At 46.0% G+C, this 144,179-nt stretch overlaps 1 protein-coding gene and 2 long non-coding RNA genes across 11 annotated transcripts; 2 read left to right on the forward strand and 1 right to left on the reverse strand.

Annotated features, from left to right (window-relative positions):
• Positions 1-21,279: 21,279 nt before the first annotated feature.
• Positions 21,280-121,509, reverse strand: LOC135388602 (uncharacterized). 9 transcript variants are annotated; one of them, XM_064618231.1, is made up of 32 exons: positions 121,294-121,508; positions 121,135-121,191; positions 120,903-121,006; positions 119,785-119,820; positions 119,403-119,467; positions 93,704-93,909; positions 92,739-92,859; positions 82,419-82,494; positions 82,248-82,337; positions 79,110-79,171; positions 78,984-79,050; positions 72,935-73,017; positions 72,587-72,672; positions 72,371-72,523; positions 72,177-72,309; positions 67,836-67,924; positions 64,923-65,004; positions 62,853-62,999; positions 57,579-57,617; positions 55,350-55,454; positions 53,420-53,488; positions 49,418-49,507; positions 35,157-35,290; positions 30,446-30,496; positions 28,989-29,027; positions 28,799-28,816; positions 28,697-28,711; positions 28,595-28,624; positions 28,513-28,536; positions 21,973-22,053; positions 21,638-21,811; positions 21,280-21,426 (listed from the first exon to the last, which is right to left on the reverse strand). In XM_064618231.1, exons 2-31 carry the CDS (start codon positions 121,149-121,151, stop codon positions 21,664-21,666), a joined length of 2,460 nt encoding a protein of 819 aa, XP_064474301.1. In that variant the 5' UTR covers positions 121,152-121,191; positions 121,294-121,508; the 3' UTR covers positions 21,280-21,426; positions 21,638-21,663. The 9 variants fall into 9 exon arrangements, with proteins under 9 accessions (XP_064474301.1, XP_064474303.1, XP_064474304.1 ...); XM_064618233.1 differs by lacking the exon at positions 119,785-119,820; XM_064618234.1 differs by lacking the exon at positions 82,248-82,337.
• LOC135387304 (uncharacterized) lies at positions 87,162-88,006 on the forward strand. The gene is made up of 2 exons (XR_010421029.1): positions 87,162-87,404; positions 87,494-88,006. It is a non-coding gene; the product is annotated as an uncharacterized LOC135387304 (long non-coding RNA).
• On the forward strand, positions 89,391-97,159 carry LOC135388604 (uncharacterized). The gene is made up of 5 exons (XR_010421477.1): positions 89,391-92,065; positions 93,800-93,957; positions 94,873-94,992; positions 95,444-95,858; positions 95,980-97,159. It is a non-coding gene; the product is annotated as an uncharacterized LOC135388604 (long non-coding RNA).
• Positions 121,510-144,179: the final 22,670 nt, after the last annotated feature.

Here is a 144,179-nt window from a genome sequence, read left to right on the forward strand (position 1 = left end):
ATGCTGTGCAGGAGCCTGACACATTATTGAGGCTGATGCACAGTGCATACGCGGGTCCTTGGTTCACTCTTTCTTAAAGTCAGCTATGCCGATATCCCAAATAGTTGAAACGGTTGTGATATTCTGAAAGCCCACATCCAGCTCTTCCCAAAATGCACCTTCATTCTTCCAGTTTGGTACAGTATCATGTAAAAAAACAAACAGATAATCCATTCCGAAACACACATGGGCGCTGCCATTTTTATGACGTAGATGCACCCGAACGGGCATTGTGACGTGTATGCGCCTTCGTACTTGTCAGTAGATTCCAGCCATGGCATTTCGTGGCTTCACGTATCTGTGCTTGAAAATGGCGGACAGCCGGGTTCCGGGTTCCGCTGGTTCCGCGATAAGTAAACAGTGCAGCAGCTGCGAACTCATTCGTGAACCAAGCTCTGTGCGATGTTGTGACTGGAGTTCGTCGGTTGTGTTTTGTGAGCAAGTACAATTTGTACAAAGTCGCGTCTGCGTTAGCCCCTTTACAGCACTTGCCCATTGTAGGGTCAATTATCTTAGGAAATTGACTGGCGTTTCCACAGCCGTTTTAGCAAGAAAATGCCGACAGAGTTTTATTTTTAGCAGGAAGAAATCGTGCAATGTATTTGAGAAACCGCATACTGCTATGGGACAAGTTTTACGTACGATTTACCAAAGTTCACACAGGTATTCCAACACATTCTTGTAACGTTGAGGGCAGATTTAAGAGTGGTGCCAAGATGTCTGCATGAGAGCGCCCATGAAAAGTGGAACATGGGTGAATACTCAAATTATAACATCACATTGTCATACCTGTTGGTGGCAGCTAGACTGCAACTAACGTGTCAGCAATTTCTTCATGCACCAGATGCAAGCCAAATCCTGCTTCATTTCCGCCTTCAGCGTGCACCTGCGGTAATTCACAAGTTATATTATGAATACTGTTGTGTTGTTAATCGTGGCTATATCAGAGTAAGTGCAGCAGGAGAGCTCCACAATCGATTCATGAGGCTTGCTATTTTCATACCTGAACCTCGACTTACCTTTTCGCTCTCGTTTTTTTGCCTTGATCCTCTGTGGCACATTCAAAATTTGTGTGTCGGGCATCTAAGATTTTCATCAGACGATTTTGTGCCGACATTCCAAATTGCCCCTGGAGTCGCGCGTAACCTATGATAACATTCGTGGACGAAATCCTTGGAGTGGAACTTAGCAGGCACCGCTGTCGCTGTCAGCCAAGAGCTTCGCACTACTTGGTCTTTTGGCAGCTTATAATAGGTAACACTTGAATGCTCCGATGAATTGTTCTAACAGCGTAGCACCGTCGCATTCTCGACAACTTCGCAGTGGCATATCACGTATCATACCGCTCAAGCCCATAAAAGGCAAGGTCAGAACAAGGAAGTGCACTTTCCAAACGACGATGTGCCAAAAAATATTCACATGCTTTGTTTCCGGCTTAGCAATAACATAACAGCTGTTCGCTTATGTACGATGCACAGAGGACGAAACGAAAGAAGCCAAGCGGCCAAGCCAAGAGTCCATGCCAAGCCAAAGACAGATAAACCGAGAGCAGTGACGTCGGTGCGCCCCTGCGCAGGGTTTGCCGACGGTCTGACGAGCGGGCATGGGAACTAAAAAAAACTACGAACAGTTGGACCAAGATATTTCGCACACATATTCAGTGTTCGCTAATGAACACACAGCGCGAGTATCGCTCAGTTCTGCGGCACTTCAAAACCGGCATATCTGACCTTTAAAGGAACTGTAAAGTGAATTTCAACCCGGGTAACCTTATGATTTTATGAAAGCCTAGGAAGTGTACATCTCAGTTACGAAATATTTCTTGTGGAATCCCTGTTTTCTTTGAGTAATCGAATTTCAAAGATTGCATTCGAGCGCGAGGCTGAGTACTCCCAATGCAACAACACTGGGTTGGCTCGTGTCAGCTACGGCTAGTCTCGCCTTTCTCATCCGCGTCCCGGTCTGTGGCGAAACCGTAATGGCCGAAATGTTTTGGGGGTACACGCCGTGTGATGTCGAATTTACCAAACCTGAATGCCCTCGAGCTTCGGATAGTCCAGCAGTCGCGCCGGCAAAACTTCTGTTCTTACGAGGCACGCCGGAGACACAGCATGACACGATGCCATCCGCAGAATCGTCGACGGAGGATGGATTGTCATCATCGTCGTCACCTGGCCGCGTGGGAAACAGTCTTCGCGTGTAATGAAAATTGTTGAGAGCCTCACATCGGAAATTTGGTATTGCTCCTTCAGTCCAGGTGTCCTTGCGGCTAATGCGTGCCGATGCCGACGACAGAGGAATCTCTTTGTTGCCGCGAAATGATACTCACTGAAACAGCACAGCGGTTACATTTCAAGAAATCAGTACTTTGAAATACTGTGGCTGGACACTGAGGTGCTCCAGGTGTTTTACTGCTGCGTGAGAGAAAGCGACGACTACGCCCTTATCAGGAACAGCGAAGTGAACAAGTGAGTTCATTCACATATGCCTTCAGTTTGTTATCAGTAAAGCTACATATATAAAAATTTTACGCTGCCCATGGTACATGCAGGAAGTTTCAGTACGTTGCCTACAGACAGTTTACCAGGTGGCTCTGGGGACAATTAGGAAAGCACTGCAGAAAAGTCCTCAAAGCATGTGCTGTACATGCCATAAAGGAAAACTTTCCTTCTGAAGCATACAAAAGTTTTTGCCTTTTTGACGTGTGATGCAGTAGGTGCTGTCTCTCCATGTGTATGTTTATTGGCTTTCACTGAGATGAAGCTCGAACTTTTCTTTCAGGTGCGTGGTGGCAGCATTGAATGCCTGCCATCTTGACAGAGGTACACTGCAAGATCACAACAGCATCCCTTTCATGCACAATAGAGGTCTGCCATATACCCTTCTGGAGTAACGAGACAGCCACTACACAGTGAAATACATTCTACAGACATCAAAGCTAGTAAATATTGCTTTATTGATCACTGTGTTTATGAATGAACATATGAGTGATAGCAGTAAGCAAACAAGGAAGGAAGGAGAACATCCCCGTACTGTGCCCATATCAATTTGCAAGTGCTTCACGTCCCACCAACCAGTAACGCAGTGTATGCATGCTTTTTTTTCTTCTTTTCAGTGCACAGGTGTTTGCTACAAACACGTTCCAGACCATAAGCTCTAAGAGAGCATAGGCTACCACCTTGCCTATCAAACATCACATGAGTTCATGACTTCTTCATCAGTATAAGAAGGGCCTCAGGTGGGGACATGCAAATATGTCTTCAACAGAGGCTTCCCTATCATTGACTCTGCAAGCATGTGAAGAAAAATTTTATACCTTTTCTGTGCACATTCATCTTTGTTACCCTTTCTAAATTTCTCATTAGAAATTTCCTATGTTTTCGCTCATACCAGTCCAATTGCAGTCATTGGCGTGGGCTCAGGGCTTTTACAGACTGCTACTATTTTACTGTAGCTCACATCTTTGCAAGTTGTCGCTGTTTCAATCAGGAGATGATCTATGTCCTCTGCCAAGAGAAGATAATATGGTCATGGCTATGTGTTTTCCCTGTACTCTTTATATCGAAACATGGTCCCCTCATGGCTGTCATGGATGTTGATAACGTGTCTCGTCAAACCTAGACACACTATCTCGAAGTTCGTATACACTGTTTCCTGAATGACAGCTCGTTTGTATACGTAAGCTCATACGTCTCCACATGCTAAGCAGGAGCTCTGCATTTATCTCAGAATTGGAACTACACCAGTGAAGATTCTTACAAGTATGCTGCACCCACGGGTTTAGCTCAGCACATGCACGGGACTTGGCCGCAGCTCAAGCTTTTTCTTAACCCTCTGTTACAAGATCCTCTTGTGGGCTACATGGTCCATAAGCATTTCCAAGCATGGCAACTGCATATTGCAATCGGTTATTATAAGTAACTACAAACTAGTTCTTTTTACCTTTTACGACATATACCTTTTACGACATATACCTTTTACGTCATTGTCGGAGATAGAATTATTGTAAAAGAAAATTCAAGTACGCAAAGCTTGTGTGCCTTCTTTTGTATTATTTTTTTCGTGCCCTAAATCCTCATAACAAGAATTTGTATATTTGTATTTCCTCCTCACCACCTTCTTTGTCCCCTTTCTTTGATGTACATCAGTATAAATATCTGTACCAAGTGTGTGTGTGTGTGTGTCTGTATCGTACCTGAAGAAGGACGGACTCCGTCCGAAAGCTTGTTTTAGTAAAATAAATAATTTGAATGTTTCAGTCTCGTGAAATGCCTATCTAATTCACTTGCGAGTGCTAGACTTTTCCCATTTTTGCCTGTTGGTTTCCACTCTATGCTCTGCAACATGGCCGTGAGTTCTGATAATTCTACCTGTGTCGCGAGAGGGAGGCTGCCACCTGTCTGGTAGGTGTTGTAGGTGAGATCACTTCAATATTAATCGGCTCGAGTAACCAAACAGCAAATACTACAAGGTGTCATTTCAATTTGTGCAAACATAACAGGCTATGAATTCACACCTTGGCTGCACTGGCCCCACTGAAAAGGACTGTGCTAGACAGCAAGATGTTCCCTGCAGCTATCTTGTTCACCTCTGGCTAACGTTTCCAAGATAAATTGTCTTCACTTGCACTCTAAAAAAAGAAGAAGAAGGTGTCATACCGACTCCTGTACGGGGGTAAAACACCCTAACTCCCATATGCAAATTATAGGCTTCTTGAACAGCATCTGCAACTCGGGGAACTATGGAGCAAAATTCACCCCTATAGTACGGAGTAACAGTTACTCCCATTCTGCTCCCTATTTACTCCATCATGTCGAGTGTAAAAGCAACTCCACTCATAAGGTTAACGTAATTCCGTTGAGGAGTTACTGTTACACTACATAAGGCGTAAAAATTATGCCCCTATCCTGGAGTGTGCATTACTCTAGTCAACTCTTCATCTTGAAAAACATGCAAGGAAGTGTTGTAAAACAGTATCTTTAAAAAAAACATACATTTATTGTGCCTTTGATACAGAACAGAAGTTGAACATTACAATGCACATTACACGCTGCGTACATGGAACATAATCATATGACTAGAAACAACAAGTTAGGATCCGCCAATAAAGCCAGGCTATTCTGCAATATAGTTAACATTGGTTAACATGTACACAGTATCCTAGCTAAAATCGCATTTCAACTATCGTCATTCAGATGGCCTGATAATTGTCAAAATTAATTTAGCGAAGTTCCTTTAGAACACAGCAAAAAGGTGCTTCTAAGCTTATGAAAAGAAAGAAACTCTCAACCATATATTTGTGAACAAAGTACAGGGCAACGTCTACCGTATTTTGTTAGCAGTGTCCCCAAAGCGGATCCTCCTTTCAAAGCAACGTATACGTGTATGTACGTATCACAGGAGTGACAGGACGCATACTTAACTTTGAGTACATAGTGGTAGGAGACGCAGCTATACGACTTGCAGTCGTCGCATTCATTACACCTCAGCACGCTGAAAAACGTTCTTGTTTGAAGAAAATATTATTCGGCGGTCCAATAGACCGCTAACAAGTCTCCGCACGACAAGCAGAGAGAGACGCACGCAGAGCTCAAACGCTCAAACTCAACGGCCTCGATATCAGTGTTGCTAGACTGCGCAACTGCGTAGCCAGGTCACTTAGGCGAAAATTCAGGAAGTCGGCATCAAAAAATTCAGTAGCATTCAGTACATGTACTAAAAACAAGGGCGAAACGCTCCACGGCGACCTACGTGGGCCATATGATAAATAAACACGAACTATCACGATATATAGGCGATAGAATAAGTAAAATGTACTTTTTATATGGTGTACACAGTAAGGACGTGCTTGCACACCGTGATTCGATCACGTACTCTGGCTCATATATGTACATTCAGTTTCTACTAAGTCACAGGGAAGTTACAGCAGTTCTTGTCTCCTATTAGTCGCTCTGTGTGCAGCAGTCCACCGATAGTTTCTGTCGAAAGCTGTTTCGTTTTCATGAGGTTGACCTCAGAAAATATTCGTTCCACGCACGCGCTCGAAGGCGGAAAGCAGAGGGGGTTTACAACGAAACTTCCTAACGACCGAAGCTCGTCGGAACTTGTCATGTTTACTATGTTACCGGGTGTCCCGTGTAATATGCATACTTCTGCCGTGTATTTCCTATAAATCGTTTTACTTGGGCAACCGCTCGCTTTTTTAAAGGTGACTGCTTGCAGATGCCAGATAACGCGTAGACCCCTCACTATGTCAAAACGACATGATTTTCTCGGGCGTGGGCTACGATGCAGCCAGATAGTGTGAGCAAACGTGAATTGGAGTTCGCTATGTAAAACCACGCTTCTAGCAAGAAATTCAGTATATTTAAGCGCGTTTTGTTCTGTTTTCAGTGTTTCAGTAGGCCGACTCGAAGTCTAGTAGGTCTACCGAAATTTCAGTAGACCTGGCAACACTGCTGCGCAATGACAAGGGGGTAACCGATCCAAGAATATGCAGATGCGTCGCGCTTAACTTTCGCCATGGAGTCAAGCGCAGGTTGAAGGGAGTTATTAAAGCATCAAAACATAGAAACGCACAAACATGGATTTTCAATGGCGTTTGGTGAGAGTTCACCCGCAGCAGGGGGTGTAAAATTGCTTAATACTCTCTTTCGACTCCCCCTTTTTTTTTTAAGTGTGGGCATTCAGCTTTTGCGTTGAGAAGTGTGCCGCGAACATCTGTGCCCATTTTGTGTGATGCACCGTAAGTCCTACATTTTTCAAACTGTTCTGATACTAGAGTTCTGAATTCGATGCACTTCTTCTGGTCAGGTGAAGCAAAGGGCACAAGACTACAAATTAGAAGAGTATTTAGTATCTGCGAACTTGTATCAGCAGGCTATGTACCATTCAAAAGTGTTGTCTTCAGATTCCCGGAATGACTCAACAGCTGGTTCCACCAGTGGTGAAGATATTGTCATATCATAAACCTGCAAGGAATGTCGAAGTTAAAATTTTAACAAAACAAGCGCTAGTCCCACCTGTAAGCGTGAGGGTGCACGTACAATAGGTGTTGAAATCATCACTGGACAAAGGTTGAGAGGTGTTGATGGTAAATCATCCGTTTTCATGTTTTTACTTCCGATTTTAACTTTCTTGTCAGTGATGATGGAAGCCTGTGTCGCTGATATAAATGAAGAATAAAGTCAGTATCTAGCACACAATTTATCTCGTGCTTATATTCTCCTGCGAAAGCTCAGGGCTCCCCAGGGAAAGGGGGTGTTCCGTTTGGTACATTACCTAGCGTAAGCATCACAAAAATCAATCTTAATTTGAAATGAACTATCACTATATATGTATTATTCCTGTGTATCGGTAAATACATACCTCGTCTGCACTGGTGTTCGCATCGTCAGACGTCGCACGGAGAAACAATGGTGTCGGGACTGCGGTCCGCTTGAGACGTTTACAACCGTCCACTGCTACCATTTCGTACGACTCGTCAGAGAAATGAGTTGAGCAAATACGGCGTGGATCACGAATGTCTTCACCAAGCGCCTGCAACCACTTTCGTTTCTGCGCATTATTCGTTGTAATCTTGTGGTACACAACGTCCCTTGTCGACAAAGCACACTTGATGTACCCCCAACATTACAGTAGATACCTGGGTCATTCCAGGCCAAATCACCCAAAGGTCGTGCTCGACCCCCCTCAGTTTTACTTCCACAAATTATCATGGACTCCTTATTGCAAATAAAGACATTTTCCCGAGTTTTACTGGACAATGTTGAACCGTTGTCGATTTAGGCGGGGTCAAAGTTCGTCAGAATCGCGAAAACCATGCTACGAAAAAAGTTACCTACTGAGCAGGGTTTTGCGTCTAGGTGGACTTTAGTGCCATAGAATGAAAGAGCGTGGCCCTAAAATTGTGCTAATATCAAGTTCTTCCCTCGTGTTTCTTTTCGGCCAGCGAAACAGGGCTGCTTTTTGGCGCTATTTCTTACAACTTTGCGCCTTGCTAAGGGCACTTTTCGCAAAAGCTGGAAGGAACAAATAAATTCAGCTTGTTCTGGACCATCCATACATCAAAATCACATGTTTTGAAGGCCGACCACACAATATTTTTTGCCCCATTTCATCCCAAATGCCGTACTTTTGGTAAGGTTGGCCGTTTTCAACGCCATTTTTGAAAATGAAGCGGTCGGCCGAGAACAATGCAAATAGATGGAGATGACAGATCTATACTAAAGCATATAATAAAATTGAGAAGGTACTTTTTGATAAAGGCGAGAAAATAAGTTTTATATCCCACCTGCTCTACACATAGTTACGCTGAACGGCGCTCGGGTGGGTCGCGAGGCTTGGTTCGGCGAATAACGTTTTTCCGTGTGGTGAAATTTTCCTATCCGTTATGGAGGACCAGAACAGACATTATACACAGCTAAGTCACATCTATGCTACTACAGCGTACTAGCCCGAGCCGTTCATGTGGTGCTTGCGAATCTATCCACACCAAACAGCTGGCTGCTGATGATCACCCAAGCAGGCTGGAATGATAAAAACAGTTTATTTGCAATTCAAACAGTCTACATATTTTATTTTCGCGACTGTAACAGTTTGAAGTAAGAGCAAAAAGATACCCACATAAATGACTGCACAACCATTTCATTATTATTTCATATTTTCTTTTCAAACGTTAAAAAGCAAAGGCGACCATTGGTAGGGTATCTCATTAAAAGTGACCACTACAATTTCCTCTGTACGGCGAAAAGATAGGTCTTGAACGCTGCTCCGACTGAAGTTTCCGTGCGTGCCACGCACTTTCATACCGCAGTCCTTCATTTTGTACGCGCGCATTTGCTGACGTTCCTACTTCGGCCATTGTTCAACACAACGACTTCAGCAAGAAATTTGGAGCAATAACAACCTTTTTGGTTACCCGGCATCCATCACGTGTGAGAAAGACGATCATAAACTAATCAGCTGAGCCGCGAATGAGCTCTCCTAAGCCGATTTCAAGGCCATGTGTTAAAAGGTTGCGTGGATGTACGAGCGCGTTTTTGGGCGCTACAATGCAGCAAAAGCCATCCGCTCAAAACATGACCTGCGTTGCTATTAATCATAAGAAACGCGCATTTGAAGGGTTAGTATGATTTACTCATAATGTTCCTTGTGAGTATGAAAGCATCGCTGTCGTTTCTCATGACTATCACTTTAAAACGCCGCGAATGAAAGACTCTGAGAAACACCTACTAACAATACTTACCAATGCACTGATAACAATCAAAACTACACAGTTTACTAACAAAAGGGCTGGCAAAAAAGAGGACATGCTCATATCCGGCCGCAGGACGCGGCTTGTGAAACCTAGGTACGCGATCTGTTCGCGCGCCTTACAGGGAGCCGTCTCGTGCGGCCCTCGCGTAACCATGTGGGACATAAATATTTTCTCGGCCTTATCAAAAAGTACCTTCTTAATTTTTTATATGCGTTAGTATAGATATTGATCTGTCATCTCCACCTATTTGGATTTTTCTCGGACGACCGCTTCATTTTCAAAAACGGCGTTGGAAATGGCCAACTTTGCCAAAAGTACGACATTTGGGATTAAATGTGGCAAAAGGTATTAAGTGCTCGGCCTTCAAAACACGTGATTTTGAAGTATGGAAGGTCCAGAATGAGCTGAATTTTTTGGGCTCTTCCAGCTTGTGCGAAAAGTGCCGTTGTAAGAAATAGCGCCAAATAGCAGCTCTCTTACGCTGGCCGAAAATGGAACACGAGGGAAGAACTTGATATTGCCAGAATGTTATGGCCACGCTCTTTCATTCTATGCCACTAACGTCCACCTAGACGCAAAACCCTGCTCAGTAGGTCACTTTTTTCGCAGCATGGTTTTCACGATTCTGACGAACTTTGACCCGGCCTAAATCGACAGCGGTTCAACATAGTGCCGTAAGGCTCGGGAAAATATCTTTATTTGCAGCAAGGAGTCCATGATAATTTTTGGAAACAAAACTGGAGGGGGTCGAGCACGACCTTTGGGTGATTTGGCCTGGCAACGCTGTCAGGTGAAGTTCTGTTCAATTTCGGCAGGAAATGAACTTTTTGGATACGCAAACCACGAGACGCAGTTCACGCCGTGCATGACACTGTGTGATATGGTTGGGAGGAGAGCAAACACAGGGCGCTGATAGTATTTTGGGGTATTGGTTCTTCGGTATTTTGAAGAATTGTCCCAGTAATTCTTGTGATTCTTGAAGTAGTGTTTATTGGTAATAAGTAGCCGGTCACTAGATCATCGTGTATTACTTAGGTATCACGCGACGGGAGTACTCCGCTCATGACTTTTTTAGCTGTTGCGGGGCGCAACCTACCATCTGATTTAAGTTTTCTAATTTATGCTGTGTAATAATTAACGCGCTTTGAGTGCTTAGGCTCTGTGTGCAGCCTCACACAGGCAAATACTACCAGGTCGCACACAGAAACAGGGGGGTCAAATTTCACTTTACAGTTCCTTTAAAGAACTCGAAATGTACAAACTGTCCAAGCTTGTTGAGGGCTGCAGGTGAGGGGATTAGGAGAGCAGTGGGGTTGTATTTGTATTTGGATTGTGAATCGGACGGCTCTGAAACTGAGTGTTATGCCCCACCCTATTGAAAATTTTTCTGATGGACCATCACATCTGGTAGGTTTTTTGACCCTGATGGCTTGATGGACCATTAGGTTGATGGTTCATCAAGCCATCAGGGGAAAAAAACAAACAGCAGATTTGATGGCCCATCAATACTGATGGTTGATAGCTCATCCATCAGGCCTCATAGTCGATGGTCCACCAGGCCTGAGGTGGCCGAACAGTTGTGTATCTCCAAATCAAGACCGTACAGCTTCAGTCACATGTGGAAAGGACGTAATTTTAATGACAGAGTAATGAAAGTCCAGGTGTCAAGAGGGAGCTACGTAATACTCTTTCCTAATGCATCACAGATCAACGGCTCCGCGGGGCGGAACTGCAAAAGAGATAGACGCACGTCGTCAACGTCTCATTGCAGACAGAATAACATGAGCTCACCTGTGTTTCGGAATAATTGGTCGATCCTACTTGTTACACTTTTCATTATACTAGTAAAGATGGAATGCAGACTGAAAATAATACACAATTCAATCAACCGACTCCCTCGAACAAAGGTTATGAGTGACTGTGAAGCGGTCGTGTTAAGCCTTACCGTATTCAGAAACATCTCTGGCGTCCGTGTGGATTGGTTTTCTACCAAATGCGTTCAGTCTGAAGAACCTTCCGAAAAGTATCAATACCTTTGCACACCGAGTTTCACTTATTCCATCCAACGTCTCAGAAAACTTGACAACTTTCAACCACATGTGTTGCGAACAGGAGAACGCCGACGTGAAACAGGAAATGGCGTAAAGGTACAAGGGTCCGGCAGAATGAAATATGTTCACAGATAAAATGCGTGTGGTTGAGGGCGAATGAGTTACAGAGTGTACCTATTTTATGTCATCATGGAGGTGTATATTTGAGCCTTTAACATGTATAAATATTTAAAAATCCTAGGAACTACTTAGTCCTATACACGCGGATGAATGTGCGGCGGCGCAAAGTGGCAGAAGGAGCTCACCAGTACCACCAGATGCAATCTAGTTGTCCACCAGACATCACCAACGGAAATATGACGATCCATTAGGCACCACCAATGACAGTCTGCTGGTGCATTAGGCACCAACAGGAATGGTTTGCTGGTCTCTCAGGTGCCACCAAGGGCAGCCTGGTGGTCCACCAGGAAGCATCAGGGTGGATTTTATGGTCCATTAGATACCATCAGAATATTTCGATGGTCCATCAAATTTTCTGGTGGCCCATCAGATTCATTTCTTGCATATTTTTGGAAGTTGGAAAATGTATTTGAACTGGAGACTTCCAATTTGTTACACTGACATCAAGTAAGAAAGCACCCTGTAAATCGGTTAAGACATTGTCATGACACAGAGACATTGACAAGTCATGAGCCATTATGCTCGACTGCATGTTGGGGCAGTTCCCTATGTCAACTCCTTCGTTAGAAGCGATTACAGTATCACATCAGATTAAAAAACGGAGAGGCTAAGGAAGCAGCTTTTCAGAGGTCTCAACAAAGGCAACGGAAAAAACTTTCAACATGAGTAACGTTTGTGACATTCAATGTGGCACTCCATCCCAACTCATCCAAACGCAGAATCCAATCCTCTTGCTAATAAAGCCGAGCATTGTGTACAGAAAAATAAATAAATAACGTGTGTAGAGATTTCAAAAACGGACAATTTGTTAAGAATTTAATGTTGCTATGTTGCTGCTGTCTACAGAGATGTGAGAATGGTTTGTTGCTTTTCTGTTGCTTTATGTCGGGAGACAACTATGCAGTATCACGGGCCACACCACCAAAGTGATTCCATCAATAATTTTGTGTGGCTGAGTTTTCTGTAACGGATGGCAAATAGTATTCAAGTATAAGCTGTGCAGTTTTAATAGTGTGATGCACAAATTCGTATACCTAGGAATGTCATAACCACAATCATGTGAAGTGTATTGCTTATATGATGCGATAAATCTATGCTAAAAGCATGTATTGTTATGTGATGTCTTTGTTTTGAGTCTATAGCAATGAATAAAAGTTTCCTGTGTGTGTAGTAGTGTTTGGAGAATAAGCACAATCCAAATAATGTACAAGCATGCATTTTGCTTTTCTTTTTCCCGTCTTCATGCGTAACAAGTTGCATGCAAGTTGCCATTGTTAAAGGTGAACCCAAGAGAAGCTATTTTGTTTGCACTTCCTAATATTGTAGGCTTCGCAACCGTACATCCCTAATAGTGTTACACTTGTGTATAGAAGTATGATATTTCGTGCAGTCTCACCTACATAATGTGTTTCAGTGAAAGCATGCAATATCAGTCATGCCACGAGTTCGTTCTTTCGGTTCGTAGCTCCAACAACCAATACTTTACACAATATGAACTGCCCCCATTTTTGCTTATCTTTTGCATAAATTCCAGTACTGTCCTTTCACTGTATGCGTTATAAGAAAAGCGTGACGCTCAAGTTGAGACATCTTTATCTTACGACCTACTAGATTATAATGACCATGTCATAATCAGCAACCCCTATGAGGAGCCCGTTCGCACGATCCGCTAGGGGCGCTACTCATCGGCACACAAGATCTGCACCACAATTGGACGATGAAAATTTGAATTCTGAACGCGCAGAAGCGTATGTACGACTACCGTAGCAGACGACAGCAATAGCTCCTATGAAAACGCGTAGAATGATGATGATAATCAACCTCAGAATGAAACATCTGTGGAATATCCGCCGCTTGTACAGAAATACTAAGGTAAGCTGAAGTACAAAGTATTGTAGAAGTTGAGCAAGCAATAACTGGGACGATGAGTAGCGCCACCGCTACCTTCCAAAAAGGTGGCGCTGGGAAGGGGTGCCTACGACATGGTCGTTATAATCTAGTAGGTCGTGCTTTATCCATCCACAATGATTCATGATGCAACATAGGTTACACATACGCGTAGAACGAGAACAAAACTCGCAAATGCATTTACTTTGTGTACTTGCTTGTTGTCATTACTTCTCGGTTTCTTTCTTCACTTGATCTTGCATGTCTTGTTAAACGTTGCGTTATTCATTTCATAATCATGGAGAATCAGAAAATAACAGGCTGCAGCCATTAAGCGTGTAGTCATTAAAAGCCGTCGAGAGCCACGGCCGGCCACGAGGCGAGCCAAACAAGAGCTACAGTGGCTAGAAGGAGAAGTGTGCCGGGCGCCGCGAAATAAGCGCACAAAACTGCAATGAAAGGTCCAGGTGGCGCTGGTCGCAGTAGGCGAGTTACCTCCCGAAGGGCCCCGACGTGGAAAGTTGCGGTGTTCGGCACTAAACCCGAGGATTTCACGTTAGCTTGAAAAAGAATCTTGTTGGTGCTTCATTCATGTCCTCTTAATTATGCAGCGATAACTACGAGAACACGAGCATGCGCCATTTTTAAACAAAGAAATAAGAAAAAAAATACAGCCATGATGGTACAGTACTGAACACATTTATATTTTGCCGAGACGTCATAGCGAATATTTTCAAATGGCATATTTTCAAGCAAAAATAGCGTATTTTCGTTGGACATAAATGAGGGGACAAGCGAGCTGGTGTATACATGTACGATTGAACAGAAACATCTCCTTGATTTCCGTTCAATCGTATTTTCAAATGCTTCCGTCGCTCTCTTTTTGACACATTCTCCTTATTCAAGAAAATCTGAGAGAGAAAGAAAAAAAGAAACTTTGTAAGAGAATGCAGTCGCGTGACTAAAAAGATCTGAAGAACACGTCTAATCAGTTCATTGCAGTGCACGTCACAGCCAATTTGTTCAAGCTTTAGATTGGTCAAGGACTTGCATAAAGTCAAAGGTACTGCGGGCGTAGAGCTTCTGAGTGGAAAAATATAACGTAAATGCTGCTTCCAGCACTGAAATGAGCTTGGCCAGTCCATGGCCAGGATATAGTAGACGTCGAAGCAGCTGATGAACTCACTTTGTTGGATCTGTGCGGCTTATGAAAATGATTTCTTAGTTTATATATAGCTCTTATAACCATGGCCTATCCAGCCTATTCGTTCCCAATCTAGCAGACAGAAACCTGAATAAAGGTGCGTACAGGGTTTATTATGCGCACTGTATACATTTTCTTAACAGGAATTCTTAACCTTTCTAACCAGCCCTTATCAAATTCTGTATAAAGCACACTGCATACAGCTTTTATACGGCAATTTTTCCGTTTTGTAACCAGTTCAGACTAAATCTGTGTGTAGTAAAAAGGGAATTTTGGATACGGAATTCCATTTGATTTTTTCCTGATGCGTCATGCCATTGACCATTCTTTCATGTGCCGTACGTTGACAGAGATTGCAAAATCGTTTCCATCACTGTTGATGCACAACGGGTTGAAGTTGTGCACCTGCGCACCAGAACCCAGGTTTATTTTGATGGGTGCACTTTCTTCGTGAAATACTTCGGCGCGCCCGGAACAGGGTTGGAACGGCATCGTCCGTTAGCAGCGACCTGTCCCTCAGAATTTCGACGTTTTCGTCGCCAATGATGTGCCGAAGAATCCTCATGGGATACCCTTCCTCGAATTACCGTTCACACACAACGCAATCAATTGTTAGTCCTTTATCCGCGCTTTACGTTACGCGTCTACTCTTCTCTGCGGATAGTTTCTTTCGGTGGTCGGAACAGGAGGACCTCATGTTCGTCCTCACGGTGGCATGGACCATGTCGTGAAGACTGGATACCCAGACTTCGCTAAGTGACACACAAAAGCGCCCAAAGAGACACAAATTGAACAAACAAATGCTCGAAACGTCACACGTTGAGTTGACAAGTAAGCGCCTGCTTCCCGGGACCCGACTCGCCTAGTGGTTGCAGCGCCCTCTGCGACGCCAGAATTTGTCATTGCGGTTTGCGCTTCCCTATCGCATGGCGTGTATATGGCGCCCGGCGCACTTCTCCTTCTAGCCACTGTACAAGAGCCCACCGGATTGGCTTACTGCCAGGCATAATTAGTCGTTTTCATTGGTCGCATGCCCAGTGTTACCTGAATTATCTCAGACTATAGGCTCTATGCGGAGCTGTGGGGGCCTGACTCCAGAATGGCAGGTGTGACGTTAGCGCTCAGTGCCACCACTCGAGAAACCGTGGAGTTGCAACCAAGCGCGATTGGATTTTTTTTGGTTGGGTGTTAGCGCCGCGAAGCAACTGTGGCTATGAGCGGCGTACAGATGTGGACAGACGGAGAGAGGACAGCAGGAAGGAGTGGGGGACAGGGGGATTAGTATGCGTCCTGGGCCGATTTCAGGGGCAACTGTGCCGACAGTCGTCTCGAAAGTCTTCAGAAAACCCAGGGAAAACCTCAGACAGCCGGCGGTAGGATTCGAACCCACCACCTCCCAGTCTTCAGCACGACCTTGGTTACCACCAACGAGCGGACGCCTTAGCTCACTCTGCCATGCCGCTGGTCGCAGTTGAAAATCATGACGATAGGTGGCTACCGACAGCTCGTTTTTGCGCGTGCAATCGAGACACTTGGAGTCATTATTGCTTGGTTGCAAATGCTTGAAGCGTCCTGAAACTTTCAGGAATCTTTGTACGGGCAATTGTACGTCTTGAACGCCAGTGAACGTCTTGACTGTTGTCACTGGGCAGAACGGTCGAAATGAACCACTTGGAAAAAGTCTATTTTCCACGTTCTTCACAAAGCTACAGTTTATTAACAATGCGACATACCAAAAATATCACACCGGTCCACCCATCTTACATAATAAAATAACATGATGCGGAAAAGCACACAGTGTAGCGTTCTTTTGATTTCATGTCATCGTGGTACAAACAGTAACATAATCCAGCAAAACGGCGTGTGGCTACATAGCATAACAACATGCTCTGTATCGAAAAACGGAGAACGGTCCACGCTAGCCACTAGCAGTACCTTTCAAATGACGCCGCTATCTACAAGCAGATGTATAGACGAGCGGCACAGTGTTGGTACAAAGACGACCAGTTTGGAACCGAAGAGTGGGGCCGCAGCCTTATGCTGTTTCGGTAAAACGTTTTCGCTTCACAATTGCCCTTTCTATTAGGAGTGGCGCCGCTCATAGCTCATAGATCCGCGGCTCTTACACTGAATCAAAAAGTGTTAGGGTTAGGTAGATGTATCTGTCGTAGCATTTTAGTGCTTCGTTAGGGTTGATTCCTGACAAAAAGTTACAAGTACCCACTAATAAAGAGGTTGTGAATCCAATCCCGAATATTACACAAAATCATGGTTGAAATGTAGATTTTGGGTGCCAAACATATCCGTCGAAACACCTTCACGCTGGGCTCCCGCGCCATGGAGTTATGGCACTTTGAATATCAGAAGATCCTTGCACTCTTGACTCGCCTACTCCTCACCCGATCTCGGTATGACGTAGTACCGAGCGCGCAACGGAAGTAAGGTGTTCCTGTCCTCATGACGACGCCTGTAAACGGGGACGCGGCGCCGCGAAGTGGAATGAGCGGAAGCGCTGTGACGAACAGCCGGGCAACTGGTCAAAGCGTAACATTCCGCCTACCTCTTGGAGCTGCCTGGCACCTTTCATTTCCTTTTTTTAAAAAATAAACATATCCCTCTCCCGGCACCGCTTGGCGCCACGGTCGGCGGGGGCCTCGAAAATGGAGATTTTTGAAAAATCGGTAGCATAAACAATAACAGGATGTGGGAGGTGGGAGATTGCGTACGAAATGCGTGGAGTGGACGTGCAGACCCTGCAAGAGACACAGTTCTGTTCGTATGGTTTCTCAACCCCTTTAAGATTCATTACCTTACTTGGTTCATCCTTCTTTTATTAAGTATCCACTACATGTACAAACAGTAAAAATTGGACGTAGGGCACATCGGTAGAGAAGTTGCACAAATCGAGCAATTTTGAGCTGTTTGTTTTTCATACTGGCAAAACAGGAATTGCTTTGTCGGATATCTCTCAAGCAAGAATGATAATGGAGCTACGAAATTCGTTTTAGGAACGATGTGCAGCTATACTTCTAATTTGCTTGAACATCTTGCATTGTTGTCTGTTATGACTTTATATTATAGATCATTATTATTTAAGTGTATTCATTGTGGTGTAACGTATTCATTTGTAGCCGGAACTCGGGGACCTTGTCTTCAAGACCCTTGTTTTGAAGTCATCAGTTAAGCGAGCTACAGATTATAGTGAGACGTGAATTATGCCTTGACTTATTAATAAAATTACTTTATGAAGACACAAACCTCTTGTGCCTTCGTTTCCGCAAACTGGTTACTCAAAGCTCAGTGGTTCAACTTGAGGCAATACGGAATATATGCAAGTATGTGCGGTTATTGCACTGAAAGCGCGTGCTGTTGCCTCCATTTCTTACATTAGGCTCCGGTAAGGTCATTGGTTGCCATGTTCTATCGTTCCAAATATGTGACACACACCTGCTTAGAGACTGGCTAGTTTGGCTTTGTTGAAATCTAAGCACAAGGCACAGAAACTGTACTGACCTGTTCATGTATCTGACATATCTAGTATGTGAGTCAACTGACTAGTTTCATCGTATTGAAATCTAAACTAAATACATAAAGCACACATAAGCTATATTCACTTGTACATGTATCTGATCTGACACATCTATCATGTATCTGACTACACTGGAAGTCTCAAACTAACGGGCCTACAGCAGACTCATTTTAGTGCAGAGAGCCTGTGCTTACAGTACAAGAGAGTTTCTGCTACCTTGGTAATAGAAAAAAGCTGGCTCTCCCCGATCTTTTAAGCGACTGCGCAATTGAAAATATCCTCTCCAAATCACCTTTTCGATGTCCTTGTCGAAAAATTTTCCTTAGCTCACCCCAACCTCCTCCTCGAAAATTTTACTCACCTCACCTCAACCTCCTCTTGAAACATTTTCCCCACCTCAATCGTTTCTAGGAATTTGTCCTCACCTCAATGTCCGTGACGTGAGGGTGAGAGGAGGGCACACTCACCCTCATCTGCATCCTGAAGATGCCCACCTCTGTCTGCCACAAGAGAACAAAGGCATTGGTGGGTACTAGAGTACCTTATTTAGTGATTGAAGTGCAACTGGGGTTTAGAGTACAATCACGGTAGATAGCTTCCTGGTCACGCAGCTTCTCCGTAACACTATGGGGAAGCGTTGCCCGGGGACCGGAGCACCCGCGTGGTGGCGCTGCCATCGGAGCGCGGGAGAGAGACGCCTGCGTCTACCACTGCAGTACACATTTTTCGGCTTTTGTCGCGTTATAACCGTGTGCTAGCAGCATGCCAGAGACATGCTGTGTTACCAAATGTCGCTCTGGGTGTTCGGGCATTGTCGCTCTGGGGGTGGCAAGGTATACATGTTCGCTTTTCCTGCGTATTCTGACAAGCGTGAGGAGTGGAAACGTGCCATCCATCGCATTGATGGTGGCCAGTTCAGTTTTGACTCTCCACACACACGTGTCTGCGAGAAGCACTTTGACCAGAGCGATGTCGTATGGCACGACGACCTCGTCATCAACGGTGATAAAGTGCTGCACAAGCGTGGAATGCCAAAGCTTCGAGAATGCAGCGCCGCGCATATTCGACGGCTGCCGTCGTATCTGAGCAGGCCGAAACTGCGAAGCTGTTCCATCAGACAACGATGCCCGGGAAACAGCCCCGTAAAAAAGCGTCTGCCGTAGATACCAACAACTAATTCAGTGCCTTTATGAATAGAATCTGAAAGAAAACTGCTGATGCAACTGGGACTTTTGAGCTGATTTGACTCCCAGGGATGTCAACATTTGTAATAATCGTGTAATCCCGATCGAGTGATCGCGTCAAATACTAAGGCAGCGTTCACACGGGGCAACTTTTCCCAGCAACTATGAGCAACTTTGGAGTTATTGGCAGTCGGCCGACACCGGCAACCTCCAGCAACTCGAGTTGCTCTTAATCGCTCCTCGAACGAAAACTTCCTCGCGCGCTGGCCAATCAGCGAGAGGAATACTTTCACGTGGCTCCCGAGGGCGTAGAGGATTTCGTTCGTGCATTCACGGGTTCAAATCCTGCACGTGCAACTTGTTTGTTTTTACGAAAGTCACGAAAATATGTCAAAATATCAAGGGACCGTGGTACAATCTTTAGTTGCAGTTCAATGCTGTGTGTGTGCACAACATTGGGTATCTGTGGTTTTCGAGAGAAAGTACGCTTCATAGCTGTTCTATATATATAATGTCTTGCCTCAATGGTCACTCCATTAGCCCCTGGTTGCATCAGTATAATGACACTTGCTGCAGTATAGAAGCTCGCATGTCGCTGTTAACTACGGTTTTATTCCTTGCATTGCTTTAGGGTAACATTTATGTGCGGCACCCTACTTTACCCACCTTCATTATTCTTCAGCCCCTGCATATGAACAAAATTCCAGACAAAAATAAGAGCTTTTTTTAGATTTTATTGGCAAGTCCTTCGCCCCCCAAAAATAAAAAATACGAGCTGAAACAGCACGGGAGACCTCCATCGATTACTTTGGTGGTCTTTGGTGTCAATATACTTTGCTGTCGACGGCTCTCCTTGTCGTTTCAGTGAAAATTCTTCATGTGTGGACGGACTTGACGTGTAGAGTTGAACTTAAAACCTAACCTAACCCGTGCTTTGCGGAGAGGAATTGATAGGACTAACGATGAATATCTATATTGATTGATATAGCTATAGAATCGACGGCGACAGTCAGTATTAAGCTTACTTACCTTCTCTGCCAAGTTGACCATAGCAAGCGAATTCTACTGATGAGAGCGAGACTTGTTTGCAAGCAATAATATCACCAGAAGAGTGCTGCTTCAAGTATGCGATGAAAGACAAAGGCGGACTGCATTGAGAGACGCGCAACTACCGTTTATGGCTTATTACCAGTATCCCCGCGAGAAGGCTAACCATTCGAATTATCAATTCTACAGCAATGTTAATCGTGGTAAACTAGTTAGCTTCAAAATGTATTTTTCGAGTGAGCTAATGAGTAATAGCAATAGAATTTAGCGAGAAAAATGAATCAGAACGATTTCCGTCACAAGGCATACTATGCAATGTTGCTAGGCACATAAAAGAAGGGCGTAAACAACGTACAATTATCTGGAAGCATCAGCACACATTGCATACGTCGGAGGCGCCACGAGAAAGATTTCCACGTGTAATTTTCGAGATGGCTAAGGCTAAGATGTCGGGATAATTTGGTTTAAGAGTGCTTGTATTGTGGTGTATGTAGGATAGCAACAGCATACATATATGGTCATTGATGACTTTTCCGGGCATCCAATAAAAGCATCTGCATGAAGAAGGACCCAGCTCAAAGATAGGCATAAAACACGAAGTATTTCCCCTGCAAACAATGCACACACTTGCTGCGTACCTAAAACACAACGCTTGCATGGACATACAACGAATGATTGAAACGAATGGACATGTTTGTGGACATGTGTGCACGTATGTTGATTTCGGGCACCCAGTGCTAACCTCTGTTTAGAAAAACGTCGCTCCCAACAGGATCCACTTGACGGAGCACACGAAAGTTTCGTCACACAGCACTCCAGGTGAACTCTTTCCAGATAGTGATAAGGTAGTAGTTGGGTCGGGTGGTATATTCTTATAACGAAGCAACGAGACAGTAAAATGTGTTGTGAAAACACGTTCTTTAGGAAATATGACAAAATCTAGTATAACAAATAGTATCGATATTAAACGATTGAGAACATGTATGTGATGATTGGTGAAAGGACTCCAGTAGAATAGAGCTGTTAATACTCCGCATCGGGAATATCTGAAATGAGATTCGGAAGACACTTAATATTGAGCTGATAAAGCTAGTACATCCAACAAGTGACACATGTCGACACAAAACTTTTACGATTTCTCGTTCAGTGTTCAACAACAGAATTTACTTAGCATGAGGCGATTGCTAGACGCATGCAATAAGTGATTGTAGGAGGACTGACACTCAATTCAACATTGCTAAAGGTTTGCAGACTGACCTCTTCTAAGGCACTCTGGGCTCTTATTAGACCCTTCTAGGAGCCGTTGGTGCCATTGGTTGTTGTGGGGTAGGCGGCTGCAACAATAGTTGTCGCAACATGTTCTGCTGTTCTTGAATAGGTGGCCTGGGAGCACGCTGAAGAACCATCTTGGCCCTCATCAAGTCTTCCATTCTGAAAAGAAGTTTTTACTTATGCGAATACAACGAGAACTGCTGCATCACTCATCAGCTTGGGAGATGAAAGGCACTATTTTTCCAACTGCTGGACAAAGCAATCAGGTTTGATGGGTCAGTCGGACGACCATTCAGTACAAGATGATATGGCACACTTACAGGTTCTCGGGAACGAATTCTTGAAATTTATCGGTTTGTAAGCGTCCAACGTCGATCAAGTTTAGTTCGTCATCAGATTCGCTGCAATGAAAGAACGCCCAACATCAGTACATGATTTCTGTGTTAGCGGTCTCCCTGAAAATGTGCAAAACGCGTCTCTAACCACCTAGCGCACAAAATGTTAACAACCAAGTATCAATATCTTAAGAGAATAACGCGCCTTTGTGTTGCCGTCGTGGGAGAAGCACATAGGGGCGAGCGATACACTATAGGGATACATCGTAAGTGTTTAGTCAAATAGATTGCTGCTCATAAGTGCTAACTGAAGAATATCAATGTCCCGCCAGAGTGTACGCTTAATTGAAGGAATTGTGCGTCTTTTAGACGGACTCATAGCAGAGACTGAACATCGCAATAATTTTGATGCCGTCTTAGAAATGCAGGACGGGGTGTGAGTCCCCTTATCCTTTGCAAAGAAACTTTTATATAATGTTGCGCATGAAGAACAGCTATCGCACTCTCGGTAATTCAGAAACACCTGATCAACGTGTTCATTTCTTGTCTTAATTGTCGCCTCGTGATGTTCGTGTATGCGATCATGTCTCAGCACACGTGGCTAGCTTTCGAGGAGTAAATACTTTTTCGAAGACACTAGTCTCTCTCCTACCTGAATTACGACTCCATGAACATGTATATCCAAAGCAATTTTCTTTTATTCTGCGCGCAGACGCGAAGTCGTAGAGCTATCTAAATGTGGCATGAATCATATTTAGTGACAACTACGCTAAAGTATATGAAGTGTAAGTATAAGTGAGGTATAAGTGCCTCAGGACAAGAGCAGTCGATATTTCCAACAGAGACTGTTCTTCTTCTGGGCCCAGAAGAACAGTCTCTGTTCGAAATATAGGTGGCTCTCGTCCTGAGGCACTTCCCTTCATACTTCGTTACCGGTTCGATCGATTTCTACCAGTCTACGTACGCTAAGGTATAGAGGTCTAATGTTTGTGACCTACTTAAACCGCAAATGTTGAAAGGTTCAAAAATAATGCAAATTCACTAAAAGCGGTGGTACGATCCAAGAGTACATACAGAGGAATTTCAGAGGTTCTGTCTGAGTGCTACCTGGAGTATGGCAACGAGCAGCGTACAAAAGAGAGATATTGTACAGCAACACGAAACAGGCGCTGAAGGACACACGACACAACAGTCTGCTCTCAAAAGAACCCTGTTGCTGAAACATTTTGAAGTACTCTTTCCTTACCCTATGCAAATTAATACCGCCAGTCAGTGATATACAAATACTAAAAATAGGTGTATTAAATAAGTTACTAAATGCTCCCAAAAAGTAATTGAGTAGAGTACTAAATACTGAGCTGTCAGAAGTATCTGAATAGAGCACTAGATACTATGAAACGTATTTAGGTACGTTCAAGATACTTTATTGTTTCCACTTAGACAAATTTTTACCAGAACGTTTTATTTCTTCGAAGCAGAAGCTGTCTTTCAAAATTAGTTACAAAATTGGCCGATTGTGAATGAGAGAGCGAGGGGGAAATCTCGAGCAAGAAAGTCTCCGTCCCGCAAATGACAGGGAGGACCGGTGAGTCAGACCATTGACCTCGCTGTGGCAAACCGATATAGGTCATTGCCCCTACATGACCAACAGAAATAATGTAGGGTGCTTGTAGTCTTGACCAATGAATTTACTGGTGGCTGCCTGGTTGTTAAAGCTGGTAGGATGTATGGAAATATCCTTAATTCCAAATGTTAAAAGTATGTAATGTTGTGTATCTAAAATACTAGAGTAAAATACTGAAAAATGTATTTAAAGACAGTACTAAATATACAAATGAAAAAGCATTTGCGAAATACCAAAATACTTCAAAATGTATTTAATATACAGTATTTTTAGTAGAGTATTTCAAATACATACATCAGTGCCGACAGCAATTGGGTAGGGTATCTCCCACAGCGATGAAACTCCCCACTCGGCATCATTGAAATAAAGTTAGCTTTGTCCTATGCACACATGCGCATTCCAATAATGCGTTCTTTGTGATTGTATCGAAGCAAACTGTACCAATACATGTACCAAATACCTCGTTTCGACGACTTGTGGCATGAGGATTTATTCTTACTCGAACTCCTGCGCATGCCTTAGATTACTGTCTTGAGCCCCCTGCAACTAGGGTAGCCGCTTTGTCGCTTCCCTGATGTCAGTGTCAGTAGCTTGCTGCATTTTTTCAGCAAACCATGAAACCAACCGATTCAGCAGAAAGCTTGCTCATTACGTTCAATCGTGTATCGGAACAGTCATCAAACACCCTTATCTCGTTGCCTCCTCTGTCATGTCCACAAATGTGCAGCCGCTCCTGCTTACGTCAGGTACCGTAAAACCCAAACTGGATGTGAAGATGGGTTCGTTTTTCTCGTTTATCTGCAAGGAGATTCTCTCGAACACAATTTTATCTGTGGCATCACAGTCGAATGCAACTCTAATGCAACGAGTCGATGGGTTGTATCCTATTCGTGTGCTTTGCACCATTATCAGGTTCCCTATTCTCATCAAAATAATGGTCATCGATTACTTTGTGTCTCGCCTGTCATTGGTCGTTACGTGAAGAAGGCGTGACAACCAAGGCGTCACGACCAATGCCAGGCGAGACGCAAAGTAATCGAGTTCGATTACTTTGACGATAATAGTCCCCTGAGAGTAGACCGTTGGTAACGTCACCTCAGTAGACCGTTGGTAACGTCACCGTGAAAACATTCTGCGTACCAGAACTAATGGCACTGTGCGTGACTCTGAATGACAAAGAAGAAATGCTGGGGAGAAGCCATGTTAAGTGATGTTGAACAGGTTGTGAAATCATGTGCAGCTTGCCAGCTAACGAAACGAAACGGGTTCCTTTGACATATTGCAATTTGGCAACGCGAACTACTACTACTACTTTATTTTGACTTTGGAGTTTCAGTTTTCATCCAGTTCATCCGGTTCAGTTCAACTTTGAGTTTGGAGTTTTTTGGGGAGTTTCATCGTCAGAGGCGATAGTCTACCCCATTGCTGGTGGGAATGTGGGGAATAAAATAACGAGCACCTTCACAATAACGATCGAAGTCCGATGGTGTCCAGAAATGTCGAAAGAGCTTTGAGCGCAGAGCGTTGCTGGGCTGGATTGGGCCAGGGACCAAGCAATTTCGATAGGGAGAAGGAGCGAGAGTCCAGCTGAAGAAGAGACTCGGAGAGCGCGTTTCGGGAAGGTTGGTAGTGGGGGCAATGAAGAAGAATATGCTCCAGATCCTCAAGAGCATGTGGGAGAGTCAACTTGTCTCAAGCGGTAACGCCACTGAGCTGTAAAGGCCACATCGAGGCGCATTCGGTGGATTAATAACATAAATACACGCTCATTCTGTAATTAAACCCCTGCATGCCGCTTGCACAGCTGTACGTTTCCTCTTCACAAATTGGTGGAGATGCAGGTGACAGAGTGCATTTGGATTTTCCCTGTTTCCGCATTTGCTTTTGGTTCTAGTGGAATCGTACTCTTAGTGGGTGGACGTTACTTGGATGAGTTTTGGTACTAGTGGAATCGTACTCTTAGTGGGTGGACGTTACTTGGATGAGTTCATCGAGGGTGCAGAAAACTGATAAATGTTTTTACGATGTTTGAGCTATCATAGATAACGGCGTATGACAATCGACTGCATGTTGTGTCTGCAGAGATTTCAGGTTTCCTGTCCGCCAATGGAGTTATCCACAAGCAGATACCTCTGTAGAGGAGTCCCGACCGGCGATGATGGTATGCCACGGAGAGGCGATGACGGTGGCCTACCTCCATGACCGCGCCAGTGGAACTGAGAAGCGGGTGCTCCAGGGTCGTGTGCATCCTCGTCTTGTCCACCAGCCGCCACATCAGTCCCCCCTCAGACGCGGAGCGGCGAGAAAGCAGAATATGTCCACGACTTCACTTAGCGAGGGCGACCGTGGTTGACATGCAGGGTTGAATAGGTTGACGGCATGACACACGTTGGCAAAGCATCACAGCTGATGAGTCATCACGATCCTTTGGTCCGAGAAGAGCGGGGAAGAGAGTCAGGCGGGGCGCTTGCGAAGTGGTAGCCCTGGGGTGCCGCTGTCGGCACGGGAGCGAAAGCTCTGCGAGTCCCAGGGGTGGTGAGGGTGAGGCTGTGCGTGCCGTGGAGAGATGCCGAGACGCCGGCAAAAGCGTGCCGTGGCGTCGGCGGCCGCGACCGGCAAGGAGCGTAAGGCTCGAGTGTCGCCACCGGCAGTGAAACAGCGCCGGGGTGAGGTGAACATCGGACAGAAGTGATGGTTGACATAGCTGTGGGGCGCGTGTGTGCCGGTTGGTAGTGCTTTATAGGAGATACTTAGTAGGTCGGTATGCAGCAGTCCGCTTCCCGAGCTCAGGAAGCTATTCGGGAACAAGCAGAGGATGTTGACTGCAATGCACGGGTAAGAGTCGTTGCAGCGGGTCTGGACAGGTGAGGTTGAGGGTACGTTGAGAGGATCAGGCTCGGTCGGTTGCATCGTCAGAGCTACCGTAGCGGTCGGATAGGTAGTAGTAGAGGGGCTTCCACGCTGCCCGGCAGCGAAGGTTGCCAAATTTGGGATGGTAAAAGGGCCAAATTATGTTGAACTTGATATTTATAGTTCGGGTCACCAAATGTAGAGGACGATGATCCTCTTCCACACGAGTCCTGACCGGTGATGATGGAACGTCCCAGCAGGCAGATGTTCGTGGCCTCACGCCAGGACAGTGCTGGTAGAACTAACGAGCCAGCACGGTAGCGCGTGGCAGAAGGGGCACATCGTCGTCATCATCGGCGGCCACCATAGTACTTCGCTTCACTCGGACACGGTGCGGGTAGAGAGACGATGCGGTAAGGGAGCGCGTTGCTCGACCAGGTTGCCGCTGGTAGATCCGGGGAGTGCCATCATGGTGTACGTGACGGCCTGGCGGAGCGTGAGGGTACACGGCGTACTTCGACTGGTATGGGGCGTTGAAGCCGAAGGGTGCCGGGTCAGAGTGAGGAGGTGGTGGCCTCCTATTACGAGCCCCCGGTGGAACGACGTGCTCGGGGACTCACGAGATGTGCCGTAGCTCCATCCACTGCTGTCTGCACAGGGTTTGGTCGTGGTGAGGTTCAAGGAAGACCAGGTATCTCAAGTGACGAAGACGGTCCAACATCGACTGGGCCAATTTGTATTTCGTTACAGGAATACCACATGTCCATAACTGACAAAACCCTTCCAGAGTTGTTCCTGTCATGAACCCCAGGACCTTCATTGGGACCTTCACGAAATACTGGAAGCTAAGGACCAGATGCGGAAAAGGACAGCAAATGAGACAAGATGATCATGGAGAGAATTCGAAGCTGTTCACGCAGTGAGAGTCAAGGGTACAGTTGATCGGATGATCCCCCGTGGCTACCCAGAAGGATACTCTGAAGGTGAAGCAGTGATACACATACAGTATGAATCAATAATAGAGAACGATATGTGCTCGTAGATGACGTTCCACAAACCTAACCTAACTGTGACCCTGCTAACACCATTGATAAAATTCCGGGATGCCAACGAGGACCAGGCTCAACCTTCTAATGACAGCGACACCACCGTCATTTGACAAGTCCACCACGTCAAACACCGTCATTTGACAAGCACTTTTCAACGACCAACATCCAGTAAAAACACAAAATGCACAAGCTTCGTCTCAAGCAAACGACGACCCGACATGTCGTCCGTCACTAGGGTGAGAAACCCCATGAGAACTGCAGCCCCGTTCATTTGCAAAGAAGTACGCGTACACGGACAAGACGTCCGCCTGAATGTTATGTTGTTGATTAACATAGGAGGAAGGGTTGTTGCGATAACATGTTGCAGTTTAGCACGACACTAAATGACACTTATCGATAACTTACGGCTCCCCCAGCGCCACGCCTCTTCGAAAGCAAAGTGCACCCCTATAAAGATGTTCCTCCCACTGGCTCTCACGATACAATAGATATTAACCAGTGGAACTGGCGATTAATCGCAGTTAAGGTGAGCAAAATTCTTAGCTAGGCTCATCTGAGTACTATAGTTATCATCGGAATCTATTTCACTCATATTTTGATACCGACCTTTTCCTTGTTTTTTAAAAAAAATTATAGGAGAGGTATGAGAGTATCATAAATGTAGTTCTTGCAGTTGAGTTATACGGTCATCCTCTCCAAGACAGTATGTAACAACAAGATGACAGGATTTTAAAGAAGCCTGGAATAAGGATTGTCTCCTAATCTGCTGTCTCGCTTATGCCCGAAATCCCCTAATTTAAGAGCAAATAAAGAATTTTTGGTAATTAGTCAACTTAGAGTTGCATACTCTCCACGAAAGGATTTCCGCATGGCCATATAACTCAACCGCAAAAACGACATCTATGCCGCTCTCACAGCTTTCGATCAGAATTATATGAATAATAAAAAAACGCAAAGAAAAACGGCCATCTCTTAATGCCCAGAGATTACCCTCAAACTTACCCAGCTTCCACGGCTTCCATATCACTAAGGTATAAGATCCAGTGTGAGTACAGGAATCGCCAGATTGAAAACCGTAACTTACGGCATGTGGTAGGGGTGGATTTCGAATTTCCTGTAAACAAACACCTGCTATGTGAATCTGTGACAGTAAGTATCCGAGACAGAGCGCAGCGAGAATGCTTACATGAATTTCCCTTCACTATAATGGAGGAATAATGAAGATATACCGTGAGAATTATTTTATGTTCAATTCAAGGGCAGCGTTTAATTAAGGTTACGAGCTTACGCATCTAAACGAGGTCGCCTGGAACAAAACATAAGGCAAGAATGTCATGTGAAGATGTTACTAGATGACCGCTTCATTCTGATATTTTGCGGATCACAAACTGCATTTTTATAATAACATTAATAATAATCCACGAAATAAAGTTCTGAAGAAAATGAATACAGAAGCCGCCATAAAATTACGGAATTACCTCCATTTGAACTTCCCTTCCGGAATGATTCCACTTGCGCTGCAAATAAATAAATGTACGTGTAAGATACAATCCTTCAGGTATTTTCTAGAGAGGGGAGCCATTAGGAAGGTCAAACTGGCCAAAATCATCACCAGGTCGAATTTTGCCAGAAAATTGAGCCACACCTCTTCCGGTTTTCTTGTTCACCCAAAGATGTAACTAGTAACTAAGTAACTCGTTATTCCTCAGTGAGCACCAACTGTCATTTCTACCCATATTTGAATTGAATCGCATAACCACATTACATGCGGCTTCTCTTCCGGGACCTGCGTAAGAATAGGGTTCTACACGTGCTGGGTTTTATGGGTTATGATTAGGCTTCCGACTTCACGGATTTATGCGATAGACTCCGATAAACTCCCTCCGATGTTTTCTGCAAAACATCGGATTTATCAGCTAAACTCCGATTTTTCCAACGCCCACGGGGCGGCCATAAGGTTTTTCCCGTTTCCTTCTTCCTTTGTCCCCCTTCTTCCAAACCTAGTTTTTGACTTCAAACCGATTCACAACTAAAAAAAGAAAAGTTAGGAGTGGTAGCCTCGTTCAGGGTCGCTGGACGCATGTATGGCCCAAAAGGAGGATACTACACACACTTGTCCCACCTGTTCTATGTATTCTCCACCCTAGTGAGTACTTAACCCGTGGTTCTGGGCTAGTTTGGCACAGAACAGTTGTGTGTTCGTCACGGCTGCTACTCATTTTGAGTCTGGGCACCATTCACAATTTGTGCAAATACGCTTGTTTGTACTTCAATAACTCTCGGTATTAAAACATCCGTGCGTTACATCGTGTGCTCCCAGTCACTTTTGCAAATCTTTCCCTGCATTGTCTCTGCGATGACTGCTCCGCAATACTCCGAAATCGGCGCCCTTCATTCTTCAGACTTTTTAATCCTCCGAGAAACTCCGAATTTCCGAAAAGTTGAAAACTCCGATAAACCCCTCCGAATTTTCCAAAATGAAAACTCCCGGACTCCCAAAACTCGGAACCCTAGTTATGATCCGCAACAGTGGTCCTAGATTCATTGATTTCTTGATCATCACACATCAGGGTTTGAGGGTTTGTACACCTTTCGGCACCGACACACGTAACCTATGAGGTGCATATTTAAGGTGTTATAATTTTCTAAAACGTACATCGGTACGTTTTGGAAATGCTTTTCCGTGTGACTTGTTCCATCACAGAGGCGTTAATACGTTGTGCCGAGAGTTCGGCTTGTGATAAAGAACTCTCAGGTGGGCAAAATTAATCCGCATACCGACCACTGCGGCGTCGCTTATTATCACTGATGTCTCGCGACGTAAAGTCATTTCACAATTAAAAGGACGCTTTTTTTCTCCAGTGGCAGACAAAAGCGCGCAAGCTTGTAAAGTTTCAAGTATAAACAATATTGTATGAGGTGGGTTCGTTTTTACCTGGGAGCGTAGCTGACACTATCGTCGTGACCCATTCCATCGTCTTCATCCCTGAAATAAAAAAATAAAAAATAAAAAAAATGTCAGCAAAGTGTCACATCCATCGATCGTCGTCGCATTCCGTAGTCCATGGATTTGGGAGTGTGTGGTTTTTCTTCAATTTTGTATTTGATATGACTGCTGCTGCAATGGTTGAGAGTCCCCGCGGCACTTTCAAGCCTTCGAAACCATATCGGGGAGCATACAGATGCCATTACATTCAGAACATTTACGTTGCTCCCGCTTGGAAAGCTCTCCTTCCTGCAGAACGCATAGAAGGTGGATGGATTTTTAGAGAGTATCTAGAGTCAGCCCCACCCGCGCACGGAGTGCACGACTTCTGGAATATGGCTTATGGTACTGTATCTAGAAGTCACGACACTTTCCGAACCCTACAACACACTTGTCGCCCGTATGGATTCCTTGATAACTATAATTTCTACAAGCGTACTTTCTACGGAAAGTGGGCCACCAGCAACAACATAGAGCGCTGGCCATATTACGCAGAAGGCGCGGTAGCCACTGCGGCGCTACTAGTAGCGCCGTAGCTATTCGGCGCTACTAGTAGCGTATTCGCTACTTTTCATGATATGGAAGACGTGGAACACAGATAAAAAAAAACGAGGTCACAGCGAAGCAGAATACTTCTCTTGGTTTTTCTTTTACTTACTTGTTAATCAGGCAGAATAATGTGACGATTTTAGTCAGTTTCAGTAACTCTCATAAGTCAAGTGCAATCGAATATTCAGCAATTTGTGTTATCGTGTGCAGTTTTTAGCTCACATTTCCGAAACGCAACCAGGTACGTATAACTTGGCGCATAATATGTGCTACGAAGCTAGTTGTGTCATACATTCACTTGCAAAATTAGTGTAAGCATGTTATGTTGTGTGTTACGTGTGAGCAGATTAGCGAGAAGATACCAGAAACGCAACGTGATATCGCCATAGTCAGCACACTCCAGACGTACCGCCAACTTCGCTCCAGGTGTTTGTGCTGCAGGTGAAGCATTTCTGGCAAGATGGTAGTGAGTTTCAGTACATCGTATGCTATCACCTTTGCGTAAGGGATAGCGTTGTGGTTTTTCACAATGCGCGAAGCTCGCTTTGTTTTGCGCATGCGCAGAACAGTCAACGCTATCCCTTACGTACGCAAAAGCGATAGCGTACGATGCACTAAAAGTCACCAGTATTGACATAGCTTACATGTGCCGTGCTTAGCGTACAGGTTGCCGAACGTGATCTAGTTCAATCGGAGATCAGCAACGTGATACCATCCACCCCAAAGGACTCAAGCGATTGGCTTATTATGCTTTCGGAAACGTTATCGTGAAACTTATACAGTTTAGTGCATCGTACGATGCCGTCTTTGTGTACGTGAGGGATAGCGTGGTAGTTCTGCGCAATGCGCGAAGCTCTCAGTTTTGCGCGTGCGCAGGACCACCAACGCCATCCCTTACGTACGCAAAGGCGATAACGTACGGTGCACTGAAACTCCCTATTTTCTCACATTAAATACGCTGCACTATAGGTACGTGAAGCACACAAAATGAAGAAATAGTATATACGGACTCAGTGTACATTTGCTCTGCTCTTGCTCTTCATACTTGCTTGGTGGTGGCACACGGGCAGTTAAGTTGAAAACAATTAATTGTTTACAGAATGAAAATTGTCACCGACTTAACGCAACGGGAAATAACTATTTAGACGTTTCGTCTCCTATGCGGGAGACATCATCAGTGCAAGGCTAGGGACAGGAATGAGGAGAGTACAGTCCAGGAAGTGGGTCACGGTTGGCATTACATGCTGTTGGCTGTTGCCACAATTCCAGGAATTTTCTCGGTTCCCACCGCTGTTCGCGCGCCAAGGTGACGGCACCATTGTAGTCGAACACGTGTCCCGTTGTCCAGCAGTGGTCCACGAGCTCAGTCTTTGACCTAGTTGCGTTGGTCGCCTTTTCAACGTCCAGGGTCCAGCACGAAAGTGCGGACATGCCGGTAGATTGGAGATCCTAAACGTTTCTTCGTCACTTCTGATGTGCACCCGTACTTGTTATCCCCGGATGTTCTTTGTCGCCCGATGTATTTGAAGGTCCAAGATCAAATTTCGGTGCTTTCAAAATTGCCCGTTCAGATGTTGTGGCGCTGCTGTTGCGTGGTGAGATTTGAGGATTCCCTGTCTCCGTTTCGTTAAAATAATTAATTGCTGATGTGCGTCCTAATGTGTTTGTTCCGGCACTTGGGTCTTTCCTTTGCAGCTGTTTGCACTTGGTGACCCATGGCCTTAGCCGGTGCTTGGTTATTAAGACCTCAGGGTCGTCCCGCCTGCTCGCAACAAAACCAAGCGCTGTTTACAGTGGGCATGTCCTTCGTGTTCCTAGGGCCGCGCATTGAGGTATAACATGTAGTGTAGACTCTGTATCCCCGCTGTCGTATAACTTACATTGTTCGTCTATTGGTTCGTATTTGCTTCTCAATTCCCGTGTTCGTAGCATACCACTTCTCGCGTCAAATAAGAGGCCGCTCTCAAATGAGTCGTCGTATAAATCGATGACGCTCGCAATCCGTATTTTTTCTTTTCTGTACAGTTCTAGTGCAGTTTTTTTTTTCTTTTTCATCCGGTTGCGCTATTCCACAGTTTCCACTTCTGAAATGTGCTCCCGCAGTTCTTTATTGTTCAATTTAGGTGCATCGCGATCTAGTAACACAATAGAACAGCCATAGAGCTTATGGCCATCTGTGGTCTTCCATGTCTATTGATCTGCTTTCATAGGTTACCTTACTACTCTGGCCTCAAAGGATGAAATACCCAAGTGTCCCCATTACCGCCTCATTTGGTGCACATTTATAGCCTTTAAGGGCCATGCGTCCTATTTCTCGTTGCTTCCGTTCCACAAATTCCTCGTAGCTGCTGCAATGCATATTACCCCATTTGCAAACCTGGGACCACGACCATTTTCTAAAATTCCCCTTACTACGTGTGTGTAATTGAAGCTCCATAACGCGACTCGATTTAGATAACCAATTGCTCTTTGTGCTTTTTGCCGTAGTCTTTGTTCATATTGGTGGTACACCAGTTTAGTTACATGCAGAGGTTAAAAAGGATAGGGGATAACGGGCAACCCTGTCTCAGGCCTTTTGTGATGTTTACTGGTTCTGTAAGTTTTCCTTTCCATTTAGCTACTGCGGTGGCTCCTTTGTACAGGGCCTGGATATTAGATATGATGTCCCCTTCGATCTCATGTCCCTTTAGTATTCCCAGCAGTGTGTTGTGCTGAACTGAATCATATGCTTTCTTAATATCAAGGAATCCCAGGTATATAGACACTCTTTGCTTTGTGTTGTAGAAGTTGTGTAAGTATGAATATATTATCTTCCGGTCTTCTTTCCTTCCTAAAACCGTCTTGCATTTCCCCGAAAACCCTATGTTCTTCTACCTGTTCTTCTAATCTATTACTAATTATCATTGCAAAAGTTCTATAAATTGCTGACGTAACTGCTATAGGACGGTAGTTCCCGAAATCATGTTGTGAGACCTTTTCCTTGTATAACATAGTAATTTGTGATTGTCTCCATCCCTTTGGAATTTCTCCTGTGGGATATACTTTGCTGAAAACTGCCCTAAGTATTCTCTCCCCTTGGATCCCATTTCTTTCAACACTCTGGGGGGAATTCAGTCTGGGCCCGCACAGTTAGAGGCATTTATCTTGCGAAGTGCGCGAGTTATTTCTTCATCTCTAATGTCCTCCATATCCCTCTTGGTTTCGGTTCCAGCCTCTGTCTTCTTATCTGGTGGTGCAACCTCAGTTTCTCCCGATAATTGTTGAGGTGAACCGATGATGTACGTCCAGTGTTGCCGGACTGCTTTTCCGTGGAGGAGCGCCACTTGGGGTGTAGAAACTGTATTCACTGAAATGTATGATGTACTGTACTGTATGATGAATATCATACGGTACGGACTGATGTCGCACTGTTACCTCAACACGTTTTTGGTGCGGAGTCTCCCTTTAGAGGAAGCCTAATAAGATGCACAGCATTTTATATAGACGACGGTACTTGCCGACATACTTACTATACTTCCTCGTTTGACTGCTATGTGAAAATTTGTCGAATGCATGATATGGAGACCAATATGTGTCCTCGTTCGGGAATTGAGAGGCACCTGAGCTCTTATGCTTACTTCTTTTATGTCCGAACCGTTTTGTTGCGAATCGGTTAGCGTTATTATTTTTCAGGTTCTGCTCCAGTTCGGGTTGAACACTGTCATGAAAATTGCCGTTCGGGTTCGGTTCCAGCAAAAAGAAAGGTGGTACAGTTTTCGGTTCGGGTCCTGTTCTACACACTGGTTGTAAGAACAATAAGTTATTAGAAAGTACAACCGTATACAGCCCAAACTACTCCTGGTATCATGCGCGAAAATACGCGACAAGCCGCTGAGGATCCAACGTACGTACAAGCAGTGGCGGATCCGCGGGGGTGGGGACGATCACCTCCTCAAAACGACAGTTTAAACATTGAATGCCCCTTTTGCCCACTAGGCACTTCGAGAAAGAAACCGCCTCCCCCCAAACCGAACGTCTCGATCCGTCCCTGCGTACAAGGTATTAAGCAAACAGCTCGAAGCGTACAGTTAAACTGTGCTTCATGTGAACAGCTGGCACTAGTCCTACTTACACAGATTCTTCGAGTTCGATGCCACCATATGTGTAGTCATCCATGCGCATAAAGTACTTGGACAGTTTCAGCCCAATCACAATGATGCAACTGAACAGAAACGTCACTAGCCATAGAGACACCCAGAAGCCGTTCTGAAATAAAATTACCGTAGTAAGACACAACAACGTCATTTTCATTATGATTAGGGGGCTTCATCGAAGTAAGAAAGCAACAGAAGTGCGAAACACGTTTTCAACGATATATTTTGTGTATCACGTTAAGCAATCCGGCTTTTAAAAAGAGAAAAGAAAACAGGACTCCACGCTTCCAAATACAGAGGAAGAGGTGCAAGGCTGTCGCATTGTGTTGAATCAGGCAACGACGGCAGTATTATGCGTTTGCAAAGGAAGAGCTCAGACATGGCGTAGAGAAACAACATTTAAGACTGCACGAGGCAGGATTTCGAGTAATTGTCCTCCTCGCTTCTCTATTCATTGTCACTCCTGATATAGACTGCTGGATGAATTAGGCAGTGAATTAGACCGTCAGCCGTGATCGAGCCCGTTCAGTAGGCTAGAACGCTACTACCCAGGTAATACATGGTGCGCTAGTATACGTCTAAAAAATGGGATAACTTGAGACTTTAGGGATACCGATAAATTTAGACGTCTAGAAGCTGTCCATAACGCTATCTATTATTTAGACGTCTAAAAGGGGTGACCTACCAAACATGGTCGAGATATTTCGCTGTAGACGTCTACTGTTAGACGTCTAAAAGCGTGTCATATGTTGGTCACATTTAGACTTGCATCACAAATTTATGCAACTATATTTTTCAGGAGCTGTAACATGGCGTTGCCTTGTTCTCTGCGAAAAATTATCAAAGTAGTTCGTTTTTGCTGCTGTCACGCCAAAGTGACTACAAACCGTGTGCCTTGCAACAGTGAGGTTCAACGTGATTAAATTCAATTTTTATTTGCACTGACCGAATGAACAACCAAGTCTGAATGAATGGAAGATCGTTACAAGCAGGCAAAAGAAAACACGACTGCGCGAGAGTGCTGCAGTGAGACGAAAATAGGTGCTCTAGAAGCCCTCGGCGCGCCAGTTTGGAAACTGCATCGGCAGAGGGCGCAGCCACCAGCCAGCGCTACCGCGCTGGGCAAAACGACTCTTTTTAGTGAATCGGTTCATTTGATTCAGGTCGTTTTAGTGATTCGTTCAAAAGACTCGTTCAGTGATTCAGTGACGTCACGACACCACGTGACGCGATGACGTCATCAAGTATTGTTACCGGTGACCTCACATTTAGAGTCAACAGAAGAGAGGCGCGCTTCCGGCAGTCTCGCGTTGCTCTGTTTATCGCTGCTTGTTATAACATACTCACAATGAGCACGGCACTCAGAAGAAATGAAGAAACACGAAATAAAAAAGCGGACCTGCAGAGAACAGTTGAGTTTTGCATTCCCACGTGCAGATTGAGCTTTCATCGACTCAGCTACACTTGTTTTGACGCCCTTGTCATATATTTATTCATTTATGACAATACCTCACGTGCCCTCAGTGGGCGTTGTGTGAGGGGGAGGTTACATCAGCAAGTATATAATACAGAACAGGAGAAGCAATTGAACACTTGACAAAAAACACTAATGTGAAATCATTCAGAAAACATATTCGACGATAGGGAAATTAGACACCAAAACTGGCAGCTGGCTGCGAAAAACTGAAAAGCCGGAGTTAGCTACGATAGACTGGGGAAAATTTGTTCCAAGCCGTGATGGTTTTGGGGAAGAAGGAAAATTGGAAATTAGATGTATGACATGGGAATGTGGTCGATTTTATGGGCATGATCGATCCTAGAGGAGATATAGTGGGCCATAGTGATGTACCCTGGTCGGATGGTTATGGTGTAGACAATAGTATTTCCTACGGCGTGCAAGAGGAGGAAGATTGATAGAGGCCTTTAAAGATGTAATACTAGACGGAAAAGAATAGTCTGATAAAATAAAGCGAGCTGCCCGATTCTGTATGGATTCAAGAAGGTGTTGACTGGTAAGGATCCCAGATGCTACATGCATATTCCAACTTCGGCCTGTCTAGTGTTTGGTATGCAAGACGTTTCACCTCAGGTGGAGCAAGTTTCAGGTTGCGACGGATGAAACGATGTTTGCGATTTGCATCGCCATATACCAGTATTGTATCGCACAGTAACCAGGAATCTGGACGAGCCACCAATAATGCCTAGTAATTTCGAAAATCGACATATGCCTACTAGCGTTCACAGGTCACAGCCTGCAGACCACCCTGCCTTCCAAATATATGCTTGAGAATTCAGTCCGCCCACCGGCGCAAACGCGTCGCTGAGAGCCCGGCAGCTCACAGAAGATAGCACACGTCGATGAACATACCCCAACCTAGAGCTTCAGCCTGGGACTAGCCATCACCAAGTCCTTCACAACGAGCACGGCAACGGTTGCATCCACTTTTGAACGAACGCGCCAGGGCTCCTACCTAATTAAGACCGATCAATGAGATAGTTAACTCGTTAGGTGCCAAACAGATCCATCCCCAGTGAAGGATCAGCCATGGAACACCAAACATCAGCAAACCAATTCAAGCCCCGTCCCCACTCACACGATCAGAAGCGCCCAGACCATTCCGTGGATCACGCCAGGAAGCGCGAACGAACAGTCTCAGAATAGCCCGAAGAGAACGAATCACGTCATGAATCAGCAGCTCAGACTGAGAATTATTCCCCAGCGACCGACGCGAAGCGAACCGATCGGAAATGGATCACTCATGAATCGGTGAGCCGCACAAGCACAACCACACAAAGATTCTCCCTCGAACTCGAACTGTCCGAAGCGAACGGACTGCTACATGAATCAGTGATCTAAGACGCACAGCAAACGAGTCACTTCCACTCGAGGAGAGCAGCGCAGCAGCCAGCCGTTCATAGTTGTATTCATACTACTCGAACTGAATCAAAAGGCGCAGACCGATCCAACTGATGTGTTCGTTTGATTCAGTCTCACTTGCGCGCTGTGGTGCTGCCGTGCCATCCGCCGGAAGCTCCCGTTTACGCAATGGTCCAGGGAAAATGGAGGGCGGCCAAACCACGTGATCTCCAGGAGCCACTCACAACGGCCCCGAGCTGCAGCGCGGGAAAAAAGCTGGGGCCCAGTGCGCATGCGCAGACCAACCTCCTTTCCCAGCCTCCTTTCTCTTCTCTCCTCGGGTTTTTTCGTCTCTCCCCTCGTCCCCCATATGGGTTTTGTTTGAGAGGGCACTGTTAATAAAATAAAGGAATTTGTGAATTTCATCAATCAAGAGATGATTCTATTTTGTTTCAGTGAAAATACAATTGCATTGACTTCTCTGTAACAAGCTGTGACTGTATTACACAGGAGCATTCACCATGCCACGCTGCACTGTCAGTGTTTGTACTCCCCATATAAAAGATGATCGACTGAGCAGCCACGATGTAGAACATGTTGTAGCACATAGCTGCTTGATGTAGACAGTCGTAGTGCCCGCGCACTTTGCTGGAGATTCTTCCTTGGTGTTGGTATAATTGCACAAAAATTTAAGCCATAGCTTTGTGGTTAGTACATGAATTTTAGTAATGTAACATGTGCTAGATGAATATGCCTCACACAAACTATCTGGCCACCCTTTTTTTTTTGGCTTTTCTGGCTTATAAAAATTACATTTATGTAGGAATCATGTACTTTTAATTAGTACTTTACTTTTTAAAGGATTTGAAAACCCTTGCTCAAGCAAAAAGTACGCTGCAAGCAGACTTTCAACTGAATGGCCCAAGTGAAGCCGTTCCTGTGTCATGGCTTCATGGCAAATGCTTGAAGAGGTTTGCATATGAGACACACTTTGCTGTTGGTATACTCTTGCATGACCTGCACATAAGCACAAGCAGGATAAAATTGAGAAAATTCATTGAGAAGTACAGGGGCACACTGACACTAAAAGGAATGAAACAGTGTAAGCTCCATGACCTGAACATGTCTACTTCGTTGACCTGGTGCCGGAACGCTAGGGCATGCACCAGGCTTCAGTACAGCTCGACTGTGTCCACCATAAAAGGAGCACTGCTGAAAATGAGCACATGAGGTCGTGTTTGCAGTCAGTGTAGGATTTCACATTCACTTCCTCAAGTCGCTGAACCCATTTCGAATATCGTTCCGTATGTTGTTGTGGGAGCCTGTGAGGGTGACAAATTTTCATTAACAGTGTTACAGAAACAACAGAAGTAGTGCCCTCTTTATCTTTATGTAGCACACGCCTAATACGCCTTCAAATGTGTAGGAAAAAGCTATAGGATCTCCAGCTGCAGGTGCACGCATCCCCAGAGCCTTCCCGAGTGGAGCTGTTAATGGGATGGTGCATCATCTGCTTGCCGTATTCCCAGATTGAAAATATCTGAGTGCTTGTATTATCTTGAGGAAAATACAAGCTCCTATATTGCTCCTATTGCTCCTATATGTGTGTGTACTTGTATCTGAAATGCAATTATTTTCTTAGTAACTTGCACTGCTTCTTTCGGTACCTTTTCTCAGATGGTTGAACAAAGACATGGCAGATGGGATCAAACAAATATAAGTAACTGGGATACGGTGGGTGCTAAGCGGCATGCTACCTTGTGGCATGTGCCCTCTAGTCAATGCTGTGTTAGTAAAATATTTCTGATGTTGAGATTTATAGGTTTGGGTGAATGTTACAAATATAAAGCTATGTTTGTACATATTGGCACTCTGATGTACAAAGATGCACGGCCAGGGAAAGACAAACTTTATTCACTCAAAAACATAGTGGAAGAATTTCACACACATGAAAGTAGGAAAAGCAGGCTACTTACTTTAGGAAAGATGCTCCTGATCCACCATCTCTGCACTGCTTGCAGTTCTCTTTTATGCATTTATTGGGTAACAACAATAACAACTTTATTTTAAGATAAGAATGGGGAGTTCCATCGCCAGAGGCCAATGGGGAGTTTCATGTTTATGTTGCTGACTTCCGAAACAGCGTCGAAGCTCTCGGATTTCGGCTCCATTTAAAGGCATCGGTAACCATGACATCTTTGAAATCGCCAATAAACTCACGAATTAAAGACACGTTCACGCGTTTCATGGCTTGACAGGTTTGACAACCACGGAATAGAAACCGAAATCTAAGTAGGCTCGAGTTAGAACGCTCAGAGGTGGAGGCCAGTCTAAAAGAATACATCGGAACAATAAAACACACAAGATATAACCCCACTCTAGATTTAATCGCTTTTTATCACGTTTCACACGTCTTTGTTTGGTACACACAGTGACAAAACGACAAACATGAACCAAAACCATTGTTCAGATTTCCTCCGCCAAAACTAGCGGGCTCCGCCAGTTCTGGCCTGGCAACATGGGGACGCCTGATGGCGGCTTCCTTAGTTTGACGGCAGTTTTGGATGAGCTCCGGTGACCTGGTTTGAGTACCATACGACCACAGTGTTTGCGCATGCGCACGTCACTGTGGATGCGTGCTGTGATTGCAGTTCGCATTCAGAGATGGCGCCGCGCCTACCACCGTCAAATGCAGATGGGTCAAACTGCCTTGAAATGGAAGTCAAACAACGGCCCCCTCCCTGTTGTGGAACCTGGTTGCCAGACCAGAAACGGATTTCCCCCTGTCGGCAGAGTGAAATTCGCGTAAAGGACGTTTCTCCAAGTATTTGCTAATAAACGCATCAGATACATGTCTGGCTTGTATTTAAGTCCTCACCTGACTGTTATGAAGAGTTTTGTTCGTTGCTGGCACCGCTAGTGGACGTAAATACGACGTGCGTTGGGCCAGAGCGGCCTTTGCGCACACGGACGCACGTCTGGTTAGTTTCGGTTTCTCGGACCACCGGTGTCGAGCGTCAAGGTAATTTTAATTAGCACCTTTAAGGCCCTCTTGACAAGCAATGCTATTTTGGGGAAGTATGAGGGGACAGTGCATTTGCTTTCGACTGAACGACGGGGCGACATGCCCAACAAATGCATCGTCAAAAGATGCCAACAGTACGCGGACAAAGGCTCCGGAGTATCTTTCTACAAGTAAGTGACACGTATGTTTAATATTGTTACTTAATTGCACTGCATTTTCTTGCACAAACGTTTGATATTTGTGGACATTTGGTTGTTACTCGGACTTATACTGCCAGCAGAGACAACACGAACAACAGTGATTTCGCGACTGTGCTGCAACAATAACACATTATTATACGATAATACAAAAGAAAAGCAGGAATGAACGCCAACATGGGCATTTAATACTGCGGCACTTTAATAGGTGTACTTTGTACTACTTTCGTTTCCCGTTCATTGTTCGCGATTTTCGTAAGAATGATTACTTAATTGTTTCGCTGCTGTTTGATACACCTTTCCCCCCTGTCACGTTTGTTTTGCCTTCTTCACCTTATCAGAGAGATAAGGTGTGCGTTTGGGACGTGCGAGACGTGGCATCGAGCTATAAATTGAAGTTTTTCGGGCTGGCAGGGGCTCTTTGTTTTTGGCTCTAGGCCTGCCTTGGCGCGTAGCGCCGCTTATTTTCACATTTTTATCGGCTGCTCCTATCCTGATGTGAGTAGATAGTACTGTTTGCATGTATAGCTACTTTGCGGTCGTGCTGTACGGGCTGCTGGGACACGATTGCTCGGACGAGGCACCCACGATAGGAGCTTCCCATGTCGTAGAGCCGTAGCGCGCACCACGCGCTGCCCGTGCAGCACCGAAACTGTGCAGGAGTCATTACGATATCTAGCCTCTCGTGTGGCACCAGCGTGCAGCACTGAGAATGGCGGGGTTCTGAAGTCGCGCGAATCATGGTCCGCTGCTGAAAAGTTCTCTTAATCGTTGTGGTATACAGCGTGTTCAAGGAGCGTGTGTCATTGTCAGAGATTTCATCAGGTACACATCCTAAAATTGTGACGCCAGCTGTGGGGATACCACGTTGTACCAGTTACTTTCTCCCACGAAAATGTAATATTTGATTATGTATTTCAACAGGGTGCCTCGACAGAACACAAGCCTGCACACAAGGTGGGTACAGTGGCTGGAAAGGGCAGCCGTATACGTATCGCGCACACCACCGTGTGTGCTCGCTGCACTTTGAGCCAGGCTGCTTTTATACTGGGCACACTCAAAGACAAAGACTCAAGCCTGATGCATGCCGTTCAATTCCTGCCCAAGATGCAGAGGTAACAAAAACGTAGTCAAAGTTTTAAGAGAGACTGACGGTGTTTGCAAAATGCAGAACCAAGAACAGCAGGAGCAGTGGAACCAAGCTATTGTCACGCTGTCGCCACTTCACACGGAAACAACTGTTACATCGCAAGCAGCTGGCTTTGAATCCCCTGAAGTAGTCCCAGAAGGGCACATAAAGGTAAGTTTTCCACCCACACATATCAGGAAAGAAAAAGCGGTACCATAACTACCAGTTGCCTCATGACTACAGCACGACTACAGCGTTGTAGCCCAGGAACTAATACAGTCCTGGAAAGTCGCAGTTGTGTGCGATGGCTTGTCGTCCAATGTAGCAATGGGAAAGATTATTGGCTGTAGGATCCATGAACGGCAGTCTGAGGACTCTCAAACATCCTTTCCTCACGCAGTAAGACCAGCAGGGCCAATCTTCGTCTTCGATGCTGCGCATGCACTGAAGCTGCTCAGGAACCTTCTCGGCGACAAGGGCACATTTTACAGCTCTGAATATGGAGTAAGTTCTCATGCCATTTTGTCCTTATGCTCAAAATGTTGTAGGTAGTGGAGTGGGACTACATCGTTAGACTGCACACGCTACAAGCTGAAGAAGGGCTTCGCGTAGCTAACCGGCTCACTTGGGCTCATACTGAGTACAAACGGGAAATAATGAATGCGCGTCTGGCTGCACAAACATTCAGTGCATCTGTGAGCCTTGCACTCCAATTTGCACGAGTCCTGGGCCTTCCACAATTCCAGGGCAGTGAGGGAACAGAGAGGTTCCTCACAGATGTCAATGAGTAAGAGTAGTGAATGCTCTTGCTGTGCCCTACCTAATCATATTAAATTTTTCCTTGTAGTGCTTTTGACCTGCTAAATTCGCATGCACCGCATGCCAAAGAGTTCAAGGCACCCCTCCGTCCAGCAACATTTAGTGGCCACGAAGAGAGGATGTTGTCCACTGATGACGCTGAGGCTGCCATCGGGGAGACTGGCGGTTGAGGATGGCCGTAGGATGTCAACAATCAGCCTCGCCTTCTCCCTGAAAAGTGTTGCTTAACTAGCCAGCTACCTTTTCTCACAAAGGTTGTACACGTAAGTTTCTATTAACCCACAATTCCCAAGCTGTACCACGCTTGTGATGGTTTCTTGTTTTTAGTTTAATAGCGCTAAAATAAGCAACCTGAAAGTGAATGGCATTTAGGCTCTCGTAATCTGCGTTATTTATGTCCAAAAGGTTTAATATCCGGTGTCATGTCTGTATTGGCATAGTGTGCGTAAGCTCCTTCGGGGGAGAACTACAAAAATATGTTTCTACCTTGCAGGCACATCTACACCTACAGACTAAGCCAAGACCACCTAGATACTTGCTTTGGCTGTATTAGTCAGAGAGGGGGATGGAACAACAACCCATCTGCACTTCAGTTCCGCTACACCTACAGAGCACTACTAGTGCATGCAAATGTTCAACGGTCAGAAGCAGGGAATGTCGCTCCTAGCTTAGAAGGCATTCTCATGCTGAGACATCAAGGAACGCAGAGGCAGACCGAACAACAGCGAACTGAAGACCCCGATGACAATGTTCCACAGTCTAGTACACTTGACACAGCTGCATACTTCCTTGACCATGATTATTCAAATGTTGAGAGGCTGACTGACTTCAGTGACGATATCCTAAAGTATATTCGTGGGCACCTTGTCGCCTCTGTGAGAGGTCGGATCACTTGCTCCGGTTGCATTGGCATTATGGTAGACTCTAGTGGAAGCAGCATTCTTCTCTTTCTGAGAGAAAATGAAAGCACGATGCCCTTCTTTGTTTGTACAAAACGTTCTTCGCTGTGGGGAACGTACCATGAGGCAAAGGAAAAGGGCTGATGTGCAGGCACTTGTTATGTCAGCATTTAAAATGTTTGCAGAAAGACACCTCAAGTAAGTGCATCGGGGAAAACCCACAGCATGCTATTAGTTTGACGAAGGTCCTTCTGAAGGAGTATGTGGGTGATTTCATCTCAATTCAGGCAAGCCCGTCCGTCGAGGTCCTTCGATTTTGTTACACATTTCTTGTGTGAAAGCCACATCTTTGTGATGAACATTGGTACAAATTTCAAACTTCAAATCGGAGCGGATGCCGGGAAAAAAATTGAAGCGCGCACGACGGTGCCTCATCAGCGAGCACTTGGGCCCAAGTTTGAGACAACCCTATGTTCCTTCGTCAAAGAAGACCTTCGTCAAACTAATAGCATGCTGTGGGTTTTCCTCGAAGTGTTTCTCCGATGCACTTACTTGAGGTGTCTTTCTGCAAACATTTTAAATGCTGACATAACAAGTGCCTGCACATCAGCCCTTTTCCTTTGCCTCATGGTACGTTCCCCACAGCGAAGAACGTTTTGTACAAACAAAGAAGGGCATCGTGCTTTCATTTTCTCTCAGAAAGAGAAGAATGCTGCTTCCACTAGAGTCTACCATAATGCCAATGGAACCGGAGCAAGTGATCCGACCTCTCACAGAGGCGACAAGGTGCCCACGAATATACTTTAGGATATCGTCACTGAAGTCAGTCAGCCTCTCAACATTTGAATAATCATGGCCAAGGAAGTATGCAGCTGTGTCAAGTGTACTAGACTGTGGAACATTGTCATCGGGGTCTTCAGTTCGCTGTTGTTCGGTCTGCCTCTGCGTTCCTTGATGTCTCAGCATGAGAATGCCTTCTAAGCTGGGAGCGACATTCCCTGCTTCTGACCGTTGAACATTTGCATGCACTAGTAGTGCTCTGTAGGTGTAGCGGAACTGAAGTGCAGATGGGTTGTTGTTCCATCCCCCTCTCTGACGAATACAGCCAAAGAAAGTCTCTAGGTGGTCTTGGCTTAGTCTGTAGGTGTAGATGTGCCTGCAAGGTAGAAACATATTTTTGTAGTTAGTTCTCCCCCGAAGGAGCTTACGCACACTATGCCAATACAGACATGACACCAGATATTAAACCTTTTGGACATAAATAACGCAGATTACGAGAGCCTAAATGCCATTCACTTTCAGGTTGCTTATTTTAGCGCCATTAAAATAAAAACAAGAAACCATCACAAGCGTGGTACAGCTTGGGAATTGTGGGTTAATAGAAACTTACCTGTACAACCTTTGTGAGACAAGGTAGCTGGCTAGTTGAGCAACACTTTTCAGGGAGAAGGCGAGGCTGATTGTTGACATCCTACGGCCATCCTCAACCGCCAGTCTCCCCGATGGCAGCCTCAGTGTCATCAGTGGACAACATCCTCTCTTCGTGGCCACTAAATGTTGCTGGACGGAGGGGTGCCTTGAACTCTTTGGCATGCGGTGCATGCGAATTAACAGGTCAAAAGCACTACAAGGAAAAATTGAATATGATTAGGTAGGGCACAGCAAGAGCATTCACTACTCTTACTCATTGACATCTGTGAGGAACCTCTCTGTTCCCTCACTGCCCTGGAATTGTGGAAGGCCCAGGACTCGTGCAAATTGGAGTGCAAGGCTCACAGATGCACTGAATGTTTGTGCAGCCAGACGCGCATTCATTATTTCCCGTTTGTACTCAGTATGAGCCCAAGTGAGCCGGTTAGCTACGCGAAGCCCTTCTTCAGCTTGTAGCGTGTGCAGTCTAACGATGTAGTCCCACTCCACTACCTACAACATTTTGAGCATAAGGACAACGAAATTCTAGATAATGGCATGAGAACTTACTCCATATTCAGAGCTGTAAAATGTGCCCTTGTCGCCGAGAAGGTTCCTGAGCAGCTTCAGTGCATGCGCAGCATCGAAGACGAAGATTGGCCCTGCTGGTCTTACTGCGTGAGGAAAGGATGTTTGAGAGTCCTCAGACTGCCGTTCATGGATCCTACAGCCAATAATCTTTCCCATTGCTACATTGGACGACAAGCCATCGCACACAACTGCGACTTTCCAGGACTGTATTAGTTCCTGTGCTGCAACGCTGTAGTCGTGCTGTAGTCATGAGGCAACTGGTAGTTATGGTACCGCTTTTTCTTTCCTGATATGTGTGGGTGGAAAACTTACCTTTATGTGCCCTTCTGGGACTACTTCAGGGGATTCAAAGCCAGCTGCTTGTGATGTAACAGTTGTTTCCGTGTGAAGTGGCGACAGCGTGACAATAGCTTGGTCCCACTGCTCCTGCTGTTCTTGGTTCTGCATTTTGCAAACACCGTCAGTCTCTCTTAAAACTTTGACTACGTTTTTGTTACCTCTGCATCTTGGGCAGGAATTGAAGGGCATGCATCAGGCTTGAGTCTTTGTCTTTGAGTGTGCCCAGTATAAAAGCAGCCTGGCTCAAAGTGCAGCGAGCACACACGGTGGTGTGCGCGATACGTATACGGCTGCCCTTTCCAGCCACTGTACCCACCTTGTGTGCAGGCTTGTGTTCTGTCGAGGCACCCTGTTGAAATACATAATCAAATATTACATTTTCGTGGGAGAAAGTAACTGGTACAACGTGGTAGCCCCACAGCTGGCGTCACAATTTTAGGATGTTTACCTGATGAAATCTCTGACAATGACACACGCTCCTTGAACACGCTGTATACCACAACGATTAAGAGAACTTTTCAGCAGCGGACCATGATTCGCGCGACTTCAGAACCCCGCCATTCTCAGTGCTGCACGCTGGTGCCACACGAGAGGCTAGATATCGTAATGACTCCTGCACAGTTTCGGTGCTGCACGGGCAGCGCGTGGTGCGCGCTACGGCTCTACGACATGGGAAGCTCCTATCGTGGGTGCCTCGTCCGAGCAATCGTGTCCCGGCAGCCCGTACAGCACGACCGCAAAGTAGCTATACATGCAAACAGTACTATCTACTCACATCAGGATAGGAGCAGCCGATAAAAATGTGAAAATAAGCGGCGCTACGCGCCAAGGCAGGCCTAGAGCCAAAAACAAAGAGCCCCTGCCAGCCCGAAAAACTTCAATTTATAGCTCGATGCCACGTCTCGCACGCCCCAAACGCACACCTTATCTCTCTGATAAGGTGAAGAAGGCAAAACAAACGTGACAGGGGGGAAAGGTGTATCAAACAGCAGCGAAACAATTAAGTAATCATTCTTACGAAAATCGCGAACAATGAACGGGAAACGAAAGTAGTACAAAGTACACCTATTAAAGTGCCGCAGTATTAAATGCCCATGTTGGCGTTCATTCCTGCTTTCCTTTTGTATTATCTTATAATAATGTGTTATTGTTGCAGCACAGTCGCGAAATCACTGTTGTTCGTGTTGTCTCTGCTGGCAGTATAAGTCCGAGTAACAACCAAATGTCCACAAATATCAAGCGTTTGTTGAAGAAAATGCAGTGCAATTAAGTAACAATACTAAACATACGTGTCACTTACTTGTGGAAAGATACTCCGGAGCCTTTGTCCGCGTACTGTTGGCATCTTTTGACGGTGCATTTGTTTTGCATGTCGCCCCGTCGTTCAGTCGAAAGTAAATGCACTGTCCCCTCATACTTTCCCCAAAATAGCATTGCTTGTCAAGAGGGCGTTAAAGGTACTAATTAAAATTACCTTGACGCTCGACACCGGTGGTCCGAGAAACCGAAACTAACCAGACGTGCGTCCGTGTGCGCAAAGGCCGCTCTGGCCCAACGCACGTACATTGGTACAAATTTCAAACTTCAAATCGGAGCGGATGCCGGGAAAAAAAATTGAAGCGCGCACGACGGTGCCTCATCAGCGAGCACTTGGGCCCAAGTTTGAGACAACCCTATGCGCCCTACATTCAAGTGACGTCCCGTGAGTGGTGTCCCGTGTACTTCTCGGGCATTGCCCACACACCGTGCTTCGCCCATAGAGCTCTTGGTAACTTGGTCTGGTAACCTGTCCGCATGTTTGCGACTCTAGTCAGTGTTTACCCTGTATTAGGAATAAATCTTGTACCAACATTCATGGTGCCTCTTTGAATTGAATAGACATACTGCGCATGAAGGACACATACCTGCATGTGCACGTGAGGGACATATACCTGAATGAACCAATCCATGGGCCACTAGTGCCAAAATTAGGGTATAAATTATGTATAATTTTAGACATCATGGCTAATACATGTCTATATGACGGCTCAGTGGATAGATAAGTACTGCCCCATTTTAGAGATTTGGTGTAAAAAATGTCCAAATCGATGCTATACTTATCCGTCTAATAGCCGTATTTTAGCGTAACGTTAGCTGGGCTAGGGGACGGATACGGAGCAATACAGCTACTTTGTTAGACGTCTAATAGACATTCCCAAGGTCTACATTTAGAGATATTTTAGACGTATACTAGCGCACCATGTGTTGCCTGGGTAAGGCGGCCGAAAGCTCTGGCATTTCGTATATCGGAATATTGGAATGGAGTGGGGTTTTTACAATCGTTGGGGTGTCGGGGGGCGTCTACAAGAGCTCGGAATGATTGACAGCTTGACTTTATATGTCTGTGTGGGAAAGAGTAGGAGGAGAAATTAAGCAGGCCTTCTCTATCTAGGTTGCTTTGGTAGAGAACCTCTTTCCTGAAGGCCCATATAAACAAATAGGTAGTAACGTTTCCAATGCTTTCAGATATAAAGACATTCTGAGTGCATTTTGGCTACGATCATATAGTTATGCAGTTCTCTTTTTCAAGTGTTGTGCGCGCGCGAAGTATTTTTCTTTTTTTGTTTTCGTTATAGAGTAAGACGTGTCTGGTGTCTTGGGAGGTACAACTGACAGTCCTGTTTTCTCACTACTCCTAGGCAGCAGGCACAACACGAAGAACTATTTTTGAATCACTCGGATTACCTGGACGTCCCAATACTTCTCTCTCAGAAAAGCCCTTCTTCACATTATGTCAGAAACATGGCGGGAAAGAATTAATGCATTTACTTCTTCCTCTGTATCATGACACATTATGTCTGATATCAGATGTGCGTCCCAAAAACTTTGGCCACACGCAACTTAAAAATGCCCGAAGGGGCGCAGTGCAGCCTGTGCAGGCAGCACTGCGGAGAACCATTGTAACAGATCACATGAAATGATGCGCGTACGTACCATGCTATTGAGGGATGCATCGCAAAACAAAATGAATGCATCATTGTAGAAGTCTGATATCGGCTTGCACCGTCCCAGTTCGTTGGTCACCTGCATCCAGAAGAAAAGCTGAGTATGTAGTACACGCTTCAACATTCCCACTCGCACTCTTCAACAGTCCCAAAATCTCAAGTTTGCGGGAACTTTCAGAAATTCGTGGAAGCGCCTATTGTTCACTGATGGCATTTCCGTTTTGCGTACCGAGACTTTGACCGATGCTGGTCCATAATACGAAAAGAGTGGCTGCCGCTCTGCTGATGGAACGAGGCGTAATGCGACAACATTGCTGCTGTCTCGCTAAGCTGCTAAGTGATTTAAATGCTTCAGTGAACACATGCGCCCACTCAGCTCGCTCCCTTTTGACCTCAGTAGCGAACCACATACGATCACATACTGCAAACGGTGTTTCAAATCGACCGCTCACGAATTGCCGTTCGAACTGAAGATCCGCTCCCACATACACTCTAAGAAAAAAAGGTGTAATTTTCTACCTTTTGGGGTAGAAGTGTGTTGTCACAGATTCTCAACCCTTTTGGGGTAGAAAGTGAGGGGTAGAAACACTTCTACCCCTTCATTTCTACCACACTGGTGGAACAGTTCTACCCCTGAGTGTGAAGAGAATTCTACCCTGTTAGTGGCAAAATTCTGCCCCTACATGGTTGACTGTTATTCCTCTGGGGGGTCTATCTTTTCTCTCCATATGGAAGACACCTCTACCCCAAGGATGAGAAATATCTGCCCATCTTGACGCTAAATACTCAACCATTCCCGGAAGACAGTTCTACCGTGAGTAGAACTGTTCTCCCTTATTGGAAGACAATTTTTTACCCGAAATGGTAAGAATCTCTGCTATTATTCGTGCTGTGCCTACCGGTGGCATATCTCTACCCGTAATGACGGGGTATTTAGACCTTGTAGGGAAATATTTACTCCGCCTTTCATGAAGGACGTCTGCCCTTCTGAGAAGAACTTGACGTATAGTATTTGTGTGGATAAGATAGAACATGTACGTAGACAACTGTTACTGGTCACACTATTTTATTAGCACGTCACAATTGGAATCGTACACTTGCGCTTACCAATGTGAAAGGTACATCCATTTTGAAGAAGCCTGAGCACGGAGACACGAAAGAAAACACGACACAACACAGACGACTACATTGGTGCATCCATCAGACTGCACAGCACTTGCATGGACTGTCTTGCACATAAATTCCACATGCATCCACCATAACAAGGGCATCGGGATAACTTCTGAGGGCTCGCCGTTTCACACTACTGTGTCGCTCTAAATACACACGAATCTTCGCCCGGTCTATAATATCTGGCCGGAGGAACACGTGGCAGGACGGATGATTTCAACTGAAATGTAAATGGCATTAATAGAGCATTTAAGATAAGCGATAAATAATAACGACGGTACATGTTTCACTTCTCAGAAAAATTCAGAAATATGTTTACATGTGCGATTCCCTCAGAAATAGGCATGCAAAAAGAAGGCTAACCCGGCAGTGAACAAAAGCCAAGAAAAAAATAAATAAATAACACAGCGCACATCTAAAAAAACATGACTCGAGCGATGAATGCCTTCTCCCATCAAACAGTGGCTCACCGTATGTTATGGCTCCGTTTCTTCATTTTCGAAGTGGATCCCGTAATCACAACCGGCGGGCGCTGACAAGGTGCCGTGCTAAAGTTGTCATGGTGACCTGCGTGAATTACACAAACGCATTTGCTCATATTGCAGTTTCATAGGATGCTGAAAAAGTGTCAGACGACATGCCGGTCAACCCGAACACGCAATGCGCAAAACACATCTGATCACTGCATATAAGACGCTCGGGAAGAAAAATCTTGAATATCAAAATTACTCACCTGATTCTGTCCTAACTCCACCTTGCTTATGTTCATACCATTGCAGCTGAACCGATAACACCTTCCACCATGCAGATGCGAATACCCGACTCAGCATAGTCATTAGGCCGCACGCATGGCCTTCGGGGCAGCAATGTCCACGTGCAAACTGACAGTCTGTCACTTTCAGCGTTCGTCTAATACTGACCCCTTTTACACAATCAGCGATTCCGCGCAAGCGCAGACACTCTGTGTTTGGTCGCTCTGGCTAATCTCTTGAACAGTGACCTCGAAGTTGGACCAAACGCCTTTGTGCGCAGGATTAGTAACCCTCAACTATTCTCGTCGCTTGAGTGACTCCATTTACACTTCCATTAGTGACCCTCCTACGAAACACACAAAAAGAAAAAAAAGAGTCACTTGAACCCTAATAGTGACAAGATTGCCACAGTGGTTACCAGCTCCGGTGGCGCAGCGGTAACGCGTGCGCTTGGAGACTGGAAGGTCCGCGGTTCGAATCCGCGGGCCGGCTGTGCCGTCTGGGGTTTTTCCTGGGTTTCCCTCAGATGTGTAATAGGCGTATGCCGGCACAGTTCCCCTGAAGTCGGCCCATGGACGCAGCTATCCTCCCCCCGAGTGGATTCCGCTCGGTCTTCCACTTCACCCTTTCCTCTCCTCCTCTCCACCACCTTTCCCTTCCCGAGAAACATGCCGCCTAATCAGGTTCCTCCCAACGACACTCCTCCCCCTCCTCCTCGTTGTTGAGTCGAGTTGAGCAAAAGGGCAGAAACAGCACAACTTCAACCTGCAGCCGGTAGAGGGAAAATAGGTCGGGAAGAACTGTTGCGCTTCTACCCGTTTTCAGCCTTTTTTTCTTAAGAGTGTACCACACAGTTCTCTAGTAACTCTCAGCTGTCGTCGTGTGACCATACGTTGAGCTCGTCCTTCAGCCCCTTGTCTTTGTCGGTAGGCTGCCAACGAAGCAAGACGACGCTCTTGCTGTTCGAGAGTCTCATGCATGTTTCTCTTGATGCGCTGACATGTTTACTCATCTGCTCAGTCTTCAGTGAGACGCCGCTTTCTTTGTCGTCGCATGACCAGATGTGGTAGTAAACTGTAGCACACATACTACTAGCATACTCTACCAGCTCTACTGAGCTCACAACCACGTAATCTGAAGCTGCGCCGCGAAGCCTACCGGGAGTGAGCACGCAAGGGAGTTGGCAGGCTAGGCCACACGCCCAGCTGCGCCGCGCATAGGGTCCCTCAATGCGGTTGCTGTGGCGCGATCTACCGCGCCTCAGCGCGCTACTAGTGAGCCTTCGCTGACATCGCACAGGAATGAGAGAACTCATGTTCTGAGGCTGGAACAACATCTTTCATCGCACAGAAGATCATAAGGAGTACCAAAGTAATGCTATCGCATGAAAAAAAAAAAAAATTGTAGTGACTCTCTATAATCACTCCAGGGGCAAACAGCAACAACTTTATTTGGTGATGATGATGATGATCGGGGAGTTTTATCGCAGGGAGCGATACCGATTGCTGGCGGGTGATGTGGGAATCAGAATAATAAGTCGACTCACAGTGAGGACAGAGTGAGTGTGAGGGCAAAGCGTTGGTGCACTGGACGAAGCCTACAAGGGTGACTAATCACTCGTAAACACTTCACTGGCTTTTGTGTGAGTGAGGCTAGGGACTGTGAAATATGTACTGTGCAATACTTCGCGATTTCTTTGTCCACGCGAAAAACGCGAATTTTAGTATCTGCCAATGGCATATCCCACTTTGGACGTTAAATACTAAAAATTAGTATTGCACGATACCCAGATACCCAGTCAACACAATGCACAGTCCACGCAATTTTTTTGTCCCCGCAGTTCCCCACCAAAAAAAAAAAAGAACAAAAGAAAATAAAGATAGAAACATTATTTGTAGTTGAACATGATATTGAAAACGCGGAGAGACGAAGACACACCTGTGTGTGTGTGTGTCCCTCCGCGTTCTCAATCATGTTCAGTCCCAACCAACACGCCCTACACATTCTCGCAGAATTTGTAGCACTCAATCAATGCACAATATACCTTATATTATTTCAAGTTCACTCACTCGATCAGTAACATTACTCAGTTGCGCAATAAGCGGAGCAACATCCTTGTCCAGCTCGTGGAAGTATCGCTGCAACAGAGGGATACGTCGTTAGTACAGAGCAGGCTTCGAGACAAACGCCACTTGTGTAGGTAATCACTTTTTATATGCTTTCAAAGTGTTGGGCTGAAGAGCTGTAACGACTATATCTTTAATGCATCAGGTGAGAGGTTCTTCAGCGCACTGCTTCTAACACTTGCTACCCCATATCAAAATTTACCGTTTCAGACGCTTTTTAAAGTCCCTTTTTAAATTGTTTAAATTAAAATCTCTGAAATTTTTTTGACATTTAAAACTGTATTTAGAATGCACTGTGGTACAGCTTTCGGGTGGGTTTTCTGCCAACGGGATAGTGCGGGTATACGTTCAAAAATTGCTCCTTTGATAAGTGATTTGGAGTTGGCAAAAGTAGGCAGCTGTTTCCAGGGGATTTGGAGGGGGGATTTATTAGCAGGTATGTTGGTGACTTTTTGGTGCGTGTGGGTTTGGGATTAGTGATGAATCGGGTATGCTGGGTGAGTTTGTTCGATAGGGTTTGGGTTTAGAGTTATTGAAAGGGAAGAGGATGGTCAAGTACAGTATTTGGATCTGAAGATTTCTTCTGAGAGGAAGGGAGTGTTTTGTTGGGAATATCGGCAGTGCTGTAGAAACGCCTTTTAACTCCAATATAAAAAAAACAGTTAAAGCTGCAGTAGCAAAATCTCTGGTAAAAAATGCTTTGGGAGGTCGTGTGCCCATAAAGTGGGGTCGAGTTGCATGGAGCAGAAGACTAGGCGTAAGGAACCTGGGTATCCGAGGTAATACAATGAGTGATGTTGTACGTAGGTCAATTAAGGAGTCTAGTGGTCCTCAATCGCAGCGTGAACAGAGGGATTGGAGGGGTGTTGGGGTGATCACGCATTTTCATCAGGCACGGCGTTGATGATGTATTTAAAAGGGGTGAATGGCTTAGGTCTCTGATGGCAAGAGTAAACCGGACAAAAAGGGGGTGGAGGGAGTCGTCTAAAACACTTTTATCCTTTTGTGGTCTGTATGGTCGGGGTTGTTTATTGAATTCCTTTGTCGTGTGGTTGCCAGTACATTGGTCAAACTAAACGCTGTGTTCATGTATCATGTATGTTTGACGGAACATAAGGCCTCGAGGGGAAAGGAATATGGTAAGCTGGTTAATATGGCTAATATGGTAAACACTTAAGGGCATGTTCCGGGTGCGAGCCACAGATCTGAAAAACACAGGTTTTGTTTAAAAGTCGTAAGTTATGGGTTCTCCTGTAAGACGCGTTATTCACAAAACAGGCAGGTGAGAGCTGTGTGGCTCTCTGATACCCAGATACCCGAGAGAAAACGTGGCTTCTGTGTTGTTAACTGGCAAAATCCAGCAATGTATTGAGAGATAAAAGGAGGGACAGGTTGTCGGAGGGCGGTTGTTTGCTTTGGTGTGATAGGAAAGTTCTAGTTGATTGTGTCGGTCATTGGCTCCCACTAGAGGTTGTGCAAGCAGGGTTCTACGTAAGCGTGCGTCTGGCGGATTAAAATTGTGTTTGTCAGTCAATGCTCTTCGTCTCCGTCTTGTCATTTGTTTACCCCTGCACTGGGGTTTTTACCTCTTTTAAAATCCCTGGTGTGCTATGTAAAGCAAGATGAAACTCGCTTAATTTCTGAACCAATCATTAGGAAGCATGTCTGCTGAATCTGTTCTGCTCAGCGTTTGTCGGCTCTTATCTCCTCACTCCCTTCGTCCATGGCATTCTATCGATCCATTATCCAGTCTGCGTTAGACGGTTACACACTACATTGTTTCTCCTGGTAACCGTATGGAAGACGCTGTGGAAGTGACTCAGAGGCTGAGCAATGAATTTTGATGTAGGAGTACAGATAAAGATGTTATTACCGCGTTCATCTCCTTTGTAACACATTCGTCCATCTTGTCCCACTGTGCGCTCGCTGAACCGGCAGTAAATGTTTGGAAGCCAAGCAGAATATCTGCAGCATAGGCCTGCACAGACAAAGCTGCTCTGAGGTGTGCTGTTAATCATGAACCTCAGCCAAGGTTCGGACTGGGAACAGCTCTTACTCGAATTATAACGCCTTAAATGTCCACTGGTCGGTCTGAAGTATATTTCCCTGGTAAGATTTCTTTGTCCGAATCCGGCCCTATGCACACTAACATTGTCCCAAAATGTTAAATTTCAATTACAGTCTTGCGACCCACGGCGTAAATATCGTTACCGGAGTGTCCACGGGCCAAACTCCTGCCAGACAATGACATAGCCTGGTGTCCATACTTGTGTCCGAGGGATATGGAGGTAACACGAGTAAGCGGATGTCAGAAATCAGAAAGAAAGGGGAAGGCAATTTTGGCTGTACACGCGTATCACACTGACAGGTACGCTGCTTCCGATTACGGCAACGTATTCCTCAACCTCACCAGTTCGGGATGTACACTAGTGCTTGCTCCCGATTTCATTTCAGCCGCTTGTTTTTCCCTCGACTTCGTAGGCTCAGTACATTCGGTATCAATACCCAGCATCTTGTACGGCTACAATATAAACACTGAGCAGGAGTGCGTATTGTGAACCTTCTCAATGTTTGTTCACTGTGCGTGAGAGAACGCACGTCCAGCTATTGCAGTAACATCCGTTGCGTCGACTACAGGTTCCGTGATAGTAGTCAGGCTCGGGACCGTATTATTTTTATTCATTTTATTTTTTATTTAGGATACTGTTGGTCCACAAGTGGAGCGTTACAGGTGGGTCGACGGCAAAACAGGTTCTAAAGTTGCAACAAAATTATACAATTATGTGAATGCAAAGCGCAAGTAGATGACACGGGCTCGAAAGATATAATCGGAGTACCCGTTTCAACTTTCAATTTGAATGATTTCACGACGTGTGGATCCCAAGTATCGTTTTGCCGAGCGATTCGCGTCAAATGAGATATTTTTGGCTTTCAGGTAACTACTTATTTCAGTTGTTGTTGAACGGGTATGTTCATAGTTTTCGTCACACTACTGGAGAATGTATCCTCAGTATCAGAGCTGATAATTTAAAGAATATGATTCACTCTTACATTTTTGTTATGTGACAGATATGTATAGAAAGAACGCGAATATGACTAGAGTTCAGAATGCATAAGGCCTATAATGAGGCACCTCTGTCTACGGTCCATGAGAGTGTTAACGTCTGAGGAATTTCGTGGCTGATCCGTGAAGAAAAACACATCTACATTTCTCTGTTTAGGCAGAGGATTGACGGCTCTGCTTCTACAACACAGCAACTTGCCACAAATGAAGCTGCATGCAGGGATCGGAACCGAAACTGAACCAAAAATATATATCTTTTTTTGCCCTCGTCGAAACGAACCGGAACTCAATCGAAAAAAATTTAGGTGGTTACTGATTCACGAAATGGTTCAGACGTAATGTGCATTGTGAGAGATTGGAACTACGATTTACACAGCGGATTGAGGCGCATTGCCAACAAATTCGAAACCAAAACTGAACATAGCAACAACAGCCAATAACGGCTGTGACAATAACGGCAAGTCCCTGAGCAGGATCTAATATGGTGTATATGATGAGTGAAAGTAGAGCACACACTATGCTACCGTAACGTTGCACCTGAAATGCAGATCTGTAACATGCATGAACCACCGCTGTGTCGGCAACAAGAACAACAAAATTACTGCTATTTGTGCTATTTGAGGATCGTAAGGATGAGCTTGCTTTTAACCCATGGCAATCTGAAAAACGGCTCCTAATTTGCTCCTAACCGTTTTTCATGTTACGTGTGTGATTCCCTCTTCGCGGGCTCCTTGACAGTGTTTTATTTTTTTCCCCTTTTCGACGTATCCATGGCAATCTGCTCAAAATTCACTTTCCTGAACCGGTCCGAACCGACATTTTGCGCTGCTGCGGAGCTGAGTTCGAACCGAATCAATGCGCCTAGATTGTTGTCATTACAGCTATGGAGAGTCAAGCTGCATTTTAAAGCCCGTCAGCCGGCTGGTTCCAAATGTACGTAAATCTTCGCCTTGACGGTACTTAAGATGAAATTAGAAGACTTGAAGATAGAGGTAAATGTACAGTAGAAGGCAATTCCTCAACCAAACGTCTGCTCACCCTGGCGGTGTCTGTAGAGATGGGAGTGGTAATGGTCGGCTGCAAATAAAGCGGAACTTCAGAAATAATTGAGATCCAGAAGAAAATATAGATTATATAGTACAGCTCCAGAAAGTGACTGAACGAGAGCGCACAGGCAGCCTCCCCACAAATAAAAATATACCGTTTAAGGCATGAATAACTGAATCCGCCACTTGCGGAGAAACTGGCACCATCTGTTGGACGCGGAAGGAACTATAGGGCTTCCTTCGTTCGAGGGTGTTCGGTTAGAACGCTCTTGAAATTCTCGTTGTCTCGTAAATTCTCGTTGCGGAAAGCTTTCCAGAGATGACAGTTGTTCAGGAATTAACTTCCTCAACGCCAGATTGTGAATTGCTGACCATTAAGTGTATGCGCTTCTTATTTGTTGCTCTATACCGCCCGCCTTCAGGGAACATGCAAAGCTTCCTTGACTGCTTAGAAGGGTTATTGTCATACTGTGGTGACAATAAGATGAATGCTGTTATCTGTGGTGATCTGAATGTCAACCTTCTTGCAAATACAAGGAACTGTCGCAGACTTCTTAACTTGCTCCAAAGTTACGGATTCACAAACACAATCAACTCACCAACAAGAATAACGCAAAACACTGCTACACTACTTGACCTTGTAATAACTAACTGTGACCTGAATACAGCTACTGCTGGTACAATCACAGCTGACATAAGTGATCATTTTCCCGTTTTCTTGTCAGTCAAACTAAGGGGACTTCACCGCAAGATTAATCCCACGATTTCGAGAAAAGTGATAACGGACGCAGGCTTGATTAACTTTGAACACCACCTTGCCCAGACTGATTGGAGCAACGTATTTACGCAAGACGATCCAGACGCTGCTTTTGAAGCATTTTTATGCCGCTATAAAGAGGCGCATGAGCTATGTTTTCCTGTTAAAACATATAAGATGCACAAGCGTGCACGTAAACCTTGGATCCTTCCGATACACATACGTAAGATAAGGAAGCGTAATGCGCTTTATTCTCAGTTTCTTAAGCACCGCACTGAAGAGAACTGGAAGATATACAAGGACTTCCGTAATGGGCTGAATCGCGAACTACGTTCTAGTAAGCTACCTTATATTAATGCGAAGCTCAACATTGAAAACAGAGGGTCGTTGTGGAAGAATCTTGAATTCTTTACTAGAAAAGAGAAGCCCTCAGAATAACATCTCGTCCTTGGTCACCAATGGTCAGGAGCGCAGTGGTGCTGACCTGGCGAATGCATTTAATGACCATTTTGTTGGTGCTATACGCCACGGTAATAACCACAGTATGCCCATATTTTATGATGAATCCCCAACGTCATCTTTGTTTCTCAGCCCCGCCGACGCGGTTGAAGTTTCCTCGATTATTATGTCCATGAAAAACAGTAATGCTCTAGATGCGTTTGGATTGGACATGAAGAGTACTAAACACGTTGCCAATATAATTGCCCCTATAGTGTTGCATATTATTAATATTAGCATCGCACATTCTACATTCCCTGATCAGATGAAAATTGCGCGCGTCATTCCCGTTTTCAAGAAAGGTGATCGCGCTATACTGTCAAACTACAGACCGATATCTATTCTTCCTCACTTTTCGAAGGTCTTTGAGAAAATTATCCATAATAGGTTGCTTAGCTACCTCGATAAACACGCGATTATCTCGCAAAGACAATATGGCTTTAGACAAGGAAAATCCACGGAATTAGCCCTTTTACGGCAAAAGGATCTTATACTGAGCAACTTTCAAGCCAAGAAAATCAGCCTGGGTATTTACATTGATTTTGCAAAGGCCTTTGACAGCCTGAATCACTTCCTGCTCCTGGCCAAGTTAGGTCACTACGGTGTTCGTGGACAAAGCTTTTTTTTCTTTCAGTCATACTTATCTAATCGCCGCCAATACGTTTACTTAGATGAAGCTAACATTTCAGCTACACTCCCCATTTATTCTGGAGTTCCTCAAGGCAGCATTTTAGGCCCCTTACGTTTCCTCCTGTTCATCAATGATATAATTACACTACATCCTGAAATTGTGCTTTATGCTGATGATATGTCACTTTTGGTCAGTGGGTCATCTATCGATGCCTTGTTTCGAGATACAAATGATGTGCTTTCTAGTATAACCACTTGGGCATCTCACAACCAGCTAAATATTAATGTTCAGAAGACTGTCGGCACTCTTTTTGCCCCTCGTGGCACTAACGTTACTCTCACTCATGATTTGTTTATCGGTAACTCAAAAATCCAGCTAGTTGACCACATTAAGATCTTGGGGGTTATTTTCGATAACAGACTACTGTGGCATAATCACATTTCTTATGTGGCATCAAAAATTAGCAAAACTATCGGTTTACTCCAAAAGCATAAATACATGCTTCCAACCTGGAGCAAACGATTACTTTATCAAGCGCTTGTTCAGTCGCACTTAAACTACTGCAGCTTAGTATGGTGCACAGCTTCCAGAACCCTGCTCCAACAACTTCATCTTCTACAAAAAAGAGCTCTTCGTATCATCGAAGGGGTTGCTTTTGATGCATCGACTGAGCCACTTTTTCGTAAACACAATGTCCTACCAATTTTTCGTCAATATACATTTCGTCTTGCAATAGCTTACAAGCAGGCTCTGAGAAAACCAAGCGATCTTTCCATGCTAGCTCGTGTGCAAAAGATTACGAGGTGCTACACATTCCGCAATCCAGATATATTCCACGTTCCCTACTCTCGGTCTAACTATGGCTTACAGAGATTGGAGGTTGTCGTGCCACGTCTTCTTAACTATTTGCATCGTCTAAACATTGACATTGAACGGATTTCTTTCAGTGAGCTAAAGGTGATAATGTTTGATTTTGATGTTGTGCTTGTGTAACCTGCACTTATCTCAATTTTTGAGTATACAACAGTCATTGCCGTGGATTAATATTGTGTTCTCTTTTGCTTTTTTGGTGTGTTCTACTTGAGTTTTGTTTCCATGTCTTTTTCTCCGCTTTTGTACAAAATGTATTGTTCCTTTTTTACCCTAATCTTCTATTAGCCAAAAACCAACATGGCTTGTCTCCGGTTCTGTTCAGGTGCTGCTTCTGTAATCCGGGGACGAGGCTCCCCTCAAGCTTCCCTAAGCTTTTTTGCCTCGCCTCCGTCCATCTTGTGTATGGAAAAATAAATGAAATGAAATGAAATGAAAAAAAAAAATACCGAAGTGGTTTCCTTTGTTTCTTGCCGTTCTCTGACTGTTTTCTTTGGGTGTTTGTCGGTCAGATCGAGAAGAGCGAGAATTTCTGTCCATGATCGAGAAGGACGGCATCCCTTTCCGTTCTTGGAGTTCGGATGGACAGTATTTTTTTGAGCATGCTCTCATCCCAGAAGTTCTCTCCAAACGCAACCGCCGCCTGGGAAACTTGGGGAATTATATCCCGTACAAAAAGTATATAAATGGGTACTATGTCGTAGACACTAGACAGTATCCGGGAGCTGAAGATCCGTCTAAGGAGGCAACAGTCGTGAAGTGCAAAATGAATGTATACGTATATTGTAACTTGTAGCGCATACAGTGCAACAAACATTTCCCCAGTTGCGGTTCTCATAACTGAGCCATTTTTATTACTTTGTTCATGATAAGGTCACTTCACAGATGATAATACGATAATACATGCACAGTTGTTTAATACCTTCCCTGTGTCGTGCTAGGCCTCATTTATAAAGGGCATTTGGAAAATACTAAGGTTGCAGCATACATAAAATATCTGCTCAGCAATGTCCACCATGCTGATGGGAAAGGCCCGATCAAGAATGTGAAATTCTTTCACACGTCGGATCACAGGTTCAACATGCACTCTTTCACTGGCAATTTCTCTTGTACTTTGAACACTGCTCTTGGATATCTGGGCTTCTCCTCTCACCCTAAATGGTAGATTGTACACTTCAGTTCATTGGGTTGGGGGAGACACGGAACATTGGAGCCCTTATCTACCATTATGGCGTCACCCTCTTCGAGGCGATCTAACAATCCTCTACTCTGCACCATGTCCACATCAGATACAAACCCACCCCAAAGCGCTCGGCCCTGCGCCCGGCCAAAGCGCCCGGCTTTTTATTATTATTAAATAAATAATAATAATAAAAAGCCGGGAAACAAAGCTGATGTAACCGCCCGGCGTGCAGACAATAACTGCTTTCTAGGTGTTGTAATGTTTATAATGCGAATAAGTCTGTCTCTGTGCATTTAGTGAGGGTGGCCTCCGGATTCCGACTTCAGTCGCATCGAGTACTAATCTTGTGTTGGGAAGCTTGCGAAAAGCTTTGGGCAAATTCGTTTGAGTTTCTGGACGGTTGGAAATACTGTCATGTCTCGCAATTCTTCCTGTCGTTTCACAGCCCGAAACCACTGAACCCGTTTTTGAGGATATAACGTATCACACGGAAACCTGAAAAAAAAAAAAATAGAAAGAAACGTAACTTCTTGCCCTGCACATAATTCGTGCAGCCAGTAGCGGCGAAATGGCGTCTGTTTTCCAGCCAATTCGAAACTCGGTGGGAAGCACGAGGGAGAGGGGGATGTGCGCATGCGCCGTGTTTTTTTCGCAAGTGGCGGATTGCTTCAACTGCGCTGGAAGTCTCCGCTCATATTTCGGTCGTCGACAGATATAACTTGTTACCGACGAACATTAGACGACTTTAGAAAATCCCAGAGAGCTTAGCGCCCCTTTGGACTATGGAAACTTGCTAGTAGCATTGAGGAGAAGGCTTCCAAGATGTTTAGGTTCCTTCTCTGTCGACCGATTGTCGACGAGGAGTCATGGTCAGGGAAAATGAAACGTGAAGGACAGTTCATTCCAGTAATCTCCCTGGATGTAATGCGTACACAAGGAACACTGGGATTTTCTGAAATGTCTATTCTCGGTAGGGTTTCCACACTTGCTTTGAAGCTTTGAACTGCTTTGCTTGCTATACGTGGATTTTACCCCTAGAGAGGAATCCGGGTTGGTTCTCGCTAGTTATTGTGATCCACTGGCCGTAAGAAATGGACAGTCTTTAGTGGCCCCGCTGAAGGCATTCTTCTGAAGTCAGTGTATTATGGTTGCGACGCAACGATTTCCTCGTGCACATTAGTCACGGCTCGGCGCTCCATACCATTCATGACAGACCATTCGATGCAAAGAACTACCCGTTGTCTGGCCAGGTTCATGTGATCAAAACGCGAATCCTATATGTATCCCGCAGAAACATGTATGTGTAGTGGAAGAGTATGTTACTCACGGGTGAGCTGAGACTTGTAATCGCCTCCGAGACTTCACGCATGGCCTCGCGGCCGGCAAATGTAGTGCGGCTGGCGAACTCGGTGTTGTACTTGTCGTACTTGAAGGCTGTCCCGTCCTCCAACCACTTGTAATATTTTGGTGGATTCTAAAACATCAAGCTGCGATGATTCCCTGTAGCGCTCTAATGGAACACGGGGCTAAGTTGACTTCCGGGTAAATCGAGCAGAAAACAAAGAATATGGGCTGGGAAATCAGGCTGCAATAGTCGAGCAATAATTTGCGCCGGTTGTTACATGACTATGCCATTTCGATGGCTACGTTAAACACTCTCGACGGTTTTCGTCCGTGGGACGATTTGATTGGCAGTAGCATCAGCTGAAGAAATACCCCAAGGGTGGAGGCGTACGCCTTTTTTGGGACGTTTTGTCTGTCACAGCCTCCTCCCTCTCCTCTGAAAGCGATGGTAAAAGGGATCGCCGTTGTCGGCCTCACACAGGCGGGCAACGTCACGACTGACGCCCTGAGGAATATGCATCCTGGGCCGACTTCTAAGTGAACTGTGTCGACATATGTCTGAAAGCCTCTGAGGAAAATCCAGGGAAAACCCCAGACAGCACAGCCACTCGAACCCAGGTACCTCCCAGTCTCGACGTGGTATGGTCAGCACGCTAACCACTGAGCCACGCGAGCTGGTGATCTCGTCCTCTGAAGACAGTATCAATAGCGATACGATCTACCCCTCTCATATTGTAGCCAATCAAATCATCCTTGACGCGTGAGAAAAAGGCGGAATACCTCCTGGGACTTGGGAATAGCAAACTCATCGATGTACAAGAGAAACCAAACAATAGATCGGTTTTAGTATATCGGAACAATACGATCGGAACATGGGAAAACGATACGATAAAGGAAGTTATCAAATCGAAGCTTAGCAATGTGATGTACCGCGAACACCTTCCGATCTACCAGAACTCGCTAATGACTTTCAATTACCAAAGTAGGCGTAATTAAAGAGGCTGCCTAAACAAGTAGCTTTCTTTCTACAGTGAGGCACAAAGTCTATGTCTCTGCGTTTTTGCCCACAGATGCGTTTTCACTAAAGGGGTTGTCCACCAGCTTTGCCTTTATCTATACGGTTTGTTTTCTTTCGTTGAAGACGACACACACAAATGAAAGGAGGAACAGAAAATAAAGACCTGCTGCTTTCTGTCTGGTAGCGCCATTTTAGCCTTATTATGCTCCTTATGATGGAAGGGACCCGATGTAGTTATGAAGGCTTATTGGAGTTTTAGGTAACCAGTTGTTGGCCAATGTTCATGGCACGGGGGTGACACAAACCCGCCATTGTTGTAACTACACTCAAGCGGGCGGTTTTCGCAAAACTGCCATCTCGTCCTGAACACACGTCACAGGAAATATCATTTTGAGGTCATGCGACTTTGTTCGTTTAAGCGCTTGCTGACATATTCCGACCGGCATGAAGCCAAGAGATCAGCGTAAACCATACGGTGCTTCTTCCACAATATGGAATCGCATCAGATCAGTGTGTCATAATGCCGAGTCGTCATCGCATCTTTGGAAGTGGTCAACAGTACGACGCCTCATGTATAAAACTGCGCGTTTAATGCGAGATTATCGGATGAAAATAACTACTGAGGTCGAAAGGCGCCCGAAACGGTGCACAGAAACAGTAAACGCCTAGTTTGCAAACGATTTTGCAGCCGATTACGTCCGTGGCAGTCTTTAAGGTCACGTATGCGTTGACGTTTGCTGTGACGTGCGACCAGGACCTGTCCAAAATGCACTGCGTTCGCCAAGCACGCTTTCGTCTATGGTATCGTGCATTGTATGCACCCATGTGGAAACTGTTCTAGCAAGCTGTTCCAGCCCATTGTGCCGGTGTGCCGTCACCAACATCGACATTAGTGTGTCCGTTATTTCGTGGCATACGATTGATGTGTGTTACTTTCTCTGGAAAACAGGAGAGCGACAAAATAGGATGAAAACAGGATGTTCCGAGGTGTTCCTGTGCACCTTAAATAAGCATACCGTAATGAAAGACACTCACGTAAAGGTTAGCAACATTCTCCAATCCTTTGATGTCTTGATTCCTAGTGAGGTTGAGGAGGGACGGGTTGCTCGGACAATGGCTGTCAATGAATTCAAATGCATTGTGAAAACTATACAAGCTCGGGATTTCGTATAGCAGTTTCCGAGGCTGAAATGAATGTAAAGTCTTTCAGCTTCGTGGTCGGTGTGTACCAGTCTGTTTGCAATCAAAAATTGTGCTATTTCTTTCCAATTAGCTTTCTGATATTTCGCCGGGTGAAAACACACTCGGATATTGGCCAATTACATCAGTGAGTCAGCTCATGCAGGGCACGTGATGGTGGCTGCCCCGCCCACCACACACACACACAATAACAGAAAAGGAACAGGGAAAATTATTCTATTTTGCCAGTGGCACTTTTTAAAACAAAGTAACGAAAAGCTTCGTTCAGAGAGACCTTATAAACGTGGCAATGTATATGTCGAACCTGTCTTGAGCCCAGTGGACGCAATCTGATTCGCTAACCTGTCGACTTACATGATCTTCCAACAGACGCTTAGGGAAAGGTACTACCGTGACTCCCTTTAGACAATCGTTTGCGCATGTCCTCGCCATGTTTGCCCTCACTACCTCACGTTCGAATTTTTGTCACCGGAGGGTTCTCCTCACCTCACATTTCTTTCCAACAGTTTTTGCCTCCACCATTTCCGTTGTTTTCGCAAGGGAACCCCTTGTCCTATGTGTCAATATAAGGGGGAGTAAAAGCTCCGGCATGAATATGCAAATTAGTAAGCCACCATACTGTACAAGGTACTTCTATCTTAAAACAGAACTGCATCACATAACACGATGAAAGTCAACCATCACCAATATCACTCATGATCTGTGGAAAGCGTGGGGCTCACACGTTTTTGTGACCATTACTATAAGTGATACTACTATTTCAAAAGGCGCACACCTCCCGCTTTAGACAAATCATGTGGGAGAGAGCGATGTTATTCGGGATGATGGTTGGCTATGAGCGTGTCATGCAATAAAGTTTTGTTTGAAGAATATAGAGGACACGTTACATTTCATTTCATTTATTAAATCGACAGGGCCCTATAAAGTTATTACATGGGCTTAGGAGGCTAGCGTGTCCCTAAAGAGAAAAATTCGAGAGAACAGTAACTCGAAGTGTATAACAAGATAACAGCTTGCCTTCAGAAAAGCCGTCAAGTGCAAGAAATATTAGTGAGTTAAAGGGGATGTTTGTCGATGCCCCGTGACCATAAGACTGTTACATTTCTATATCACACGTACAGGCTTATTTGTACGCATGAAAAATTCTCACCTCCACATACTGTCAATCTTTTTCTAAAAAAAGCCTCAGTTCATCTCACCTCAAGCATTTTCTGAAAATTACCTCACCTCAATATTAATCGCAAATTTTCCCTCGCCTCACTATAATTCTCGTTCAGGGGATTCCCGTCATCTCATCTTCAACTTTCCTTTCTGCAGATTTTTCTTACCTCGCCTCAACGTTCGTAAAATGTGGCGCATAATCGGATACGTGGAAGCTAAGTAACGTATTTTCTTTCCGCGTGTATTTAATGCATTTTTTAAAAATAAGCACGCACTCATTCTCGATGTAAGTCGTCAGCGACACTTCATTTCGAAACACGACCAGTATGCTACAGGGAGTGTAATGGAAGCACCCGTAATATATTTTTGGCATGAAGTGCGACCGCGTAGTATGACGGGCGACTTCAGATTTGTGATTGTGGGTGGGGTTGCCCTGCTGCTTTTAACTTGTCGATGAGAATTAAACCAGCATGTAGGCCACTTCTTAGAATGTGCGTTTTTCGCCTGAGAACTGAAAGAAAATGTACGAGAGTTGCCTCGGTCCCCAGTCACATCTGTAAGTCGTCTGCTCAAGCCGGTGCACGAGCGCGCACAAAGCAAGCGATTTCTGCATCCTATCAAGGACTTAGCTGTTCTTATTGTTGCCAACACGGATCACGGCATGCTCTGCAATCTATCAATTTAATTCGGTTATTTAATAACCGTGACGTGCTTTGTCGGGTAAAGTCGCGGTATTAAATTTTCAATAAAGGGCAAGCGAATGGTACACTCTATGAGAGGGGCAGGGTTACGAGACCGTTCGTTTAAGCAAGTCATGCACCACATTACTGCGTTTACGGCTGCGCATAGCGTCTCACGTGTACCTTCGTTCCATCCTGAAGGATGTTCCGTTGTAATGATTCGCTGTCAGCGGACGTAACACGCAAGCGCAACCGTAAACACAGCAGTGTGCATCAGCCTTTATGGCCCTTGCATTATTTACTGTTACACGAGAAACTCGAATGCGATTTATCTCTCAATTCCCTTTTTGTGGAGCCGGAGTGCGCCTAATGTCTTCTCATCGTGGACGCACACGGGCAATGACAAGAAGCTATTGTTCACTAATATATGCTTAACCTCGACAAGAAAACAAAATATCTTCAGTTGCGTCTGCCCTACGATAACGCTTCGACAAAGATAATAGTGAGTTTTAGTGCATCGTACGCTATCGCCTATGCTTACGTAAGGGGTATCGTTGGTGCTTCTGCGCACGCGCAAAACAGAGGGAGCTTTGCGCATTGCGCTGAACCACCACGATATCCCTTACGTACTACTCGCGACACGGTTGTCCGAAATTAGCGTCCCGCTGTTTATCCCATCCTAAATCCCCAGGTGTTGCAATCGTTTTCAGTAATAAACGTGTGCAGAATGTAGCCTACCTTGAAATACAATATTGACACATCATTTCGGAGGGCAACTTACGAAGCGCGGACTGCGGACACACTGATCGGCGATTTAAGACAACCGTGTCGCGAGCAGTACGCGAGGCGACAGAGTACGATATATTAAAACTCACTAATTATAGTCTATCTGTGACGTAATGCAAACCTTATAACCCAACTGGGCTTCATCGTGCTGTTGTACATTACATCAGGGGCGTACTCCGGTCCCTCATGCACATACAGCGTACCGATCACCTGGAAATGAGGAAATCACATGGTTGAAATGCGGTAATACCAGTTGCATTGCTAATAAAAGGTCACTTCGCTGTTATCATCGCACCAATTATTGCACTGATGCTCAATGAGTAAGTGGACGGGATTATGCAAGAACAATCATTTCTTACGCTCTTAAACTATATCAGACACTAACGGCCGTATTTCAATGCGTCAGAATGAGCCTTCGGTAGGCAAGAATCGCGGCGTGGTCTGATTGTAGCCACGGCGCGGCGAGTGGAGAGGGAACGAGAAAATGAGAGGACGCGTGGATAGGGCTGTTGCAGCAAAGTTTGCACAGCGCCATGTTCTGCCCAAGTGGCCACGGATCAAGACTGTAGGGAGTTTCATCAGCGGGTTCTGCGTGGTGTTCCAAGCGGTATGCGTCAAGGAGAGCTACAAAACCTGTAGGAAATCCACAGAAAAAGCATCTTCCCAAGTGCGAACAACTGGAGACCATGTATTTGAAAGTGCCACGTCGTCTGCAAACTACCGCGCGTTGCATATTTTGGGGCGCTGACGTTGCTGCTCACTCGCGCCACCTGGCCCACCGAAACAGGTCTATAGCGGGGCGCAGGCAACCGGCAGTGTGCAGCTTCGGTGGTCGACAAGTTCAGACGTGTCCGCGTGGGCGCGCCATCGGTTATGAAAGCTGTGCGGAGGCTGACAGCGGGAGAGCGCCGCGAAGCTGAATCGGAGGAAGCCTGCTCGTTTGGCTGAGGATGTCTTGCGTTAGCGTTGTGAAGGGGAGTTCCCAAACGGTTTTTGAGTTTTAATGCTAACGCATTTCCGTCGGATCCACCAATGAATCGACCACGATTTCTTAAAACAACCCTGGGCTGGACTGAAGACTCTGGTGAATGGAGGGAAAAAGCGTTCCTTCACCTCATTCAAACCCCTTCAATTTAGCGATTGGGCTTCAATGACGTGTCCCGGGAGTATGTCGATCTTCACTCGAAGTGTAACCTATCTTCACCAGGAGTCATTGGTACTAAATGGCGAATGTTACACTCTAAACTCAGTTATGGCAGAGAAAATGAGCACAGCAGTTTCTTATTAAAAGAAAGAAAGAAACAAAATAACATTCTGCGCAGTCGTAATGCTATTAGTCCACTTGTAAAGCAAAGCCGACGAACTCAGCGAACTGCTCGTAGGTCGTAATTACAGCCACCAAAACTCCACATAAGGGACGTGCCGCGAGGACGATTTATGAAACGCGCAACCGGTGTCGAGGAGCAGTTCGAGTGCAGGTTAGGAGTCGACGACCGTCTAAGAATACAGCCGTAAAAATCGAAAACCACGATGAGGAAAGAAGCATCCCTTCACTCAAAGAAACGACGGGTTTCACAGACATGCCTCGGGAATTGCTCCGTCATCGGCTACAGCTTTATTGTCCTCAACAGTCTTTCGCATTTATTTAGGACTAGCGCGCGTTACAATCACTAACAAAAAGGATTGCAGGGGTTTGAGGCATATTTCGGGTGGTTAGTGATAGAACAGGTCAACATGCAGAAGTGTGTTATGATTTTTGAACAGCAAGCACAATAGCGGCGGTCAGATGAGCGGCGTGGTCGCCTCCCACCAACATACTCTCTCAGAAAAAATGCGTAACGGGGGAGTAGCTTCTCACATTTACTCCATTTCCACTCCCCTGTCAGCCGCTTACTCCGTCTTTCTTCCTACATTTACCATATAATTCAATCGCTGCAAATCCTTCTTGCCGGCCAAATTTTAATGCACAAGCGATGTGTGACATCGCCTCCTTCTCGTCCGGTAACCTTCGAGTACTATAGTAACTTGTGTAGTACGGTGGAGCCATCGATATACTGCATCATTTTTGTTATATATTTCATGTTTTTGTACTATAAGACTCTCAATTAGTGAAGTTCTCATCGTTACGTTAGAGTACATCCTGAAATGTGACCTTCTGACACACTAATTACGTCGAATAGGGTAAGGTTGGGCAAGATGACAGAAATTTGCAATTGAATATGAAATTTTTACTTTTCGTGGTTTTCAAACAAACGAGCCATAAGCAAATTCTCAAGGGTCTAGAGCTTGTGACCTGTAAATGCAGGACGGACGTATCCGGTCTCAAATAAGCACAGCACAAGGAATTCAACAATGCAGATTGTCTCACCTTTCTCCAACCCTCAGAGAAAGATGAGACATAACCGTGGTAATGCACTATACAAATTAATTTTTGCAATCCAAGCCGACAAAGTAAAGCCCATACGCCCCTATAGGTCGCTCGCTTTTGCGTGCGCTTCTGCTTTTCTGGAAATGTTCCATGAAAAGGGAAAATTTGCTGGAAAAATCTAGCCAATATGCAAAACAGTAATCTCTGAGGAACTAGCATCTAGCCACCTAAGTATTGACTTATCAGTTTCTAGATTACATTAAATTTAAATCGCATTAAATTGTCGCGTCTTGCCCAGTGCATATTGCCGTACCCCGTGCCCATATTTGGATATATCTAGATGAATGAATAAAGAAATAGGATGTGGACTTAGACCTGCGAAACGCTGCTGCACAGATGGCACGAAAAAGGACTACAGAAAAATCGCACCGTTTTTTTGCGGGTCTTTACATTTCAGGCAGACGTAGCAGATTTTTCCCCCTTGAACGCAAACACCAATCCGAACAATTCTAACGTGAAATAAAGCGGACATGCAGAACCACCTATGAGTAAAGTTTCAAGCGCATGCAGCAGCGCGTCTCTGAGACAGGTGGCGTCGAGCAAAAAATGTCGCCTACTTATCCCGAAGTGGGACTACTGAAATTTCTTAGATCGAAGTATCACACCCCTGATGTGGGTAAAAACGCAAAGAACGGAAAAGGACGAAACACAGACACTGAGCGCAAACTTTCAAGTTGAAAGTTTGAGTCAAACTTGAAAGTTTGCGCTCAGTGTCTGTTTCGCCCCTTTCCGTTTTTGAACTTTTACCCACATGAATGATTCACCAACAGGCCCAAAAGGAAATTTTAAATCACCCCCACCCCCTACCTGCACCAGTATCATAACACGTCCCTGCCTCCTTCACGCGCAACTTTTTCCATCCCCATCGAGTATGTACTACGACGAGTTGCTTATAAGCGGATACAGATATTTCGAAATGACAAATTTCACAGATGATTCCAAAGCAGCTGTGGAGGCACTGGCATAAATCTCTTTCATGGTGTCAGCATGATACCTGTAACTGGTGTCATGGTTACTCCTGGGAAATGGAGTGAAGTGGAACTCTCTTGGAGGGTGTAAGTTTTACTCTAAAAGGGAGTGTTCTCTCCCCTAGATGAGTTGTGACGACACCATTTTTTGTCAGAGTGTATACAGTCAAGATGCTTGACCCCCCCCCGGGCCAATAAATTTTGACCACTGCAGGAAGCTTCATTTGTGGAAACTGACTTCATGTACCTATGTCGAGAAAACCAAACTTTACAGCGCGATGCATATGGACGCTTTTGCCTTTGTACCAGTGGGATGAATACTGTCACAAACGTCGGTGGGGGGCGACGGCATTATTCGTGAATTCATATAAGGGTCGGGAATTCACGAGCCCTGGTCGACAAATATCGGCAAACGTATGAGAAGGGCTTGACGTGTACCAAGCAGTGTCATGCAGCTCAGAAGCGCTACAACGAGACGAATGCATGGAAAAAGGATTTCCAGGAAAAGCGATATATTTTTGCGACAGATGGATGAACCATTTTTGTTTTCGAACATTGCATGTTCATTCGAAAATTCGGTTCCTCGAAAACATCGCGGATTATTTCTGGTTCATCTTAATTGAGCCCAGAGGAAACTCGCCGTCGAAAACATCTAAAAACACTGCTGCCGCCATTTTGCATGTCATTCCATGCGGGGATGCTGTGAGGATTTAGGGCTGTTCAAAGGCTTAAATAAATTTTAAGTATAATTGTATTGGAACTGTTATTCATATGTTGTATATAATGGTTTATCTGTCGAACATACATATGGGAGTACGTTTGTTATTGTTCTGCGAAAGAACATTTACAGCGCCTCGAAAGAATACCTTTCTCCTATTCTAAAAAAAATATTCATTGGCAAACTTTACTGGGTCCCATTCTAAATGACCAGTATAAGTAATGTGCTTGGGCACTGCTTTGCAAAGCGTCAGGGGCAGCGCAGGGCAGCGGCAGTTATTTGAAGTAACTCTGCTCTCGAGGCCTACAAGAAGCATCAGTTGAGTGAGGATGTCCAAGAGTAACTCACATCATCTAAAAACTGCACCTTATGGTGTCTGTACGGATTGCAGATGTAGGCCTCCGCTATGACACCACCCATCATGAAGAGGATCGCTGACGGCATCATGGCGGAGCAAAAGAGCCACATGACCAACATAGCTCTGTTGGCATTGAAAACGAATCTTTAGGAACATGTCAGGTTATGGGCAGCAGAGAGCATACATCACAATCATTATACCAGCCTGGTTGGAGAGGAATCCTCGTTTATTAGGAGGTACCGCTTCGCTGTGACAACTCACGCCGACAACCATGCTGACGAACACCACACACACCAACAACGCAGCGACGGAACACACCATCGTACCATAACCTTCTCTGAAACAATAGCACTTGCGTAAAAAAAAAGGCACGGAGAGGTGCAAGTGAGCCGCTGCATACAGGTACTTAAAGGCAGTGTCGGTCAGGCTGAGTCTACCTAGAAGGCCCATCACACTAATTTCCGGCAGTGGAATGCTCTTGTTGACCTGCGCAAAGAACTTGCCTTCACAATAACGAATACAGACCTCAAGGTGGCCAGACGTGGTCAATGGGAAAAATGAAAAGAGAAGTAATCACGGATGTCGGTTGGCAATAAAGATCAGGAAGCATCCGAATCCGCTAGTTGGAGGTAATCATCACCGTATTGATGTTGACTCGGTTTATTTCTATGTTTACTGAAATAATCTTTCGCACTTTCCGCAAGTCGTGGTCGTATGTTACAGGATCCCGCACTATGATAAGACTTACTGTATCAGATACTGCACGAAGATCGACGGCCTTTCGATTCAATTGGCTCGCGCTGATGTCGTGTTCCTGCTTTATCACTGATGCTGTAACGACACAAGATAATGTCATGTAGTAAGCAGGAGACAAATGACCGGCTAAAGCATGAATATGACTTCGATGTGGTATGTTACAACATACTTGGAGTTCCCCTGAACCACAAATTCGGATTCTAGAGCAGTGTAGCAGTGCGACCTCAGGTAACCAACTTACGAACTTATGTCCGTGCACTTATGCAGAAATACAGCAGGACGAAATTTAGGCTTGGAGAACAATCCCGTTCATGTAGTGGTGGCGCTTATGAAAGGGCTCGCCGTTGTCGGCCACACAGAGGTGGGCAACATCACGACTAACGGCCTGGGGGAATGTACGTCCTGGGCAGACTTCTAAAGCAACTGTGCCAACATATATCCGAAAACGTCCGAGGAAACCACAGGAAAAAGCCCAGACAGCACACCCGTCACCAGGATTCGAAACTGGGTACCTCCCAGTCACGGTGTGGCATGGCTACCACTATAACCACTGAGCCACGCGACCTGGTATCCTGTTCATGCATCATGTATCTGTCGCCCGTGTCTCTAGTTCTCGATGTCATCCCGTACTGGATGATATGTATTGTGGGGGAATACATGTTCACGATGTTATCGAGAGCGATAAGATTGTGCGTGGACTTCTGAGACACGCCCCCGTGTTTTTCTCTTTCGAGCCAGTCACGGGGCGGGCTAGTCTCGTCTGGGGCATGCTAGGTGGTCGACGTTGTGCAGTGCTCACCATGTAAGACAATAAACCTTGTTTCTCTTGTTCAATTGCTGTGTCAGTGTTCTTCGGGGTTACAGCGGGTCGAATACGGAACCACCCCGGGTTTCTGGGCCGAGGTTCCCACAGTATCTGCTATTGTGTCACATGTTTTCATCCCGTTCATGCGAAACAATAGCAGATACATATCGTCCACTAGGGGATGACATGGTGAACTTGAGACACGGGAGACAGATAACATGTAATGTAATGTAATGTAATGAAGTGTATGCGTAATGAAATAATTAATGAATGTAACGAAATGTATGTAAAATTTCGTAACTCTTGAGTCAGTTAATTATCACCTTAAATCTAGTTTTAAAAAAAGTAGGCACGACGGCATCCTGTAGCGGGGTCGTCGAATTAACGTCCCAAATAGCTGCTGAAAACCAGATGTATGTGGTAAGCAGACATATAACCGACAATGGCAGGGTGATATTTTGGGCTCTGTACTGCGTAATCGCCTCGTTCAGGTCATGATAACTTACAGTTTACAGAGAAGCACTGTCAGTTAACGATGTCGCGAAGACAATTTCATTTCGCGTGAAATCATTACAATTCAATGTAGAGATCGTCTTTATCCAATCACTTTCAACTTAGGTACTCAGATAAGGCCTGTGATAGTCGGTGCAGTGACACCTGCGCATTGAGTTGTGATAGCCACATGGTACACTAACGAAACAAGTACCTTTAAGTACTACTTAAAAGTACTTACTTACTTAAAAGTACAAGTACTTTTAAGTAAGGTGAGCTAACATCGCTGCTGCTTGTTGCACGAAGCCGAACTTTGCGGACTGTGTTTTACTGCGGTGACAATGCATTAATGCTGATCCGACGACTCATTTATCATCGCGTGACCTGGGTGGACGTTTGTGCCATTACCCAAATATAGCTCTTGGTTAGACTTTTATCAGAATTCGGCGTGTGACGCTTTTTTGGTAACCCGTCTTTCAGTTGCCTCACTCGGCAAACTTCAAATTTCCACATTGCTATGACCGAACTGGAACCGCGTGCTTCTACAATTTGCGTGCCGACTAGGATGAGACCACATTTCTCTGAACATATCTCGCAGCTCTGGCAGAACAATCTGCAGTGTACTAGGGGAGCTCCGAATAGATCACACAAATCAAAGTTCTCAAGTGACGGCAGAATTTCACGCCATACGTTGCACGCACGACTCGTACTATAAAGTAACAATCTCCAGCCTACCAGTTAGAAACATAGCCGAGGACGGTAGCAACGTGGGGGAGGTAAACATTGCTTCCTACACCTTGTGTCGGAGATTTTCGGCGCACGTCAAACGAACCCCGGGTGCTCCAAATTCTCCGCAGTCCTACCTTGCGGTACGTGCAGCATTTCGCCACACAAATAGACTGACTCCCCTTACGCGTGAGTCTAATCCTAATTATTTTAACACAGCACTTCCCAATTTCTTTAGTTAGTCAATGTTCCAACTTTTCATAATGTTCCAAATTGTTGTTATGTCGTGGTTTTCCGTCTCCGTCCGTAGTATGTTGGACGATGTCGCAACCCGTACAAAAAACGACATCAGAGCAGCCTGATGTAAACATCAAGATTCTTAATGCAACATGAAACAGCCTAATGCGCCATCTGATGTCGTCGGAACGCCCTGATGTGACAATAGAAAGATGGTGTCCGAGAGCATGCTGCTGTGACATTAGAGGAGCCCACCCGACCGAAGAGAGACGAAGGACATAGAAGCACAAACACAACACAAGCCCCACAACGCCCAGCTGAATACTGGCAAACTGAGGATGTGGGTTCGTTGTGGTGCCTTTCCTTCAACTGTCACCACTCAATGGAAAATATGCACTACGATAGTCTAATGGACTCTTCATGGGACACAAGAAAAGCCTTATCGCCCCCCCCCCCTCCCTTACTTGCGGTGCACAAGGAGGGCGTGTTGTTCCAGCTTTCCCTGCAAACCCGACGGGCCGCAGAAATGCCCATCCCGTCTGTGTGGCCTGATTCCAAATGTCTGTGAATGCTTGTGTAGAAATCCCGCGGTAGTCTTGCACTGCCATCTTGTAACCATCGTACTTTTTTGCAATTCCTATATAGTATTGCACCGCACGTAAGTGGAAGAGTTTCTTCCGACCTTCTGCAGATTAACCGTTCTGTAAATTGATTGCACACATTGTAAACAAACTAGTTGCAGCACGCTAGTGGGTCAACACTGTGTCTATAGGTACGTCAGACTGATGTACCCGAACCCGCTCGTACAGGGATACGTTGGTCCGACGTATTCTGACCAAACCTGAAGCGAGTACGTCGAATCGACATATCTGCTCCTACTGAAAGCCGGGTACGTCTGATATTGAGGACAACTGCAGTTGGTGAAGCATTTGAAGCCGATTTTTTTTTGGGGGGGGGGGCGGGGATACGTTTTCGAGGGGGCGCAGCCACCAAGCATCCATGTTGAAGGAGCTTTCGTGTACGGTTTCGGTTTGGGAATTAAATTCGCAAGGTGCTTCGGCTTCAACCCATTGCAGTTACGTGTTTCGTTTATAAAACTCACTGCGTATGCATGTTGGACGTATTACAACGAAATGTTAAACGCGTACGTCGGATCGACGTATATGAAATTGTTAGCCGGCTTCTACTTCCAGCTTCTGGCAGTGCAGGAAATGCTCATGCCGATTTTGTATAAGGAAGGACACTTTCCGGGATAGTCCCCATATATTATAACTTGGAAAAAGGGACTGCTTCAGCAGCACATCACGAAAATGAAGCAGCCATCTTGGATGATTTGTCGGTGTGATATTTCGGTTTTCGAAATGAAACGCGCTATGAACGCGGGTTTCGAAACTGCTACACAGCATCATTGCTGGGTGTACGGTGGGGACTTCCATTTCAAGTCGTCATCTACTGGCCAAGCGTAGGGATGTTTTCCACCAAATAACAGTTCAGTTAATTTCACATATCTGTGCCATTTAATTGGACACTCGCAATATGTCAGGGTTCTTCCCCAGACCCCCTCCAACAAACAAAAAATAAAAATTTTGCGAACTGTCCAAATTTATGAGCCTTGTTGGCTACAGTGGACTTGGTCTATTTTTCAAACACAGTGCATGAAGCTTTTTACAGACACTCAGAGCTCGCGTAATGTGCGTTCCAGCCTGCCGTCGACTGCTTGTAGCATTGGCTGTTATATCTAGTAGACTGTAGTATCTAGTGCCACGACAAAGAGCATGCGCAATAGCTTTTGGAAATGATTTATATTCAGGCAAGAACTTCTGCGAAACATGGTGGCGTCGCTATAACGCTATACTGTAGCTTAGCGACTTGCAGAAACACTTTTCGCAGAACCATGGGTCTCCGGAAGTCAGTACGCTGCGTTTCACTCCAGCACAAACACGGAACCAATAGACCTCTACCCGAGAAACGTCCTCACGACGTTGGTAGACAGACCCAAACCGAAACAAATCGGAAGGAGGGAGCTGGGTTCCACGAACGGGCACTTGTTCGCTGCCTCCTATTGAAAGGAAAGTAGGACCGAAGGTCGCGTCCCCTTCAGGGACCATCGTAATCCCGTCAAGACCGTGGCTTTCGGGGGCGACCTTGTTCGCCCCTATAGCTTCCAGCGTAGTTCAACTCTACCAAATTGGCGGCGCATTCGAACACTATGACGTCATTTGTTTACAAACAGGGAGAGGTCTATTGAAACAAGTCACAGAACACTGAGGGGTTCCCAGGAAACCAAAAACTTGCAGGATGGCACACATTGGACACAGGCAGATCTCCAGATATGTCCAGATTATCCAGATATATCCAGAGGACATGCATAAACACATGTCCTCTGGATGTAGCTGCTGGAATTTTTCTGGACATTTGTCACTTCGAGTGAACGTGTTTGTGAGGCTACAGCGTCTAAGCTACGTACACTATCTGTTCCTACCGGATTAACATACGACAATGGTCGGATGGATCTGCTTCGTATAAATATCCCTTAACGTTCGTAGGTCGTGAACACACTGGCCTTGGTGATCAACTGGTCAACATTGGTCGAGTTGCCTGCATCAAAAAACGTGTTTGTGCCCCTTTGCCAAGAAAAAAAGACATTACTTTTGGGTTGTAGAAGATCGACTTGACACAGGAGGCCCGTTCGGACCCCCATCCACCGATGCTGCTGGGTAGTTATGTCATCAATAGCTTGAAAATTTGGAACTGTGCTTTCAAATAGACGAGGTCCACTGTAGGGAACAAGTCTGATACATTCCGTAAGTGGACAGTCCACAAAATGTTTATTTACTTACTTTGTTTCTTGGAGGGGGTCTGGGAAAGACCCTGACATGTTGCGAGTGTCCAATTAACTAAACGGGTTATTTTGGTGGAAAACATCCTTATACGCATGGCCAGAGGACGATGACTTGAGATGGAAGTGGCCGCCGCATACCCACCTATGATGCTGCGTAGCTGTTTCGAAACCCGCGTTCATAGCACGTTTCATTTCGAAACTGAAATCTCACACCGAAAAACATCCACGATGGCTGTTTCCTTTTCATGATGTCGTGCTGAAACAGTCTCGTGTTATTCCAATTTAAAGTTATATTATGTGGGAACCATCTAGGAACTTGTGGTTCCTGTCCTTATTCAAAGTGTGTCCTTCCTTATTCAAAATCGGCATGAGCATTTCCTGCGCAGCCAGAAGCTGGAAGTACCAGACGGCCGACAATTTCAGATATGTCGATCCGACGTACGCGTTACACATTTCGTGGTAATATGTCCAACATGCATACGCAGTCCGTTTTATAAACAAAACACACAACTGCAATTCTCGGAACATAGGTTGAAGCAGAAGCTCCTTCACTAAACCGTCTTGTCAGCGAATTTAATTCCCAAACCGAAATCGTACACGAAAGCTCCGTCAACATAGCTGCTTGGTGAAGTGCTGCGCCCCCTCAGAAACGTATTCCCAGAAATTCACCTTCAAAAGCTTCACTAAACTACTGTCCTGGTATAAAGATATCAGATGCCCCCAATATCCGACGTACCCGATTCTGGTTTGGCTCAAATACGTGGGCCCGACGTATCCCTGTGCGAGCGGATCCGGGTATGTCGGTGCGACGTACCTCTAGACACATTCCCTAAATCTAGACCTCCCTAAAACATTTACGTCTTTAGTCTTTTCTGAACTCCAAGTACGTTACACAAGATCTGATGTGCCGTTTGCAAAAGACAACTTAAAACTTCTTACTTCTGCTAAAGTAGTTGATCATTCTGGAATAAACGCTCTCAAAGGTGTCGAAAATGGGTTGTATTTCCTGAGAAAGATACAGAACAACTCTGTTGATGTTATCCACGACAACTATTACGCTCTCACCCCTGTAAGGTTGTTGATATTGTCGACGAGTCCCGGTGGAGGAGGTGTCAGCTGCGAGGACCCTGAAATGTATTGTTTATTTTTCTGATCCATTTGGAAAACAGGTCAAGAAACGACATTAGAGCTATCTGATGTAAACATCACGATAGCTGATGCAATGCTAAAAAGCCTGATGTGCCACCCGATGTCATCTGAACACAATGACGTAACACCAGATGTCCTCCGAGCATGCTGGTGTCAAATCGGAAGAGCATGCCTGATGGCAACACCGGGGCAGTCTGATGTTAAGATCAAGGTTCTTGATGGGAAAGCATGATGTCCCCTCTGGTATTGTCTGACCACCGTGATGTTGACAAGAAAAGCGATTTGTTACACGTATACCTGGCACACGTACAATGTGCCTAACCATAAGACAGATCGTCAAAGCGGACATGGCTTAGGCTGGACTGCCTCGCCCGCGTTGGAAATAGTTCGCGTGCTTCCAATTTTTCTAGAATAATTACTCAAAGGTAGAAGTGCTGCGATAGATTGGTATTGGCCTCCCCATTTGTTCCCACCCCAAAGCTGTTGTTTATGCAATATGTGTAACATTGTACATCACGTAAGCGGGAAGAGCATCTCCACACCTCCAGAAGATTATTCATCCTGTTTTGGAACGTCGAAGCGTGGCGATCTTGGTCGCGCATCAGAAGCTATCCTCCCTACGCCTGCAGGGTTGTAGTCCTTTTTGAGGTATCTAAGTGATGTGTCATATATATATTCGTGCGTGCCCGGTATTACCTTTGTCTATACACCTTTTTCAAGCCAGCCCCACACCCGCGTGTTCTTATTGGTATGGCCGGTAAACAGTTTCCAACGAGCTCCCCGGCAAGACGGCGCTGTGCTTTCGATATAATCCACTTGACGTACTGTCCACTTGACATATTGTCGACTAGGCGTCCACTCGAAACACTGATAGCAACTGGGTCTTGTGCAAATGGGAGTTTGTTTTTCCTTTGCAGATTTTCATTACAAAAGGTATGAGAGCAGTATAGATGCCATTTTTGCGGTTGAGTTATACACCTGAGCGGACATGCTCACAAAGATTATATTCAACTACAAAATGACTAATTGATAGACTCTCTGGGGGATTTCGGGCAAGAGCGAGGTAGCGTAATGGGCCGACAATGCTCGTTGAAAGCCTGAGACGCGCATGTGTGTTGAAATGTCCATCAATCAATGTCCGTCCTTGAGGATCTGGAGCGTATTCTTCTTCATTGCCCTCACTACCAACCTTCCCGAACCACACACTCCGAGTCTCTTCGTCAGCTGGACTCTCGCCCTTTCTCCCTATCGAAATTGCTTGGTCCCTGGCCCAATCCAGCCCAGCAACGCTCTGCGTTCAAAGCTCTTCTGACATTTCTGGACGCCATCGGACTTCGATCGTTATTGTGAAGGGGCTCGTTATTTTATTCCCCCCATTCCAACCAGCAATGAGGTAGAGTATCGCCTGTGGCGATGAAACTCCCCACTCTCCAACGTAAAAAAAAAGTTGTTGCTGTTGTTTCCATCGCCGAATTTTGCTATGCAAATGAGCCGCAACTAGGGTTGTCCCGAAACCTGAAATTCCGGAATCCCGGCCAATCTTTTGACGTCCCGAAGTCACGGGATTTTTTGTCCTCCGCGGTTCCACAACGAGCGGCGGAAACATTTGATGTGTGAAACAAACTGTCGACCCGTCTGCTATCACACGCACAAATAACATATAACACGCGGACGCTGTTCTCAAGGCGAAAAAGCAATCTAGAGGGCGACGGTAAAACAACAAAGCAAGAAGAAAGGTGACTTGTAATCCTTCCCGCTGACATGGTAGATCAGTCGCGTAATGTAACATGTAACCGTCTGCCGACGTAGTACCAGGAGCCTCCGCAGTGAACGCTAGGTTATCAATTAGATCCTCTTGTGCTCCATCTATCGGGCGAAATTGACGAAACGCGGCGGATGTTGCACCCCGTTCATGTTAAAACAAGAATCAACGCCCTGACTATTTACTCTTTAAGGGCTCCTTCGACCGTTGCGCTACCATAGAGCTGAGCATTTAAGCGTCTGTTTCTTCGTATTGTTTTTTTTTTCAGCTCTAGAGCCATGAATTCTTACTGACTACCCGAACCTGCAGTCTTACTTTAATTTCACATCACAACATAATGTTCTGTCACATCAGGACATCGAGGTCCCAAATTGCAGCATGATGTTTACACTAGGCTTGATTGACGTCATTTTTTGAACGGGAAGCAAGGGTCGTTGGAATTATACACAGTAAAACTTTTTACACCCTTAAGGGTGTTTTTTTAGCTTTCCCATGGCGAACACCTTTAAGGGTGTTCCTGAACACCCTTCGAAAGGGTGTTCATGTGGACACCCTTTCAAAAAGGGTGTTATTTCTTTCAGTATGAAATAATAATAATAGCCTAGTGCGTTATGCTGCATTTCGACCACCTGATGTTCTCCGACATGCATAGCCCACATCAGACACCGATGCTGGAAGAAATTTTACCTCGTGTCATACCCGGATCGAACCAGCGACCCTGAGAACGGCAAGCCAACACGTTACCGACTGAGCTACTGACGCTCGTGCGGGCGGACCTGATTATAGGATACTCATTCTACGGGTGAATTAGTACGAAATTTGCATGGAACAAGCATATAAGACTGTCAGCGCAGGTAAACTGGCATCGATAACGGAACCCTGATTTTTGGGGGACGCATCACGACACCGAACCCTCAGAGTCCACATATACTACATGACAGCACCCTTAGCTATGAATATGTTCAAAAGCCTCAATCCTTTCCCTCCTATTTTGTTTTTCCTTTTTTGAGAACAAACTTATATTTCCCCCCTCAATCCCATTCCCGGTATCGAAATGCGGGTTGCAACAAACATGGGAATTCGGACATCCGTAGACAGTAACACAGTCATAAGGTGTTTTTAGGGTGTTACAAGGGTGTGTTTCTTATGTACACCCATTTTACACCCATGAAACACCCTTGTAGCTTGACAAGGGTGTAGCGAAGGGTGTAACTGAAAAAAGTAGGGTGTTATCCGCAAATTACACCCCTTTTACACCCTAAAGGGTGCAAAAAGATTTACTGTGTACGTACAGCCCTTCAGATCACCCATCATGGCAGGCGACGGAAGGTGACAAGCCTTGAGAACCTCAGTGGCTTCTGTTTTTATTGAGGTACGGTAACCTGTATGCAAAGCTTCCTGTCAGGCACAGGTTGAAGAAAATGTGCAGCTGCAGAAGGTTTCACTGCGCTCTTAATACTTACGCTGTTCGATGGTGTATATTTCTTGTCTTAGGTTGTCTTTCATCTGAGTCAGTTCGCTAGTGACGTCCACCATATCCTGCGCGACAAATGCCGGATTAAGGTCGAAATAGTGACGAAAAGTGACGGTGAAATTGTGATAAGTATGTTTTGAGAACGTTTCAACAGGTTCGTAAATGTCATTCTTCCCACAGATTCGTTTTAACCGGCTTGTTCGTGTCTGTCTATGGTAGATTCAGATTAACGTTGCAGTGCACGAGGAAATTAAACATACTAGAATGACAAACAACAGAAGCTCGACAACGCTCAGTTGCATACTTCAAGTTAATGATGGTAGTTGAAGGAAAAGCACCAACACTGGGGTTCCAATCAGAGGCTGTGTGTTCGAATTCCCAACTGCTCGTGCTGCTGTCATCACTCAGTTGAAGATGAAGACGTAGCTGGCGGACAGAGGTTGGCAGAGGAAACACTTTGATCGCCCGAACTTTTTGTGGAAGGGGGAAAATGGGGGGAAAAGGGGGGTGCAGATCTGATGCCCGATGAACGCCAACGAAAGCTTGCCGAACTCGCACTCCTGAGCGTTGACGATGCCGTGCTGTTGCAATTGTGGGAAAACCTGGCGGAGGTGATTCGCGTGCTGCTCCTCAGTTCACTGGCCACGAGAATATCGTTCAGGTGTGCAAAAGCAAACGCCAAACCGCGCAAGACAGAGTCGACGAATATTTGGAACAGTGATTTATCCAGACCCCCCTTACACACGCCTAACACCCTCCCAGCAACACCACCCGCACTTGAGAGTTTAGCTTGAGACACATGTCGGTAATGATATGTTAAGCTGTAATGACGTAACCATAATAATTACCCCTCCCAATTTTCCCGATATCCCTCTGTGCTTGCGATTCTGAATATACCACTGCAACGTCTGCGCGCAACGTCTTGGAACGTCTGCGCAGCATTCTTCAAGCCGAAATGCATCCTCAGAAATTCATACAGCCCGAAAGGCGTCGTGATGGCAGTCTTTGGAACGCCCTCGGCAGCCATCGGAATTTGGTGGTAATCTTTCACCAGGTCTATTTTACTGAATAGACGAGCACCAGCCAAATTCACGGTGAAATCGTGAATATTGGATAACGGATATCGATATGGCTTGATTACCACATTCAGTGCCCTGTAGTCCCCACAAGGTCTCCAATCACCCGTTTTCTTAGGGAGCATGTGTAAAGGCGAGGCCCAGTCACTTTGAGACGGTCTCGCAATACCAATGTCAATCATGTGTTGGAACTCAGCTTGAGCGATCTTGATTTTATCGGCCGTAAGCCGACGGGGTCGAAAGTGTGCGGGGGGACCAGCTGTTTGAATATGGTGAACCACATCGTGGCGTACGGGCTGGGTCCAACCCGGAGACTTTGTCAAAGACGGAAATTCGCTGAGGACAGCAGCAAAAGGCGACTGGAGCGACGAGATGGCTACGGTTGGAGGAGGCTGACGGAGAATGGAGGGCTGTCCAGGAGTACGCAAGTTGTCTTCGAGTCCGCGATGGCTTTGCGACGACCGAGATCGACGGCCAAACCAAAGTGGTGCAGAAAATCCGCGCCGAGTATGTTGTGCTCAATTGCAGCAGTTTTGAACTCCCACAGAAAGGAGCGCCGAAGACCAAGAGATAACGTCACCGAACGTTCACCGTAAACAGGGATGCCGGTGCCATTCGGCGTCGGGATGTTCTATCGGAGACGTAGAGAAGGCGGCTGCCGCTGCTGAGGGTTGATGGGAAATGCGTACGACGCCGTTAGCATCCCCCGGGGCGGTTTCCCGGCTTGGCGCAAGGTGATTCACATCTTCGAGCTCTTGCGCAGAACTGCCAGTGGAACCAATACAATTCCGTCGGATTCTGTTCAGACGCTGGCGGGGAACGACGGGTTCCGCGGGGAATCTTGACTGACGTCGGCGACGCGTGACGCTGCGGTACCGGCGTTGGGCTGCACACGTGGCAAAACGGGCGCCAGCAGGGGCGTTTTGTTCAGCACGTCGTCCTCCAGCTCTTCAAGAGCGGTACAACGGCCGCTTTCGTGGTCTTCCGCTGGTGCAGAGGGAAGTGGGCATGGGGCACGACCGGCGGACGGCGTGTCAGTTTCGGAAAGCTGGACGGTTGAGATAGCCGGAACTGTAACCTCCAAGATCGGCATGTTCCGCAAGTTGGGCAATGGGAAGGGCGGAGGGCTGTTGCGAGTAGCATCTGCACAGCTAGTGGGGGTCGCTCTACGAGGAGCTACTTGAGCAAGGGTTCATCGAAGCTAGCGGCACGCTCGCCGAGAAAGTGCTGCATGTGACGCAAGAATTGCGACGGCTGCCGATCCCCAAGGTCCTCTGCGGACAACAGTTGCTGGAGACGCTTGCGTTCTGAGGCGGTATTTCCTTCAGCGTATCGTACGGCATAGCAGTGGCTGTCCACAGAGGATGTCAGCGACTCCTGTTACAATGTCTGGGGGTAGCACCGAGACAAGATGAGAGTACCTCCTAGCTTGCGAAACGATACCTGCCAGATGGAATTGGCATTCTACTTGTGAAAACCAAACGTTGGGGTTGGCGTTTCAGAAGCGTCCAACGCTGGGGCGAGAGGCAGGGTCGTTGCGGTCTCCCGTACCGTTGTCGGTCCTTGTCGGAGGCGCAGCTGGTCCTATTGTACGGGTCACCAGTGTGGGAAGCTATCCCAGCTAAAGGTAAGAGAGACAGGTCCGACCAGCAAGCTCAATAACGAAGGAATGATTTATTCGGCATACTCTCGCGCCCAGGCGCCCCTAGTAGCACAAAAAGTCTAGAAAACGTTTTATTTTGGTTAAACTGGGATAGAAGACGTAATTAACAGTACGTTTATAAGACGTGCTGATATAACGTTTAAAAAACAGCTTAGTAATACCACTATAAGAGCTATCCTAACTTACGACGTTTCTAAAACCCTTTCGTGTCGCATCTAAAAGACATATTTTGACACCGGTTTTAAAGACGAAAATTTCAAGCTCAAATTCAACGGAATATTCAAATTTCACACATTTTTTTTCTCTCATGTGTTCGCTTGACGCTGTCTTGTTTGAAGATTGTTGGTAGCAGTTGTTGAAAGATCCAACATTTGTCGAACTCTAAGAAATGTGAAGCCTAGGCAGGTATACTGGATTCTTCGACATATCATTTGAAGGAATCTTCTTGAGCCCCGTTGAACACGTTAATTCGAACCACGGACAGGCGACGAAAGATGAAAGTTTTTCGTCTTTTGTTATGATTTCTATGTCGTGTACCATTTCCGATCGCACCCTATCCAAGGTGCCACCGCTATCATAGCTGACGGCCGCAGCTTTCTTTCGCCGTATATAGTGGGATCCAACATGTTGCATTACCGCCACTACAATAATTGAGAAGTCAATTGCTAATAGAACGGGCGTAATGTTGACCAACGGTACATCATCACTCTCAAATTAAGAAGGATTAGGAACATACACTACACGTTCGTGTTGAGGATGAACTAATTCTAACCAATTCAAACAAATGAAATTCCAGGACACGAACCATATCGAAAATATTGCAAGTGAAATTTGAATGAAATTTGAAATTAGAATTTATTCCGAACAACTCGACTGAGGTGAGGAGGTGAACGGACCGTCGGCCGCGATATCGCCAAGAGGGCGCGTCGTAATACGTTTCCGTGCCGCACACCATGGCTCGTGCGAGTTGAAAATAGTTCGCGTTATTTCAAATGTTTGTGAACATATTATCCTCAAAAGTACATGTTCTATGGTACCTTGGTATTACACCTCTTATTGTAAGCTATTTTTAATGCGTTCCGTACAAGATTCAGCGGATGTATGTGGACGCGTTCCCCAGAAGCGCCGGGACCACCAGCAGCCAGTGTTGCCAAGTTGGAGGATTTCCCTCCAAATCTGGAGGGTTTGTGCCCGAGCCTGGCGGGAAGAATTTCGATTTGGAGGGAGGAGGGAAATCTGGAGGTTTCGGTTTCACTTCCGACGAATTTCAACTTTCGTCGTGTACCCATAAAAGTTTTGCTAATACGACCCCAAAACAGGATCAACGAATGTCAGATGACAAACTGCAGAAGTTTCAGAACGCCTTATGTTTTAGAAAGTAGCGTGTTGCACAACTTACGCGGCTTACTCGAGGTTTTCTTCGTGCTTCGTGTGCTGGCGTCTGCTCCGGCCAAGAGTCCGCTCCTCTCCGTGACGGCGGACGCGTGTTAGTTTTTGCATGCTCTGTGAAGCTCCTTGGATTTTTCGCGAGTCTGTTTGCTTCTGGGGCACAGTATCCCTCCTCACAATAATGGGGAAGCCTTCCAATCCAGAGAAGAAGTCACCATACCGACAGAAGTTCTCGAAGGAGTGACTTAAACTTCATGAATTCAAAGACTGGCATGGAGAGGTACCCCAAAGCATAGCATTGCAAAGCAGTGCATTCTGCCAGACTTCTAGACTCGGTCCCCACTCTTTATTTTTATTTTCTCACTACTCTCACCTCAACTCGAGTCGGGGCGTTGCTCGGTAAAGGACATGCCTGCGTATACAAAACCTGTGATATCTTGTTCCGCGCAAGTGAATATATCAGTATATCATCAATATCTAATTGTTTCACTGAAAATACACGATATTTTTAGAAACGGAGGTTTTTGTCCAGATTCTAGAGGGTTTTGGGGTTGACTTGGAGGGAGCGCCGAAAAAATGTTGGCAACACTGCCAGCAGCAACGGTCAACGGATTAATCAGTCTCTCACGAAATGTTGGAGCGTAAGGTTGTACGCGGTCGCTCGCAAGCAGTCGGCGTCATTCATGCTTGATTTCGAGGATTCTATCCGTGTCTAAGGTGAGTAGCCGATTTGTCAAGCATACCCGTTTTTCAACGCCGCTTTGCAATGTTTTTACCCGAGCTCGCAGGCACTAATTGATGGGAGGATCGTGCAGTCAGTGTGTTGCCACGCGCGCTGTGTGCAACGGTATGTAATATATTTTGATGATCACTTACGTTGACATGCTGCTGTTCCAGCACCTTTTGCATTATGTTTCGAAATGTTATTACTTGAAGGTTTCCCTCGTACGACGCGGCTGGCATAGGGGCGTCGGCATTTGTCAGCAGGTGGTCAAAACGGAATCTCAACAAAGCTGAATGGCCTTCATTTTCAAGCAAGAAAAGCAAGCTGGACCGGCATTACAAATCTCCTACGAAACACAGAAGAGGGTCATGTCATATATATATATATATTTCGTCGGCAGTGTTTGGACACGTGGATACATCTCTATGAAGTTGCTTATTGTGGATTTACGTTGTGCGTTAACGATGGACAGAATGCTTTCACAACATGTAAGTGCTTATTAAGGTTTTTGTTGTGGTGTTCTGTGGTGGTGTTCTGTAAGGTTTTTGTTGTGTAATTCATTTGTGGGTTTACTATATGTCTTGCTAGCGATTTTCAACCGCTTGGTATTCGCTCTTATAAAAAAAACATCAGAAATAACTTTCGCCATTGTATCTGCCACTTGCAATATTTTCACATCTTCTGTACTTTTATGTGTAAGAATAAATGTTCACGCAGGAACTGTATTTTGTGTAATTCATTTTTACAGCAAAAACATGCTTTCTGATGCAACAGAATAGTCACTTCACATTCAAAAAGTGCGTCGGCAATGAGTTTTTCAATGTGACTTTAATGGGAAAATCATTGCTGCTCTAAACTTGGCCAATGGGAAACTAGGCTGGCCTCCAATGGGTGCCACCGAGCGCGGTTCCACTTCGTTCACATTGATATTTACATTGATTTCTCATTGAAACACACTAAATTCTTGTTGCTTTCAATATGGTATTTGTCCAAACTTGTCGATTCGGAATGAGAAATTTTGGTCACTTTCAGTGAGAATTGTGAATCCACTTAAACCGAATGAGCCTTCTGGTCTATTTTGAATTGGACTATTTCCAGCAGGGCTGTGTTGCAATCATATAGCATGCTTCTGCTTGCTCTCCTAATTGCGTCTGACATTTCAGCAGTATTGTAAATAAACAAGGAGGCGTTAGTCATGGGTTCTGGGGTAATTTCTATTTCATTTACAGATTGGTACAGATTGGTGGCTCATGGTAGGACCCAAAAGCGACAAGCCAGACCCAGAAATTCATGGGTCAACAGCAAGATGCAGACATTATAAAGTGTCTGATCTGCAATAGTATTCAGTGGGTGAAAGCACGTAACTCACTGAGTATTGTTCAGAATGGATACTCCATCCCTGTATGCACTGCCTCTTAGGACAGTAGCATGCATCAAGAATGCATGCTACTGTCCTCAGAGGGAACAGAAAGGGCACTATATTTAATCATTCTTCGGAACGTTTATTAAACGTTTTACATGCACCTTGACAAGATGTCTTGGATACCTCGCATAGCCGTCTTCAAGACGTCTGCAATGACGTCTTTGAGAGAAAAACGAGCGTCACGTTATCCCACGTTACAAAACGTTACGTAGACCAAAAACGAAACGTTTTCTAGACAAAAAACTAGTTTTTTGTCCACCATTTTTCGACGTTTTCGAAACGTTTTGTGCTACTAGGGGCGCTGCGTGGGTGGCGCCACTTGACCGGCTTCGCGTCAACAGTCACCACATACCATGGAGGAAGGAAACATAAGGAGCAGGGCCCTCCGGCAGTTTTCCATCGGAACGAGCTTAGCCGGCTTCGCATTGCATTCTGGGATGCTCCTGTCTACCACGTGACCGCTCACGTGACCCTCCAGACAGCACGGCGCCACCGGAGCAGACGACGCAAGCTGTAGTTGTGCAGCAGTTCAGATGGCAGTATTACCGTGGTGTTACGTTGAACGCGTGCTTGCACTTTATTTCTGCGTGTTCGAATGTTTACTCTTCTTTAGAAGACCATTCACAGTGTGCAGAACGCAAAAGGAGTACGCGGGACCGGAAACATTACGTGTGGCAACGGTGAATTCCAACGTATGTACGTTTCTTGATTAAGTGGTAAAGAATGCCTTGCTCAGAACACTATTAATCAGATTTGCACAACAACAGGGGATATGAAATGAATCTGCGGCACAGTGTGAGGTCCCAAACGAACAATTTAAGATGACTCCAACACACACAGGCGACTAAAACAAGCGTGAGCGTGTATTTACTAGCAAAACGTGTCCCAGTGACAGAGCTGCCTTCAGTTCAACGAGAGCCGCAGCCGGGACAGGAACACATTACCATACGTCGTTTCTTCGATGGTGCTCACATTCTTTTTGACAATAAATTACTTTCGGAAAGCGAAATCACACGGAGAGCAAAGCGAGAAAGATAGCCTTGCGAAACCGAAACTTTAGAGGGGATCACGTGGTGGACAGGACGTAATGGCGATTTTGACTCGAGCGACCGCTAGAGCGTGGCTACGCTAGTCTGGATCGGAGAGCCGCTCCTTGTGTTTCCTTCCTCCAACCCCAGAGGTAAGGTGCTACCCGAAAGTCGAGACGGAGTCGTCGCGTTCCCCCATGACTGCTTCCCGAGACTCGTTCGAGGCGAGCGAATCCTCCGCTGAACTGGCAGAGCCGACGTTGCATTTAGTACTGCTCCGCGAGGCAGTCATTCGATGCGAACTAACAAAACTAAGAGTTCACAGCGAGCGGTCTGAAGCATCTCGATCAGGCAGCACGAGGACAACGGCGTCCGCAGCCCTTTCCTTGGCGGAGCCGACGCTATCCTTCAGAACTGCTCTACGAGAGAGAGAGAGACTCATTCGGAGCGAGCGATACCGTCAAAGCGAATGGTTTGGAGCGTCTCATTCACTGAACGAGAGAGCGATGTCGCAAGCAGGTCATTCAGTCGGTTATTCCATTCAATTCGTCGTTCTCCTCGCTTCTTCTCGGCAGGGCTGGCACATCCGCGCATGCGCTCAGGGCGATCAACGCTCCGCTGCTAAAGCTAAAGTTCGCGGCGGACAACATAGGTGGCAACGCCGTCGCGAGCAGCGCTCTCAAACAGCATGACGGCGAATTGCAGAAATTGTGCAACAAGCGATGAATATAGAGAGACGAAGGGTGTCACTGAACTGAACTGGTCAACGAATGTTTTTGTCATTGGTGAATGAGTTGACTTAGTTCACACGACTGAGTCGTTAAGACTGAACGAATCATTCACGACTGACACATCACTAGGCCCCATAGTTAGAGATAATTCACACAACACTCTGCACACGACCGATGAAACTGCAACATTGTAGATATTATGTATAACCAGTCGGCAAATCAGGAGCCTCGATGTTTGGATGGCCTTTCGACCGGTCCTGGCTACCATCGACTTCTATTGGATTTCACGCCTGCCGCTGTTATTCGGTAAAGCGACTGTTTGCTAAAAGAAACATTTATTTGACACAAAGCATTGATTCAGAGACCTGGTAGGTGGGTGCCCTGAGCGTACAAAGCCCACTGTGTTGCAGACACACTGGAACGAAGTTCAAACGTGAGGCAGAACGAACACACCGTTCAATTCCTAATACCGAGCCAGTCTCATGAGTGCGTACTATTTCATGATGAGCATGTTTTCTTCGCTGCTTGTAGTATATCATACATAACGGCGAAGCGGAAAGCGCTTGTGTGGCACGTAATCTTGTCTTTGTTGTCAGTTCTCGAAATTCGACGGCACCCGAACCTATTCTTCACGATCCAACTCATGAAGCATTCCAGTTTCGAAGTTGATACACTGTTCGTCGGATAATACTGGTGTCTAGAAGCAGCACAACATACGTAAAATCGCACTGACGCATGGATAAACCGGCGGACGTATTTCTACAAACTATTCTGTCGATTGACACCACCAAAACACGGAACACAGGAGGACGCCATGCCGGCCGTGCCCTGCTATTTCGAAACTATGCTGAAATGGCCGAGAGGCTGCATGCACATACGCACGTACAAAATGCGATTTCATAACATTGTTGACCAATCGGAGCGCGTACACAGTCTCGACCAATGGGCATGCAACGAGGTGTATGGGCACAGTGGCACATATTCTACAGCCACATCCGCGGGTACCTCAGGAGGGCTGGTTTCTCGTCGTCGCATGTAGTTCGCATAATTTCGAGCGTTCCGCACTAACCGTCTAACATTCCGTCTCTCCCGTTCCGTCTAACATTGCAACTGTCCGTAAGTGGAAGCGCTTCTTCCAGCTGCCAGCAGACCTGTCAGTCTCGTTTGAAATGTTAAAGAGTGAAGACGCAGTCCTGGATCTGAAGCCGAATTGCTCTTCGCCTTCAGGATTTTTGCAGTTTCAGGTATGTAATTAATATAACAGCGAAGTAATATGTTCGACTGCGTCATGCATTCTCATTGTCCATTTTACTCTATTTGCAGGCAATCTGAACAACGACAGGGAGATAGAACGACTGGATAAATCTGGTTAGCGACTGTATGCTTTGTGCAGACAGTATGTCATGTGTCTCGACACTACTCTACATGGATATGCCGCCATCGTGTTTTATGAAATGATATTTCTTGCACGCAAGCCACACGCAAGAGAGATGCAAGCATCGCCTTCAGTGTGGTGGGGACTCATTACTCATGGACGTCATGACAAGGTCTGGAAGTGCTTTCGCGGAAGCAGGACAAGTTGGAGCGGAAATGAGGTCCTAGGTGTGTACTGATGTTAGCATCAGCCATGACAGCTCTGATGTTAACACCAGCATCAGAGCTTGATGTTGTCAGCTGATGTTAGCATCAAGACAGTGTCCCAAATCACATCAGACCTGATGTCGCTTTTTTCAATAGGGTACCGCTGTTTATAATCGCAATATGATTCATTTCACTTATAATAATCTGAGTACGCAAAGTATATTCCGGACACTGACATTAGGTTCCATTTCTGATTTCTGCAGCCGGTCTGGGTACTAGGGCACTGCCCCCGGTTTTCATAGCTTTTTGACCTGCTTCTTGCTCTGGATTCTCCGTTAGCGTGATCGAAGACCGATCTCCTAGTCCAGGTCCGCTATCGCCCATTTGTACAGCAAGCTATTTACATTTAGCTTTTTTGCCCGCGCCGCATGCTAGCCTTTGTTCGACGAGCCGAGGGGCCTTTATTGTCTGTCTAATGAAGACACTCTGAGCTCACTGGCTGCTGCGTAGGCTGGCTCAAAAAGCGGCGCAACGCAAACGCTGTTTCTTCAGGACAAAGCGATTTCTGTCAAACGCCCCTTTACCGTACTTCCGCATTCCTAGAGTCATTCATACAGATTGATATACCCGCTACCACATCGCACTCCAATCGAAGAAATATGCTCGAGAATTAGAGAACATAAAGTAGGTTTACCGCTATTGTATCGACCAGGTAGCGCTCCACCATCTTGATTCCGTTGCGCAGGAAAGTACGACTTTTCACGGAATAGAACGTGAGGTAATCCACGCTGCCCCACATGCAGATCAGACATGCCCTATCAAAAGGAGACCATGAATTGAAGCCGAGAAGTTTTGTGATACGATACAGAAGGATGAATAAAAAACGATGGAGTGGACCCTTTGGGGTCCTAGATATTGGCGCTAAAGGTGCTGTTATGGGGAAACGAAAATGTCATGACATCCACATACCAGAGGTACGCGCTAGAAAGTATGACTCTTGATCGCTGATGATGATGATAATAGTGGTGCTTACAACACATCATGGATTTCCGTACACATCCCGTACACTGTCCGTGTTTTTTACTCTTTTTTTTTTTGCTTGCAACACCCCCCACCCCCCTCTGAAATTGCGGAGGTTGCCCCATAGGCTCGACGTCCAATACCTATACCCCTTTTTAAACACCCGTAAATCATCATACCCCCTCCCCCGTGGAACCTCGGCATCGTCCCCAGAGGTCGATATCCGGAGATGTCACTGCGAGACGCTTGACTTCACTGCAAAGGGGTAACCAAAAGGAAGGTGTGATCGAATCGGGAATCTTTTAGGGGAATTAAAAGACACGGTGGTAACGGAAACACCAAGTGAGATATAATGTATTACTGTAATATGCTGTTAACGTTATGGCCATGGTGAATGTTGCACCTAAAACATGCAAGTGGACCTCAAATGGAACGAGGTTGACATCAAGTAACAGACATGCAGTGGTGTCATTTCGGTACCTTTCTTCAGTTATACATGTGAAGGATTCGCTTTCCTCAACATTTTCGGTGCGTACTTGAAAATGACTGACCTACCTTATTTTAGGGTTATGTAACCACGACTGTTCCCCAACAAAATCAAATATGTTATGAAATTGCAAATTATAGTAAAATACGCACACAGTGACTGACATGAGAACGAGCATGCATATTGTGAGCGTGCGCAGGACGAGGCTATATCTTGAAGTGATGTCTTGCACTTTGCGTCCCCCAAAGGCTCCGACCATACGAAGCAGGACGAAGAAGAAACCACCGAAGAGAGAACATGCCATTAGCGCGACGCTGATCACCACGAGAATGGCGACCACCAGCTGGTTCTCCATCATCTGAAATTATATTGTTTCAGACCATAAACAATGCTGCCAGCAATGGAGGTAGGCAATTAGGCTGTGTATAACCTCCCAGTCAACACAGACTGTTGGTGGAACGTAGAATATACGTTGTCTAATGTTGACTAATGTTGAACAATGTTGAATGTCGAATGATAACGCTGAACCAACGCTGTTTCAACTGTACCTGGTCAATGGCGGATTGTGAACGTAAAGAAAAACGTTGATTTTTCATGAGAGAATCAACCGTAGTTATACGCAGCAAATAGTTGCGTTGGTTCTACATTGTACCTTCAACATATTGTCAACCTTTATCACGAATGGAAACCCGTTGCTTCTTCAGTGCGCACCCAATTGTTTCGCACTGTATTTTATTTTTACGTTCCATTGTTCCGTTCGCGTGTAGAGTAAGGCCTGTATGACGTGGTATTTATATCACTCATGCTGCCATTACTAATAATATTTATTTATTTTATACCCTCATTGCATTACACTTTTTTACCCATATTTGTAAACGACTCATCACGAATCGCACGTATTCAGAAAACAAAGACAAAAAAAAGTTTACCTTTTCCACGCCATTATAATGATCGGTCACGGATATAACAAGAAATCAATTTCCCAACAAGCGCGAGCCGAGCGCAACTACGTCTGCCTCATCGCCATCAACATTCTCCAACCGCCTGGACGCCTTCCAAAGAACTGGACGAAGTCACAGTGGTGATTGTTGAATGCGAACTTAACTAAATTACCGCGGCTAGGACGTGCAGGCATCCAGGCGCCTGGGTGCCTGCGCTGTCCACCCGATACAAAGGGGTTGCCAATAGTATCATCATCATCTTTCAAATAGTCGAGGCTGGCGAGTGGCGAGGCGCGTCGTCGTGGCAGTTCGGTAGGATGGACATTTTGTCACAGGGAAAGGTCTTGGGAACTCAGCATCATGAGTATTTTGTACTGCAGTCTCTGGAGCATCGAGGCAGCACTGGCCAATGTGGTGCACAACTATGTTGAGCGTAGCAGCGAATGCCGTAGTGTGCGAGAGGCAGCGTTCCTTTGTTGTCCGCCCTAAAAGTTTCACAGGTGAGTTTTCCTTCTTCATTTTGCCTCATTTAAGATATGTGCGTTCTTGTTTTCTCAACGATCACATGTGGTAGAAGTGTGGTGCATAACAGTTTAGTATCCGAAGTAAACAGCTTTGTGTCGTTTTCTGTACCTGCAGAATCTGGTTGCGTACCACTGACAAATTTATGCGAACTGTGGGACTATGTGTGGTGTGCGTGTGTGAGATGTAGTTTGGTGTATCCGAATGTTTATTAAATACGTTCTGATAATACCCTACTTGGGTAAGGTTTAATGCTGTGTGTTTTATGGCTGCTGTAAATGCCTTCCCAGTGTCGACATCAGTTTGCAACGGAGCTTTACTCCATTGTTGAAGTCGCAACAGTACTTAACGCAGTTATTTCAAGTGTCACAAGATGCAAAATGCAGATATCTTTCTTCACATCTCTTCCATTCATGCACTATTTTATAGGTGCTCGTGATATCTTGAACTGGGAGTGGTGAAAGCAGCGATGGCTTATTCTATGAGCAGTCTCATAGTACAGATAAGATTGGCTGCAAAGGAAATGAGCTACCTTTCCACATCTGACTGCGCTGTTCTCCAAGGTTCCTTGTTTTTTGTATAACCGCAGCTGGTTGTTGAGTGAGCTAGTGTCGCTGTTTGTAGTTTTGTATGAACTAATAGCTTCTGTTACAGTAGTCAGAGAGCTTGAACTGCATGTGATTTCGTCACATCGCTAGACAGCGTCAAGCATGTGTAAAGGACCTGGTGTCTCTCTACAACAATGAAGAGCAGGGCATAAACAAGAAGACGAAGATATTGCTTGGACATGCCAGTGATTAGGCTGCTTCCGTATCACACCATCTGTACTCCGAAAAATGCTGCGGTTGGTGTCATGCACGTGTTCCCAGTGGTTGTAGAGTGTCTGTTTTTGACGTCTATTTATAGTAGTGTTTGAGCTGCTATCGCACTAAATGGAATGACCTATATTACTGGTTATCTTTCAGGGATGACCGTTGCGAAGAGGCGTATCGACCATCCATGTAATTATTGTTATTATTATGACCATTATCATTTTATTATATTATCTTTTTTGCACATGTTTCATTACTTGATTTAAGATTTTAATAAACAAGCACATAAACGGTCATTTCCCTCATTATCTTATTGAATATTCACTATTACACATTTGTACTATTGTATTTGGACCCAGTTAGGTTTGGGGATACCTGTGCTTTTGCCCCAGCAGAAGTGGAGTGGCATAGTAGGAAGAGGTAGCAATAGGCAACGTAGAATAAACAGTAATTCACAACATTTGGTGAACGCTCTATCAACGTAGAAAAAAACAGCAGTCAACGTAGAAATAGTGTTATAAAATTATAGATTTTACGTGTTTTTGACCGGACATTTTCTACGTAGAATCTACGCTGCACTCTATCGCTGTTCTACGATGGTGTTGTAGATTTACAATGTTATTTCAACGTTGATTCTACATTTCGTTGTTGACTGGGGGCCTGAAAGCTCCCAAGAAGAAGCTGTGCCACACATAATTCCCTTCCCTGCCACATTGGAGCTCTCTACATGCTCCAAACCGCCGTTACACGGAACGCTGTCCGCTACAGGAAATAGTGTACCGCCCTCCACCCTGGCAATTTCATGCTGCAGCTTCTCCACAAAGTGCTTTCGAGCATTGTGTACACCAACCACGTGTAATTCGTCACCGCTGTGGCTTAGAATGAACATCATTTGTGCTGAATTTTGCTCCGAGGGTATCTGTATTTTTTAATTTCTTGTTCTGTGTGTATTTTAGAGCCGGTTACGTCTGGTCTGATTTACAGATCAGAAGCTCTACAATCTTAGAATGTGTCTATGGGTAGCTCTTTTTTTTGCAACACAAAAAATAAGAATTCCATATTCAATTGCAAATTTCTGTCTCATCTTGCCCCACCTTACTTCACTTCTACAGAGATTACTTCTTGCGAAGAACCAAGGCGTAAACTCCGTAGCAAAAGTTATGTTACAGGGTGTGTATAGAATACAGCGCAATGAACAAGTGGCAAAAAAAAGAAAAAAGAAAAAGAAAATAGAAGTCGTTATATTTTACCTTCCCATATTAAAATTATGATTTCTCGCGCGCGCTTGTTCAATCTTACCTAAACTACTGCAGTTTGGTTCGGATCACCACGAATATGGAAAACTTACATGCAATATACTAAGTGCAGAAGAAAGGCGTAAGTGGTATTGCCAATCACTAGTATTCAGACGACGCTCTTTTTGAGCCCACTATGTCGTTGTTCCCATTTTTAACCTTTACGACTACCTACTTTTAGTAACATATTGTAACTCCATAAGAGGACATCACGTCGCTATCCTCCGCTTACACCTGCATTGACTGTTAGTATGCGACATGCCATAACTTGGAAGGTGCCGTTCTCCAGAACAAACTACGGTGATCAGGGATTATCGAATCGTAGTCCAGTTGTACTAAATTAGTCTCTAGTACACTGCAGCACCACTGTTACACAAATCCCCCAGTATATATGTTCAAGGTCCATGTAATTTTTGTTGCAATATATTTGTATTGCATTACTAGTATAGGTTACTATTTCGTTCCATGTTGTACTTGTTACTGCATCTTGGTTCATACATTGGTATTCAACATCCATACCCGTTTGTTTGTATAATTAGTATGTGAATATGTGAATTGTGTGAATATTGTTTTTTCTTGACTGCCCACTGCCATTGAGGGGCCTGGAATCTTTTAAAGCTGCATGGGGCAACTTCTTGCTCCCACATTGTATATGCAATGTAAAGAATAAACGAAGTGAAAGAGAAGTTTAAGAAAAACTGCACAAGAGCGACGAACAATTGCAAAACTATAGCCGTCCATAGCCGTTCCCCAGGTGTAGGCGTACAAACAGGTATAAATGTGTCTAGAGTAGCTTGGTGGGCTTGTTGGTACATGACTCGGAGAACAAGGAGCCTCTGTTTGTGTGTCTTCTTGTGTCGTTGTCCTTGTTTAGACTGCTCCTTGTTCTCCGAATAAATGTGTCTCCTTGTATTGGGGAACCTTTCGCAATCACTATTGCATATTATCATCCTTGAAAATTACAAGCACACATTTGTTCTGCTGAAGCTTCGGTGAATGGCTACCTCTAGCACAAGTCACATTTAACGAAGGCACATCAATTTCAGTCTGTGTACGGAAAGTCGGAGCTAAAATATACGATATACTGGAAACAGCATAATCATCATAACAAGAGTACCCCAAAGGAATCACGACAACAACAAATATTGCACAACACGTTGACGGACTTCACAATGTTCAGAGTAGGTTGTTGTATCAATGTTACTTCTGTGACGCGAGTTCGTGGGCTTTCGGATAGACCTCTACCCGAGAAACGTCATCATGACGTTGGTAGACGACAAACTCCGACTATTCTCTAGAGAGCTGGCCTGAGATTTTCCCTCTCCATCGCGCCCCCCGTCCACCCGGAGCGCGCCAATGGCAGGACGCGTGGGCGGTGTCGGCTGAGTGCCATCTGGGGGCAGAGGTTCGAATGTAGACGGGGACGTGCTCTTGGCGATGCTACATCCACTGGGTCGTTCAATCCACCACGGCCCTGAGTGAGATGGCGCTGCTCGATCTGTGAACCTAGAGTCACTGTACCAGGGGGAAGAGTATCGCATTCGCTTTCCCCGTGCCGCCGCCTCGCTCATTCGCCGAGGCGCGTCACGTGGTGCCCTTTCCTCCTCTTTGCTTCCAACTTCCCGGCGGGTCTACGGGGAACGCAATAGCTGTGACGCATGTGCGTGTACGTTCCTGTGACGCTCTTGCGTTTTTGTACGTGAAATGGACCCCAGAGAGCTGAGGAACTACGAACAACCACGCCTGAATGTTGTGCAGCAACGGGACAGAGTCAGGCAAAGCCTTTTTCTGCATTCCGACGGGTAAAAGTGACGGGACGCGTCGATCGGCACAGAATCGGCCGGAAGGAGCCTTTGCACACTGTATTGAATAACAGTTAAACTGTGCGAAGAACAGCCGGGCGTATCAAAGTAGTGCTTCTCGGATCTTCCCATTGCATTCTCTGTTCTGCGGTGCTAACAAAACGCCACTCTCAGGACCACTTCACACGCGACGACTTCGAGGACAAGGAGAATCGATAGGAAGAAGCTGAAGTGGACGGCAGTCCGAAGCATTTTTGCATACCGGACACCTATCAGGCTGAGGAAAGCTCCTATCCCCAGTTCTTCGCACGCAGTGTTCTCCTAGAAGTCACCAAAAGACTTGCACACTGAAGTTGATGACACCCTAGTATAGGATCAAGGGGAAGTGGAGGAAGGAATGCGTCGAAATACATGTAGATATTCACCTTATCAGGTACTCTGATGAAAACTATGTATGTATGTATGTGAGTGAATCAACTTTGCCGAGGAAGACACCACCGTCACAGATTTCTGAGAACAGAGCATCGAGGATATATGTACAGGACAAACCTGCAGACAAGCCATGAGATGATCCCTTCGACAAGATCGTATTCTTAAAAGAAACGAGCAAAGGCTGAGACGCAATCTAGTGACCTGAAGCTCTCGATCTACTCCTCATAGGAGATCAACTGCTTGCATTGGAGAGGGGGACTGGAAGAACAATCCACAGCACTTTAAATGCGCGTGAAAAAGCGTTGGCATGCGCATAGCCATTGAACGTGTGAAATAGAAATTTAATTGCGAAGAGATGATAATAAAACTGGTGGAGGTTATTTATGCCAATCTAAAGCTGCACAGGCGAGCACTATAGTTTTATTTCCACAAAACAAGTGAACTAAAAGGAAAAAAAAGGCTCTATGGAGCGCAAACGAGACTGGACGATGCCTTACAACGGCGAACACGCGCCAAAATAATTCGTCTCTTAGCTACATAATACAATAAATGATACTGTAGTGACGCTTGTGCCCTGTTTCATTAAGTATTTGCCGAGTCCCACCAGAGGAAGTCACAAAAGTTGCGGTGCACAGCCGCCAAATCAACGCCATGTAACACTAAACTACAGCTATCCTAACACGCGCTCCGCGGCGGCTTGGAAGCAATATGGCTGCCGGAGCAGACGACGTGGAGCGATTGCGATACTCTTCCCCCGGTACAGTGACTCTATGTGAACCTAGCGACGCGCGTTCCTTGGGACCGCGAAAATGTTCGTTTGTTTGTTCGTTTGTTTTTGCTTTTAATGAACTTTTTATGATGGCTTGATTCATTGCCTGTTAGGCGCGGACTTCGAATGGCGCGTTTGCGGCGTCCTTGGGCGATGCCCGCGTTTGTTTGTTTGATTAAATATATGGAACACGCGTTGTTAGAGTGATCTTGATAAGACGTCCGCAGAATCGTTGCGCCCGTGTTTGGATGATAGTAGGGTGTTCTTTGGCGTGTGTGTCTGTGCCTTCCCTTTTACTGAGCATGTCATGCGATTCGTGTGCGATGCGCTGTGGACCGGGACACGGGCGATGAGAGGTATACCCCGTTTTTGTTTCTTTGCCGTTTCGCGGGACACTGCGTCATTATGGACTGTTTCCCTCTGCGTTTTTTTTTCTCTCTCTCTCTTTCATACCCCTTTTTCTCTTCACTGCGTCATGCGACACGTGTTGTTCCGAAAGGAATTTGATGAGATGCCATGCCCGTGCCGTTTTTGTGCGTATGTTTAGATAATGCCGATAGAAGACTCTGGTTCTTTCCCCCTTTTACTGAACATGATGCTGCACATGTTGTTACAGAAGGACTTTGACGAGACGCCCAGGCCGTTTTTGTGCGCATGTTTCGTAATGCTGGCTAATGACGAAAGAAGACTACTTTTTTGGTGGTTTCTTTCATTAAACTTTTGGTGGCACCGTACCGCTGTTAATCAACTGGACACTCAAATCGGACAACAATGATACTCTTTGCTGGACGAGAACTCTTCCAAGAGTGCTGCGTACAAGTTCAGCAGCGGTTTTTATGACAGTCTAACCCAAGAGTCGTCGACCTCTCGAGACGAGTCCACTTGTTTTAGGTAGAGGCACCCATTTTAAGACCTTCTATTGCAGGGCCAGGGCAATGGCCTGACATTCCTTTCTTTCGACAGTGTGGGACGGAATGTTCAAGAACATTGCGGGCATATACGCCATTGCAAGTCACCAGTTCATACCGGAAACGATGGACTACAATTCGCTACGCTGCCAAGGTCTAGAAGCTGAAGAGATACTGAAACAAAGAAAGCGCCGGTACCGCGTAAACCACCCACCATTTTCGGCGTTTGACCCCTCTTTTCTCCTTGTAGGAGAATAGTCCGCATTCACTGAGCGACCCAAAGACGGACTTCACAACACAAAGTTCAGTGACAAAAAGTTCGTTGTGAAAAGATAAGAGGTCAGAACGGCTTAAGACGAAAAAGGAGAACAAATTCTTGGTTCCATTGTATCCTCAAGTATAGCACGTGCCTGGTTGTGTTCTTTCTGAGCTCGTCCTGTCTCAAACTTTATAACTCCCTCCGATGTTTTCTGCAAAAAATCGAAGTCATAAGGTATAAGTGTTTGTCTGTATATCTGTTGCCGTGAGTTCCTGTAGTACACTTGATGTACGTGCTGGACCGTAAGGACGCTGGACTGATGCTGTTATGATTTCGTTAGTTTGAGATGCGCCTATTTGCCTAAGGACTCTTGCGTACCACGGCGCACTGAGAAAAGCAATGCAAGCATATCGGGTGTCCGCCAATTTCATCGAACGCCGGTTCGTGGAACGACGTTTCATCGACACCATTTTATCGAATGCCGTTTCATGGAACGCCACCGGACAGTTGCTCACCAGATAATTGCCCGTCGGACAACTGCTCACCGTTAGAATCAATTTGCCACCATTTTAGATGTTAGGTCAGATTAGAATTAGTCTGCTGGCATTTTAGACGTTAGGTCATGTTAGAATTATAGTGTGGGTATTACAGACGTTAGAATTGGCGTATTAGCATTTTAGACGTTATTATTGTTGTTATGTTAGAATCAGTTTATCGTCACTTTAGGTTCTTGGCGGAGGCGTGTTTTGCAGTTCTTCGCAATCGCAACAATGCAAATATTCGCAACAATCGCGCAATCATATCCTGAATGTAGCAAAGCACATGCGTTAGTAGTGTGCCAACCTATATATATAGCTGTGGCTGACGCTGATACATGATCCCAAAGCTGTTTGCGTGTGGGGATGTTCACTGAATTAAATTTCACGTTTTATCTCTGATGCTTCGTCCTCTGTCACTCACTTATCCGCCGAAAAACACTGATTTCCAACATCGTGATATCGGCGCAAAGCCGGTGGTTATAAAACGGTTGGGGAGTTCGGCTTACGGGATATCGGCATGCGACGCGTGATCCATATCGGGCCATTCCGTATATTCACTCCGGTGTCCGCCCATTTGTTCGAACGCCGTTTGACCGAACGCCGCTTGGTCGAAAGCCGTTTGATCGAAAGCCGTCGTCGCCGTTTCGTCATCGAAAGTTTGGTCGACGCCGTTTGTTCGAAACAAATTTGTTCGAAGGGAGTTCAAAGCTCGCAGTGTGTCCTTAGCACCTCTTTTCTGTAACTTTTGACTCGAGCATACGGAAGCAGGCAATCAGTTTTCTCTGCTTCTCTTTTTTTCTTTTTTTAACTAAACAGGGGAGACCTCTGGTTATGAAATCTACAGCATGTTTACTACCAAAAGAAAGTGCCTCGTGGGCGAATACCAGTGAATGACTTGTACCACCCACTGAATGAATTTTAGAGGAGATGGTGTTTCTCTACATTTGGTGACCCGAACGTGATTTGAACAAGCAACCGTCTGAATCGTTTGCTATACAGAAATAACTTAAACCCAGTTAATGACGTACCCCTACATAGGATATCTATGACAAGATCTGTAGGATTTTTTTTCTTTCTTTTTGCTTCGCCTGCAACTTTCTGTACCGTTCTAGTTCAAGAACTGTATAATGACCGCGCTTGTCCCCTGACACAGGAGCACAGTATATGATTTCTTCCAGAATAGTCATCAGTTGTCCCAGGTCATTCACTCGGCTACTCACCCTACTTATCGAAAGGCCGAACAAATAGGTGCGGTTTTGAGTCAGAGCTGATGATAGGGAAGTGGTTTTAGGAATGACCGAGGTTGAAGCCGTTGTTGAAAATGGGATGAGAATGGGAAATGTCATCCCGCATATCTCGTAATTTTTCATTTTAATTTATTGCCATAAACACATACAATAACACAGTGGTTCATATGTCTACTTTTCCTTTTTGTTTTCCCCTAAGTGATCGAAAGTACGTTATTAACGCGAAGTTCGGTGAAATAATTTATTTGCTGTATTAATTCACAACAAGTCTATCCTACTTAATTTGTAGAGCTAATCTTTTATCGCAGTTGAAATAAAAGTTTTCGTATCCTGGGTTCCTTATATTTCGGCCTTCCGATAATTCGGTTTTCTGACTTTTCGGCCTTCTGATTGTTCGGTGTTTTGATTTTTCGGTCTTCTGGGTTTCGGTCTTGTGATTGTTCGGTGTTTTCATTTTTCGGCCTTTTGATTTTCGGCTTTCTGATAATTCCGCCTTATGAGTTTCGGCCTTATGATTGCCACCCACTGTTGTCATCGCCAACAAAAGCCTGTCCATGCAGTTCCTTGCAACAAATGTCATCTGCATTAATTTCGCAGCCTGCTGTGGTCAGTTGCATTCGTCTCCTGGTTTCACATAGAAAGATGATGCGCGCCCAGTCGATTGACAGCGGTACGGTGCCACCAAAAGTTTAATGAAAGAAACCACCAAAAAAGTAGTCTTCTTTCGTCATTAGCCAGCGTTACCAAACATACGCACAAAAACGGCCTGGAAGTATCGTCAAAGTCCTTCTGTAACAACATGTGCAGCATCATGTTCAGTAAAAGGGGGAAAGAACCAGAGTCTTCTATCGGCATTATCTAAACATACGCACAAAAACGGCACGGGCATGGCATCTCATCAAATTCCTTTCGTAACAACACGTGTCGCATGACGTAGTGAAGACAAAAATGGGGTATGAAACAGAGAAAAAAAAAAACGCAGATGGAAACAGTCCATAATGACGCATTGTCCCGCGAAACGACAAAGAAACAAAAACGGGGTATACCTCTCACCGCCCGTGTCCCGGTCCACAGCGCATCGCACACGAATCGCATGAAATGCTCAATGAAAGGGAAGGCACACACACACACGCCAAAGAACACCCTACTATCACCCAAACACTGGCGCAACGATTCCGCGGAAGTCTTATCAAGATCACTCTAAAAACGCGTGTTCCATATATTTAATAAAACAAACGCGGGCATCGCCCAAGGACGCCGCAAACGCGCCACTCGAAGTCCGCGCCTAACAGGCACTGAATCAAACCATCGTAAAACGTTCATTAAAAGCAAAAACAAACAAACAAACGCGGGCATCGCTCAAGGACGCCGATCATGAAACGTTTATTAAAAGCAAAAACAAGCGAACACAGGAGCCGTCAAAATCCGTCAATTCATTCCACGAAAACAGAAAAAGAAGAAAAAAGAGAGACAGAAATGGGATCATGACTCAGTATTTATCGCCGACAATTTTCGCGGTCCCAAGGAACGCGCGTCCCTAGGTTCACAGATCGAGCAGCGCCATCTCACGGGCCAACTCAGGGCCGTGGTGGATGGAACGACCCAGTGGATGTAGCATCGCCAAAAGCACGTCCCCGTCTACGTTCGAACCTCTGCCCCCAGATGGCACTCAGCAGACACCGCCCACGCGTCCTCCCATTGGCGCGCTCCGGTTGGACGGGGCGAGCGAGGGAGAGGGAAAATCTCAGGCCAGCTCTCTAGAGAATAGTCCGTCAATCGAGAGAGCAAAGAGAGCAACCCGTGTGCTGTCCGTTTTTAATGCGTCAGCATTAGGAGTGTCAAAACGGAAAAAAAGCTGTGTGTGTGTGTGTGTACAGGGGGCGTTTCACCTAAAGTGATAAAAAATTCTGACTGGCGACACATTCGCCGGAGGATTGTGGGACTTTCGGCAATTACCTTCTAGGAACTTTTGCCGCCGTTTAGGAAGGCTTTGGACAATTTTCAATTGAGGGAAATTTATTTTTGTCAATTGAACTGTGAAAATTGCCAAGCGAACCTCACTTTTTTAAACAGAAATATGAAGTCCTCCACGAATAACCGCAGGCCCAACAAAGAATATGCACACTATTGCAACAGAAAGAGTCGAAAAAATAGTAAAAATGACGCTTAGGCCCGCCTGCTTGATTTTCGCAAAGAAGCGCATGCCAAATATGTATTTGGAGGAGTACGTGTTCCCGCCATTTGACTTCTTTGTCATAAGACGGTTGTTTTGCTTCCTTTGTGATAAGACGGTTGTCACCGGCATCAAGGTCAAAGCCAGGGAAATAAAAGGTAAGTTTGATTAGGCCTGCACTGCCTGAACCAGTTCCGGTGGTGCTGCACTCGCCCGTTCGTTTCGCCAGTGCAGCCGAGCGCTCCCTGCACCGTCTCGTTCGTTTCAAACCAGTGCACGCCAAGTGCAGCCCTAGTGTAAGGAAACTCTGCACTCCCGCAGGGGTCAGTTCAATGGTAGTGCAGAGTAATGGCGGCAATGGCAGCAGAAGACACAAGGCAAATAATATTCTCGAACCAAATTCTCGAACGTATCCCGAGAGAGCCGGAAGAGACGTTTGAATTCGAAGTCGAAATAACGATTCACTATAGTTTCGGTGTACATTGGTACACGGTTCCTGTCAGTTCGCAGAAGATTCAACGCTATCACGGTTACCAGGTCGTCGAGTTCTTCGTTCTTGCTGTCAGAATCCACAAGTTCCATGGATGTTTGCACAATTGTTGAACAGTACATTGTGTTCGAAATTAAAAAGCAACAATGCACACGTGATTGAAATGCCACACGCGTTCTTAGAATCCGTAGCGGTGTTAAGACTCGCAGAGAGCAGAAGGCCTGCACTAGCGCTGCACTTCGATATTCGTTTCGCGGCGGCACTAGTGTTGCACCGTTGAACTGGAGCTGGCCTAGTGCTGCGCTAGTTCAGAACTGGCCCTGCACCGCCCGGAACTGGTTCAGGGAGTGCAAGTCTAATCGAACAGACCTAAAGGTGAAACAAGAGGCGGGAACACTTCCTCCTCTCCCGTGCGCTCTTTGCGACAATCGAGCAGGCGGGACTAAAGCGGAAAATTTTCTACTCTTTTTCGAGTATTTCTGTTGTGATATTGTGCATAGTTTTTGTTGGGGCTCTGGTTTTCCGTGGAGGACCTCACATTTCAATTAAACTTTGCAAATTGCCAAGTTTCCCGTAATTAAAAATGGTCAAAAGCCTTCCTCAATGGCGGCAAAAGTTTCCAGAAGGCAATTGCCGAAAGTCCCACAATCCTTCAGCGAGTACGTCACCAGTTAGAATTTTTTATCACGTTAGGTGAAACACCCTGTATATGTATGTGTGTGGTGTGTCTGTGTATGAGATGGCGAAGCCTCACAGAGTCAGAGGTATAAGTGGACATGTAAAGGGGATAAGAGAGGGTAAATGTAAATGAAGGCAAGAGGTAAGAGTGATTAAAGATAATTAGAGGTGATTAAAGGTAATTAAAGCAAGAAAATTGAGTTAAAGGTAACGATTGTAAGATATATGTAATTCAAGATTACCGCGGGGACCATGTGGTTAGCTTCGGTAATTAAAGGGTAATTGAAAGTAATTGAAGCTAATTAAGTGTACTTACATAACACAACAACAATTCGGGGCTTTACGTCGCGATACAACTGCGCTTATACATATAGTAATGGAAAGTGTCGAACTGGAAGCCAAGTATACCGTAGGTGGACAACCGGGAGTTGGGTTTAGACCGGAAGTGGAGACCCGGAAGTGGAAGTATGTAGACTGGAAAAGGTCTTTAATGCTAACGAATCTCTCTCGCATTTACCGCTAAATCGCCACTGAATTTTGTCCTTCGTGTCTCAAGGATGAAAGTAAAAAGGAAAAGAAAGACTTAAGTGAAAAATGAATCATTAGAGGAATTGAGAATTAGAGACACGTGAACGGCACGGTGTTTTGAGTGTGGGGCTGAGTCTCGTGCTTAACTGTTGTGAAAACTTGGCCAGCTGAAGCACCGTGTGCTGGGTTGTCCGACGAGAAATTATTGTTCAATAATGACTTTGCCTGTTGCTGTTTTACTTTTCTGTTAATTACTGTTCTTTGCAGTAAGTTACGCTTTAGAATACCCGCCTGCCCGCCACACGTTAAAACATGAGATGCGGTCCTGTTTGAGCATTACGCAAACTGTACAACGTACAAAAGACAAAAGGGCCCCTCTTTGTGTTTTCGGTGTTTCAATGCTGCACCACACGCTGAAAAGCGACCATACTGCACGTAATAATATGTTATTCCTGATTCTCTGAAAACAGGCGGCGCACGCCTTTGTGTCATTATACGGTTATGATAATTGTCGCAGAATGGCGTGCGCCCCCTGTATTCAGCAAATCAGAAGCGGCAACGATACCATTTCGGGCAGTGGCTGGTTCTCAGTCTCCTATGTGGTGAGGTTCTGCTTTCACAGTGTACACACCTCTTTCCTTTTGCCTTTTCTTGGTGTACCCCTTTCCTCGCCCTCACCAACCATCCTCACTCAAAACAAAAATAGACAAGCCAACAACGAGCATTCGCTTATCCTCGCGTCATGAATGCTAAAATGAAATAATGCTGCATAATAACGCTGAGAGCGACTGTATGCCTGAAATGATATCTTTATCCCTCGCGATTTGCTGAAACAAGAAAGTTTTTTGTGTCATTACGCGGTTCTAGTAATTGCCACAAAAAACGTGCGCGCCCTGTATTCCGAAAGTTACAAGCGAAAAGAATATGATCCTTGACACCTTAATTCCGTAAAACACTAATTTCCAATTTCTCTCACGCTAGGTGACAAGCTCCCAGTAGGTACTTTGTGCTAGTCGTATAAGCAAAATGCAGGGAAATGATGAATGAGACGAACAGTCGATGGCTTTTCGTTCTAGCAGTACTACAAACGCACGCTTCGGTTTTCAGAGTGATTTCGCGAACATTGGCTTCCAGAACACCGTTGCGATTTGATGAGGATTTCAACAAATCACCCGAAACTATTGTTAAAAAATTGCTCAATGCTCAATATATGACATATACATTTAAGGTGGTGCAAGTTCTCGTGACACAGCTTTCGCTACAGGAACTCCTAGGAAACGCGAATAAACGTTCAATTCCTTCATTCTTCTTTTATCTTATTCGTTATTATTTTTGTGTGTGATATTATGAACTCGTACGCTCAAAACTCCAGGCCTTCATGAGCGGTGTACGTACAAAAACGGACAGAAATAGGGCCTGCAGCGAGTTTGACGATTCACAGACTCGTTAAAAGAACAAATGTTGCACAGAATTGTGTAGGTACGTTCTATGTCCGCCAGAAACGTATATACCACACGGATGAGAAAGTTATCCCATCTGAAAACGCAGCGAATAACGTCCGTGTCTGTCCCGCGAAAAGGTGACAGAGCCGTGCACAAAGCGTGTTGCGCGCTTTGAGACGCGCGGTTTGGGGAAGAAGAGAACGGCCGTGGGAAAAGCGTCACATCGCAGTGAAAAACGGCCAAGCGGATGGGACACAGACTGCACAGTGCTGAACACGGACAAAAAAATAAATATTGTCCCTATCGTCTGTATCTCCTGTCCTTGAAAAACGTTGGCGACGCCCGACGCAGCGTCGTGAGCGGGCGGCGGAAATAGACGCGCATTTCCAGAGTCGGGAGAGGAGAGACGTCGAGCCAAAAAAACTGTCATGCCGAATTTCTTTCACGACGTCGGCGAGAGCTGTCGAGAACGACAGCTGGCAACCAATTAGGTGACACAGAAAGGCCGATTTTTCGTCTGCTTTGGACGACGGAAGGCCACTGTGGTGGGAACATGAAAATTGTGTGCGCTGACGAGGCGGCGGAAATGCGCCTCTACTTCCGCCGCCGGCTCACGACGCCGCGTCGGGCGTCGCCAAGTGAGAACTGGCCATAAAGCTACATTCGGGCGTGGAATGTTGGCGACGCGGAATGTTCGCTGGCTGCGTTAAGGCGGGGTCCCATAGCCTCGATTTGAGTAGCAGCAGCAGAGCAACAGCAGCGGAGCAGCAGAGCTGCAGCGACACGAGCGGTCCCATAGCTCTGGGCGAGAGCAGCAGCGCTGCCGAGCTGCGGAAATTCCCAGCTGCGGAAATTCCCAGCTGCCCCCGTAACCGAATTTTGGTTGCTGTACTGCCCTGTTGCTCTGCAGCCTGAGCAGCCGGTCTCGCAAGCCAATCAGGAGGTTGGTTAGTATTGTTTTCGTTCGACGGTGTTTAGGGTTAGCAGGGCGGAGTGTGACGGCCGAAGGTTTGTGTCTGGTTGTTCTGTGATTTGTTTCTGAAGACCTGGACACGCTTGTGATTGCCAGTAGTTTGGAGCGAGTGTTCAATCATCGGGACTGCGTGAAGTGCGCTTTCGGGACATAATTCAGTTCATAAAGTTCAATAAAGTGTTCGAGCGAACATACGTGATACATATGTTGTATACCAGAGTTGTAGCTAACATGTTCGCTTGTTTTCTGGAAAGTACTTCAAAACCCGTGACCTGGTAACGTACAAGCAAATTACGTTCACGTCCATGTTGTGTGAAAACCATACCGACCACATTTCTTGTGAGGGTCGACGACTTGCGAGCTAGGTTGTTGTAAGTGAAACTGACTCTTGAAAAGGGTTCGATAGAGATAGACAATGTTCAGGCTACAAAAAGGTTCGGTAGAGATAGACAATGAACTCGTTACCTTATGAAAAGAGGCAGAAACTAGTGATGACTAGCAGAATAGGCCTTCGTTTTCGTTAGACAGCTTTATTTCACTATCAGCAACGCACCCATTTGACAGTCACAATAAATCAAAATATCGAATCCTAGTAACGAGGCGATATTATATACGAAAAAATCCTGTAGAAGAGTCTCCAACCCCTGCAGATGCTGCACAGCAGTGCAAAAGGACGAACCTACGTTGAATGTCACGAGACTTCTACACATTAACGAAGAGTCAATTAGGTAATATGAGGTTCAGACCACCACCACAATCATTTCACAGTCCACTTGTGAGCTACAGATCCATAATATGTTCCACTCATATCAGCCTTTCACCTAGAATTGCATTCCTACGTGTGTGTACTAAAATGCTTAGCTACTGCGTACGCTTTCGGAATGTTCGAAACGTAAACAATGCCGTAGTTGTCAACACGTTTTGGATCTCCTACGCCGCTGCTGCCGCTAATTCAAAACGAAGCTATGGGACGCCTCTAGCAGCAGAGCAGCCGCAGCAGAAAACTGCTTTGCTGCCATGTTGCCGTGTTGCTGCTGCCGAACCGCTGCTGCTTTGCTGCTGCTGCTCGCATAAAGCTACGGGACACGGCCCTTACATGGAGCGAAGAAGCAGCGGATGCCGCTGCGCGTTCGTTGCGGGGCTGTCAGTGTGTCCAGACAAGAGAAACACGTTGTGGTCAAAGATGAAACGAACAAGCAAGCTTTGGAGACTATTATTCCTGCTTTCTAATAATCAAACTACGCTATAAAAGAGTTATAACCTTCATTAAAAACGATTTTTAGTCCTTTTGGTGCGGTCATAACATTTACGTGCCTATTTCGTGGAACGAGCGCTGAGGTAGGGTGTGGTCTGACTACACTGCGCGTGGAGACCGTCGTAGAAGAAAGAGCCGCTGCTCAGATTGATATGGGGGTCCTCTGGCGCCTTCTTTTGAATAAGAAACTATTGCTCTTGAAGTTGAGAGCGCTTGCGAAAAAAGAGGAAAGGAAAAGGAAGTTCTGGGAGCATCCCATATGGCAGCCAAGCAGCAAGCCGGCTCTTTGCCTGGCTATCCTTTCCTTTCTTTTTTTTTAAATAAACATATACACCCCCCCCCCCCAAGAATTTTTTTTAGACGCGTCCGCTTTTGATGTCATTGCTGGTGCTGGGCGTGGTACAGCGGCTGAAGAGCGCGCGAAGACGACGACGGCTACATACGGAGAGCAGAAGACTGAAGTCTGGACCAGTATTGAGCCCTAATTCGCTGTTTTCCCAGTGCTTCCAGCTGGCCGCTTCCGGGAGCGTCGGACGCCCAGCGAAATTTTCTGGCCTGTCTAGATCGACTGCCGGCGACATAATTTGAAGCCGGTCGTCGAGCGAACGACGCCGGGCGAAGTTCGCCGACTGTTCGTCGCATATTCGCTCCATGTAGCCAGCCCTTTATTCTCCGTCAGCAGTTGGCCACGAAAGCAAATTCAAAAAGCGTGCCTCCAGGAGGCACCAGACTTCCTAGTCGTCTCTGTGGGTTGGCCGCTACAAAGCCTCCCTGCCAGACTCCAGGAGGAACGATCGGCCCATCGTACTGTAAAACGACGATAAAACCTGAGAACCGGAGCAGAAAAGAGACAACACGACACGTTCTGAAAGGGAAAGTGTCGTGTTGTCTCTCTTCTGGTCCGTGTCTCAGGTTTTATCGTCGTTTTACAATGTACCAGCTCACCTGCACCCTTGCACTTCTACTATCATAATGTCTTGGTTGCGCCGGCGGGTGCAGCTTGGGAATGCTGAAGGGTTGGCTCCGGATGTGGGGTGAAGAGCAACCCAGCTCCAAGGCGAGAGGGCTCTGTAAATGCGGGCTTCAGCCAGTCAATGCTGATGTTGTCGGGCCTGACGTTGATAGAGATGGTGTAGAACGTGTCACTGCGGCGCAACCCAGGATGAGGGCCAGAATAAGGCTGCTGCAGCAACATTCGGACTACAACGCGGGGGTAGAAAACGTGCGTTGTGGCCAGTTGCTGCGGAACGTAGGGCATGCGGGAGGAAGTAGCTCGTGTTGGAGTAGGCCGTAGCTCAGCCAATGCTTGGTGGAGTTCATGCGGGACACTTCTGGGGTTGATGGCAGAAGCGGCGCAGGGCTCAAAGAAATCTGCTGGGAGCCTCAGAGTTCTGCCGTAGACTGCACGCGACGTCTGGCTTAAGTGCGGCACGTATGTCGAGCAGGACAACGGGCAGAACGGCATATCAGTGGGCTGGATTCGCGTGGGCCACGATGGCAGCCTTGAGCTGCGGTGAAAGCGTTCCACCAACCCATTAGCAGAGGGATGATAGGATGTGATCCGGATGCGAGTGGTACCCAGAAGTGCCAGTAATGCAGCGAAGAGGTGCGCCAGGGTTAGTGGTGACCGTGGAGGGCACGCCAAATCTGGCAATCCACATGGACAAGAAAGTGGATGAGAGTGCGACAGTGGCAGCGGTGAAGTCTGACATTGGGGCGGCTTCAGGTCAACGCGTGAACAGGTCGATGTCGGTCAAGGGTAGCGATGGCCAGAAGAGTGTGGCAAGGGACCAACGATATCGATGTACACGTGATCGAACCTGGCATCAGGCAAGGCAAAACAACCAATGGGTGCGTGTAGGCCCGTGTTCATTTTCGGCCAGATGAAACGTGCACTGACAAGTCCTTGGGTGGCCCGGACTCCAGGATGAGGAACCGTAGGGGAGCATACGGCCTCGGGGTGGTGGTGGCAGTGTCGCACCACAGCGACACGTCGGAGCCAGGTAGAAAAACGTCATCTAGCTGGCGTCACGGGCGATGGCTTCTGGCGATAGAGGCGTGAGGACTGATACTCGGCTGAGGGCATCAGTGGAGCAGCTCTTGGCACCGGGGACATTGTCAATGCGGGTGGTGAATTCGGCCGAGAACGTCAATTGCCTAATCTCACGTGTGGAATAGCGAGACCTTGCGGACGTGAAGGCGTAGGTGAGGGGCTGTGGTCGCACAGGATGGCGAACTAACGGCCTTCAAGGAAGTGCCGCAAATGCTTCACTGCGAGGTATGTAGCAAGAAGTTCCCTGCCGAACGTGCTATACCTTGAGAGAACTGACGTTCTGAGGCTGTAACAACATAGAAAGGACAAATACATACAAAGCCTCAAATTGCCTAAGAAATTAACGAAGCCGACACTGAAGATTTTTGTTTAAGTTTAATTTGTACAAGCTTTCGCGTGGAGGTCCACGCTTCCTCAGGTACAAAGTGAAGTGGTGACACACATAAGTATATATAGTATAGACACTGCTGTACAAAGAAAGGGAAGAGGAAAGAAGATATGGTGCCACATGTCTGTGTACAGTGAATAGCTGGGCAGACGGATAAGTGACCTCTAACCGTTAAAGAACAGTAAAAGGTGTTGTTGTGAACAAAAAGGCTCGCCAACCCAGTTTCGCGGAAGGGGGGTCAGGAGTATGGGAAACGAGTGGCCCAGAATGGACAAAAGGGAAGGTTACGGATTATCTAACGGAGTACCAGACGATGACTGAAAGTGGGGATTCAAGAATTGTGCACAAATAAATATAGATATATAGCTACTAAATTTACATAAGCGGATATAACGAGCCAGGACTAAGATTCAGACCATTTGGTGTGAGACACTTGAATTGCGAAATTAAGTAGGACTCTCTATTCTTACGTTTAATGTCGGTGCGGAACCCAGATTCTAGCAATATAATTTTCAAATCAGTTTCAAAATCGTGATTAGGTTGATTGAAGTGAATGGCGACAGGAGTTTGGCGGGCATTTAGGATATCAAATTTGTGGCCATAAAATCTTTTTCTCATTGTGTTGGAGGTTTCACCGATGTATTGTGAATTGCACTTGCTGCAGAATATCAAGTAACAAATATTGGGTGAATTACAGTGGAGTGAATGACGAATTTTCAAACAGAAGTCACCCAAAGTGCTACGGGCAATGGTGGACGGCGCGATAAATTTACAGGTCTGGCACCGTGTACTACCACAGGGATAACAACCCGGCGAGCGCTTCATCATGCATGATGACGTGAGGATGTCGCGCAAATTTTTCGATCTACGGAATGCTACTAATGGGGGAGTGGGAAAAATTTCCTTTAATTGCTCGTCAGCATGTAATATATTGAGGTGGCGTCTAAGAATGGAATTGGTATTGACAAGTGATTTATGATATGTGGTGGATAAAACTACATTACTTAAGTCCTCTTTGCGTTTCGGGGTGAATAAGGACTCCCTGGATAGGCTAGATGATTTGGCAAACGAGTCATGGATGAGTTCAAATGGGTAATTTCTTTTTTCGAAATCAGATACCATTTGCTGAGCATGTTTTACAAAATCAGTCTGATCTGAGCAGATTCGTTTCAGGCGCAATAACTGACCATATGGAATACTCCTTTTCTGGTGATTGGGATGATAGCTTTCATAGTGGAGATACTGGCGCTTGTCCGTTGGTTTCTTGTATAGTTCAGTGGTCAGCCTAGCTGGACGCCGGACTCCTCTAGAACTAGCCCCCTTATTGACAATTACATCAAGGCCGTTCACAAGGATATCAAGACAAATTATTCGAAATCTATTGTACACACTGATAACTTGTCTAATTGTGAGAAAGTAGCGCTACGAAATCTTAAAGCCCGTAATGACATTATTATCAGACCAGCGGACAAGGGTGGCGGTATAGTTGTTCTCAATACATCCGACTACATCGCGGAAGCAGACAGGCAGTTAAGTGACCGCTCATTCTACAGAGCTATCGATCAGGATCCAACCCCTTCCTTTTGTCTTCTTATTAATAAGAAAATTGATGAACTCGTCACTAGTAAACTTATCCCGTCCCATATTTCCAAATTCTTGCGTCCTAAGAACGTTACACCAGGTAATTTTTATCTTTTGATCAAAGTTCATAAACCCAATAACCCTGGGAGACCCATTATTTCAGGAATAAACACACCGACAGAGAAATTATCCTTAGTTGCTGACCACTGCATCAAACACATCCCACCCCTTCTCCCATCCTTTGTCAAAGACACAAACGATTTCCTTTCCAAAATTAACGCTGTCCATGACCATTTCAGTAACCATGGTGACATTTTGTTGGCAACAATGGATGTCGTTTCGCTATACACTAACATTCCCAATGACGAAGGTCTCTCTGCTGTTGAACACTTCCTTAATTCTCACCCTTCCGATATTCTTCCCATGCCCGCTATCATCCCCCTTTTAGAACTAGTTCTTAGCTGTAATAACTTCGTATTCAACGATCAACACTTCGTCCAAATTCATGGCGCTGCCATGGGCTCCCGGGTTTCACCTAATTATGCCAATTTATTCATGGGTCGTTTTGAAAACTCAGCCCTCAATTCTTTCCCCCTTAAGCCACTTATATATCTCAGGTTCATCGACGACATTTTTGTCCTCTGGTCTGGTGATGAGGCATCTCTGCAGTCATTTTTTGATCACTTCAATTCTCTGCATAGCAAAATTAAATTTACCTGTAACTATTCAAGGTCATCCATCAACTTCCTTGATGTGACAGTGTCATGTAAATCTGGTAGGCTGACCACTGAACTATACAAGAAACCAACGGACAAGCGCCAGTATCTCCACTATGAAAGCTATCATCCCAATCACCAGAAAAGGAGTATTCCATATGGTCAGTTCTTGCGCCTGAAACGAATCTGCTCAGATCAGACTGATTTTGTAAAACATGCTCAGCAAATGGTATCTGATTTCGAAAAAAGAAATTACCCATTTGAACTCATCCATGACTCGTTTGCCAAATCATCTAGCCTATCCAGGGAGTCCTTATTCACCCCGAAACGCAAAGAGGACTTAAGTAATGTAGTTTTATCCACCACATATCATAAATCACTTGTCAATACCAATTCCATTCTTAGACGCCACCTCAATATATTACATGCTGACGAGCAATTAAAGGAAATTTTTCCCACTCCCCCATTAGTAGCATTCCGTAGATCGAAAAATTTGCGCGACATCCTCACGTCATCATGCATGATGAAGCGCTCGCCGGGTTGTTATCCCTGTGGTAGTACACGGTGCCAGACCTGTAAATTTATCGCGCCGTCCACCATTGCCCGTAGCACTTTGGGTGACTTCTGTTTGAAAATTCGTCATTCACTCCACTGTAATTCACCCAATATTTGTTACTTGATATTCTGCAGCAAGTGCAATTCACAATACATCGGTGAAACCTCCAACACAATGAGAAAAAGATTTTATGGCCACAAATTTGATATCCTAAATGCCCGCCAAACTCCTGTCGCCATTCACTTCAATCAACCTAATCACGATTTTGAAACTGATTTGAAAATTATATTGCTAGAATCTGGGTTCCGCACCGACATTAAACGTAAGAATAGAGAGTCCTACTTAATTTCGCAATTCAAGTGTCTCACACCAAATGGTCTGAATCTTAGTCCTGGCTCGTTATATCCGCTTATGTAAATTTAGTAGCTATATATCTATATTTATTTGTGCACAATTCTTGAATCCCCACTTTCAGTCATCGTCTGGTACTCCGTTAGATAATCCGTAACCTTCCCTTTTGTCCATTCTGGGCCACTCGTTTCCCATACTCCTGACCCCCCTTCCGCGAAACTGGGTTGGCGAGCCTTTTTGTTCACAACAACACCTTTTACTGTTCTTTAACGGTTAGAGGTCACTTATCCGTCTGCCCAGCTATTCACTGTACACAGACATGTGGCACCATATCTTCTTTCCTCTTCACTTTCTTTGTACAGCAGTGTCTATACTATATATACTTATGTGTGTCACCACTTCACTTTGTACCTGAGGAAGCGTGGACCTCCACGCGAAAGCTTGTACAAATTAAACTTAAACAAAAATCTTCAGTGTCGGCTTCTGTATTTTGTTTATGTGATCTACAGGACTTGACTCCCCTCTTCGTATACGCATCTAAGAAATTAACGATGAAAGATGAAAGTCACTGAAATGGTTAGCCAGCTGTAGGACTCGAACCCACATCTTCTGGATTTCCGGTCCAGGGCTCTACCGCGTCGATCCCGTCGTATGAATGTGTGTATGAGTGAGCAAAAATGTAAGAGTGAAAGGGGGTTGAGTGAGAGAGTGTCTGCTTTGTCCCTTCAGATGACGCACCCTTGGAAGTCGCTGGGGAGGTGTGTTAGCTTAGCTCAATTGGTAGAGCCCTGGACCGGTAATCCAGAAGATGTGGGTTCGAGTCCTACAGCTGGCTAACCTTTTCAGTGACTTTAATCTTTCAGTGCTATACCTTGTCTCTACAGGTTTGATGGCCTTTGAGAAGAAAGCAAGGGTGCGCCAGTCGTCGCTCAATTGCTGATGGAGCACTGCGCCAACAGCAGTGTAAGGAGCGTCCACCATAAGGGCCGTTGGCGCGTCAGGACTTGAGTGGTCGAGAAGAGTGGCCGAAGCGCGGAGCGATTTGATAGAAGTGGAAGCTTCGGATGCTTCGCTTGTCCAAGCGAGTGTGGCAGACGGTGCGTTGCGCTGCGCATGAGTTCTGCGAGAGGACGAAGCGTGGGGGCACAGTGTGGAATGAAACGCCTGTAAAAGTTTACAAGGCCCACAAAACGGCGTAGCTGGCGCACTGTTTGGGGCTGAGGAAAGCTGGCGATCGCGTCGACTTTCTGCTGGACAGGGGCAATGCCTTCAGCGGAGTCGACGTGGCCGAGGAATTCCATGAGGTGGAACAGAGGCGGTTCGAGTCGGTCGCAGGAAGTGGCGAGTAACACGCTGGGAGCTGCGCCAGTGTCAACAAGGAACCGGGTCTTGGTGGTGCGGTCAGTAACGTAACACAGGCGACTCGTTGCTTTTGTTGGGGAAACGGTGGTCCCCATCAACGGTTCCGGGGAGTGTTCCCGACCAGCCGCAAGGTCTGGGGCATCTCAGGGCGGCATCGCCGAGGCGCTCGTGGTACCAGCCAGTACCAGGTTGTCGGCGTCAATAGAAGGTGAGCGCCGACGCTGAAATCGTGGGGGGAAGCGACGAGACCGGCGTGATGTACTAGTGGAACGGCTTGGGGAGCGGCGATGTGGGTCAGCAATGGTGAGAGCGGCAACAGTTTCTGAGAGGCGTTGAATCTCACCTCGCATGGCTGCAAATTCGTCGCTGAGATTAGAGGACACCGTGGAAGGAGGCGGTTGCGAGAGGTCTGTATCTGTCACAAACAGCGGCGATGGTAGGGGTAGCCACTTCCATAACGTTATCTTCATGCTGAGCCAGAGGCAGGGCTGAGACTGTGGCCAGAACCATTTGCACAGTGGGTGGAAGCCTTTGCAGAAAAAACTCTCGAAGCAGGGCTTCGTCAAAGGTAGCAGCTCGGTCAGTGAGAAGAGCTGCATAGAGCGAAGCAACTGGAAAGGCCGGCGGTCGCCAAGCTCCTCTGAGGTAAATAGCTGTTGAAGCGGCTTCCGTTCCGACAGCAGAGGGCGCTGGGGAACAGCAACTCTCAAGGCGTCGTTAGGTTTGGCCACCGGTGGAGTGGATACGATGTCGGCGGCGTCCATCGCAATTTCTGGGGGAAAGGAAGCGACGATGTGCCGGGACCGGGTGAATTGGGATGTTGTTCCGCCGAGGAGGAATTGAGCTTCGACTTGCTGAAACCAGATGCTGGGGTTGCGAAGCCAAAATGGCGGCAGACGAACGGCGACGTTTCACCGCGCATTTGAGTTTCCATTAAAGGTTCACTTCGTACAGGTCGTAGAATCATGCTTTTCCGACACTCAATTTTTAAAGTTTCGCACCGCATCTGCAGCTAAGGAAGACCCAGCCTGAGTTACATCATGATGACATAGCCCATGCATATGAATGGCTGCTTAGCGTAGGTTGTTGTCTCAGAGCTACTGAATTCGCATTTGTGCCGAGATATAATAAGTGAACAGTCAAGGATATATACTATTGTTTATGGGTGAGAGTTCTGATGCAACCATGATGCGCTCAAAACGGTGTTACATTACTGTATAGGAACACGTCTGGCGCTAATCCAGCAAGTGACATTTTATCACATGAGTCTAAGCTACTTGCACAGGCCTGTCGGTCATCAAAGGCCGCTCTGATTGGGATTGTCCGTGCGACTTTTTTCCAGAAGGGGAGACTCGCATTACTCCGAATTATGACGTTTCAAGGTGTACATTGAGCTTGAGGCATAAACGCCGGAAGCGGACGGCGGACACAGCTCATAACTCAGCCTTCACCTTCCGCGCTACTCTAAGGATCCGGCGTCTGCTCATGTGATGCATTATATTAAATTGCACAAAGACTGCTCTACTTCGATCCTTATTGCGAAAGGGCTGCAATTATTCCATTCCTCACATCACTACCAGCAATGGGATAGAGTATCGCCCCTGGCGATGAAGCTCCCCATCCATCATGATAAAAATAAAGTTGTTGTTGTTACTAATTCGTGTCGAATTTTCGGAGTTATTGTCGGTGACGAACGAGGAGAAGATCGGCGCTATACTTTCCGAATCGATCGGGACGGATGAGACAGTCCCTTTAAAATGCAATTAGAAGTGTACTCACAGCACGGAAGTAAGATACAACCTCGCCTTCCTCCTTCTTGGGGTTCACAATGGCAGCTATGAGAGCTGCGTGGCAAAATAAAATGAACAATTAGGAAATACATGGTTCCGTGAAAACACGGCCAGTGCAACTCCGCTTATCGGAACGATCGGTTGGTGACCCGACCTGCTGGGAACGAATCCGGCGGGATAAACTGTGAAACGTTACAGGACATATAACGTTCGAGACCACTATGTATAATGTATCTGGTGCACGGATGGCTACAAAGGTAAAAATATTTCAGCCGATCATTCCTGCTGTGTCCTCCATGGGCCAGCCGTTGTCGTTCCGATAACAGGGTTTCGCACGGCCATCCGTTCCCAGAGTTCGAGGCCACACTCACCGGGGCACCCACCGAAACCTGCAGCGCTTCCGCCCCCTGAAATTAGGGATACACTAATTACAACGGAACGTCCACAAGACGTTCAACCCTATTCGAAGGAGTGATCACACACCCTGAGACATTTTGCGCGCTCACTATCCCTACAAAAATGCACATAGCTGTTCTTTTTTCAGAGGAGGCCGGCGGTTATAGAGCGAGTTAGAGTATCGTAAGCGCACCACAACTATACGTCCCTATACGTCTTGCGGATAGGGTGCGGAGTGCCTTTCAAAGTGCGGACGCCTCCCATGGTACTACTCTGACTGCGCCGACGTGCGCGGCACCAATGACCGATGGAAGGAACTCAATGGGTTACTGTAACGTTCCGACCGCATTGCTGTTTTGTTTAACTGCTGTGTCATCCCTTTATGTACCTCTTTTGTCTATCAAGTACTGCACAAATGAGGAATAAGTCATGGTCCAACGTTACGTGCTTGCATGCAGTTCGTGAGGTTCTCGAAACCATGGTCGAGCCTTGTCGGGAGGCCATACTGATTCCACGAGACGAATTCGGAAAGGGGGCTTCCATTCACACTTAGTGACTCGTTGGTCCGTAAAGCATTTCAGCCTCCGACTTAGCGCTCTGATTGACTGACAACAATACCGAGTTGGAATCGGAGAGCGCAAGGCTCCAAGACTTCCCAATATTCTACACAAGCTCTCGTGGCCTAGTGGTTACGATGACGACAATACACGCTGGCATTGGGAGGTGACCTGGGTTCCGATCCGGGCGCCAGCTCTGCGGTCTGGGTGTTTTCTGAGTTTTCCAGGACGCCCTATCCCGCGTGCGGTATAGTCGTCACCAATTTCGTCCTCAATGCTTTGTTTTCCGTGTTTTAGTTAAAATTCCCGCCTAAGCGTGGAGGACCACGGCGTTCCGTTCCAACATCGCCACCACTACCACCACCCTAATATTCCAGGCTCACCACCACTACCACCAAAACTGTTCTGATACAAGGTAAGAAATCCTGCACTGCCGAAATGTTCGGAAGCCTTTACAGAAACGTCGTGGTCAGTACCAGGGTTGCTGAGATCAGGCAGCATCGAAGGGAGAACTAGGATAAGTTGTGTGGTCTCACCTGTACTCTTGGGTTCCTTAGCAATGAGCGCGATGAAACGCTGCACTAAGTAGTAGTAGCCTTGCAAATACCCTGGGATATGGCGTAGGTCGAGAACAGACGCGCTGCAAATTGATAACATGTTTGTCATACTAGCCTGGTTTCATCGGTAATATTCAAGCAGATACTATATTAAACAATAACTAAAGGTGGGCAGGAAAACATCGATTTATAGGTGCGCTTGCACAATTACCCGTCGTCTGATGACATGGTTGAAGTAGTGAGGCCACAGGAACTTCGAAGGATTTCCCTACGGGGTGGATGACCGCACAATTAAACATAATCGTTCCACGACCGCGTTAAGAAGGACGTGTTCACTTGCCATTCAGAAACTTAGTCTTGCAAAACGTACCTGAGCAATTAGTGTAATAACAAAGAGTAGCGATGAAACAACCAGTTTCGAAGGCCCGCAGGTGCTGCATATAAAGATGTGAGACCAGCATGCCATGCACGAAGTCACATCTTCATTTTCGTCAACATGTGCTTGTTCTACTGACAATTCAGCAATGTGTATCGTACTGTATCGTACCGTCCACCGGGGAATATCGTGCTGTTGTACTTACTTCACATCTGCATGATTAAAAGCGGTAAAAAACTTTACAGTGCAGTCAAAAAAGAAAACAGGTGAAAACGAACGGGACGAACACAGCACACAGCCATAGTCCCTTAGTGGCTCACGGCCATCCTTTCATTGGAAGAAGAAGAAGTATTTGGTAGTGGAAGGGGTAGTGCGGTGAGCGCGCCATCGAAACTAAAGACGCTGCGGAAGATGACCGCAAGGCAGCGCTCACGCGACTTTCACTGCCAAATTCCCAGCTTTCGTGGACAGCGACGCCTTGCTCCCTCTCGCGATCATTGAGTGAAACTTGCCGCCAAGACAATAGAAAAGTGCTGTAGCTCTATCCAAGGTATCGTAATATTCCCGAGAATACACGTTCAGACATCTATTCTAAGCTTATACAAACGAAAAATATCGCTATACATGAAATACATTTGGTTCCCCGGACACCCCACAATTCGGACCGTGAATACATGGGATGTATGGGGATTTTCACGCAGGAAACGATTTTATCGCTTAATATCTCTGGTAATGTATGATGCACTGTAATATTCCCGTGGATATGCGTTGCAGGGTACCTCTAGATTCAACAATTAGAAGAAGTTTCAGAGTCACTCAATCGTCTGCGGTTCCCTTGCGCGGCAAACTTTGCCCAAATGCCAAAATTCGGAAACAGTCAAAGTGGCTTCTCCGCGTTGCAGCTCTGTGCAGCTGGGAAGTTACCTTTACGCGTCAGTTGAACTTTTCTCTGCTTATTTAGATTTAGTAACTGCTTTTGACCTCACTTCTTGAGTTGGATATAATTTTGAGAGCATGGTTGGTACATTATGCGTCCGCGGGTGGAACACGAATTTTGAAGCGTTATCTCTTGTCATATTAATTATTAAGATGTCGCTGTTCGATGAATTCGTTTGTCTTAACGTATTTGAGAAAATTTTGGCAGTATACTTTTTGTTTATCACCAATTGCCGTTCGGTTTTAAGAACATCTGACAACACAACAGTGCATGTTGACGTAATTATATTGCACACACTGATAATAACTTCCCCAAGCATCCCCAGAAGTGCGGGACACAGCTTTTAAAGTTGGTTTGACCGGCGTACTCGCTGCCGTCCATTGAAGCAATGCATCCCATCTGGTTTTGTTAGAATATCTGTTGACCCTGAGCTTTAGAAAGAAATGCAAACACATGGGTGTTGTTGTGAGAGGCCCTTCGATGGCGTACAAGTGGAATGGAAGCGCAAGGACGTCACAGTTTTGTTCCTGGAGGACTTATTTTCGGCGTGTTGGCTCCGTGACAGATTGCATTGGTGTACTATTTTTCTCGTACTTGGCAAAACAATGGGTTCTGCAGAAAATGCCCATGTCAGACATGAAAGCTGAAGTTGTCTCTTAGGCTTTGCAACTTTGTGCGCAACTGTGGGCCGGTCCAATGTTGTTCCCAGAAGTGTTGACAAGCTCAGTGTGGCCTGCGAAGCGTCGGTATCTTCATTCCTGAAGGTGACAGCAACGGGCGATGTTGGCCCACTGGTAACGATTTTGGTTATAGCTTTCGAGGGCCGTGGCTCGATCCGCGGCCTACTTAGCGTTTTTTTTTGTTATTATTATATTCATGTGTTTTCTACTTTTTTTTTGTAGTGGGAGTTATGAGAGTAACGGCAGGGCGAGAGCGCCAGAGTTTTGGCTTAATAATGCCGTACTGGCTCTATGTCATACTGCATGCTGTTCGTTTTGACCTACTTCAGGAGGAGGAGGAGGAGGAGTGTCGTTGGGAGGAACCTGAGAGGGTCTGCCTGCCTGATTAGGCGGCATGTTTCTCGGGAAGAGGTCTCTCTGGAGAGGAGAAGAGGAAAGGGTGAAGTGGAAGACCGAGCGGAATCCGCTCGGGGGGAGGATAGCTGCGTCCATGGGCCGACTTCAGGGGAACTGTGCCGGCATACGCCTATTACACATCTGAGGGAAACCCAGGAAAAACCCCAGACGGCACAGCCGGTCGCCGGCAGCCGGCACAGCCAGTCTCCAAGCACACGCGTTACCGCTGCGCCACCGGAGCTGGTAACCTACTTCACCGTTACAGGAATCTCCGTTTTGCACAGTGCCGGGCGTTTTTGTTATAATGTAGATGATTGTCAATCCTCTAACATGAATTTCGAACTTGTGGCTAAAGCATCCTTTGTTCTCTGTGAAGGAGCAACTCATCAAAGTTTCATTCGAGATCGATGTGACGACGGAACCAACTATGCGAGTCAACTTTGACGCGCTCTAATGGTAAAGAGAATTAAGATGAACAAGCTACCACGCGTATCTGTTGCAGTGTTAATACATGCCGATCATTTAGCATAAATTTCGGGCATGTGGCTTAAACTTGCTTTATTCCCCAACTCGCCAAAACTTTCGTTCTCAGCATTGCGCAAGGCCGTAATCTCTTACGTGTTAACTCGTTCTAAGTACGAAAATAATGATGATGATGATGATTGGGAGTTTTGTGGCGCAGCGACAACTGGGAGCATAATGTGCCAAAGCTCACCAAAATAATCAATATGTTAAAAATACATGCATGCTTATTGTCATATATACAGGGTACGTGACGTAAGACCGACAAAATTTTATTAAATCCGCGACTGACTTTTTCTTTTTCGCCAAAGTCGTTGAATATATCTATTCGAGACCGGATCTACTCAGTGGTGGTGGTGTATCAGTAAATAGCACAGCCGTTAATTAACTTTCTTATTAATCTTTGTAATTAATGAAATTACGTTGACTGCGTGATTGCAAAGATGTAGAGTACAACTCTGGAGGGTCTACCCCACAAGAACCGAAACGACAGCGCCTTTTTATGCTGAATTAAAAATGTGCGAAAATACAAAATAATTGAGCATTGTGCGGGTTTTGCGGCCAATTTCTCTTCTCCCTGTCTCGGTGTCACCCCTTTTCAACTGACATCAGGTTGTTCCTGAAATCATGCAACAGCCCGCTTTGTCTCCAGAAGTAAGCGTAAGGGGAATTAGTGATGCCATTTCTCAGCCTACGTTATCATAAAACATGCCGTCTTTGATCTTCTTTCCGTCATTAGAGAGTTTTAGTGTATCGTACGCTATCGCCTTTGCGGACGTAGGGGATAGCGTAGTGGTTCTGCGCAGTGCGCGAAGCTGTCTTTATGTTTTGCGCGTGCGCATAACCACCAACGCTATTCCTTACGTACGCAAAGGCGATAGCGTACGATCCACTAAAACTCACTATTATCTACTTTGGTCTGCTCAGCACCTTCCAAGGCAGTTCGCGATTTGATGTGACAACTGTCACGCAATAGAACTACCAATGTACCACGGAGATAACAAAATTAAAATAACTAATTCTGCTGCTCGATAAGTGTGTACGTTCTGCCAGAAAAAACAACAAAAAAAAAAAAAAAAAAAACGACGATATCGACCAGGACGCTAGGAAGCCGGGGGTGCCCCATGTTTTGTGGTGTCGTGTTGTCAAAGGTTGACAGTGAGAGAACGACAGGAAAAAGCGGCCGCCGAACTCGCCCAACGCTCGACGATAGGGCGTTTTCTCATATTCTTTATAGGCACAAAAAAGTACTACTGTTTTGATTCTTGCTGACTACACTTCTCAGGGTTGTGCTATACAAATCTAGAATTGCGCGTTCAGCTTGTTTTCAAGAATTGTGAAGATTCATTATAAAAGTAGTTTTTTTTTACCCTTTCTTTTTTTTACCCTTGCGGTTGTTTTTGGGCCAGAACAAAAATAAAGTTATTATTATTATTATTTACACGACGAAACAAGTAACGACTGCTGAGTGCGTTCCAAAGCGGTTGCGTGTTGGTTTCTCACGATGAGAACATTCTGGGCTGGTGGTTCAGTGATGCAGATGTCGATTCTAGCTTTCATGTTCCCTGGTTCGATCTGAGGGTCATGCCTGTCTTCTTTTTTATGAAGAGAGTTTTAAGGTTCCGGCAAGGCAAGATCATCACAATTTTTATCCTGGATGGCCTGTTATTAAGCACTATGACATAACATGACTAGTTTGTGAAAGGTAGACCACTTTTCATTGCATCCGAACCTACTACAGTCGACCCGCGTTTATCCGGACGGCCTCGTTTCCTGTGAAAATGTCCGGATTCCAGGGGAACCGGATAAGTGAAACACGAAAATCCAGAGTGATCCTAAAGGGACATCTATATTGACCACACAGAAAACTATCCATTGTCATCTGTTTCATTCTAATACACCCATCCAGTTCTTGCAAACCTTTGCTAATGGCATTAACTTGCGAAATATTGTTTTGGTGCTCAGAAAATACTAGCGCCGTTCTCAGTGCCGCCCGCGGATTTCTTACCGTCACAGCGGGTGCCCCCCCCCCCCCTTTCAACATCAGATTCTTCTTCAACACAATCGGAAGCGACGACACCGACAATGTCGTCATCTGTGATTGCAGAGCAGGGGTCCTCGTTGCGGACCTTCTCAGTCTGAAATGACCAGACTTGCTCAGTGGATTACTTTTGTGTAACGTGCAAAGTCGGAAAGGGAGAAAATTCTTCATAGCAACACCAGTAAAAAGGAGACCACGACCAGGGTCCTCGACATCCCTTGGTGTGGGCCACGTGTCCTTCCTGGACAATGACCGCAAAACTGAAGCCGATTGTTGGGTATAGTCACTTCTGTTCCCTGGAATTCTACTCCGAGTCCAAAAGCTGAAGTCCGGATAAACGAAGGCGAAACACATGGGGAGAAATCTGTCCCCATGCTTTTTTGTCCAGATAGCGCAGGATCCGGTTACATGAAGTCCGGATAAACGCGAATCGACTGTACATCGTTATAGGAAGTCCCCTCACGAAGAAATTATGAGTTGACCTTTCATGTCATCTACACTTCACTCATTCATTATCATTCGTCGTTCGTTATCTTATATTTGGTTTTGCTCCATCTTTGTGCTATATTTTTGTTTTAGGAATAGCAAGCCGACGTTCGGTCAGGCTGACCTTTCCGAAATAAACGTATATCCACCCCCACCCCCCTCTGCAGAATGGTGTTAACGTTTCAGAACAGCACCTTTAACCGCCATCGTTACAACAGCAAGGCACGTGTGGTCGAAATTCTTGTTTCTCTTTTTAAATTGTATTTGTTCACCCTTAACAATGTGCTCTCGTGCGCACTCACAAGGCTTCCAATGCATTTGAATCAAACTGTCATGTCAAGTCATGTTTTTTTCGGGTTTTATGATTTTTCGAATTCGTGTGAGGGGGGGGGGATCGGGTGCTATTTACACACTAGAATTCGGGGAGAAATCGGGCTCTACGATCTCTGTTTGATAGGTAATCGGGGAAGTTTCAGGTGAAACAAAAGGCATATGAAACAAGCCACTGCTGTGACACTTGACAAGAAACAAGAATCTTTATTTTTCCGCTCGGAACTAGGGCAGTTAATGACAGCGGTATTCAAATACTTGCCCGAGCTTCACAAAAGCTCGTCTTTGACCCCTGCAGGAGGGGATTATAAAAGGAGGACAAGTAGGTTGTCACAAATAGCTCTCTTTGCTGATATTACGATCCATTTTTTGGACGATTTACCTAGAAAGACAAGTTGAAGGACCCCAAGGATTTCGGGTAGATATCGGGTTTTACCCGAATTCTGGAAAACTTGTTCGGGGGGAAATATCGTGAAAAATCGGGTTTAACCCGAAAACGAAGGACCCTAATTAAGCATTACAGTGCTTCCGACGGGGTTCATATGGGACTGCGATAACTGTCGTTGCTTGCTAGTTGAAGTCTCTTATTTCAGGTTATCAATAGCAAGCGCATAAAAGCAGTTTTATCAGACCGTTTGTAAGGTTATCATGCTTGTCGGTGCAAATTTGCACTTATGTAAGACTCAAAATCTTATCGACTGGCAAGCCACGTTATGAGCGGTTTGCGAAAAGTTTCTACCATGTTCAGCCCATTCCACAATAAAGCGAATAGGACGCCCACAAAAATTCCACAAGTATGGCGATTATCTGCGGGAAACATCACGGACGTTTGCACGACTGTACTCTTGGTGCGGTGAACGGAAACTTCCCAGGCAGCACAATGTACTGAAAGTCGAGTGCTATAGGGGTGGACGGTATGTGTCTTATCAATGATCTTTAGCTTCACGAGTCTGTTCAAGGCCTTCCACCTACCCGTCCATCCCTGTTGCACCCGACTTCCAGTACATTGTGCTGCTTGGGTTTGATATGACGTCCGTTGCTCACTACCATCTTATCGCCACAGTTTGCGATTGCACTTTTCTTCCTTTTTCTCAGTTTCTCGTACTTATTTGAGGAGAGTTTACCCAATACCTCCAAGATAAGGAGAAGGCCCGCACCCTACGTCACACAGGAAGGCCCGCTGTTACTATTGTGGATGCAGGATGCTGCTATGAAGTAAATGAAAGAGCGAACGGGAAGAAAGCTCGAAGTAGATCGCAAAGTATAGGAAAGGCCTCCATAGGTGACGTAAGCGCGCAGCCCGACGCTATCTAGGAGCTGTTGGTTTACCAATCACTTTTTGTTTCGAACGTGACTCTGCTGCCACCTGTATAGATGTCCTGAAAATAAGCACTCATCCGCTTGTTTGTTTGTTTATTTTCATTTTTAGGGGAGGGCGTTGGTAGCCGACAAGCCTTCTTGATGGTGTCGGGAAGAGACTGTAACACGCAAAAATTTGGAATTAAGCATTGAAAGGTCCTCATGATAAGGCCGCAAACAAACTGAAGTGTATGATACAGTGGTAACGGAGCAACAAGGTACAAGTAACAAAGTGAAGTGCAGTTACTGAATTCGCCTTAGTAGCCTATGGAGTATTTTTTTTTCATCATAATGCAGGGTAATTTCTGAGGTTTTCCTCCGACGCTATCACATATACATCGACACAGTTCCCTTAGAAGTAGCCCCAGGACGCACATTTCTCATCGTCGACGGCATCCCCATTTCCCACAGAGAGAACAAAAATGTATACTGACCAGCCTTACGAGTGTCGATCATCCCGTTCCACACGCTACGAGTAGTAGCCCAGAATTATGAGCAGCAGTACAGCAAAGAAAGGATTGACGAAAGTTATCAGAACCGATTATCACGTTTTCATTCTGCGTTAGGCAATTGCAAAAGCAATTGCGAAGAAAAGAAGTCTCATGTTGGTATAACCAGCACACAAGTGTAACTGCACTGCAGTGTAAATTCACGGAAGCGTACACTCTTAAAAATGAACTTCACCACATAGCACGCTCCTAGCCAACCATCATCCCGAATGACAACGTTCTTGTCCCTGATATGTTTCAAACGAGAGGTGGAGCCTATTTTGTGCCGTACATAATATGCACCAAATAGGCTCCGCCTCTCGTTTTCAACAAATCGTGGGCGAGAACGTTGTCATCCGGGATGATGGTTGGCTAGGAGCGTGCTATGTGGTGAAGTTCATTTTTAAGAACTGTGGTCAAGAAGTCACGTCGAGACTGGGAGGTACCTGGGTTCGAATCCCGGTGCCGGCTGTGCTGTCTGGGGTTTTTCCTGGGTTTTCCTCAGACGCTTTCAGGCATATGCCGGCACAGTCCCCTTAGACGTCGGCCCAGGACGCACATTCCCCCAGGTCGTCAGTCGTGACGTTGCCCACCTCTTGAGGCCGACAACAGCAAGCCCTTTCATCACCACCACCACCACCATCATTTTTAAGAGTGTACAATGGACGCACACTGCACAATATTATACAATACACACTTCAAATTAATTTAGAGAAGACCAAGTTCACACAGCAAAAATAGTAAAATATTCTCATTGAAATGTTGCAAACAAAAGTTGACAATCAATAACGCATCAAAATGTCAAAACACCACATTGTCAAATCGAAATGTTAAACTCTTCAAAGTCAAAGCAACAAATTGGTTTCGGTTTCTGAAAGGCCATACATGCTCAATTTCAATTTATTTCAATTTCTGAAGGTACAGAAATTTGGTCCGCGTACAAAAGGCAGAGCCTGACAGAGTACATGGACAAGCATGGCGCAGTCGGTGAACCCATAAACCGGGTACATACAAACAGTCTGATAACACCCTCACTTGAGTGTGAGAACAAAAAGGAAACAGAGGCACAACAAGGTGGCATTGTGGGATGATGAGAAACAACAGTAGCAACCTAGGTAACAGATGGGGGCAAATAAGTGAAAATATCTAAAGTAGCCCATTATCGAGATGTATTATTAAATGTGATCTAGAAACACGCTTAAATTGATGGGATAAATATTGAACTAGATACCTCATGAACTGCCTGCCGCAGTTGGGTTTCGGTGACAGAATTGCACATTTTCGAATGTCTCTTACCGTGTATTCACACGAGCGTGTTTTCTGACGGCGCAGCGACTGAAGGACCCTGAGGGTAAATGATGAAACGCTGAGGATAAGCCCTTCTGGAATGCCTACACAGATAGCGTTCCAACGTGCTGTCAGCTTAGCGGCTGGGGTTAGCGCAAAGTATATCTAAACGGGTAGCGCAACTCCCATAAGCCCCTGTGTCTTCAGAATGACGCCATGATTGAGACGGTCAGCGCCATCCATCCGTTGCGCGGACTACAACGATTGTAAATAAATGACGTCAGAGGTGACGTAAGCGGTATGAATAATAAGGAGTGCAAAATTAGCTCTGGCAGGTTTACGTTCGCGCACTTCGTTTGCGTCGTATTACCCTTTCCTGACCCAGGTAACAATACCAGACGAGAAACGCAGAAAAATAAATCATATCAGGTTTAATGAAACATATAAATTCGAAATGCATACAGTTATCACAGATTCTGACAACACCAAACAGAAGGGCATCATGATGACCACACAAAAATTAGGTTGGTTCGCTTAAGGTCAGTTTCTCGCCTAGAGCTATACGTACACGTAGTGATTAGACTGCATTTATTCAATGAGTGGCCATTATAGGTCCATTGCAACAAAACATGACATCGTTGGTGCACAGCTGATTCCTGCTATAACACTCACACTATCATGGCCGCTCGTCCCATGAAAAAATTTTTTTTTCGTGGGCCAGCAACATGATGTATTGTATTCATCTCTTCACACATGTTAATCTTAGTCCAAAGCTCGAAGATGTGAATGTCGCTTCCCGTTTAAAGGACAACGGAAGCGAAATTTGTCCATTGCAAAAAAGGGCCTGAACAAGGTGTAAATATTACGCAGAATTATGGTGCCGCTAGTATTTTGCGAGTACGCTGTACGGATGGGCATATTTTTGACGATTACGAGCGCGCTGGGCCGCCCACCCGACACGATCGCCCATGGAGCGCGCCCGCTGCCGCAAAGCATTGCGGGAAAATCTGAGTAGCGCGTGACGTCAAATATCTCTCGAGCTCCATGTGCGGCTGCCCGATGAACAGGATAAACACGGCGAATTTCGAATAACGCCTGAAGGTGTTCTATTCGGAGATCTCGTGGAAGTCTGAAGGCGATATATCCTATGAGAGATGGGTTCGTACATGCTTCTTCGTCTCCGTTTTTTCCCCGTAGCGAGAATCAGACGTACGCCGAAACGCCAAGTGGAGGTAAAGATTTGTGCCATCCGTTTTCGTGAAAATACAGAAGGGGCCGCTCCTTCTTTCAGTCTGATGTACTTCGTTGACAAGTCAAGGCCTATGAGCACCTCTGGATTTGTTTTGAACCATTCGTCAACAATATGTCTGCGCACTACTTGTCTTGTTTCACCTGTCTGCAAGTAGGCACAGACGGATTCGCGGCGAGAATAAGATTCCTGTCTTTCGGAAACAATTGAAATATGACAGTCATCAAAAAAGTCAGACATCGGCAGAATTTGAACTTCGCATCTCTCGATTGCTAGTCGAGCGCCAATGGCCAATACGGCCACGGAAACAACCACAGACTGGTAGAGCGTGTTTGTTGTGAAACATATCCTGGCCTAACGCAAGGTAAGACATCCAGCAATGTAAGCAGCAAGACTCTCACCCCTAGAGAGAATGAGATCACCTTCCTTCGGATGGATTTTGGGGGCCAGCCTCGGTAGTGTTGTCTTTGTAATAAACGTCACTCGATGTTTGACGCTGTGTTTTTGATGTCTATCCGTGTGTCTTTCGTGCAAGGAACACTATGTCATCCGGTTGCCGAAAGGAAGTCGGCAACATGCAGTAGCACAGCCAGGAAAGACTTCACAAGCATGTACAATTTTTCGTGTCGCGAAAATCAACTTCCGATCGCAAAACAACCGCGAAATGAAAGTCAGGAACTCCAACAGGAGAGACATCGTGCGTCACTTCCGTGGTCTGGTACTGCGGCGCAGCAACGCTCGCCAGGGGCTCAGAGTGCTCCGTGGCCGATTTTTGTATCGCGATTGTGGCGGCATTTCAACTAATATACGTACATCTAAGTCGAATTCCGGATTGTTTTGGTACACATCGCAATATGAGGCAAACAGCTTTGCAGCTTATTTTCGCTTCTGTTGTCCTTTAACCCAAAAAGTGTACATACTCCGTGTTACAATGTACGGACACACGGCACGGATACAGATATGCACAGATAAACGCGCCCACTGTGACACATGCGCAAAGGAGCAGGATACGAAAATGTACTAGGATGGTAGATGATATCGTATATGTGCAGGAGTGGGGCAACAGAACGCTTTTTATACATTGAAATTATGAATAACCTATTAGTACACACACAAGTCATGTCCATGTTGTAAAGTTTTCTTTTTTATGATCGTACCTCAACTACCAACACATAGGATCGCTCGCGCCTCATGATGGTCAGAGCCGTATATTAAAAGGGAGTCTGGCCATTAATGGGTCATGCCTATACCTGAAGCTCCACCCACTTTTTCGGCTTTCCGATCAATGGAGTCTTGAAATATGGGGCGCTATCAATCAACCTATCCTCACTATTTGTCCCTGCATCCAACATGGGCAGCGCCATTTTGGGTGGCAAGTGGATTGGATGGCATGAAATGGATATCTCTCGCAATCTGCAAAAGCAGTGGATTTTTGGTGCAAATTTGATGGACGCCACCTAGGGAGCGAAAGGTACGTCGGGAGCTGTCGTCTGCTTCCGCCGTTGCACGGCTGCCGGCATAACCACCAGCTGGAACACATTTTGTCGTCGATATGATTTTTAAACACATCTTTATGAATAGTTGGAATATAAAAGGCAATACTGTTTATATCCATGAAATCCAGCAAATAAATATAAGATCGTACAGCACAGTGCCGTTTTTGTTATGATTCGTTGTGATCGCCGCGATCGTCGTGTTCACTAGGCCTAACACCGGCGACAAAACATATTATTTTCGCTTAGATATCGATGGATGAGCGTAAGTTGAAACTGATTTCTGAGAAAGGTATATGTGGATTTACATTTGCAGCATAAAATCAGACTAGTCTGTGAACATTTTTTGTCACGAAATCCCCGCTTCACTGCGTTTGTTTTCGTCGCCATTTTGGGTGGCAGTAAGGTGTCATGGCGACCCCCTTGGTAAAATGCAAACCAATCAGAGGAGCGAAACTGTGACTGACAGGTCGAGCCTCTTTTTGTGACTCCTCCCAATGGCCAGACTCCCTTTTAATATACGGCTCTGATGATGGTAGCCTTGCCGATGAGTCTGACTTGGCATTTTCGCTTGTTTTCGCTACCATTTTTGATATACCTTGGTTAGCGTTCGCACTGTAGTTGGAGGTTGCAGCATTAATTTTATGTGCACTGTGTTCGGCACGCAATGGACAAAAGAAAGCGAAAACTGGTGGCTCTTGCTGTTCTCATTGACGACAGTGAATGCTGCCATTAAAAGAAGCGGTTAAGGAACATGTGGACGAAAGAATGGGTGCTGAGGAAAGAGTACAGTCTGCAAAATAGCCTTCTATGAGAGCTACGAGATGAGGACTCATGTGGCTACCCCAAGGTTTTGAGAATGGATGCGGCCACTTTTGAATACATTCTGCTCCGCATAGCAAAGCGCTTAAGGAGAGTAGAGACGAATATGCAGGGCAGTATCAAGCAAGCGATAGTCTTTACGCAAACCTTCGGCATCTGGTAACAGTCTCGTTTGAATTATGTGCCGTTGAACGTGCCTCTAAATGCATAAAGTGTTCGTAAATAAGAGTGAGCAGGAAAGAGCGTAGAAGAGAGTGCTATGAAAGCTGTGCACTCTAATAACTGAAATTGACCGCATAGCACGCTCTGCACCAACCATTGCCACGAATGATAGGATTATTGGTTCTGATTCGAGCAGAGAGGGAGGCGTAGGCCTTTTTGTGCCAATTATAATGTATCCAAATTGACACAAAAAGGCGTACGCCTCCCTCTCTCTGCAAATCAGAAGCGATAACCCTATCGTTCGTGGCATTGGTTGGCGCACAGCCTGCTATGCGGTTAAGCCCAAACCGTGGCCACTCATAGATGTGGGGGACGTCAGTCGGAAAAAATGTCTGTCTCCCAGGGAGATCCGTATTTCCGGGTAAGGATATCCCCAGGAACACCACAGGAAGTTTTGTTCCGTTTGGGGCAATGGTCAGTGGCCGTTCTGGACCACTTTCTTCAAGATGGTGTAATTGATCTTGAACTAAACTCCTTCTGTCCACCCAATTTCTATCTATTTTTTTCTTTTTTATGACCACGATCTTCTGAAATACACAACTGGTCTGGACACGAGTTAGATGCTCCCCAGTTACTGTGGTGACTCTCTGGAGGGTGCTGATTAATGTGGGGGTCCCAATTAGCTCTAATGGGCCATTTTCATATTCGCGTGGCCCCTGGCGGTGGAATGTCGAACGTCGTGTCTTTCCCCACAAACATGGTGACGCTTTTTGGTCTAGCACGTTGCGTGTAAGAGAAGATTGGAAGAAGAATGCAGAAAGAGTGAAAGCACATTGTACTCATTACCAGACCTCAAACGTCCGCGTAACCTTGAAACCGATTATCTCCCCACAATGAACATGACAGTCGCCCGCAGGTGGGGCCATAGCGATGTTTTCCACTCAAAGATGGCGGATGCAAGGGCTGGGCATGCGCATACGCGTTGTCGGAAATGGTCCAATGCTAATTAAATCGTGATTAGGCCAAGTTGTGCGTTTCCGGATAAACGTGGTCAGTACTTACTACTTACTGTAAAGTTAATTTAAGCGGGTTACGTCTCGCCTGGCATCGACCAAGACGTTCGTCTCTAGGCACAGACCTGCCTTGCTTGCCAGCGTTGTAAAGTCCACCGTCACACCATCACGTCTCTCACCCGTTTTCTTCCTCCCAATGCACATTTTGATAAGGTGCACATTGACATCGTCGACCCCTGTCTTTCTCCGAAGGGAAACGGCAGATCCTGACGTGTATCGACCGTTTCACGCGTTGGCCAGAAGCCGTTCCTGTCGTTGTGGTGCCGCTGGTGCATGGGAGCGCGGAAGAAGGACGAGGAGAAGCGGCGGCGGCAGTTCCTTGCAGGTGCAGCTGGAGAGAGGATGCAGACTGCCTTCGCTGGAAAAAGGAAGTGGACGGAACTTCTGGCTCGAACCGCAGACTTGCAGACACCGGCCCTTGGTGGACTTCAACCTCCACTGCACTTCCTGGTCTATCCCAGCTGCCGCCTCACTGTCACGTGGTACGAGGGCTTTCCATCAGTCCGGCGACATCCCTGGCAGCCCACCCCATCGAGGGAGTAAAATCACGTTCAAAACCCTTTGTTGTGCCTGTGTCTCGATGTTCCCCAATATGCTCCCCACACCAAGTGTAGGCCAACTCACCGTGAGGTGAACGGCCTCATTCACCACAGTAGTTGACACATCCGCCCTATCTATGGCTTCCACCTTCGTCACCACTTGGGCCAGCTGTGCCTTCGGGGATCATCACCGACAGAGGAGGCCCATTAAAATCAGCCCGGTCCCGAGCCCTTACGAAACTCCTCGGATGCTCCCGCCTGCACTCCCGCTTCCAGCCTACCTTGAAGGCGGTGTTCATGTGTCATGCGAACGCAGCCGAATGGGTTTGTGTCCTTCCCATCGTGCTGCTCTGCATCCGCTCGGCTCTGACCTCCGAAATTACTTGTTCCGCTGCCAATCTTGTCTTCAGTACCACGTTTCGCATGTCCTCTGAGTTCGTCTCTCGGACTCAGCCCCTTCTTCCTACCTCGCCCGATTGTAAAAACCGTAACTTGGAGGCGGGGGGGGGGTAGCACCATCGTCATGTTACACATGTCACACTTTCAGAAAAATATGAGTATGAGAAATTCCCTTGGGGGTGTTCACGCTCGTCGCACATATGACTCCCTTTGGGGTGCTTAACATACTCCCCTTTTAAAGGGGAACTCCCTTGCAAAGGCTGTTCCCTTGACTCCCCTTCCTGACGGAGTCCCTTGAACCCTTTCCACAGGCATTTCTTTGACTGCCCTACCCAAACACATTGCAGAACACACTAAGGACTCTGTTTTCCACTCTGTCATTAAGTGGTCACTTCATTGGTGTTTATTTTTTTTGTGCAGATAGTGATCTCCGTTGCACAACGTTACAAAAACAATACTGCCCTCGCGCCGAAACACCAACAGGGTGGAGTACCCCTTCGTCTTTGTATTGCTGAAGAATCTAGGTAGCCCCACAGAACTACAAAAGCAGAACATCCCTTAGATGTCATCATTGGGATTGCGGTACTATACGACACAAAATTTTACAACTCACACCTCGAGTACAAAGGAGCGAAATATTTTTGTAACGGTGACTGACATACGCCTCATCAACACGCAGTACATCTGCAGTAACTTCAAGGCACTTAGCGTTACAGAATAGATACGCCTTTCTATTGGACATTGCGTTTCTTACTTGACCTGCCGCTTCCCTTGTCGTTAGATAGTACTCGTATTTCCACGAAAATTTTCCCTCGAATGAAAGGACCGATCCGAGTGTCCATTGTAATTCTAAGAAGAAAGACTGCATTGTAGAGGCGGCATCTCTATGAGCACTGGGAAACAAGATGCAGGCACCAGCATGCTTGGAAAGTTGCAGTAGCTGCAGTAGCTAGAAAGTTGCTAGTAGAAAGTTGCAGTAGCTTTCCAAGGATATCTGCCACCAACGCCCTTTTTTGTACCCCCACGACTTGCGAAAAGTAAATGTCCTCGGCAGGGATACAGCTACATTTTCCCGGCTTCGGGAAATTGGCGCCCCCATCGCCCTGCAGCAGCCGCAGTAGCCCCCTCCTGCACTCACGGTGGGGTCGCCGCAGGAGGGAGACCCCCACGTATAGCTGTGCGTGGCTTTCTCGTGTCTGGGGAAAGGGGGATCCTGGCGGTTGAGTGGACCCAGAGGTTGTTTAGGACGCTTCGGGGCCCCTCTGGGAAAGCAACACACCGCTTTGGCCCGTGCTTCCCATAGATGGGTGGTCCTGGAAGGCCCGGCCAGGATTATTCAGCTAGTCACCATCTCCTTTTTCATTACTTTTTTTTCTCTACCCCTTCACTATCATCTTTCTCCTACCTTCACCTTCTTTGGCGGCAAGGGTCAACCTTGGGCAGTCTTTTCACTCTCCAGAAGCTGCACTAGGGTATAGTGCAGAGGCAAGTGTTAACGTGTGGGACACGTTCCCTCGTTGGGCTCGATGGTGGGCGACACACCTGCTGCACCGAACCATTTCTTTATTTGCATGGATTCTTCACGCTTAAAAAAACAAGATCAGCGCCGAAGCACCAGTGAACTCATTCAACCTATCTCCAGAACCATGGTTTCCGAAATTCCTGGTACTCCATTCTGAAGACGAAGCAAAACCACTCTCTAAGATATCACCGTTTGTCATTGCCAGGGAACTAGAAAAATCAATTGGAAAGACCTACACTGCAAAAAAACTGTCATCTGGGGCCTTCAAATCGAGGTTCAAACCAGGGAGCAAAGCTCGGCCCACCAAGCTGTAAGGAAAATTCGGGACATACCGGTGTCCCATTGCAAAACATAGAAACCTCAACATTGTCAGGAGCGTGATCTCGGAAATTGAGTTTCTTGAGTGCACCGACTCTGAGATTGAGGAAGGCCTGCGGGAGGAGGGTGTCGTGGCAGCAAAGCGAATAGTGATGCGTCGGAACGGTAAAGAAATCTCAACAAAGCACATTGTATTATCATTTGAACTACACAAGCTTCCTACAACCACCAAGGCTGGTTACCTCAACTGCCACGTGCAACCCTATGTCCCTAATCCGCGGCGTTGTTTCAAGTGTCAGCGCTTCGGGCACGGGTCTCTGGTCTGCCATGAACAGGAAACATGTCCCAAATGCTCTGGTACAGATCACCCAGTAGAATCCCGCCGAAATCAAGTGTGGTGTGCAAATTGTAAAGGATACCATCCTGTCTACTCCAGGTCATGTCCAAGATGGAAAGATGAAAAAGAAATCCTTAGAATCAAGGCAGAGCAAAATATCTCGTACAAAGACGCAAAGGCGCAAGCAGAGTTCAGGAAAAAGGGCACTTTCTCCGAAGTGGTGCGCAGGGGAGTGCCACCACAGAGGAGGTTTGTGGAGACCCAAACTGCTGGGCCTCCACCCTACACTGCCCCCCAGAGGGACGGAGATACGGAAGTATATCCTTCTTGTGTTTCCATTACTTCCCCCATGCCTGCAGCGGCCTCAGCTGAGGTTGCTTGCACGGCATCCGTCTGGGATGGATTGCTCAAAGATCCATCCCAGGTACCTGTTGTTAACATGGAGCTCGACGACGAAGACTGTGCTTCACAGAAGTCGTCTTCGAGTGTCCCAGGCACTTTGTAGCAATCAAAAGAGAAACGTGAGAGATCAAAGGTAGAGGCAGAGGCAACAGACGCACGGACCAGCAAAAACAGCCCCCACCAAGGGTGCTGCCTCCTTAAATGCACATAATTGTGAAAGTCGCTTTGTTTTTCTTAACCACAATCCTTTTCATGGGACAGATCCTTCTGGAATAGAACTTTCGAGGCCTCTTCACCAACATAGATGACATACATGACCTCCTTGAAAAGTACAAAGCTGTCTGTTTCTGTTTGCAAGAGACATACCTGAATAAACAAAGTATAAACCCATTTCGAAGATATAATGTTTTTCGAAAGGATCGTACGGACACCTCACGTTCATCTGGGGGGTTGGCTCTGATTACTCCGCAGTCCATTCCTTCCAGTTCCGTTCCACTTGTTACAGACTTTGAGGCTGTAGCTGTACAAATATGCCTCGACAGGGTCATTACAGTGTGTTCATTGTACCTGCCCCCTCCAGTAGTAATCCACCAAAGATACTTCGAGCATTTTTGTGACCAGCTGCCTCAACCTTTCCTTATTCTTGGGGACCTAAATGCACACAGCCCCCTGTGGAGTAGCAGAAGGTTAGACGTCAGAGGGAAAATGCTGGAAAGGGTTTTGATGTCAAGGTCAATTTGCTTCCTCAACACGGAACAAGCTGCTTACGTCAATGCAACGACACAAAGGATTTTCTTCTCTGGATATCTCGCTGTGCAGTCCCTCCCTGCTTAGCAGTTTAGACTGGGCAGTTGAACAAAATCCACGAGGGAGTGAACACTTTCCTGTAATCGTGAAATTGTGTGGTGCTACAAATACACTCTTCAACACGACCACCCCGATGGAAACTAGCTCAGGCTAACTGGAGTTTATTCCAAAGGGAAGCCAACCTCCAGTCCTCTTCTTTTGAACACATGTCAGTCGCAGAGGCAAACACTTTAGTTACAAGCACAATCATAGATGCCGCCAAACAATCTATTCCACAGACATTGGGTCGGCCCCGTATCCCTAAAAAGTACAGATCCCGGATACCATACCTCCACGCGGTATCATATACCTTTTCTAAATCGAAGAATATTGAGGCGCAGTGATTCCGCCTGACAAACGCTTCTCGGCCCCAAGTCAGCCCAAGCGCCCAAAACCTTGGTGGACTGACGATTGCGCAAAGACTAGAAAGGAACAGAATCGTGCCTGCGGTACCTATCGTAGCTACCCCACATCACAGAATCTTCTTGGCTTCAAAAAGCACGTGCTAAAGGAAGGTGGACACGAAAGCAAGCAAAAAGGTGTTCTTGGCACAACTTCTTTGGCTTCTTGGCTTGTTTCTTCTTTAACACATCGAACCCCATCAAAGAAAGTATGGGATAGGCTCCGGAAAATTAAAGGAGACTACCAGAGTTTCTCCATTCCCCTCTTTCAAGTCAATGGTGTTCCATGTCAGAGTTTAGACGAACAGGCGGACCTCCTAGGTGAACATTTTCAAAATGTTTCCAGTTCTGCACATTACAGCAAAACGTTCTTGTGTGTAAAGAACCGTGCAGAAAAGCAAGTCATTTCAACTGTGGATGTTGAAAATTATGCATACAACCAGCCGTTCACAATGGTAGAGCTCCAGCGAGCATTGTCCTCAGTGAAGGTCAGTACTCCTGGTCCAGATAGGGTCACCTATTCCATGATCACCCACTTATCAGAGGAATCCAAAGAGTGTCTTCTAAACTTCTCCAACAAAGTCTGGGATAACGGGCAGATGCCAACAGCATGGAAGGTAGCAACTGTAATTCCACTTCTGAAACCTGGCAAAGAAGAGTCCCATTGCACTCACCAGCTGTTTGGGCAAAACATTCGAAAGAGTTCTCAACAACCGACTAGTATACTATCTTGAATACAATAACTGTCTGGATAAGTACCAATGTGGATTCCGAGCTGCACGTTCAACGACAGACCATCTTGTTCGCATGGAGACCACAATCCGAGAAGCGTTTGTCAGGTGGAATCACTGTGCCTCAATATTCTTCGATTTAGAAAAGTTGTAGAGGAGGTGGTGTTCCTCATGAGTCCTGACCGGCGATGATGGAAGGTGGACGTGGCCTCACGCTAGGACGGTGCCGGTAGAACTGTCGTCCCAGCGCCGTAGCGCGTGGCAGCAGAGGCACCTCTTCATCGTCTTCCACGGATCGCCACATCACTCGCGTTCGCGAGGTTCGCGTTCGCGTTGAGGTTCGCGTCGATACGTGAAGAGGAGAAAGAGAGGCGACACGTGGAACAGGGACGGCTGGACTTGCGTCTGGTGCTGAGTTGGCAGAAGTGGCGGGGTCAACGGTGCGGACAAGAGCTGGCCGGGAGGGTTCCACGGGCGGAGAGCAGAGTAGGCAGGTAGGCTGATGTGAAGCAGAGAGGGCGCCACAAAGGCATATGATACCGCGTGGAGGTATGGTATGATCCGGGATCTGTACTTTTTAGGGATACAGGGCCGGCTTTTACGCTGCGTCACTAACTTTCTTCAAGATATAACTTTCAGGGTCCAACTGGGCAGCACTCTGTCACAACCATTTCTTCAGGAGAATGGAGTTCCTCAGGGCTCCGTGCTTAGTATCACATTATTCATTGTGAAAATGAACTCCATAGCCGCTGCAATTTCTCCGTCTATATCGTATTCGCTGTACGTTGATGACATTCAAATCTCTTACTCGTCTGCAAATTTGGCAACTTGTGAGAGGCAGTTACAACTAGCAATAAACAGACTGGTTAAATGGGCAGACCAGAATGGATTCAAGTTCTCTTCAGAAAAGACTATCTGCGTTCTGTTTACCAGGTAAAAGGGACTACTTCTAAACCCTACACTTTCCATGAATGGTGAGGACATTGCTGTCAGAGAAGAACACAAATTTCTGGGAATGGTATTTGATACAAAGCTTACGTTTTTGCCGCACATCAAACAACTAAAAGCAAAATGCATAAAGTCTTTAAATCTCATGAACGTTATCGCTCACAGGTCTTGGGGAGCAGATAGAACAACCCTCCACAAAATATATGCATCAGTAATTCGGTCCAAGATGGACAATGGTTGTGTTGTTTACAGTTCTGCTCGTACGTCAGTCCTCAGGTTAATTGACCCAGTGCATCATCAGGGCCTGCGGATAGCTCTTGGAGCTTTTCGCACCTCACCAATGGAAAGTTTGTACGAGTACGAGTCCAGTGAGTGGTCTCTGGACAGACGACGGGCTTACTTCACTATTCTTTATGGTATTAAAGTCAAAAGCTATTGTCAGAATCCAGCTCTGCCTTGTGTCCAAGACACACGGCTTCAGCGACTGTTTGTACACAGACCATCAGTGGTATGGCCTCTTATCATGCGAGCTTTGCAATATCAAGACTTTTATAACTTTTTATATCAGGATTCCTGGATCCTAGAACAGGGTGACGAAAGTGCTCCTTGACAATCATAGCCACAGTTCAACTACTCCTTAACTATGTACAATGAAAAGGATACCTCACCCTTAGTCCTTCAGCAAGAGTTCTTCGAATTAAAACATTCCTTTGGTGACCACACTGAAATATACACAGATGGGTCACGGACTGCTGACAGCGTTTCCTGCGCCATGGTATCCGCAGCAGTGACACGGTCGCACTGTTTAAATCCAGCAGCATCCATTTTTACTGCTGATATATCCGCACTGATCTTGGCACTTAATTTTATATTGCAAGCAGGTATTAAATCTAGAGTAATTTACACAGACTCTCTTAGCTCTCTCCATGCTATGAGTAGTCTGCATACCAGCTCCCGTGGCATAGTGGTTAGAGTGATCGCTTTCCACGCCGAGACTGGGAGGTGAGACGGGTTCGAATCCTGTCACCGGCTGTGCTGTCTGAGGTTTTCCCTGGGTTTTCCGAAGACTTTCTAGACGAATGTCGGCACAGTTCTCCTTGAAGTCGGCCCAGGGCGCATACGTACCCCCTGTCCCCCACTCCTTCCTGCTGTCCTCTCTTCATCTGTCCACGTCTATATGCCGCTCATAGCCACAGTTGCTTCGCGGCGGTAACATGGAATTAAAAAAAAGAGTAGTCTGCAGCGGGCTAAGAACCTTCTAGTTCATAGAGCACGTTCTTTGGCCAATAGGATAATAAACGGAGGTTATAACTTAACATTTTGTTGGGTGTGTAGCGACCGGTGCACAAGGACGAAGATGGCCACGCGCCTGGAGCACCTGCCTCAGTTCCACCGGCGCGGCCATGGAGATAGGCCACCGTCATCGCCTCTCCGTGGCATACCATCATCGCCGGTCGGGACTCATGTAGAGAAACACCACCTCCTCTACATTTGGTGACCCGAACTATGAACACCATGTTCGGCGTAATTCGGCCCTTTTCCCATCCCAAATTTGGCAACCTTCCCGCAAGTCCAGCACCGACGGCACGCTGCCGCACAGCCTGGAAGCACTCCATTTCCTGTCCGACGCTACAATGGACCACTATGGTAGCTCTGTGATACGGCAACCGATCGAACCTGATGCTCTCCACGTATCCTCAACCTCACCTGTGTAACCCCACATTGATAACGTGGCCCGCCCCCGGGTGGGCCGTGTCTTTGAACGCGCGGCCTATCAGACGGTCGTCGGGTAGCATCGGTTGGGGTGCTGTTTCTGGGAAGATATTTTTCCTAAACACCCCTCCATGGAGGAAGTGCATGCAGCACCCCGCATTAAATACGGTCACGGAAGGATGTCGCTGCAACGCTGTCTCAGTTCGCAATGGTGTCCGAGCATCATTTGACACCCTATTCAGTCCGTTTTTTCCAAGGGTGTACGAACCTTGTTGGTAGCACGCGCGCTGCGAATAAACTATTCCTGTTCTCGCCGTCGGCCTCCCGGGTTGTCCTTCTCTCTTGAGGCGCCACAACGCCACCTAGTCCTTTAACCCTAGACATCCAACGTCTTGCCCGAGCCTAAATTTAGACTTTTTATACACCAGACAGAGGCAGCTTTTAGTACTCTACTAGCCCTGCATTAGCCATAATATCTAGGATTCATTAGGCTTTACTTACACCTAAAACATGTCTGTATGTGTGCACTGTTTCAGAAATGTGTGATGTGCATGTGAAAGTAACACGCAGTAGCTCACACATGAAGCGCATTTTGACAAAAATTTATTTGAAGTAAAACTATTGCAATACTGCAAAAGTGACTAGCGTATGCACTTCACGTTTGCTGAGCATTGTGACTAGACAATAATGGTACAGGCGCTTATCAAGGGATAGACAATGACTAGATGCGGGTAGCAATGTCCATTAATATCACAACACATATTGTTGAACTTCTAGACACAAAATCACAAAAGTAATGAAACATTAAACTCCAGTTGCTTACGTTCCTTGATGATACATCCTCAACTCTCGTAGGCTGATTCTACAGTTTAAACGCAGTGACGGATACGTGCCATCCGATCAACTGGCACATAAAAAAGGGCCAGGTGAATTCAAGAGTCCCGCGGTGCCTGCGAAAGGTGTAGGTACTCCGTGCCCCTGAAGCAACTTGTATGGCATCCTTGCTGACGCCAGTAGCCACAGCGTACCGGCCGTTTTGAAGGATTTCTCGTACCCCCAATACACGTGTCACAATGTGCCTGTCGAGTTCTCGCCAAGAAAGACGGTCTGCACGGTTCGTAAAAAAAGAAAATGAAAGGAAACGCACCAAGGACGCCAAAAATGTAACCCTAAACTTTATTGGCACCCATGTAGCACATGGTGGGATAATAGACGTCTAACCCAGGGATAAGTTGAGACTTTATGGCTAGGTCTAAAAGTAGACGTCTACTAGACCTCTATGGGGTTACACATTTATTACACATCTCAATTTGGAAGTCTACTAGACCTTCAGAGTTATATATGTTATTTAGACATATAGTACAAATGGCTCAGAGACACCACCGACGCGTTCCAGGCT

This window comes from Ornithodoros turicata, chromosome 3 (genome assembly GCF_037126465.1).
Source record: "Ornithodoros turicata isolate Travis chromosome 3, ASM3712646v1, whole genome shotgun sequence".
Taxonomy (NCBI): Eukaryota; Metazoa; Arthropoda; class Arachnida; order Ixodida; family Argasidae; genus Ornithodoros; species Ornithodoros turicata.

Excerpts from the sequence above, each read along its gene's own strand:
- LOC135388602 (XM_064618231.1), bottom strand. Across the intron at positions 30,497-35,156 it reads ATCGAACTCGAAGAATCTGT|GGATGAAGACGATGGAATGG; the intron begins GTAAGTAGGACT and ends TTTTTATTTCAG. Across the intron at positions 21,812-21,972 it reads GAATTCGTTCCCGAGAACCT|AATGGAAGACTTGATGAGGG; the intron begins GTAAGTGTGCCA and ends ACTTCTTTTCAG.